The sequence below is a fragment of the Phoenix dactylifera genome, chromosome 12, assembly GCF_051530095.1.
Source record: "Phoenix dactylifera cultivar Ajwa chromosome 12, Ajwa_hap1_PhDact_Kaust_v1.1, whole genome shotgun sequence".
NCBI classification, from domain to species: Eukaryota; Viridiplantae; Streptophyta; class Magnoliopsida; order Arecales; family Arecaceae; genus Phoenix; species Phoenix dactylifera.
In genome coordinates, this window is record NC_143201.1 from 28574885 (window position 1) to 28696780 (window position 121896).

The following is a 121896-nucleotide window of genomic DNA, read 5'->3' on the forward strand; positions in this document are numbered from 1 at the left end:
TCCCACATGCGACATGTTAATCACAATAAAACCAAATCGAGCTATCAGCCAACCACATTGATTTGCACGGAACTTCAATGTAAAACTAAATAATATTTAAGTAATGCCATCAATTTGCAATAATAACTAGAAAAAATCTTAAAATTGATTGTGCCCCAAAGGGCTAGGAAAATTGTGTTGAATTTTGTACCAAAGAAACCATAAACCGACTTCTAAAGCAGTGTTTGTGGAATCCATCTCGAATTGACTTCAAGACTTCGAATTGACTTCAAGTCTTCAAACAGGACATCGCATGACCAGAAAACCCGTGGAAAGTTTGAGCGCGGGTATCTTCGATGACCAGGCGCTGCTTCCGGACGATGCAGGTGAAGTGCGGAGGAACACCAGCGATTGGAATCAATGACGTGGCTGTCAGGTGAGGAGAAAAGTGGCGACCTTTAAGTGGGACAGTACTACGAACATTCATTCCTTTCATACATGTCGTACCCTTATTCAGACACGTGTGGAGACCACATCCGTGGGTTTTGCATGCGGGGAGGCGAGATAGATTCCAGAGCCCCCGCGAGATTGGCTGTGTTAGTATAATTTTAGAAATCACGTATCAAATTATAATATTTTTTATTATCATAATTCTGTATCAGTTAGTATTATTTTTTTTTATTAGCATAATTTTGTTAGTTTTGTATCAGCGAATATTATTTTTCTTATTAACATGATCATATATCAGCTTATATTATTTTTCTTATATAGAGTCTGTACACGAATATATATAACTTCTGAAATGTATCGAATGTGCTGGAATAGAAAAATAAAATCAATTTTCTCTCTTTCTCTTTTTCTCTTCTTTTTCTCTTTTTTTGTAAATATTTTAACTTTATTACTTAAGAAGGTTGCTTATTCATAAACTGATCCCATTTTAAGGGATGGAGATTGTTGAACCAATAGGGATTGTGGCATGAAAGATGCCATATTGCCGTAGATAAGCTTCATAGAGAGGATTATGAATTATTGGTGGTGAGATTCAAGTAGATAGAGATGAAGTGTTCAATAACAAGATTTAAAAGGAAAAGTTGCCTCCGAAGGATGATGATGTGAGAAAGGTACTAAAGCCAATTGTTTGACACATGTAGGAATTTCTCACTACAATTTTCTTTTTATGCAAAATAACAATAATGAACAACAACAGCACATTTCTGGCTTCAAAGACAATTAGAACTTCAACTGTAACATGTTATTATGGTTTGGGATTATCTTAGCATTTTTACCATCAAATTTATATTACTATTGTTCAAAACTTTGAGGTAGGATTATCTTAGCATTTTTGCCATCAAATTCATTAACATCTTGGGTTTGCAGTGGACTAAATTTTAAGATTTTTTATCACAGCAATGCAGTGCATAAATGAACAGTCTTGTGGGTTTTTCCTTTGTTATGCACATCATATGTTGCAGGTTTTTTCTTGGTTATGCACATCATACTATTTTATATCTAATTATCAGGTTAAGGTTGCTAAGGGGTCATTACAAGAACGAATTGGAGGAAGCAATGAATAAAAGCACTCAAGAGTTGGAAAACAAACAGAGCTTCTACTTGTGAAGTTCGAAGAGTTGCAGAATATGATTATCGATCTGCATCTATATCTTCACATATTTTCTTATTTGTGCACATAAAACATTGTAAGCATCCCAGTGGATACAAAATATAGAAGAGATTACATAAATACCAACACCCACATGAGTGCATTTGTTGTTAAATACACCAGTCTACCTAATTTGCTCTTAAAATGCTTTATAGTCCTGGTGTTGTCGTAGATAACCACTATTTTTGTAACAACCCAGGATCTCATCCAAAATGGCTAGCCAGAAGGTATTACTTGGGTTCTTTGATCCTGTATAAGTACCCAAGATCTACCCAGCGAATAACCGATGTGGAACTAAACACACGCCCGCACGGATCCTCACATACTCTCCCCGTTCAAGTCCTGACGTCTTCATCAGGCTAAGGGTTGAAATATATTCAAATCTAATCACAAACACCACGATCGGTCCGTGATCAGCCCCAATGGATCCGTGTTGTAATGTCTCTTAATCCACATAGGTTATCGGCCGGATCTGCTCTAATACCATTTGCAACAACCCAGGATCTCATCCAAAATAGCTAGTTGAAAGGTATTATTAGGATCCTTGATCCTGGATTATTTGTGAGAATAAACACACGCCCGCACGGATCCTCACAATTTCATTGGCATATTTTGCAAGCTTAGAACTGCATAATTGTGCTCCCAAAGTAATGAAGGCACCTGAATCCAAAGAAATATGTTCCGCCAAGGCCTATACTTCTGAGGTTAGATGTAAAACAAATAACCAGAACTCACATACTGGCACATATTCTTATATTCCGAAAAAAAAAAGCAAAGGTAAAACGAAGACCAGCATGCGTAGTGGGAATCCGATTCTTCCACTAAAGCCAGCAAATTTTGACCATGCAGTTCATACCCAATTTCACAGTATAAATCCAGCTGTAAGCATAAGAACTGCATATGTGAATATATTCAAGTCTACGAAATAAAGAATAGGCCTACTGATGTAGCTACATTGAGTTTCACAAAATAATTCGAGCTCTGAATATGAGACCCACTTGCACATAGAATAAGTCTAGGAATTCAAACAAGATAGGCCTGCTTATCTATTTGGATTCATTTTGCACAGAATAAAACAGTCTAATCTATAAGACCTGCATATTCACTAGTTACTGAACATGTATATGGATTTAAGATAGTTGAACTTAAAAGAAGGTTTCCTTATAAACTTGGATTCAGTTCCACAAAATAAGCATAAGTATCATCGCATATAGATGTACATGCCAATATTCAATCCTTTTGATGTAAAGCAGGAGGAAGCCTGAGGTTTTATGTACAAAGTTTATTTGCAAAGGTCTGCCTTCTTGACCTCCCCCATGTAGGAGGTGAAAGAGAGAAACAGGGACCAAGGTTTTCCTTATGTTCCCTTGCATGGGAAAACAGGCCTGACATAGTTGAAGCAGAGGAACTCAGCATAAGAGGCATCTACGAGAAAGAGCATCTATCTTTTTGTTTTCTTGGTAAATCGGCTGCTCATACTGTTCTCGCATGAGCATAGTGAGCTGCATCACTAGCAAAAAGGCTACACAAAGCAGAAGGAGAAGTCTGCTGGGTCCAAGCGTCTACCTTTTTCAGCCTGCTTACACCACTCGAGTTTCTTCTTCACTTGTGAGGTCCTGGAGTAATGCGTTGTTGATGCTGGGCTTTATGCCAATATTCAATCTTAAAAAATGTAATTGGAGGTGTACTCGAATAAACAGAGTTTCGCATTTAAACCAAGTTTCTAACACTAACGCATGCACAAGCACATAAATTTAAGTGAAAATGAACTAAAATCAAGGCCTGTTAATGGATTCAATTTCACCAAATAAATACACCTATCATCATGTATACCGAAATGTCAATCTATTCAATCTTATAAAACAAATCTAGGGCTTGGTCATTAAAAATTGATCTAATTTCACATTATAAAACCACAAACTAAAGGACATGAACATGTCTATATATCTAATCCTACCATGAGACTATTCAATCCTTGATCAGAGAAATCTGAATGATGCTTATAAGTTGATGGATCAAACTAAATTTAAGGCAACAGCATAGTGTACATAGGTAGCAGATGTGATGGGGCCATATGACGAACAAGTTGCACCATTTCTCAATTGATGCAGCTGCAAACTCTCTGTAAGTGCCTTATCCAACCCCCATAACCACAGTACCAGATCAAGAGGGATGTTGTCAGATGTCATAAAGATATCCTAGAATAAAATTAGGTTGGTATAGAAGTGACAAATGAAAATTTGAGGTTTCTTTTTTTTTTAACTCAACAAGCTCGGTCTATATGGGTCAAATGCCATGGTAAATGATATATTCATAAGTTTTCTACCAAAAGGGTGAATTTTATAGTTTGGGCACCCCAGGAAATAGAACCTGAAAAGAAAATACAGCAATCATTTGATTATAAGATCCATGTATGACATTATCTGAAGTACTTGCAGTTCACTAACTAGTATGTAGCACTTAAATTCTAGTAATACATACTATAAATGAATAATGCAAGATTGCCTAATTTGAGAACATGGTTACACAATAATATGTGACACAAAAGAATCTAAGAACTTGCTTAGCTCAGTACTCACCCACTCAAACTTCACGAGGCAAAGAATCTAAGAACTTGTACCGTTCCTCCAAATCTTCTGCCAGTGATTCTTCTTCGTCTCCTTCCTCCTCCTCGTCATTATCAATGATAAAACCTCCTAAAGTCTCATCTTCTTCATCCCCTTCAATATGTTCATCTTTTTGAGCTTTGACATCTTTCAGCAATGCAGGATGCCTACTATGGTGGCAATCGGGTCGGGTCAAGCATAAACGGGTCAGGTCAGATGTTAAACAGGTCAGAAAAGTATAAATCTGAACCTGACCTGTTTATTAAACAGATCAAAAATTACAACCTGAATCCGACCTGTTTAATAAACAGGTCACCCGACCCGACCCGTTTAACCTGTTTATTAAACAGGTGGATTTAACAGGTCGGGTTGGTTTATGCTTATCCGTTTAACTAAATATTACTGTAAATAACCAAAAATAAAATACTTAAAATAAAAGAGGACCTTTTTAACCCGCTGCCTTCTCGGCTTCTCCCGACCCATCTGCCGTTCCCCATCGCCGCCGCCCGCTGGCTTCTCCCGAGTCCCGACCCATCCGCCGCTCCCCATCACCGCCACCCGCTGCCTTCTCCCGACCCGTCCGCCGCTCCCCATCGCCGCCGCCCGCTGCCTTCTCCCGACCAGTCCGCCGCTCCCCATTGTCGCCTCGTCCACGGCAGCGCGGCTGGTCCCGGCGTAGGCCCACTCCTCCCAATCCGAGCCCCCGTCCGCCCAGCCGAAGCGGATGAGGACCTTCTCCATCTACCACTAGAAGCCTGGAACCCCGACGATCCCTCCAAGCCTCGGCTCTAGAGTTACGAGATCGATCTCGCCGAGTAGATGGAGACTGTCCCCCGGATCGCGAAACCCTTGAGTTGCTGCGTTGTTACCTCCATCGCAGTCCGTGGGCTTGCTCGGGTCCCTGCTGTCGTCGCCGTTGACGAGAAGACGGAAGTAGTCGGCAAGGGGGAGGAGAGGGCGGAGGCGGAGGTCCGGAGGAGAGGCGAGGGGAGGGTGGAGGCGAAGAATCCGGAGAGGGCGGAGGCGGAGGTCTGGAGGAGAGGCGAGGGGAGGGCGGAGGTGAAGAATCCGAAGAGGGCGGAGGAGAGGGGAGACCGGGAGTCGGGAGAGGGACACTGTGGGTGAAATTGAAATAAAATCGGAAAAATCCCTAGGGAGAAAGGAGGTCACGGTGAAATTGGGCCGAGCGGCGTGCGGGCTTTTTTTGGGCCAGAAAATTTGATCCAACAAATATTAAATGGGTTAAACGGGTTAAGCGGGTCAGATATCTAAAATCCGTACCCGACCCAATTAATAAATAGGTTAAACGGGTCAACCTGTTTACGACCCGAACCTATTTAGGCCAAACCCAAACCTGTTTATGGCGGGTCGAACACGGGTCGGGTTGGCGGGTCAGGTCATATTTTGCCACCCCTAATGCCTACCACCTAAAGCATCACTGCACCTTTTTCAGCATCTTTAGATCTGGTATGGTAGTTAGGTCTCTTACAACTTCCAAATTTTGCAACCAATACCTTCTCTTCCTTACTCTCCCCGTTCCAATTTTCGTCTTTGCTGCCTCCGCCTCTGTAACAACTCAGAACCTCACCCAAAATGACTAGCCATAAGATATTATTTGGGTTCTTTGATCTTATATAAATACTCAAAATCTACCTAACGAATAATCGATGTGGGACTAAACACACGTCCGCATGCGTGCTCACATATTTCCTTCGTTCAAGTCCCGACGTCCTCGTCAAACGTTCACATTCATTCAAATCTAATCACAAATACCACAATTAGCATGTGGTCAACCTCAATGAATCTGTGCTGCAGTGCCTCCTAGTCCACATAAATTACGAACCGAGTCCGCTGTAATACCATTCGTAACAACTAAGGACCTCACCCAAAAAGGCTAGCCATAAGATATTATTTGGATTTTCTTTATCCTGCATAATTATCCAAGATCTACCCAACGAATAACCGATATGAAACTAAACACACGTCTGCATTCTCCTAACTTTCCTCATTGGGCAAGTTGCTTCATGGGTAAGTTCATCATCATCACCATCCCCTCCTGGATCCTCAAGGAACCAATTCCAACCTCCAATGGGACGAATCTTTTGCTTTGGGTAATTATCGAATTCATGACCTCTCGCCAAGAATCCAAACTCGAATCATGGAATTCAAATTAGCTAATCACAAGCATTCTCCTGGAACTCATAAGGCCGGATACCAGATGGGAACCAGCGGGATAAACACAAAATTTGAGCTTTAATTGATACAAAACAAATTTAAAAAATATTAAAAAAAAACCCAAACACTTGAGCAAATAAGCAATCTAACCTCTCACGGGGTCGATCTAGAAAACGTCAAGAGGAGCCTAGCTCTAGTTTCAGTCCTCCGTTAGCGTCTTCTTCATCTCCTTCGCCTCCAGGCGCCTCCGCCCTCGCCCTCCTCTCCTTCTCCTTTCTCCTCTCTAGAGTCCTCCTCTCCCTCATCTCCACCGCATCCAAGACCCTTTTCTCCACCTCCGCCGCCTCCTCCATTCCTTCGCTCCTCCTAGGAACGAAGAAAGAAGGGTTCTTTAGGGATAAGGAGAACCGGTCCCCAGCTCGGAGCTCGCCCTTCTCTGAATTCCGGTAAAACCCTTTTTCCCCGCCGCTGATGCGACAGACTAAGATGGGGTTCTTCTCGGTTACTTCGAAAGAGACCCTGAAATCCCCACGGGAGTCGTCGCACCCAGCATCATCGCTGATGGGGCCGAGGAGGCACAAGGAGAGGAAGGCCCAAACACCAACTCCGGTCCTCTTCCGACCTCGGCCTCGAGTTCCATGGCATCTACGAAGAGAAAAGAAGTTCAAGAAAAAAATTGTATTTTTGGGTTTGTATTGGATGAAAAGGGTAGAGGGAACAGGGAAGAAGGAAAGAAACGGAAGGAGGGAGCGGTTCCAAAGATTTTTTTTTTAAAAATAATATATATATATATATATATATATGCGTGAGTTTTAATATTTGGCTCGGTAGCCCGCGTTTCTTCCAATAAAACCAAAAGGGCCTGTTATTTGGTAGATGAATATTATAAAAAAATTAATCAATTTTTTTATTGACTACTTATTCGCATCGTTATACTTCTTTAAAAAATAAATTATTTTTACATAAAATAGAGAAAGTTTTGCCCATCTAAAATGATGATAAGTCATTTTTTCATGCGCTAGAAAAATTATTCCCAAAATACTCCTAACCCCTAATTATAATATAATAATATAATAATATATATTATATTATTATATTATATAATAATAAGTAATATAAAAATAATTTAATATATTGTATTATATTATATTATGATGATATCATAGTATATTAGATTATTATTATAATATAATATAACAATAACATTATTATATTATGTTAAAAAAATACAGTATATTATTATTATTATATAGTATATTATAATATATTAATACATCATATTATATCTAATATATTATAATATAGCATATAATATCTATATTATATGTAATATAATATAATATAATATAATATAGTTTTATATATTAATATTTTTATAATAAAGAATATTATGAAAAATATGGATGGATCTTAGCAACTTATCAGATAAAAAAAAATGAGTAATAGATTTTAAAGTCATTCTTTAATACATAAAAAAACATAATAAATTATTTTTTGTCTAAATATTGCTAAAAAATATTTCTTTAGAAAAATATAGATTCATATATAAGTTTTTAACCTTCCAAAACAAAGGCCTAAAATGGTCAGGTGTTACCATCATATCATCAAGTAAAAAGTAGAAGCACTCGGTGATCCATCTGACATCATCTCTCCGTATCATTTCTTGCCCCTCCTATTCCTCCATCTCTCCCTTCACTACTTGCTTTCAGTATATAATAATACAAGAAATAGAACCACCGTATAAACAGGCAAGAAGTAGAATCACTTGGTGATCCATCTGACATCATCTCTCCATATCATTATTTGAACCTCCTGTTCCTCCATCTCTTCCTTCACTACTTGCCTTTAGCAACTCTTGTGGACCAGATGTCCATATATTCCGAATGATCAAGGAAAAGTGCTAGTTAGGTCATGGGCACCATCAACTTGAGCACCTAGACGTCATTATACAATGGTACACAACAAAATCATCCTTGGTGGAGAAAACAAGTTGCACTATTTCGAGTGCCAGGTACGATCGGCAAAGAATGATCTGTTTGGGGGGCCCAATGGAGACTGCTACGCGGGTGAGGTTTCTTATTCCTTCTTCTATTATGTACCAAAAAAAAAAAGAATGATATGTTTGTTCTGGATAAAATAGGTTATTATAATGTTCTAATTAGTTTATTTATCTATATATAATAAATATGGGTGAGATTCAAATTATATTTGGTATAATTTTTTTAAAATTATATCATTTTCAAATTAGATGATAAGCATCTCACATCGTTGATTCAAGTTATTAGATATGATCTATTATTTTTAAATTATTATACAATGAAAATCATGTAATAAGGAGGTTTCTAGCTTATGCATCAAATATTAAGAAATTAGATAAAGATGTCTCTAAATTACATGATTTCGTATGCGTAAACAATTTAGAGGTAATGGATGATAATTAAAAGCTTCGATTATAGATGAAATCCTAATCGTCCATTCAAAAAAAACAATGTTTGCTTGATATTGCACCAGTTTTGATGCCTATGCATGCCACTTCAGTATTAGTAGATGAACATCTTCCATCATCATTTCGAAATTACTAGTAACTCTCAAAGTGAAAGGTTTGAAAGCTATATCCTTTGAAAGTTTATGCGTGAGTTGGCCTCACCAGTCATGGATTTTGCACTCAAATGCTGTCCATCCCATACCAGGCGGCCAAAGTGATCTGCAACAAATTTAGTAATCCTCGTGGATTAGGATACATTAGACACGTAGCAGTAGTTCTCTTACATTTGCCCATCCAACCAAAACAAAGGCTCTGCTTCTCCATTATAAAAGATTCAAATATGATAGAATAACCATTCATTTAATTAATGTAATTTCATCTTTGCCTATTAAGGGCAAGTATTTTATGCATCCAAATCCAAACATATTTTGCCCCATAGATTTGCTTATTATGGAAGAATAAAACTGTACGACATGGTTACAGAAATCCAATTAATATCATTCCTATATATAATTGGAGCAAGATGATTAACGTGAGCAATTAGGGTCAACGTAGGGGGCTGGGCCTTGGTATCGAGCCAGTGCGCACTTTAATCAGGCCACGAATTTTTTTTTAATTAAAAAAAAGAACGTGCCTCTTATGCGAAGATCCCAGCTCGTGCGACGGCATTGCAGTACCGGTACGTGTGACCCGGTCATCACGGCATGGATGGGAGGAGAGACTACCAGAGTAAAAGTTGATCAATATAAGTTTCCGAGCCGAGTCATAACGCCACCAAAGTAGTAATCTGGTGGCAACGAGGCTTGGGCTCCATCTGAGTTGTCCAGATTCGAAATACGTAGACGTCGATTAAATTAGAGGACCGCATGTCTCATATTTGAATGGCTGTGTGTGGATATGCTTTCGTTCCATCTGTACTGAGGTGGTTTTGGGGTGACGTACTCACACGTAGATAGTCCGGTAAAATTTTCCACGGATTGAGAAGGGTACGCGAAAATTTACGATCGAATATTTCATGTTGGAAGATGAGCCCAATGAGGGCTGCTACGCAGGTGGGTTCCCCCTCCCCTCTCCTATCTTTTACCAAAAAAAAAAAAAAAAAAAGAGTTGATGAATATATTAAGGTAGCAAAAGGAATCACGCAGAGTCACAGAATGTTCCGTATTTAGCGAAAAATGACAGCTAATGGTGGTCCCCGCCGCCGGGAGATTCGACGTCTCTTTCCCAGAAGACGAAAGGTGTGAAGCGATTTCGTCACAAGGTTCGTCGTCGTGGCGTTGTCCCGGAGATGAAGCGATCGACCTCAGACCCAGACAGAGAGAGATGACAAGGCCGGACATCGCTGACACAGGTCCTCCGGCTAGCTGTCGTCACCAATAGTTCCTGGGTCAACGACGGGTGCAGGTCGCTGTCCCCGGCCAGCAAACCGTGGATCTTCTGACACGTGGACCTCGAAAGGGAGGCAGGATCAGCAGTTATACCTGTCCCATGGTGACACGAGTGCCCTGAATCAAGAGCGGCATCTGGCAGTAGACCGAAGGTGCGGATCATCCACCTTGCACTTTCCACTCCTTCCTAAGTTTTGGCCTCCACTCTTTGTGAGCCGCTGATGTATTTTAAAAATAATAATATTTTTAGTACGATAAAATAATTATAAAAATTATTGCATAATATTATGCAACAAAATATTATAAAATATCGTATATATATTGATACATAAATATATAATATAATATAATATTACTGTAATATAATATAATATTATTATAATATAGTAATATAATATCGTATACTATAACATAATAATATAGCATAATTTAATATTATATAACATAATCTATCAATGTATTATGAGATAACATAATATAATATTATATTTTATAATAGAATATAATAATAAAGATATAAAATACTATGAATATTATTATTATATATTAATATTTTATTAATATAATATTTTTAGGAACTAATTTTTGGTTTTTTATTTTTTTTGTTGGAACTCCAGCATATTTCTATAATATAAAGAGATATTTTTTATAATTATAATATTTTACTATAAATATTTTAATCTAAAAAGAAAAATATTATTTGAATCAAAATAGTTTTTAGACGCATACTAAAAGTGCTTTTTCGAAGAATTTTTATTTCGGAGCTTGTTACAAAAAAGCTGTTTTAACTTTTGACAAAGCTAAAATAACTTTCAAATTTTTTTTACTAAATATTTCTATTCCATCCAAATTTTTAGAAAGCAAGATGGTGCTTTCTGGCTCACTAAAAATTCTGCGTAACTTTAATCTAGCATCATCAGACAGCAAATAGCTTTTACAAATAAATAAATAAATAATATATTATATATACATGTATTTGATTTATTAACATATATAAATAGAAGCTGGAACACGTAGCAGTCGCTGGATGGAGAACATTTATCTGGCTCCAGAAGGGCAAGATTTGCGCAAGTGAAGACAAAATGGCAAATCCAAGATGCTGCATATGGTTGTCAACGTCGGTGAGTAGTAAATGGTATATTGGGATGGGCCAGTTCCTAGCTTTACTTCGCATGCACTAATTTGCTCATGGAGTCTGGCTTCTTTTTTTTTATCTCATACGCAATTTGGGAGGGAGGCAGCCCTCTTTTTGGTACATGGCAGACAAAACATCCGCACCACAATACGTCGCGAAAGCTTCAAAAGAACCCAAGATGACTCTCTCTTCTATTATTACAAACCTTTTATTAAGGAAGGAAGGAAGAAAGCACTGTTGTCACCTTGGTTGGAATGCCACGTGAACGCCCTCCCCACCAGGATCCGTTGCCCGCAAGCAACGGCAAGTGCTCGTGCATGGCGGAAGAAGACATCGACGTCCACGTGGGACCCCCTCATTGCCCCTACCTTGTTTGCACCGAAAGCTTCGGGCACATCTTATCCTCTCCCACACCAAGAGATGTCTCTCTTCGTCAGCATGGCCACCTCCTCATCCAACCCCCAAGACCTAGACGTTAAAGAAAGACCGTCCATAATTCAATCCCCATCGCACCCTCCCCATCTGCTCATATTTACAACAATGACAAGGTACTCGTACGGCCTTGCTGTTGATTCGATGGACGTGTCAACCAAGCATGCCATAAGATCTGGACTTTAGCTTTGAAGTTGAGATTGTTTGATATTATTTTAAGTTCAGTTCGAATTTAATTAGGAATTAAACCAAAAATAAATATAACCTAATTAATCAAATTGAAAATGCAAAATTAGACTAAAAATTTATTCAAGTTCATACCAGACTTGGTTCAAGCTTGAATTAAAGCTTGATTTAAGTAAGATCTATAGAACTCGGTTAAATTTGAATTAATATTTAGTGAATTGAAAAATAAATATTCATGTTTAAAGGGATTCTAATGCTAGGATTACCGGATTTAAAATCCAATAATATCATGTAAACTCATATAATACATAAATACATGTATATACATATATTCACGTACTTTGGAGTCAAATCAAGTCGAATTCTGCTGGGTCAAGTCTTTTTGTTTTTTTACTCGATTTGATATTAATTTCAAACTTATGTTACCGGTCCAAGTTTGCTTTTTCCGTTTTGAACTCAGTTTGAATAGTGTTCTCTCTCTCTCTCTCTCTCTCGATCAAGCTTGACGAGAGCTCGAGCTGCTAAGCTCGTTTCCCACCCCCACGTCAGCCAGCGTTTAGTTTATGCCACGTCTTGATGTTGGGTAGTCAAAATGGACGGTCCACTAACGCCCCCTCTTTTCTGATAGACATCGACGGTGCTGGAGAATGCCACGTACACCACTGGCCGATCATCCATGGACCCCATGAGCCCGATCAGATCGTCGAGCGGACAAATTGCATCCACGCGTCAAAAGGAGGGGCACACTGGACGGACGGACCGTGCGGCGTGGTGGGAGATGACGCCAGCCCCGGGCCCGCCCAGGGGCTCGTGAGGCAAGCTCAGGCCCACTGTTTCCCGTCACCGTCAAGGTGACGTCACCCCCTCACACCCATGTGAACCCCCTCCTCGCTTTAAAAATTTTATAAATTCTCCCGTCCCTGTGCTTCCGTCGATCTTGCTCTTGCCTCTTGATCGCTCCCCTTCTTCCTCTCTTTGCCTCTCTTGCTCCCGGTAACGGATCTCGGCGATCTTTTTGGGGGAAAACGGATGGCGATGCAGGGGGTGAGTTGCTGGCCTCTGGCAGGCGGCGAGGTGGTGGCGGTGGCAGCTACGGCGGCGGCGACGTCAGCGGCGGCGGCGGCAGGGGCTGGGGGGAAGAAGAGTGGGGCGGCGCTGTCGATCGATGGGGCTGAGCCGCCGGAGGAGCGGATCGAGCGGCTGATACTGGAGAACCCGGTGTTGATCTTCAGCCGCCAGGGGTGCTGCATGTGCCACGTCATGAAGCACCTCCTCGCCACGGTCGGGGTCCACCCTACGGTGATCGAATTGGAGGAGGCGGAGGAGACGGCGGCGGCGGCCTCCGCGGCCGCCGTGGGCCTGCCGGCGCTCTTCATCGGCGGCTCTCCGGTCGGAGGCCTGAAGGGCCTGATAGGGCTCCACCTCAGCGGCCTCCTCGTCCCCAGGCTCCGGGAGGTGGGAGCTCTCTGGGGCTAGAAGTGGTAAATTCCCACGACCTCTCGAGAATAAAATTGTAATTTCTCAGCACGTCTGTGGATCTGTAACTCTTTTCTTTTTTTAAAAAAAGCCGGGTTGGAAAGATCGAGTCGGAGGTTGGGGAAGTCCCCGTTGGCGTTTGTAAATAAACCATATCAGGGAAGGGTGGAAGGGTAAAAAGGGAAAACAAAGGGGTCGTCAAAAAAAAAAAAGAGTAAGTAGTAAAAAAAGAAGTACTTTAATGTCTGGCTGCAATTATTACCAGTTTTTTACGGTTTTGCTCTTTTTGTTTTTACTGCGACTTGATGAATATTTTAAAGCGGATAAACTATTAAATTAGATTGGATGGATGGATGGAAATATAATGGAGGAAACGTCATGTCATGTCGTTGCGGAAAGAACGAGTTTCGATCGCTCTTTTAATTTGGCTGACGACACGCCCACGTTAATTTGACTGGATACTTTTACTTTTCAATTCGAAGTATTTGATCATTATTATAAGACGCTCTTCAACTTTGCTTATCAAGCTCACTTATTATAAGCTAAATGGCATCGATGTTTTTTTTTTTCTTCACAAAAACTTGATTCAAATGCAGTTCAATCGTCAGGCCAATGTTTTTTTTTCTTGCTCGGCATTTGGTTGTGTTCATCTGATTAGATGGATGCTGTATTGATTGGGAAGAGAGTGCCTTTTATTGTTCCCCAAAGGAGAGAGGAATGATGACATTGTGGCTGGGGTGAAATGAGAGATTGTCGCCTATTCCGGCGCGATGTTTCCTATGTGGAAGGTAAGGTATCATTTCCCTTTGTCTCTGACAGGGAGATTGTGTACCATGGCACCGAAAGGTAATTGCCAATATTGGCCCTTTCTTTGTCTGATCTTTTTTTTTTTTTGCTAAAATTCTTTGTCTGATCTTTGGAAACGCTGACATTAGTGACGTCTTGCAAGCTTGCTTCTAAGATATTTTCCTGATGGAAGCCTACAGCTCCAATAGCAGTCTTTTTGGTCGCCAACAAGTAACATTTGGGACTCTTAATTGCAGCTTAAGTTATGCTCAAGCAACCTTGACAATTACTCTCATTTGTCTTCATCTATTTTAGTTCAACATATGAGTTTTTAATTATATTTTTAGTTGTCGTTATGTGAATTGAAAACTTGATTCTTGTGATGTCAGTAACAAATTTAACAGCTAGCTACATGAGTGACTGATAAACATTCTAGTCCGTCCAATGTGTATTTGGTGATAAGCCAATAATAGAGGATTAGTGCTTGCTAGTTGGCTAGATAGTGCTAGCCGCAACAATGTGGACCAATCAAAGATAGTTATATTGGAGAAGGCCAAAAAGATAAGGTTTTTGATGGATGCACTATAAAGAAAAGTAAATGTTTATATTTTTTTCGAAAAAATATAGATGGAGTGCCACCATCAGACCCCCTTTATTGAGAGAGGAATGCTTATTAGTTAGGATACAGTTCAACTAGGCATTATCTAGAAAAGTAAATGAAGTTTTCAAGATGACATAGATGTTTGTGTTTGTGTATGCATGTACGTATACACAAGATGAACAACTGTTTGACCCAATTTTATAACAAACAATGAATCTTTCTCTCCACCCACACCCCTTAAAGAAAAAAATTATGGGCCTATAGATTCAAATAACTCCATTGATTTCCAAATTCCTCTGGAACAACTTTTTCCATCAATTCTTCAATAATTCTTCTACAATTTCATCCAGATGTCTTGGTTGTGTGGTCAAAAGCATCTGTCTTGGTTAATATAGGACTGTTTCCATGCCACTATATTTTTTTTCAATTTCCAATGCCTTCGTGGTCTCTTTACAATTGTAGGCTTGAGAAGCTTATAGAAAATATTTCCATTACATAAATAAGATGTCCCCCGACTCTTTTACTGGTGTCTAATATTTTCTATAGTAATAATGTAAATGCAATAATTCAAGTGCTTCTTGAAATGCATCGAGTCTCGTTCCTCCAACAAGACAATGTGGATGAGGTGCATAACATGAGCCCCTAGTTTAAATTGCCTCGTTGGAATATTGGGTTCTGAAGGCCACACGAAACAATTTCTAATACCCCATAAGGGCATATAAATATAAATAATATATAAGGGAATTAAGGGAAGGATGATAGAATCCAAGCAATGAATAGAAGCTTATCTGACATGATATAGATACCAAATAATTTAACTTTCGGTGCATATGGGTGAGAATCTCATGATGCTACTAATTTTGGAGAAATTCATAAGATGAATGTATGTGCATGCTCCTCTTATTTGGATGCAATATTACAAGTAACTTCGACTAGGCTTACTATGCTTCATCAAAAAAACTTTGACTAGGCTTTCATCATAACATGGCTTCTATTGCATTTTTAAATTGTTATATGGTATTTTCATTCATATACTCAAATGCGTTCGGCCAACCTATGGTGGTTGTCATTAAAATAAAATAAAATAATAATAAAAAAACATATGTTAGATTCAAGGGCAGGGAGCAATAGCATCGACTCATTAAGCAAATGATATAGCTAAAAGGTGGATGGCTATGGCCTTTTTTTCTCCAAAAAATAGTTCAATTATTCAAATATGAGCGAGTATAGAGATCCATGGATGGATAGATAGTGAAAGAACTGTTGGATTGCAATCAAGAGCTTGTTTTATAATATGAGTTGCTTTTGGACCTTTTAGTTAGATTGATTGCTTAAATTTGTAGAACCAAAATTTGCATATATTGGCAAGATGTAATTCATTACATAGTTTAATTGATCCGTTTGGTCCTCTCACTCAAATTTTCATGGCTTTGCCATTCCTATAAACTAGTGATGTTCGTCCATCTAAATATGACATTTGCAAATATATTATTCGTCAGCCCCAAGTATCTCCTTTGTAGAAAGATTAACTAAAAGTGGTGGTGAAGATTACAGCGAACTTCAAGTTTTCTAGAATAGCCAACTGTATGAAGAACTTTCTTTCCCATAAAAGGAGATTTATTTATTAATTAAACTTTCTTCAAAGATATTTGGAGAATAGAGAATAATGGTATCCCGTGTTAATGCAAGGACTATAGATATAATAAGAGCTAGATTATATATAGATAATGAAAGTTTTGAACTTAAGTTATTTAACTTAGCTTTGAATTGATTGGCGGCCAATGCGGCAGCTTTTAGCTCACATGGACTAGTCGTAAATTATTTTTATGAATTACTCATTATATATAATAAATTACTCCCTAATTTATTTTAACAAAAAAAATCTCTACATATAAGAATTTCTCGGCACTTGTATATACTTAAATTATAATTTTAGATGTCCCATCATGATTAATACATAGTTTATGTCGTACGCGAGCAAGAGAACCAGCCATCTGATATGCGTAGCAAAGATAGAGGCATGTTGATATATAGAAAAGTTTATACGAACAAATCTTTTGCTCCTACAGTAGAAAGTTCCGCCGGAATACAATAAAGAGAAGAGGTACAAGACATCCCATACCGAGTAATTTAGTTACAAACGGCTGAGATGGGTTCGGGTTGTAACTTTTCCGTGAAAGCATGGTCAATCTTCTTTCGCGAAAAGAATGTTGGATCACGCCTCGACAGCTGTAGAATTTTGGAGGAGTGTGGTTTGTATATAGCCACGAATGTCTATAAAAAGATAAATAATGCGGCTGACTGGATTGCTTCCTTTACTGCTCATCACATCAATAACTTTATATGAAAAAATCAAGACTTTTTATCAGAGCCTTTTAGTGAACTACTGTTTTTTGATTTTATTGGCAGCATTCACACTTGTAGCCGTTGTGTAAAAAAAAAAAAAAAAATCTTCCAAATCACTTCAACCTCTCCTTCTGTCTGCTGCACAGCTCTTAAAGCGGCTTTTATACGATCCAACGATTGGCATCGCGAGAAAAAGGTCAATCACCCCTTCGTGCGGAAGATACAACCCGAACCCGGCTGCGATTCCATACCGGAGATGGAATAAGATCCCTTCACGCAAAAAAAGCATCTCTCTTTTTCTTCTTCTTCTTAAAAAAAATAAATAAATCTCAATTGGGTTCTAGTTTAGGGTTCTTCTCTTTCTCACGATCCATCCATCCATCGATCTTAGCGATAATAATAATGACACGGAGGTATGGTTCGAACGATTTTCTGCCGATCTCTTTGATTGGGGATCGTTTTATGTTGGTGTTTTCTCGTCAGAATTATTATTCGACACAAAAATCGGTTCAGACGATTCTAATTTTAGTTGATAAAGTTCCGGATTTTATATTTATATACTGGCAATTTTCTCCAAGGAACTGCCATGGAGGTTTTAACGAGAGTAGAACTTGACCTCGCATGTTCTTCCGAAAAATTACTGAACTTGTTGGAGATACTTTTAATGCAAGTGACAAGCAGAGCGAGTGATTTTGAAGCTCTGATCACAGAGTATGAGGAGGACATCTCGAATGAGTTCATTGGGAAGGCCTTTGTGTTTGACGCCATGTCTGGAGTTCTGAGCGCAGAGGTCAATTTAAGAAGCTGACAACTTTATGACTTCGCTCCAGATGGAAATCGTGGATGCCTACCGGAAGCTTTCTCATGATGAGAATCTTCAGTAGAAATAGAAGCGAAGTTGCATGATGCTCCAGAGTCCTTAAAGCAGTTGCAAGATCTAATTGCAGACATTACAATGCAATCAGCCAAGTTTGAAAGAAAGAATCTTAGCTTTCACTCGTGATGAAAAACCTGTTAAGTCAAAATCATCTCCTTTTGAGCTATGTTTATGCCAAGATTGAAGATGGTGTTAATTTCTAGTTTAATGCGTGCTGTCGGACGGAGACCGGCAGAGATGAAGGCAGTCAAAATGACCATTCTGTTCCATGAATAGCAAGTGGAAACTCCAGACAGTGGTTCAGCAAAGACATGCTCCACAGATGCTGGAGAAATCTTTGGCCAGGGAGATGGATCTTGAAAGGAAGCTGTCAGATTCAATATCTACTGAAGAGGACCTCTAATTAAGGCTGCACAATGCCAGAATGGGAATCTTACTTAATGGAAGAACTGATAGAACTAATTTTGGAGAAAATGTGTGAGGCACAAAATGCTGCAGAGCTCCTTCGAGGCATTTCAAAAGAATTAATAGCAAAACTCCAGATTGTCCCGCCAAACCTAAATTTATCGGTACATCGAGAATGTGAAATGAAGTAATCAGCTGGAGAAAGTGCTTTGGGGAACCTGAAAACTAGTTGTGCAGAATGTGATAACATCCTTGTGTTACAAGAAAATGATCTAGAAATAAGCCTCAAAGAAGCTGATGATAAATGAGTGCTTGGCGGTTCTGAGATCTTGACTCGAGGGAAAAGGTAAGAGCACTTGAGAAGCAGTAAAGTGAATCCGATATCCAATTGCCGGTGGCAAAGTCCTCTCTCAAAGATAGTCAGGAGCAGCAGTGCGTGTTACATTCCGAACTCACTCAGCTGGAGAATGTAATTGATGGTCTCAAGGTAAGTCACTTGAAAACAGAAATCAAGGCTGAAAGTCTGGAGTCTAGTTGTACACAATCAACTAAAACTAACAGGGAACTTAATGAGCAGCTAGATTTGCTTAGAAATAGTGGATCAGAAATTGCAATCTTTCTACAGAGGAAGCTCAAGGACTCAGATACACAGTTGGAACATGTAAAAGCATCCGCTGAAGCAATTAAGAAGCAGCAGAAATTTGTTATATGCTGCACCTGGCAGTATGGAACATACCATTGAGGATCTAAAGGAAAGGTCGCAAAATGCTGAAACTAGGGCCGGGTATGCTGAAGTTAAGTGTTCTCTATTAAGTGAAACCAATTTGGAACTAAATGAAGAACTGGGTTTGGTAAGAAGCAGATGATGCAAAAATAGCCAATGCAAAAAACATTATTGACTTGGTCATGAAACTAACCTTTGAAAGAGAGCATAGGTATGCTCTTGAGATTTCCCTTTTCTTTTGCGCACTTCTATTTGTGATTCTCATTAGCTTGTTTAGATGATGAAGATAGTTTTCTTGATTGTGTGCTGTAGCTTCTGTGGAACAAACATGAATCTGCCTTCTAATTATCAATCTTATAATTAGGCTAGCTTTTTATTATCTCTGTATGGGGTATGATGGGCAATGTTTTAGAAGACTGTAGTCAGCAAATGAGCGACTAGAGGAGGCCACCTTTGCCCAGAAGACAAGGCGGCCGGAAAATGATAAACCATAAACAAATAATAAGTAAAATTGACAATAACACCTTTGTTGCCTTCCCTAATTTTGTCTTGTTTTGGTGTAATGGAGGAAGGAAAACCTTCCCCCAACTTTGTTAATGAAAATTAGCAAAGCAAAAGATACAAGAAGTAGAGATCAGAAATAACAGAAAAGGTGCATTAAAACTACTGAGAGGAATCAAAATTGACTGCAGATGGCAGCAGCAACAGGGTGAGAGCCTGAAGAAGTGCCACATAGCCTTCTTTCTTCTTCCCTGAGCAAGTGTTTCCTCACAGCAGGGAACTCTGAAGAACTTTGATTAGCCGACAAGAAGTTATGATTCAAATCCAGAAGGTAGTGCTGCTACTATGTTTATCGTATCTAGAGAAGATGGCACACTTTTCATCATTTCTGAGGAAAACTTAACTCAACCCAATTAAGCCTTAATCCCAAACTAGTTAGGCCAGCTACATGAATCCTTTTCCTCCAAAGGAAAGCACTGTTCAAAATTTATGTCATTATTTTCTTGAAATACAATTTCTTTCTGACATACTTTTATTTTGACATGACCTATTCTCAACTCATGCACTTAGCCCACAAAGTAAAATATGGTAGCAACCTGGAAGGCAGCAGTACCATGTTTCTCAAGAAACTAAAGAAGTTTGCCTAACAGAAGGTGGCACATATTTCACCATGTCTAGGGAAAACATTATTCAGTTTTATTTCATTGTTTTCTAAATTATACTTTTGCTCCGATGTTCTTTTCCTGTGATACAATTTATTAAATTTATAGATAAGCAATAATAGAGATTGCTTAGGCAACTTATGTGGAAGCATAAAGCATCATCTACTCTTGATTCCCAACTCTATCAGCTTCTTCATTTTATTGGGCTCTTCACTGGGGAGTAACCATCAATATTGGGCTTCACAAACCATCCTTAGGGGCCTGCCGTAGAACCCAAGTTAGTAAGCGGCCCGAATTTTCGCAAGCAAGCAAAGCCATCTCCCAGGCCAGCACAAGCTCCCTGGGCTCCATTGGAGGCGATTGCCGAGTTTGCTTAGCTTTCATGCATTGATGTAGAAGGTGATTAGTATCTTCTCAATCAAGCTGGCAAATCGAACAAATAGAACGTAGAAATGTGGAATGTAAGTGCAAGGTGTTCACAAAAGAGTTGGTACTTCGTAGGAAGCCTTTCCCTGGTCATTGTCCAATTTTTTACCGGGCTTGAATTATTGCCACTGTCTTGAAGGGTATCCCACAATCATGATATCCCCCAACCTGGAACAAGCCCGTAATGATGTTCTGTCCACAACGAATCCGAGTTCGTGAAGGTGGGAAAGACATCCCTTTCAAGCAATCTAGACTAAAACCTAGTTGGGACCCCATCATGACCAAGTATTTGTTTCTGTTTCCCTGCTAAAGCTTGTTCCCTACTTTATATATCGTCCTGAACGTTTCAATTTGGAGACGCGGAAAGAAGGCAGGCATGGACGACTCTGACTCTAGAGGCAAGTTGTGGAAGTCACGTCATAATGGAATGATTAACCGGCAAGGGAGCTAGCTCTGATTCATCAACCATTCTCCGCCCACTACTTTTCTTATGCTAAACCATGAAGAACAAAAATAGGACTCATGCATTTTTATGTTTAACTTCTTGAAAATTAAGCCGATAATTCAAAACCTACGACGGACCAACCAAAGTTAAAATCCAAGGTGCTCTTTTAACTTAATCATCAAGTAGGTATCGAAATAGATGGTTTTAGTGATATTATGATCTAATCATCCAAATCTCATAAATTTAAATTTACTCTTGTCTCATGATACGTAGATCATGGCCCATAAAATGGATTTTTAATTTTACGTCCTCTATCATGTATTTTACAATTAATATAGATTGCTTCTTTTTTTCTTTCTATTTCTTTTTGCTCGTTTTTGTGCATGTTGGTTCATGGTTATACTTGGGCTCTTTCTTATCCTATCCATGACTTGGCAGCCTTATAACGATATTGACAAAGAATTACTTCCTCTATTCTAAAGAATAATGTTATATGGACACAAGATTAACGCCAGTTCTGTGTTAAGGTTAGATAGGGCCTACTTCACCAGATTAGCTTGGCATCATACGCGGAGGGATGCGTTGATGGAGTCTGACGAGCATTTCTCATTTTATAAAGCGATGAATCTAATTCCCATACCACATGCAGCCTATTACGTCTCCTCCTGCCCGAGGATATGGTCGTTGGCATTTTTTTAATTCAAGGGTAGATAGGTTCAAGAACCGGTCACGATAAAAGTAATCCCACATCTACCTGGACAAAGAAAGTTATCATTAAAAAGACTTTATCATCCTTGAGTTTATCATCAACCTTGTTGTTAGCACAAGATCTATCCCCTTTTTTATTATTTCTGCCACCATCATTTTCCGAACTTCGAGCCTTGCAACAAAAGCTGGAGATATATATATATATATATATATGTTAGGAAACCATCAATAATGCAATTATCATCAATCATGCAATTTCTTCTAAAAAATAAAACCACCAATCTGTCAAGTATTGTTGAAGATGCAGAATTATGAAAACTAATACGGAAGATATAGAGCAGTTGGAAACCAATAAGGAAGATGGAGAGTTGTTGGAAACAAAGAAGGAATCTCTCCAACGTTCTAATTGAGCTAGTAAAGTCCGTGTAATTATTTATCTTCCCAAAAAACTATTAGCTAAATCTTTCTTCAATATCTTTATCTTTTGATCCATGATGACGTACATTTCAAGCATGTTGGTTTGTGGCATCAATTGTTTATAACATAACCTAGAAAGCTATTCTGGCCTTGAATTAATGGATTCCAGTATCAACTTTGTGCTCTGTTTTTTTGCCAAAAAAAAAATAAATAAAAACACGCATGTCATTATAAACGTAGATCAAAACTAATACCAGAGAAGAGACAACCGCCATAACTGGGTAGTTCAATTGTCCACTAGGTTGTTTAAGAAGTTGCGTCTCTTCATCACATTTGTGTAGATAGCTTCCCAAATTCCAAAATACCCATGTGATATGTTGCAGGCTAAATCCCTTGCATGGCTGCAGGCCCTCTAAAAGGAACTTATTTTGGCAGGCTTTACTATAGATATTGAAGCACAAGTCTTACAACTTTAACTCACTTTTTGAACTCATGCAAAGAAAATTGATTCAAACCAGGCATTGGAAAATCTTTATATGGCATGGCTTTTCTAAGCATAAGTAATACAAGGGGCAAGGCTGATTGGCTGCACACGATACGTCATCATGATACCATTCCAGACACCTTTTAATCATATCTATATTGGAAAAAGAAGGTGAGACTATGGAGCTAAGTTGGTATGTCTCCATCATGGGGCAGATGTGTTTTAGTCCCCAATTCAAGAAGGAGGCTCTCACAAGTAGGGCTGCAAATGGATCGGGTCGGGTCCTGAGTAACCCCGATCCGATCCGATTTCTTGTTCGGATTCTAATTTTGGACCCAGATCCGACCCGGTTGAAGGTCGGGTCGGGTCAGGTTGGGTCCATGCCTACAAATTTTGACCCGACAGATCATTCGGGTTGGATCGGGTCAAGTCCAAGTCCAAATCTATGTATATTTATATTCAAAGTTTCATTATATAATAATAAATAACATTAAGCAAAAAAATGGATCGGGTCAGGTCCGGGTCCGGGTCAAGATTGGGTGGACCCGACCCAAATCAACAAATAGAAGGGGTCCAAATTTAGGACCCGATCCGGCCCCGCAGATCCTAAAATTTGGGTCGGGTCTTACGCGAGTCGGGTCACGGGTCGAACCGATCCATTTGGAGTCCTACTCACAAGTTTGGAATACCCTTCCTACTTGCTATGGAAAAATGAATTAATAAATGCATCATTGAAAACCTAGCCAGGCTGCCATGCAATCTCTTGCAAGTTGGAATTAGAATATTTCCATCTCCCACAAAATGGATGGAGGGTGTAATCTATTAGGTTTTCACAAAATGATAACGATAGTGACTTGGTCATATGCTAACATGAAAGTCCAGCATTTCATTAATGATTTGGTCATATGCTACAAAACAGATGGAGGGTGAACTCCCACAAAATGTTAACAAGAAAGTCTGGCATTTCATTAATGACTTGGTCATATGCTGACTGCAACGTAAACCACATGTCTGGGTTTTTACAAGAGAGTCCTTAGCATCAGATATTGATATATATTATTTTTGATTCATGTGAGAAGGAAATCTAGGATTCGATTTAAAGTAGATAATATATGTCAAATAAAAGGAAATAAAAATGACCATGTATTAGTGCAATGTTTGTTGCTTCATATACAATGGCATTAGGTGCTTAGCAGCTCAGCTCTGATGCATTAATAACTTTTTTTTTTTGTTATGATAAGGAAGCACCAACGACCATACCATGCAATATATAATGTTTATATTCATGCACTAGCGAAGAAGCTATGCCAATGTCGACCTTTGACATATATTTATGACATAAGTGGTATACTTGGTTGTAGAATAGGTTTGTACAAGTGGTTTTGTGAGCAAAACTTGGACAATCAATAAAGGAAAAGTTTAAGCTTGGTTCAAATGCAAGGTGGGATGCAAAAAGTTTAAAATTTATCCATGTTCATTTGCAGCTCAAAGAGAGACACCTACCAAAAGTAATTTGTGTCTCACTTTTTATTCGAGATAAATGTAACATGAGATAAACAATCTATCTTTACAATTAGTATCCTAAAATATTATATGCATGGATGATATGAAATACAAATAGGAAAATCAGCATGGTGCTGCATTAGAAAAATAAAAAATTACAGAAAATTGATGCAGGAATTGTCCCCTCTTACATTTCTAGAGTTCTCATTCGACATCGAAGCATTAAATTTGGATGGATGAAATACACTTTATCCACATAATTCATGTCAAACATGAAAGACGAGCGATCATCTTGAAAAACATAAATGACAATATATCTTAAAGGATTTATCGCTGCCACCAAGCATATGTCACTAAGTTGTAAAAAAACTTTATAATGCAATCACTTGTGTGACATTTTTCATTCATCATGAGTATTAGTTAATCAATCCCCTCACTTAACTCATCATGAGTATTAGTTAATCAATCCCCTCACTTAACACCCTTACGATCATGAAAAGAAAAGCCTACCTTCCAATCCTAACTACTTCTCATGTCATAGGATTCTTGTGCCCCCTCCCGGACGCCATTCTTAATTTCTATTAATCTTTATATTTCCTCATCAAACATGGCCATTGCACCACCATGGCACCTGACGTGGACCGGCCACCAACCCCAATGGAACCCAAATATATTTACGGCTATCTCCAATCGCCAAGCGTTTTAAATTAAATCGGGAAATAAATTAATGCATAGACCGCGGGGTTTTTGCTGTTCCCTAAAATGCTCTCCCGCCTCTGCGTCCGGATCCACCCCCCCTTGCTTCGCCTCCGCGTCGGTGGAATCCTCCGTCGCCGCCACCGGCGACAAGGGCGTAACTCTTGCGCTCCCCGGTAATTATGCACCAAAAATAAAGACTTAGCTGTTGCCCGGCGGGGCACAGCTGGGCCGCTCACCGGCTGCCACGTCTCACGGTTGGTGGGAATCACCACGCGGGATCTGATCGCCTGCTTGTGGCCAAACACCGAACTGCTGTTGGACCGACGCAGGATCGAGACGTGCCGCGCCGGAGAACTCTGAAGGGAGCTGTGGGTCCCGCCAAGACTGGAGAAGGTCGGCTCTGCGTTCCAGCTCACCGTTAAAGAGTATTCCGTTCTTTTTTTTTTTCCTGCGAACATAATTTCTCATCTAATGGGAGTTAGAGTAAAGAAAGCAAGGAGTGGTTAAATAGGGTTCTATAAAGAAAATAATTAAAAAAAAAACAGACCGGCGAGGGCCGGAACTTCCTGGGCTTTGTTCGAACGAAGAAAGAAAGCGAGCCGCAGCCTCGCTTCGCTACACCCCACCGCGAGTGCCCGTGCGAGCGACCGTCGAGGTCGATGTTTCGAATCTGCTTGGTCGAGTTGATCTTTTTGGCGTGATTCCAGGTAGGTTTTCTCTTCTATTTCTTCGAGCTGAATCTTCTTTTCTATATGTATGCTTCTCGTTCTTGTGTAGTAGGTTCGGTTCTTGATTTTTTTTTTTTGGATTTTTTCCCGATTTTGTCTCTTTTGTTGGGGGTTTTAATGGCTAAAGGTAACGACTGTAGTTATCTGGGATTCGTTTTAATTTTTTTTTTAAAATTGCATGTATGGCGTTTTAGTCTATTCTAAAGATCCGGAAGTAATGCGGCTGATTTTTGTTTTCTATTTTTGAAGTTGTCTTTTGGTATATTTTCTTGGGGTCAAGATTTAGGATTCGAGCTTAGTTTTTTTTTTTTTTTTTTTTTTTTGTGATGAGAGTCAAGAAATTAGTAATGGGTTTTAGAATTCATCCTTGTTTGAAGAAAGACTTAGTTGATAAATCTGGCGTTCATCTGCTGGAATCTCCATTACATGAGTCCAACGCAGCTCGCAGTTGAGTTAATTCCATAACTGTATATATTTTGTAGATAATTCGTGGAGTTTTTCTCAATCCGAGATTTTAATATCCGTTCTTGATCGGTGCAAAAGGGAAGGCGATTCATTCTAGTTGGAGCTGAAGCCTTTGAGGGATTGGATGTTGGGAATGATTTATTCAATTTGAGGTGAAGAAACCCTAACAAGGAGAGGATGGCACGGACGGGGAGGTTAAGAGAGCGGCTCCGGTGGAGCAAGCTCTACTCTTTCTCTTGCGTCCGTCCCTCTGGTCCATTGGACAATGAGGCTTCCTATTCTCTCCAAGGTTGCTCTCGTATTGTCTACTGCAACCAACCCCGAGTCCACCGCAAGAAACCTCTCAAGTACCCTACCAACTACATCTCGACCACCAGGTACAACGTCATCACCTTCCTTCCAAAAGCCATCTTTGAGCAGTTCCGGCGAGTCGCCAACCTGTACTTCCTCCTTGCTGCCATCCTCTCCCTCACCCCTGTCACCCCCTTCTCCGCTGTGAGCATGATTGCCCCTCTGGCTTTTGTTGTCGGGCTCAGTATGGCAAAAGAGGCATTGGAAGACTGGCGAAGGTTCATGCAGGACATGGAAGTTAATAGCCGGAAGGTCAGTATCCACAAGGGGGACGGGCGGTTTGGTTACAAGCACTGGCAGAAGATTCGGGTTGGAGATGTTGTCAAAGTTGAGAAGGACCAGTTCTTCCCTGCTGACTTGCTTTTGTTGTCATCTAGCTACGAAGATGGGATATGCTATGTTGAGACTATGAATTTGGACGGGGAGACAAATTTAAAGGTCAAGAGATGTTTGGAGGTAACTCTGCCCTTGGATGATGATGAGGCTTTCAAGGATTTTGGGGCCGTCATACGGTGCGAAGATCCAAATCCTAATCTCTACACTTTTGTGGGTAATTTTGAATACGAGCGGCAGGTCTACCCTCTTGATCCAACTCAGATTCTTCTTAGAGATTCAAAGCTTAGGAACACTAGCTATGTCTACGGAGTTGTCATTTTCACTGGTCATGACAGCAAAGTTATGCAGAACGCAACAAAATCACCATCTAAAAGAAGCAAAATTGAAAAGAAAATGGATAAGATCATTTACATACTCTTTACACTTCTTGTACTGATTTCGCTGATCAGCTCAATCGGGTTTGCAGTGAAGACCAAGTTTGGGATGCCAAAATGGTGGTACTTGCAACCGCAGAATACCACGAACTTGTATGACCCATCAAAGGCTACATTAGCTGGAATCTTCCATCTTGTTACGGCCCTTATTTTATATGGATATTTAATACCCATTTCGCTCTATGTATCAATTGAAGTTGTCAAGGTCTTGCAAGCCATGTTCATTAACCAAGACCTTCACATGTATGATGAGGAGACAGGAATTCCAGCACAAGCACGGACCTCAAATTTAAATGAGGAGCTTGGGCAAGTTGATACAATTTTATCAGATAAAACTGGCACTTTGACCTGCAATCAGATGGATTTCTTAAAGTGTTCCATTGCAGGAGTTTCATATGGTGTGGGTTCTAGTGAAGTGGAAATGGCTGCAGCAAAGCAGATGGCCTCAGAAGCTTCCAATGCTCCAGAGCAGCTTAGCAGCAGTCAGGATTTCTGGGAGGATAGTGGAGGTGGTTTTGGATCTTCAGAAATTGAATTGGAAAGTGGGATAAATTGTACAGTTGAAAAGCCACAAAAGCCTAGAATTAAGGGTTTCAGTTTTGCAGATGATCGTCTCATGCATGGTAATTGGACAAAAGAGCCCAATGCAGGTACCATTCTTCTGTTCTTCAGGATACTCGCGCTCTGTCACACGGCAATTCCTGAGCTAAATGAGGAAACTGGTGGTTTTACCTATGAAGCGGAATCGCCAGATGAAGGGGCATTTCTTGTCACAGCCAGGGAATTTGGATTTGAGTTCTGTAAGAGGACTCAATCAAGTGTATTTGTCCGGGAGAGATATTCCTCTTCTGAGAACCCTGTGGAAAGGTCATAACATAGAGCAATTTTTATTGCATTCTTGCTGCTTTTCTTTCTCTCTCTTTTAGAGTCTTCCCATCTTAACCTGTGAGTTTTTTCCTTTTTTTCCTTTAAATTTAATAGGGAGTTCAAGATTCTCAATCTATTGGAATTCAACAGCAAAAGGAAGAGAATGTCAGTAATTGTACGGGACGAGAGTGGGCAGATTAATCTTCTGTGTAAAGGTGCAGACAGGTATGATCTAATATTATTCTTATCATTGGCTGCAATACTTGTTGATCAACGCATTTGGAGTTTGGATTAGATGTTGTTTGTCCATTGATTTTCTTAAATCATCTCATATATTAATTCGTAAGTGATCAATTTTGTTTCATCTTCCATTGCCTTTATGCCTAAAGACAGTATTTGTTTCATGAACCAAGCAGCGTCATTTTTGAAAGACTGTCAAAAAATGGAAGAATGTATGAAAATGATACTAGCAAGCATCTAAATGAGTATGGAGAAGCAGGTTTGCGGACATTGGCGCTAGCATACAGGGTGCTTGAGGAATCCGAGTATTCTGCTTGGAACACTGAGTTTATTAAAGCAAAAACTACTATAGGGCCTGATAGAGAAGCCCAACTGGAGCGAGTTTCTGATATGATTGAAAGAGATTTATTTCTTGTTGGTGCTACTGCTGTGGAGGACAAATTACAGAAAGGAGTAAGCAATTGCAGCATTCTTTTACCATTGAATAGGAGCTTCTTTCAGTCTTTTGACCATTTCATCCTCCTGTACAGGTCCCACAGTGCATAGATAAATTGGCACAAGCTGGTCTTAAGATCTGGGTTCTGACAGGTGATAAGATGGAAACTGCCATCAACATAGGGTATGCCTCTCAAATCGTTCACTTTGCACTAGAAGGCTATCACGAGCATTGAAATGAATCTGCTTCCTGTTTTCTTTATTGAATATCTAGTAAAACTCCATTTGTATTGGCAGATTTGCTTGCAGTTTACTTAGGCAAGGCATGAAACAGATCTGTATATCCACAATGAACAGCGATTTGGTAACTCGGGATGCTAAAAAGGTATATCTTTCTGTCATGTATCTTCAAAAACTGTCCTTGATTTTGTTCTGTGCTGGAATTGGATTTCATGGTAGGCTTTGGTTTATGTTTGATGATCGATCAGGCTGCAAAAGAGAATATTTTGATGCAAATCACTAATGCCACCCAAATGGTCAAGCTCGAAAGGGATCCTCATGCAGCATTTGCTTTAATCATTGATGGAAAAACTTTGTCACATGCTTTGGAGGATGATATGAAGAATCAGTTCTTGAGTTTGGCAGTTGGTTGTGCTTCTGTCATATGCTGCCGGGTCTCCCCGAAGCAGAAAGCACTGGTAGTTTCCATTGTATTGGATCAGTATTGTTGTTTCTCACCTGCATGAGATGCTAAGTTACACAATTCAGTCAATCACGTTGTATTTCTTGCTTTAGGTGACTCGGTTGGTGAAAGAAGGTACAGGCAAAACTACTTTGGCAATTGGTGATGGTGCAAACGATGTTGGCATGATTCAAGAGGCTGATATTGGTGTTGGTATCAGTGGGGTGGAAGGAATGCAGGTTGGTAACAATATGCGATGGATGCTTGATATTTGAATCATACTTAAACATCTGGTATCTAGGCTTGTAACTATTTCAGAAGATGCCCAAGTCACCTGGTTGAAACAACTGTGTAGTTAATTCTTAGCAATTTGACCTTGTGCAGGCTGTAATGGCTAGCGATTTTTCCATTGCCCAGTTTCGGTTTCTAGAGCGGCTTCTTGTAGTCCATGGGCATTGGTGTTATAAGAGGATTGCCCAGATGGTACAACACATTCATTAATGTCTTGAGCACTTGCTGTAGTAAGCTGTCATGAATATTGTGTGTATTTTAATTACTGATTCTTTGGGGTGCAGATCTGTTATTTCTTCTACAAGAATATAGCCTTTGGCCTCACTCTTTTCTACTTCGAGGCATATACCGGCTTCTCCGGGCAATCGGTGTATGATGACTGGTATATGCTACTATTCAATGTCATTCTCACATCATTGCCGGTTATATCCTTGGGAGTATTTGAGCAGGATGTTTCTTCTGAAGTCTGCTTACAGGTATGCTCATTACAGTCTTTGGTTTTCCTACAAAAGCAATACTTGCAATAATTAGCTTTCAGTCATGAGGCTCCATACATTTCTGAAGTAAACAAATGCTTGTTGCCTATCACAAACTGTGCATCAATCTGTCCCCTCTTCAACATAAATAGCTGCATTCTTTTTAACATTGGGTTTGAATTTATTGCTGTGCACTTGATTATGAACTTAAATTGATTTGATAACATAAATTGAACCCTTCCCTCTGCAGTTCCCAGCATTGTACCAGCAAGGACCGAAGAACCTTTTCTTCGATTGGTATAGGATATTCGGGTGGATGGGCAATGGTCTCTACTCATCCCTCATTATATTCTTCCTGAACATCAACATTTTCTACGATCAGGCATTCCGTGCAGGGGGCCAGACTGCTGACATGGCCGCTGTTGGGACCACCATGTTCACCTGCATCATATGGGCTGTCAACATGCAGATTGCCCTAACAATGAGCCACTTCACGTGGATCCAGCACCTGTTCGTGTGGGGCAGCATTGCCACATGGTACGTCTTCCTGGTTGCCTATGGAATGTCTTCACCATTGATCTCTGGAAATGCCTATCAGATACTCCTGGAAGCCCTTGGACCAGCCCCTTTGTATTGGGTTGTAACACTTCTAGTTACTGCTTCCTGCAATATCCCCTATCTGGCCCACATCTCCTTCCAGAGGGCATTAAATCCTCTGGATCACCATGTGATCCAAGAGATCAAATACTATAAGAAGGATTTGGAGGACCAGCGTATGTGGAAGAGGGAGCGGTCGAAAGCGAGGCAAGAAACTAAGATTGGTTTTACTGCAAGGGTGGATGCCAAGATCAGGCATCTGAAGGGGAAGTTGCAGAAGAAATCATCAACATTCAGCATTCAAATGGCGTCATAACATGTCAGAGCCTATTGGTGGGTTCTTTTTCTTTCTTCCTTTTTTTTTTTTTTACTTTTCTGCCTCTAATAGTTTTTTGGCTTAGCCTTAATTCTTACCTTTTCTTTTCATCAATTCAATTTCTAAGCAATTTTCATATGGGAGGTTCAATAGTCCCCCCCCCCCCCCCCCCAATATAGAAAGCTGGCCTTTGTACAATATTTATATTTGTATTGAGTTGAAGACTTATGCAAATAGTTGAGATGTGTGCATACGTACAGTTTTGTTTCATGGCTGTTGGCTATATAGTGTGTTGTTGCTTTTTACTTCTTACTAAATCACTCTTCCTTTGTGTTAAAATTTCTTGGAGGAGCCCAAATTGGACACTGGTGTTAAATGGGTGCCCTTTTGTCACAGTAACGGCTTGCTAGTCCGTACACCTTAGCAAATTGATTGGTTAGAAGTCTTTAAAGCAAATGCCTCCAATCAACAGAGTCTTGCAACTGGATTGTGATCTGGGCTTGAGCTCAGGTGCTTGATACATCTCTTCTGTTGAGAGGGGACCATGGAATCAAGTCCTATCTAGGCCTCTAACTGTGATGCTGCTGGAGGCTTTCCCAATGTGATGCACACTGCATGGCCGTCATAGAGCTAATTGATCGGACTTGGTGCTTGGTTCCATGCCAAGGGACCTTTAGATGTAGCATGTACAGAAGGAAATATTGGAACGTCATCCAGCAGTTATCAGGATACACACATATTGTAATGTGAGTCAACAGTGGTCAGGAATATAATGACTCTGACCGCAATTGGATAGTAAGTTGAAGTTGAAAGTTTACTTACCAGTGGTTTTAGCAATGCTGACAGAGGTAATCCAGCTATGTAGTGGTGAGAGAAATAAGAACCTGATCCATACAGAGTTATGTTGGCCTTCTTTAGAGGTTCATTTTTAGGTTAGTCACTTGAGGACAATGGTCCTGGTCACCATCAGAGGATAGCTGGTGGCAGACGTAATCTACTGGAAGGGAGGAAAAAAAGTGACAAGATTGGGAGCACCAATGGATCTTTCCTATGGAATTTGCTTATTTGTATTATAGAGTTTGATCATCATAATTTTGCTTTCCATTCAAGGCCCATTCAGCTTATATTGCTGTGATGGAGTCGAATGTACTATCATTGCCGAGCTAATGTCCGCGATGTTCTGTTATCGCAATCTGTTAGCATGCATGCCCCTCACTCATAGACTCTATCCCCCTTCTCCAGTAGTTCTTGGGAGCTGTCCTCATATATATTTGTTGTTTTACCCCACTAGCCCTCCCCCCCCCCCCCCCCCCCCCCCCCTGGCTGTTTTAGTGAGGATCACACACTTAGACATTGACTAAACAGAATGTGGAACAGCATGGATTTAAGAAACCTATGTGTTTCTGTTGCCACTTATTTTATGGTTCGGTTCACTTTCAGAAATTTTTTTATGCTATTTCTTTTATTGTATCTGCCCAAAGAGGTTGTCTGTTATGTGTATGGAAGGATTCTCGTTTCTTGATGGGAGCATCAACTATACATTAGTAGGGCATTGGAATTTTTTATAGTTCTATATATGTTGAAGAATATTGATGGGTAGAGGAATCTTTGTGGTTATAAATCTTTCATCTGTTCCATGTAATTCTTCAAGTAGAATGATAGGAAGGTATTTGTTCCATATATTTAAACAGACCTTGCATGCATGATTACAATGCATGGTCACCTGGCTATATAAGCAATGATAGTTTATATCTTGTGTTTGGAACTTTGTATTAGTAGACACAAATATTCTTTTGACCTCTTTCTTTCTTTCTTTCTTTCTGAATCTGGTGTACGTCGTATTGAGAAGATAATGATTTCATCTGTGTGTTTTGATAAAATAATAATTACTGTTTCCAGAATATGAAAACATCTCTCAGCATGCTTTGCTATTGCAAAAAAAATACTAGCACCAGTTGGAACTTGAAGGACATTTAATATAAGATGCTGATTCTTATCATGAACTTTTAACTTTGTGAACTGATAGGATGTATCTCCCTGTTGCCAAAATTTTATTTAACTGCCATAGTAAGAACCCATAAATCAACTCTTGCAAAGTTCTGGTAATGACAAGTCCTGGTATGCAGAGTTTAAGCATCTGACACTTTAGACAAACACTTGACTTTTATTATGCCGTTTGCAATCAGTTAATTCTAAGGAAGATTAATTTTTTATTATTAAACATCATTCTAAAGGATAACATAATAATTGCCCGTACTGGTATCAGAGCCAAACGAAGAAGGATGGATGGCAGAGTGATAGATAGCATTCTGATGCTTAGTTGGGGAAATGTCATAGTCATGAGATGGGTCTGATATGTTATACGTAATTCTGACATAGATGACTCAGCGAATCTTGAAATTTCAGTCCTTTGAGCTTGTTGCACCAATTGGCACCAAACCTTCTTGCTGCGTTTGCATGAAAGAAATGCAGGTATTGCAAGGCAAACATTGATTTCATTTGTTTGGAGATAGATTGTTTACCTTTTGCAAGTTGGTCAACTTCAGTGCCTTGACCTCTTGGTGATGTTATCTTTGCATACCGAGCAATCAGTATATATTTGATTTTAACGGTATTCGACGTTAATGGTAAATGGACTTCCACTCACATGTATGGGCAAGCGTTGCTAATTCTGATCCCTTGTTGTTGGACCACCATAGATGTTGTTTCCACTCCATTCTTTGTATTCTCACTGATATTGGCAAGGAATTCACTGGAGGCATCTTATTATTATTTTGGGTTGCCTTTTCCATTTCAATGCCATCTAAATGATCCTTTCCCCATGTTTTTCAACTTTGTATCATGTCACTATACCATAGAAAAATGTAGCCTCTTTTTTCCTCAAGACTTACTGTGCTAAGATCAATAGAGATAATTGTGAGATCCAACCATTAAAACATTCATTACATGGCATAGATGGGATGTCTACCAGATCAAATGTTCAAAACTTGCACATCTGAAAGGAACCTGCTAGCTTCTACAAGGTGTAGCTGTATGCATGAATATCTGATTTCAGTGGTCTTCAATTTTTCTCTGCTGAAATCAAATATTTAAGGGGTCTAAAAGTGGTTGAAATCTATAATTAATTGTGCGACAAATTTATTCTGGTTTTTGGGTGTTTTTAGCTGTATTAGGAGTTCTTTACTTAGATGCTGGTGAAGATTAGTTGTTGGCATCGGTTTGGATAATCTAGCATGTGAACAGGTAAGTTTTAATATCGAGATGCTGAATTTGTTGGGTTGTTTTCCTCTATTTTGCTTCCCCTATTTTTATTTCTCTTATTTCTCTTCATATCTTCTTCTGCCTTAAGATTGTCCATGCCCTCCAGGTTCACCCACAGCATCAGCACCTAATAGTATAAAGGCCTCGATCTCTAAGATCTTTTCCTTTATAGTTGTATTTTGTGGTTGTTTAAGCTTGGGATACCAAGTTCTGCACCTGGACAAAGAATATTGCCACTCAGAAACATAGTCCTGGCCGTCAACTCCAACCACCGATTACACCATGCACAACTATTGTTGTTTGGATTTCTTGATATTGACATTAGACAGGGATAATTATTGGGTTTTATTTAACATTGAACAAATTAATGATGAGTTAATCAGCACCTAAATTTTGCATATGTTCATGTTCACACCGATTCTGCTTTGTCGCTTCCCTTGATGACAATTGGGTGTAATTAAGGAACCAAAGTTTGTTCCTTGGGGTCTCCTTTTTTAAGTGTCATTCCTTGTGATCTTTGTTAAGTATCTAATTTTCTCTTTTCCTTTCTGAATGAATATTAGATAACCGATTTATTCATGCATCCTTTGGAAACCCTGCTGCCATCTTATGCAACTTAGATACTAAATCCTGCTATGGAACTTCTAAGGTATAGTTTCTCTGTATTGGTAATAGAAATAGCCTATTTGGAAGGATAAACACAAGTTGTAAGGTTTTTATTGTTGACTAGGAAGTATGTATCTAATGATCCCCCAATGAGGTACCTGCAGATTTTATTGCATTGATTGGAACAAATGGTCTCAGCTTCAACCTAGCTGCGATATCCTCCACATGCTAGTTCTTCTTTCTCAACAGTTATTACAATGTCAGCCTGGAAGAACCATGGTACTTGTTAAGATATAATAACTCTGGAGTTTCAGACTAGTCTGCAGCAAATTAGTTTTTGCACGATTCAGAAATCTACAGGTGGCCAAACCATTCAAGCTTGTGATCTAAAACTATATAATTTCTATAAAATTTATAGTTATGTGATCGACTAAAGCTGACTGCTTATAGCTCTAAAATTCTGTATGGAGTCTACCTTTCAGGGAATGTTATGCTTGTCACCACTTGAAAATTATAACAAAATATAGAGTGCATGAAAAAAAATTATGGGTTGTCAGAAATATCTTGTATATTAAGGTTGTAATTCCTCTGCTTCTCTGTAACTCTTTTGACTGATTTGAGTAAAGTTGGCTGTTTATTCCTCTGAAATTTTGCACAGAATCTACTTTTTAGTGAATGTTACGCATGCCACCGTTTGGTAGTTATAGCAGAATATTGTGCATCATGAAATATATGGGTTACAGAGGAACCATCTTGTGTATCAAAGTTACGATTTCCCTTTTTATCTGCAAGTCTTTGTTCTAGCGAAACCAAGAAGGATGGAAGCAAATCATTCCTCATTGCCCTACAAAGTTTGTGGATAAATTATATCAGTGATGTCAGCAGGCCAACCTGCACGCATTTTTTGTATGTTATTCTGTGTTGGATCAGCGCATTCAAGATTAATGCTCTGCCCCAATTCAACTTTTGACAAACACTAATTATTAGATGTGGTATTCATCGTAATGACTTGATCTGCAAGGATATTTTTTCTCTTTAATGGTTCCATCCATTCATTCCTCTGATGGTCTTTCAATTGTGTTTTGTTTTGTGTTTATATATATATATATATTTGTTTGGGGCCGCGTGTGGATGAGCCAAATGTCCACTGGACAGATCGTCCAGCTTGTGTAATAAACGACATATATCTTGTTTTACCAAATAAATATCATTAGGCCAAAGTTAAAGCCCACTGTTATGATGCACTACTAACTCGCCATAGACTAATGTTGTATACCTCCTTTTTGCAGCTGTTGGGTTATTAATCAATTAGGCTGACTTTGATTCGCACTCGCAATAACCTGCATATATTAGATAGGGTCCAGGTTTTGTTTGAAGTGGCTGCGCCCGGTAGAATGAGATCAATTTTGTTGCAGAGAATTCATTTTTCCCAAACAAGTTTTCCTGAATTTTTTTCAGATTTCTGCTGGTCAAATGAATTTTCAGATAGGGGAGCCTTCTTCTACCAGTTTGATGTTGCATGAGTAAATGTTTGGCATCTGAGGTTGTACTTGGAGAATAATGCTCTCGTATAAGCCGTGATAAAACGAGGGACAAAGTCCACATAGAAACAAAGAAAACACATGATCCACGGTATGTGTCTGAAGTTGATGGACGTACGAGGCGGGGGGAGGAAAGAAAAAGAAATCCTCGTGCAGTCTGTTGGGGGAAGTGGACTCGGTCCATCTTCTTCTTTTTCTTTTTTTTTTTGGTTAAAACGATCCATCTTCTTTCCCGATCCTATCAGAGGATTCTAGGGTCATATTTTTCTTCTTTACACCCTCTCTTTTGTCTATAAACAACCCCCTATCTCCTTTCTAGCATCTATCTTCAAAGATCCCTTAATTAAAGTGGCGAATCAAACTCTTCCAAAGAGGATTTTTTTCGGAATTTTCCGTTGATCTGGTCACGAGATTTCACCAGAGTCAAGGTATTGTCTAGATCTTGTTTCCCTTTCTTTTTTCGATTTTTGGGCTATCAATATCACTCACATTGGCCGGCAAGTAGGGTTTTCCTTGCTTTTTGTTTCTTTTATCTTGCTGGACCGATCGCCATTGTTGGGAGTGGCTAAGATTTTATTGTTGTTGCGGGTTGCTGCTGCAACTACTGTCGTCGCGGGCTCCTCTATTTTTTTTTTTTGGTATAGCGGTGGCTCACACTTTACGCATGTGGATATGGCCAACAAAATCAGAAAATAAAAAATCAGATAACGGAGTCGGCACTGTGTCACAAGTCATCCATGTAAACCCTCCAGAGTGGTGAGCCATCCTTAGAACTCTCCTTTTCCTTCCTTTATGTTGAGAAAGAAAGAGAGCCTCACCACTCGTTTCCTCTCTCCTCCTTCTCTTCATCTCTCTAGTTGATTTGAGGGGATTCAGGAGACTTACTAGCAGGCCCTAGTGACCCAGTAGAGGATATCAGGTTATTGATTATCTCTTTTATGGTTTTAATGTTCGAACTTGATCTTGTAGGAAAGCAACCATCTTGGTAAGAAGTGTTGAGTATACTCCACACCCTAGTTCGTAGGTCGAGATATGAGTCGGTACTTTTATGTCTGTATTTATCTTTGATAGAGGTAAGAATTTCTGTACCCAATCATCTTTGTGAATAATATGTATTTTGCAATACGTGTCTATGAATTTGGATTTTGCATCATTTGATGCATGATTGCATATTGATTCCTGATATGAATATATAAATACATATTTCTTTATTGTTATAACATATTAAATATTGATGATTTTGGTTTTCTGGAATATGATTTTGCTTGTTTGAAATATGATGCTGGTTGTTTTAGAATTTAGAAAGAAATATAATAAGAATTAATATTTTCTCTAGTTTAGATGAAATTGAATAATTTGTTTGCCAAGTAAAAGAATTTGGACTACTCATGTTATGGATTGCTAGTTACGGGCCGAATTGCAACACTTTGATTTACAGCCATAAGTCGAAGCATGGGAATTAAGGATTGGCAATTATGGTTGAATCGTGATACTTTAGTTTGCCACTATAAACCGAAGTATAAAAATTATGATTTGCCCTTACGGGTTGAAGCGTGGATATTATGAATTGCCAATCATAGGCTGAAGCGTGACCATAGATAGTCCAAATTGGAAAGATAATTATTGATAAAAAATTTGGATAGTAATAGAAGATAAGATATATGAAACCTCTGCTAAACAAAAATTTTAAATTGATGATATATTTGATATATTTTTTTGAATAAGATATATATTTGATGGCTTATAATTGTATGTGCATATCTATATGGATTTATTTGAGCTATGCTGAATAGTCAGTATGAGAATTTATGATTTTTGCCTCCATTTTGATATGATTTATAACTAACCTTTATTTTAAAAATTATTTTATCTATATTGTTGTGAGTGTGGGGGATTCTTACTAGATTGTAAAGCTTCTTATTTTATCTATATGGAGCGTTAGAAAATTTTGTAATTAAATAAGTTTGATTATTAGATTATCGTAGATTTATTTAGTTGAATTATTTAGCTAATGACTATTAATTTAAATTTCTGAACTTATTGAAAATTTGTTCATCTTAGGTCTTAGATGATCTTTAGAGCACCGCTTCAAAGTTTATGCGGCCGTGCCACGTGATCAACCTATATGGTAGGTTTAGAACATGATGAATGGGATGCAATGTTGGGACTGCCTTGGCCACCCGTTATCATCTCACCGAAAAAAGCTATCTTCTGACATCCATTGTGCCACCAAAATTGCTTCGGTTGCCTGTCATTTCGTCGCTCAGATCAAGCCACTTCCATTGGCCACAAGCAAGGCTTCAAGCAGGTTAGGGATGGTACATTTGGTCCGACCGGATCTCATGGTGCTGCGACAACAACAATAACTGGGCCTGGCCATTATGGCTCAACAAACCCTGGCTTTTCTCCCCTTCTTTTCCCCTTTTAAGCGAAGCAACAATAAATACAGAAGCAAGAGCGGCTTTTCTTCTTTCTTTCTTTTCTTTTCTTTTCTTTTTTTTTTTTTTTTTTGATGTAACAGTGTTTCACTACATTCGGCCGTGAGTACATTCAGAATAGTCACAGTGCAGAACATACTCTAGTACCAACGATACGTGCTTCAAGACCTCCTATGAGACTGCTCCAGAGTAGTATGCTGTAGAGAAGACGACCCAGTCCGCCGCACTATTCGCCTCCCGAAGCACATGCAAAACTCGAAAAGAATCAAACTTCTCCACAAAATAGCAAATATCACAGACTAGAGGTGAAAATCTATCTTGGCATGTCTGCTCCAAATCCAGTCCATTATTGTAACCGAGTTGCCCTCAAGAAAGATCCGCCGAGTATCCAGATATACTCTGGCATGGACGAGGCCCTTCCATACCGCACGCAGCTCCGCCATTAGGATAGACTCATAAAAAATGCACCGTCCTCCAAATGCAATCAGTCTGAAGTCCTGGTCTCTGATCACAAAATCTCCGCCGCATCTGCTGCCGCCCTCTGATATTGCGGCCGAAATTTATTTTGAGAAAATCAGGGGTGGGGCTCCTAGGATAAGAGAAGGAAAAAAAAATCATAATACTAGTAATGGAGCTCCGGTGAATAGTACTGACGCGTGCCAGTGGAGGAGCATGAGGACGTTCCAAAAATGACTCCTGCCTTTTGCGCTTCGTACTGTTGGAACCTGCATTGTCCGGTCAGAAAGTATTATTATTTCTCGATACGCTTCGCGTGGGCTTGAGGCCGCCTGTGACGAGGAGGAGGAGGAGGAGAGGAGGGTTTGCTTCGCCTCGGGATTCCCGGGATTGGGAGCTTCCTTTCACGAGCGAGGACGGAAATGGTGAGCTGTCATGCCTATCTCTCGCCCGGCAAGGCTAAGGCGGTGGGGCACGTGTTACGCAAGTGCGACGGAGCATCTGCGTACAATTTGTAAAGGAGGGAAGCCGGGGTAAAGTTGGATTGATGCAATCTCGCTTTCATCGAGCCCCAGAAGAACATCATGCGTAGTCTTCACATGGATGGTGCTCATGCTTTCTTATGTCATAGAGAAGGTTGCATTCAAGAAGACTGCAGAGTTCCCGTTATACATGGTACGCTCTACGCATACCATTAGGGTTGATGACTGTATTTATTTTTTAATTGAAATTTGGACTGAATTTATATAAAATTTAATAATTTTTATATCTAAATTCGACTCATGATCAGCAATGTATAGTATCTTATGAATCATCATCATCATCCATTAATTTAATCTTAACCATGCAAGCTTCATTCGTGCTCATAGTTCTGTGGACGCTCAAAATAGTACAAGCTTTGCAATAGGAAAATATAAATATTTCTCAAAAAAAAATCACGAGAAAAATACAAGAAGATATAATGATTATTTTGAAATTATTTAGAGGACATATGATCATTTCGTTTTGTGTATCTTCGGAATGAAGTAAGCGGCTGGGAGAAAGTTAAAGCATGCTCTCGATGGAAAATAGTAAGCCATAGTTTAGTAGGGGCAATACAAGGCTCTTTTTTTTTTTTCTTTAAAAAAAGAGAGAGAGAGAGAGAAATAATGATGTTTCAAATGAATAGTCATATTAGATAAACTATTAAAGAGTTCACATGGAGTCTTGTGGCAACGATCTACCAAGTTTGGATTGTTGCCATCAATGGTAAGCAACAGATGCAAGATTGCGAGTTCAACAGCAAGATTCAATAACAAAAAAAAAATATTCTAAGAAATTGGGAGAATATTTTTACTGATATGGCATATTGAATATAATTATAAACATATATTTTATATAATATGTGTGTGTAATATATATATATATATGTATGTATATTAGAATCTTATGTATATAATATTTTTTACTTTTCTATTATTTCTAAGTAGTACGACAAAGTGGCAAACATCTGCAGCCGGTTTTATAGACGACAAACATCCACGTTCAAGAGAATTTTTTTACTTGTATTATTATGTTCTTCGCATCACCAACGAAGCAACCAATGCTCCAAGTTGAAGATTTGGGCGTCGGATTCCAGCAAAGCCTTTGTTTCCCGCATCGGTTTGCAGCATTCTGAGGAGACCTGTGAGGACTACAAGACATTCCCCATTTAAAATCCTCCTCTAAGGAATTAAAAAATGCCTTCAGCTTTAAAATGGCCTCTGATGAGCTCGGAGGGCATATCTGTCTGCACGCACCCATTTGGAGACGAGTGAATAGTTGCGTAGACCGAAGAAAGGGATAGAAAATGACAAAAGAAAGCATAAAATAATCTGTTCGTTCCTTGGATTGTAAGGAAACAAAGCCCGAAGAAATCCACAAATCTCTTGAAGGTTGCTTACCTACTGGATTCATTTTGTTCCATTGATGTTTTGTGTGCTTATTGATGGTATTAATAAGCAATACTTGGTGCACCCACCCTGCAACACCAATTCATGAACCCTCTCACTTGATTTGGACATGTAAGGGTGGATTATGATGTCAAACTAAAGCCACTCCCCATCCACACCCACACACGCACCCAAGAAAAAAAAAACACTATATATATCTAAATAATATCACCTGAGTCATCATTACATTAACAATAGTTAAATAATAGGATTTTTTTTCATAAATACCCGCTAAATATCAAATTTTGCATGAATATCCTTCCAAAATTGATATTCGCATGTATACCCTCGTAAAACATAAAATACTTGTTTTCCTAATCTATCCTTTTTTAATCCATATTTTTGCATATGTACTGACGTCATCTAACGCCGTCAAAAAATTAACGGTTTTAAATTAAATTGACTGAAATACCCTTACTGGATAGATGTCCAAAAGAAAATATTTATAAGGCGATCGCGATGGAGGCACAAAAAAATAATTTCAAAATTTTATTTTATTTTATTTTAAAATAAATATGATTTTTATTAATAGTGCTAGAAGAACCGATAATATTAGGAGCATTTGTGTAAAAATAATATTTTATGAAGGTGCAGAAATAAATTTAAATTTTGATGGTATTCACGCAAATTTGAATTTTTAGAAGAATATACATAAAAAAAATCCTAAATAATAAATAATATTATATAAGTATTAGAAATGATTGCAGACTGTAAAACTTTAAAAAAAAAGGATCAACTCAATGAAACAAAATTCCCGTCAAAAATAGAGGGGAATGTGTAAGGCTCATTTTCCGCCAAGAATGATAAGGCGTTATGGTGTTAGACCGTTGGAGCCATGCGTTGATGAAGGCCGAGATGAGGAGCAAACTTATCCGTATAGGAAACCAAAGATTTTGTGTGGTGTGCAAAGCCATGAGAAGAGTCAAGAGCTCTCGGGAGGGTGATCTACTTGAGATTGAGCGTGGACTTCCACATCTGCAGTCTTCCAAGGTAAAACTAGGGAACAACAACCCACAGCTACAAGTCAAGAGGGTCCTCATGTTGACGGCTCAACAACCTGCCACGTTAAGCCCAAATAGGGGCCATTTTCTTGGCCTATAAAAACAATACAAGCTCAACGGATGCATGTACGCATTAACTTCTTCCTTTCTTAGACATTACTCCTTCAATTCAATAGAAATAATTATGAGACAACTTAATAAAAAAAAATGTTATCTTTTATTAAAATGAAAAGAAAATATCAAAAATAAAATAGGAACAGAAGTCTGCAGAGTGTCATCGAGGTGCTCGGCCGTGTAGAAAAAAAATGCTCTTTATTGTTTTCAAATTTAAAAATGCCACAAATGCAATAAGTTCTCTATTTTCAATATTAAAAAAAAATGAGAAAATACAAAATTTCTTTTATTTCATACAGTACCCAACGAGGGAGGTGGGTCTGTGCTATAAAAACTCAAACTACTCACCACTCCAAGGCATTATAAAACTGGTCCAAAGAGCTCTCGAGATTTCTTTTCTTGTATTACTTAGAAAACAATAAATTGATTTAATTTAATAATAAAAAAAAGAGATGACATGAGCATGCCAGTTGTGAGTTCAATCAATGACCCAATCATTCTTAGTGTAAACGTAAAAAACTGGGGCCTTGCTTTTACCACGACTCCCAATCCATTCCTAATGAGAAGTATATGAAGATCCCATCATTCTCCTGCCTTTTATCCCACTTTTCTCCTTTTAAGACAAAAGCTCTTTTCATTAATCTAATAGCCGCCTAAAAGCTCGTACATGTACGCAGATGCCAAAACCAACAACCCAAGCCGCAAAGGAAGCTAGTCCACCACAGAGAATGGATTTTGTGGTGACCTCTGCATCACCTAATTCTGTGTGTCAACACTGCATGATGGCACGTGCAAGCCCGCCAGTAACACTGTACGAGTGACTTGCAGTATTATTCTCCCAATGGTACTGTGCCCGGCAATAGTAACAGCTGATATAAGATATTTATGATGGTAGGAAAGAGAACAAGTGTTGTACAGTGTACCAGAGATTATATTATAGAGAGGGGGAGGTGAAGGAATTTCTAGATATGCGTAGGGAACAAAGGAAAAGACAGAAAGTGCGACGTCAGAGTAGGGTGTAGGATGTGAGCATTGAATGGGTGGAGGGCTGCATATTTGCTTTCCTCCCTCATCAGCATAGACCTCTCTCTCTCTCTCTCTCTCTCTCTGGGGTAAAATTCTTCTCAATTCCTTTCCTTTCTCTACTATCTTTTCTTTTGGTTTGCTCTCTTTTGTTCATCTTATTTGGAATTTTTGGGTAGCAGTAATTATGTCCTCCTAGCCGGTCTTCTGGTTGTAATCTCAGGGTTCTGGTCTTCGGGTAAAATTGGTTTTGTTTGATTTGTTCATTTGCTCGCACTTTGGTGCAAGTTTCATGTGGTCTTCGCTTAAGGTGGAAAAGCATATGGAGTTTTTGCGTCATGGAATGAGGTCTTCATTTCTTTTCCTCTATTTTCAGAGCTGATGGAATGTTTTGGTGCAGTTCCGTTTGCTAGCGTCTTAAAGTCTTCTTCTTCCCCCTCTTTGTTTTGATATTTGTTTGCTGGAATTGTGGTTTGAAGATCTCCTTTTAAAAATCTGATGGAAATAATATCATCATCCTAGAGTTCTCCCTTCTTTACCTTGATAAATTATATGTGTATTTTATGTGGAACATGGGATATCCCTCAGGGATGCATGTCAGATCGGTAAATGATGATGCTCCTTTTTGCAACTTTGGAATCCACAGGGTTTCCTTTTATCAGATGAGGGGAAACAAATAGATCTGCCTTAGAGTACTTGAGCTATTCATCAACCCTAGCCTATATATCTTTCCCTTTCCTAATTATTTAAGGATTCTCCACTCAACAGTAGACAGATGATGAAAGGGCTCATAATTCAGCAGCACCAGCTGGTGGAGGAGAACATGTCCAATCTAACTTCAGCCTCTGGGGAAGCCAGTGTCTCTTCCAACCAGCAGTCCTCCTTTGCCTCCCCAAACCCAGCTCCAGTGAAGAAGAAGAGGAACCTCCCAGGAAACCCAGGTCTTACAGTTAGCCTATAATTCCATTATCTCAAATTAATGTTATCTGTCATGTTTTTGTTTTAATCCAATCATTAAATCTATGCTGGACTTTTTCATTTTCTTGGTTTTTTTTTTTTTTTCTTTTCTGGGAGTTGGATATCAGACCCAGATGCTGAGGTGATAGCACTGTCCCCCAAGACCCTGATGGCTACCAACAGGTTTGTGTGTGAGATCTGCAACAAAGGGTTTCAGAGGGATCAGAACCTGCAGCTCCACAGGAGGGGTCATAACCTTCCATGGAAGCTGAAGCAGAGAAGCAGCAAGGAGGTGAAGAAGAAGGTGTACATCTGCCCAGAGGTGACATGTGTGCACCATGATCCCTCTAGGGCTCTTGGGGACCTTACTGGGATCAAGAAACACTTCAGCAGGAAACACGGGGAGAAGAAGTGGAAGTGTGACAAGTGCTCCAAGAAGTATGCTGTTCAATCTGATTGGAAGGCCCACGCCAAGATCTGTGGCACAAGGGAATACAGATGCGACTGTGGTACCCTCTTCTCAAGGTAGCAAAAGAACTAAACTAATTACCCAACTAGTTACATTTGACAATAGTAATTCTCTAGATATGAAACAAAAAGGTGGCACTGGAAAAGGAGTACTTGAAATTAAACTTCATTGGAAGAATCACTGCATTAAACCCATCAAGCATTAAAGTTAGGTCCAAAAGTGCCAGCTAGCAGGCTACCTGTGGTAGTCATTGCCACTTCTCTTGGGTTTTGGTCATGAGGATAGCACGAAAATGGAAAGATTTCAGCAAAATGTCCCCATGGATTCAGCAACCCAGAGACAGAAGGCATAATATTTTTTCACTTCGATCTGTTTTTCATTTCACTCCTTCTTTCCACACCTTGGTTTCTCTTTGGAGTTGCGTGAGCTTTTTTAAATGATGGCTGCCCTTTGTGATGCCTGTTCTTTGTTTTTTCTCGTTGGTTATTTCTCTTGATTGCAGGAGGGATAGCTTTATCACCCACAGAGCCTTCTGTGATGCATTGGCAGAAGAGAGTGCAAGGGTCATGACAGCAAACCCTCTGGCTGACAACCACCCGCTGCTATTCTCTCAGCCCGCATCATCCCATGCCCCCTCTCCACTTCCACACAATGCCCTCCAAGCCCAGTTCACTCACCTGATGAGAACCACAGCAGCCAACACTAACATCATAGGCAGTCATGGGCTACAAGAATTCTCGCTGAAAAGAGAACAACACCTCGGCATGAGAGCAGATATCCCACCATGGTTGGCTAGCCAGGGCCCCGCTTCTCTGAACCAATTTGACCTCCCTTCCTCTATCCACTCCACAAGACTAGAACAGCAGTACTCGCATGAAAACCCAGCTCCCCCTCCTCCACCTTTTCCCCCTCATTACCAAGGGCCCTCGACTGCCGCCTCTTCTCACATGTCAGCCACAGCATTGCTACAAAAGGCAGCCCAGATGGGTGCAACCATGAGCAGACCTCCACATCATGGTCAGATGGTAACTCACACTACCAACGCTACTGTTGCCAATACTACTGGTACTGGCTTTGGTCTTGGCTTAACCTCCCACCAAGAGATGGCTGGAGGCGGTGGTGGTGGTTTCGGGCATGGGTCGGCACCTCCCCTTCTCCAAGACATGATGATGAATTCCCTCCCCTCACCTGCTGGCTTTGGTGGGCCTTTTGAGGAGCCCTTTGGGGTAATGCTGGGAGCCAAGAGGGAGGAGAACACTACAATGGAAAGCATTGCAAGAAGGCATGGAAGGAATGAGGAAGGAAGAAGTGCTGGCGCTGGTGGCGGAAATGATGGGTTGACTAGAGACTTTTTGGGTCTGAGAGCCTTTTCCCACAGGGATATCCTCAATATGGCTGGGTTCGACCCTTGCATGAGTTCCTCCTCCTACGAGCAGTCTCAACAAAATAAGAAACCATGGCATGGTTAGCTACTCCACGGAAACTGATCATGGATGGGCTCCAATTTTCAGAATCTCGAGGAAAAGACCCCATAGTAACTATTCTTTACCTAGTTCTTATCTTTTCTCTTTCTGCCAAGGGAGGAATTTAAAGCTTGTCCCACATCTCTATTTCTCCTCTAGGATTCACTTATAAGTTGAGGTTGATATGGCATTCCAGATTTATTGTTGGATGAATGTTCTTATATTTGTTCTTGTAATAATCCTTCTCATGTGCTCCTACATTGAAGGTAGATCCTCCTTGTAATCAGTATAGAATAATCAAAGTTTTAATTCGAACTGAAATAGAGTTGACTATAATGTTGTCCGGAAATATTAGACCTTACTGTTTGCTCTTAGAATTAGTTGTCGATAAAAATTATAGTCAGTAGGGTAACATCTTCTTTTTTTTTGCTTCTTTTATGGTGGGTATCCATAGATTACGCTCTTCAATTTTTTTAATTTTGCTGTTGAAAAGGTTAAAAGACGGGAACCACACCACACCCACAAAAACTGTATCGTGGTACGGTGTCCCATTAGTTTTATGAGAGTTTCAAATCTCCTTAAGGTTGCATATCATCAAATAAATAAAAAAACTGAAATTGTAGATATATATGGAGTAGGTCTTTTTTTTTGTGAGGAAAAAGAATGGGTCAATTATTGTACTATCAAAGTTACATTTTTCTTGTATTTAATTACTTATTGTGCTCGTTTCTTGTTCTTTAAGTTTTGTCTCCTATCATTTGAGAAAAGCAAAGAAATTGAAAGGCCTGCAATGTAACCTGAAGAGAGGGCATTTAATTGGATCACCAGGATATGCTTTTGATGATGATCATGGAAAAAAGTGTTTTCAGGATGAAAAGAAGTCAATGATTAGAGAGGTGATTGTTGGATGCCCTTCTTTCTCCATGTAGGTCATGTCGTCCAAGTCTTGTGACATACTGAGCATGTGTAAAGAATGATGAGCTGCGCCAGTATCCATATATCTCTAGACATGGTTCAATCACATGCTTGGCAGTTCAGTATGTTGTCAGATCGGCAGGTAAGAACCAACTCCTAATCCAGCATAAAAAATCAAATATTTAGAAGAGAAAAACATCATAACTTTATTTATAAATTTTTAGGTAGCTCTTACGTACAATTTGAACCGCATGGAGTTGTTAATTATCTTTTTCAGAATGTAGTTAGAGTTCGTTGCTAATTTTTCAGGAAAAAAAGGAATGTAGTTAGGTTATAAGAATCTGGCCAGTCTTTCCTTTGAACTGCAGCAACTGAGGCTTGCTTAGGCTACCTAAAGTTGTGCTTTCCGAAAAGTAGATAGTTTCAGGATAAGTGGAACTACGTTTGGGATTTTGCTGGTGTCGCTGCTCGTTGGCAACATCAATTGTATTCACATTAATCATAGATGACTTCTATCGTTTTTTTAAGCTATATAAGACAGCCTTAGCTTGCCACGTACGTGCACCAAGAAAGAAAGCTGGAAGCCAAGGAAATGCAGCTATGCCCCTTCCATGCTGCTCTGTGAGGTGGTCAAATCTGGGAAGGAGACCCTCAAAGTACGGGCAAACCTACACTCGCTTCATGCGCTAGCATGAGAACTGACCCACTTCATGTAAGAAACTAGTGCGTTAGATGTGATAAACAAATGTCATCCAGAGAGTTGAGAGAGAGAGAGAGAGAGAGAGGGAGAGGAGTAAGTTGGTCACAAATTACTTGTTTTATATGGTAGTGAAGGGTGCAAGAGAAATTAATTAGCAAGCCTCTGAGCTTGTGGGACTTGATCCTTCTGTGCTGCCTTTGTTTTTATATTGTCAACGGCCCGGTGATAAAGACAAGAGCGCTTTATCGGTCGAGACAGTAAGCAGACACACATGCAGACATATGTAGATGGAAAGAGAGGGGGAGGTGAGAGAGGAGAAGAGCACAAAAGCCTTTCAAGTATGGGGTAAGAGATGGGAGAATCTTTCACACTCTCAGGCACTGTTCTTGCCCATTTTTAGCTTTTGACACGCCTGTGCGTGGGTCGCGGTGGTGGCGTAGTTGATGCCGAGGCAGCAGCAATCACGAGGTTTAGCGCAGGACTGCACGCCCTCATCCCGTCTCCTCTCTCTCTCTCTCTCTCTCCCCACACACACTCCTCTCGGACTCTACTTTTGTCTCTTAACCGTGGGGTATCTGAAAGGAGAGCCAAAAAGAGAGAGAGAAGGCATTGAGGTGTAGGCTGTGGAGGTCCAAGTAGCCGTTGACATAAGAGGATGGTTTGCAAAAGAAACGCTCGCTAATAGTAAGATTGAACCTATGAATTTTTACAGTAGCACAGGCCATGGACTGTATTTTATACGTACATGTAGGCTTCCTGCAATAGGGACGTGTTAGGTTTGAGATCACCTTCTGGTCAACGTAGGCAGCCTAGTTAACTAGAAATATAGATTTCTGATTTGTAAGTTTGATAATTAGATTGTCTTTTTTTTTATAAAGAAAAAAAAAGTTCGACAGCTAGAGGAGACCTAGATTACCTATGGTTGACCATTCTCAACTTCTTTTGTTAGTCAAAATAAAGCTGCCTGTTAGTTTTATTATCTTAAAGTAAACAAAACATTCAAGCGGAGGCCTCCCTCCCCTGATTCTGGACCGATATTTCTATTCTTGCTGCCATTCGCTTTATAATCTGATAAAAATCAAGAGAAGAAGAAATCACTCAACAATGATGGGATTATGAAATAGGGGTATATCATAAGCTTCAGCTTAATTATTTACATGGGAGGACAGAAAATGATCCAAGAGAATCATTAACCTCGCTGTAGATCACTTTGGTTTGGGTTCTAGAGCATGAATCATTACAACCAGCACCCAATCTCACCAACCCCAACTTCCATGGACCAGAACTTTCCCATCTAGTGTCTATTTTTGGCATTCCAAATACCAAAATGATCAAGCTCTCAACGAGTGCTATGAGGGTGCATCGATCCCCTAAAAGATTATGTGCATACAACGCCGGGATATAACGTGATGTTTGGGCCTTAAAATGGACCTAAAAAAGTGAAAGTTTTTTTTTTTATAAAAATTCTGATCGAGCATAACTTAGTCTCAGAAGAATTGGATGACGCGCAGCTGGAGATAAACCTAATATAGGAGTCGAGATCTCGTGCAAGAGATTTTGGCTTTTCATGATTACTCCTCTACTAATTAAAACGATTATAGAAAAGTTGCAGTCACTTTTAATTAGATAGGAAATTTGAGCGCGATTTTAAGTCTTGGACCGTAGAATTATAAATAGAGAGATTGTAATCATTCTATTATTTAATTAATAAAAATAAATAAAATGTACGATCCTACTTTAATAGTTTTCCTGTTTTCTGCTATCCTATTCTAAGATATTATAGTCGAGAAGGTTATGGAAAACTTTTCTTCTCCCCGATCAAATAAGAAAGGTATATCTTTAAATTTGTCTTAGCATAAAATGTTTCGAACTTTTACTCTAATATAAGTCAAACTAGCTTAAAGGCTAGTTGACGGTAGCATAAATTGATTTAACAACAGTGTCAGCTTGGTCATAGCCTATATTATTTGTATCTGGAATACTTTGACACACTATCTTGAACCTTATATGTGCTAGAAAGCTAATATATTAACAAAGTGATTCTCGTTGCATAATTAATGTGATAAAGTTAAATTTTGAGTATGCTTACCAAAAAAGTTAATATTATTTATCCTTTGACACATGCTACTTGAACTCTTAATTAAAACTAGGCACATTCTCATTTTGTCATAAAGTTGTATCTTTTGTGATAATTTACTCATAGAGAAGTATATTTTTTTTTTAAAAAAAAAAAAGGAAAGAAAGAGAAGAATGTCAGTATATATGTGAATTAAAAAAGATATTCAACAAGAAAGAGGTCCATGCATTGTTCTCATGCATGCATTTGTACATGCTTGGTACTTGTCCTAACAATGCACAATTGTCTATCTGACGACTTCTTTTCTCCCTAAAAGAACATATGTAGTGTAAAAATGAATTTTACATGTCAAGATAAGAACCATTGGAAAGCAGCATCTTTATGTGCATTGCTCTTAGCGCACTCTATATCTTTCACCTCATGTGGGGCATCTCTATAGTGTGAGATCTATAAAGCACCACGACATTTGGTCTCCACTTTTAGGTCATGCTAGACGATATGTACTAATATTAAACGAAGGAAATGAACAAATTAGAGGGTGAAATTATGCATGTCAGTTTAATAAGTTGATTGCAATTTGACAAATCAATAAATATGATGTATTCATATGTTGCACATTTTCATAGTCATAAAAAATGTGTACGATGCATTCACATGTCTCGGTTTGGTTACAATATACCTTTTAATTTATAGATTGCCTGCCGGAAGTCAGAAGTTATACATGACTTGTGATCCAAAAAAAAAAAAATATTTCCTACCATGACAAATTTGCTTTATTGTGATTAAAGGTAACGGAGGCATTGATTGATCAGTGTTTCAAGATAACTCTCCAAGTTCCATTTCCTAATTAATTAGCCATAGAGATTTCTTTGTTATTGAGGGGAGATGTAGGTTAGATGTGCGAACATATGTCGATGATACAAGATCGTTGTGGTGCGACATCTTGAAGCCATGCTATATAGAAGAGAATTTTGTGATGTCATCTTATGAAAAGCCAAACAGTATAAAATCAGGGCAGAAAAATAAGGAGCAAGTGGCGCAAATTAAGTATACAAGGGTTGGAAAGTAGTACGCATAAACGAGCCAAAGCCTTCGAGGAGAAGTAATTAATAATTTAAAAAGTGCATGTGTTATGACCATATTGCAATGTGTTGGACACTCAAGGATATCAGATTCCTCCAGGTTTCGAAACATGGACATGTCTGTGACTCTGCAGTCGTCGTTAAAGATGAATTGTTGTCAAAGGAACTTACACTTAACACAAGGTCTTAGAGTTCTGCACCTCAACAAGCATCACAAACTTAGGATTGACCTAAACTTGGACAGGTGCAAACCAAAACTGAGTCAGGCAAGTGTAAGCCGAATTAGGCTGTTGCGTATTTTAGGTGGTCCAGCCGATCCAATTAGGTTTGACAGGGAGGGCATTTGGTTGGGACTGTGAGGGCACGGGTGGGCAAAAGGCTGGGACTGAAAACAAAAGGCTCGGCAGTCTGGCCCTCGAGACACGAGGCAATGGGAATAAAGGAAAATTAACCCCAGCAAGCGTACGGAAGCACACCAACGATCTTTTCTTTGCCTCCTTTCTTCTGCCAAGAATGTTGCGACACGTGAAGCTCTGGAACCCAGCTGCCACTGCTCTCTGTATCGCCCAAGAGACGCATTTTTAGCTTTCAGAGCCGAATTATTTCAACCACTGTGTCCACCCTTTCAACTCACCAGCAAATGTGACCACTGTTTTTTGATTGAGTTATTCACCCAAATATATGTATATATATACTAAGGCCTAAGGGTTGGCATGTGTATTGGACATGAGATGCACTATAAACGGACATAGTCATTCAGTTTAGTTTCTTTTCTTTTTTACTTATATATATTTTCTACGGTAAGAGGCACCCTTCTTTAATCTCTCCTGAAAGTAAGGAAATAAGTATTGTAGATTCTAATTTGAAATGAAATGCAAGACCTCGCACATGGTTGGCATTGCAAAGTTTGGATCTCATAATAGAATTAAAAAGCCAAATAGGTGACAAACTAGCCTTGTTATAGTTCTAAGGTTTGGACTTGAATTCAATGAGCTTGCCTATACAGTTCGGACTGTGGATAGAGTTGAACATGGATCGGGCCACAGGTCTAAACTACATTCATTTTTAGTTGGGTTTCAGGTTGAGCCTATTTAAAATTTGACATTTTCTATGCCCAAGTCTAGCCTATGATCCGCTCTAGTTGTGGACTAGCCTAAAATTCTTTTTCTTAAAATATTGCCCATACTGTTTTTTTTTTTTTTTTTTTTTTGCAAAAGGTAAATTTCTTCTTAAATTCCATACAGTTATTTTGTAGCCAATTATTGCTGATTATTTTGTCCCCAGACCATTCAACCTCAAGTCAAACATGGATGGGGCAAATAAATGATAGAGAAGGGCCGAGAAAAAAAATTCCTAAGTGGACCTATTCATCTGAAGTGTGATTAGTGGTCCAACCACAGCCTTTTCACAGAGTAGATTGGTAATTTTCTTGGAAGAAGGTTGTGTGACCTGTAATCAATCTTAGCTCATCTGGTTGGCATGTATTTCCAGTTGGAAGAGGTGCAGTTTTCATATATACTTTGATGGTGCCATCTCTAAGATATTTTCTATGCGTGTATATGGGAGATAGAGTGCATTTGACCTGGAGAACAAACTCTCTAAATAAGAACTAGCGGCCATATATCTACACCAAATCAACACCAAAACACTGATACACAAGCAAGCTAATAGAATTCGGAGTGTGGCCTATTTTTTTTTCGTTTTATTGACCCTTTGGTGTTGTCCAACGATGCATGTAGTGCACACCTACACTTATGTGAGTGTGTGTTTGTTGTATACATACATACATACATATACATATACATACATACATATATAAATATATATATGTGTGTGTGCTTATACGAATGAATACCATGCGGGCAAGTAAACACTAGAAAATACATATTTATGTTTTTAAGCTATACTGTGTTCCATTTCCCGGCCCGTCACTGCTGTGGGGCAAATGCCAGATTCATGCGGTCCCTCGGATGGAATAATCCAGATATATATGTAATTGACATCAAGTGGACTCCACTTCATATATATCGAATCATCCAATTTGATGTTGTCCCACAATCAAGACATTCTAAATCATGCAGTTGGTCATGAGAGCACATTAGCATAAAAAGCCAGAAGCACACTATAATATTAAACTAAGCATCATACGGACTTAAAGCAATAGTTGTTTCTTAATTTTTCAGATGGCTGCAAAAAGAGATGGAAATTTCCGAAATGCTAGATATTTTCTTTTTTTGGTAAACCACAATCATTAAATCAATGTAGAATAAATACATCCACGAGCATCTGAAAATAAAATATCTAGCAATTCAAAGGAAATACCTCTTATGGTCGTCCATAGAATGGATCTCATATGATCTCAAACTGCTTCTCTCTATATATAAAAATCTCTCCAAAATAATATGAGCTAGATATTTTTCAGTTTAGGCGTGAAAAATGCGCATCTCCTCGTCTCGGAGGAGAACGAGGCCTTGGATTCCCTGGGTTTTGCGCTCGCCCTGTTTCACCTCCTCCCAAAAAACACCATACACCAGTTATGCTCCTATTCACGTGTGTTTGTGCTCCCTTTTTTTCTCCTCCCGTGACATGCTATGGATGAAAAATCAAAGGTACATCCAATATCATGCGAAGTTAAAATTAAGTTTTTGATATGGACTCATCATGGTAGGTTTCCAATCACTGTAACGACGCCCCCCCCGTTTCTCTCTCTTCCATACTAACCAGTAGGAAGCCAAAGTTGGAAGGAAGGCGTGACCAAAGGCTGAGGTGGGGTTTGGCAAGAGGGGCTGGCCTGGCGAGCTGATTGAGTTCATGAGTTGGGTCCATCAACATGACATGTGGTGCCGTTTCTCCTGCTTTCTCCGTATTCACCCATCATCGCGTGAGCAGCCTTATACTTTTTCTCTGGGTTACGAGGGAGCATGGCGGAGATGGCCTCGAGGCATGTGTACGGGATGGCAGTCAAGAAGCTCAACCCGCCCGACCCACCACCCTTTCCCTTGTACCCGCATTCCCATGCGCAAATCCGACCCTCCCCCAGCCAGCTGGATTGGTTCCTCTTATTTGGCCCTAGGGCATGCATCATTCTTCTTCAAATAACAAAAAAAAAAAATCCAAAACATCAAACTTTTGATCAGCCCTCCGTACCGTAGGAACTATTAGTTGGACCAAATTTATCGGCCTCATAATAAACCAATCCAATCATAAAAAAGCACAGACAAATATGGAGAATTTTTTTTATAAAAAAAAGCAGTCATGCGTGTTGCTCCATAGTTAAATTGGTCCTCCATTGAGCTAGTAGACATAATCCAATATTCATTATACTTAAAAGAAGAAAAAGTTATGGACCATTTGACAGTAGATTTGTCTATCTAGAATTATATGTTGTTAATTCACAGTGGACTTCATAGGATATTGCAACATTGGCGCGGGTGCATGCAAACAACCGGTCATTTCATTTATCTTTTTGTCTTGGTTTGTAATAAGCGGGTCGCGTACTGCTGCTTAACGAGAAGAGTTTTTAGATTTGATTCTTAGATGATGCATCTTTGGAAAAAATCTGAATGATGGAAGATCGTGCAATTATCACATGGCACATTAAGTACTACACAAGCTATGTGAGGATGCATGGCATTTTTTTCAAAATAAGCATTACTCAACACAAAGACCTCTATGTGTTTGTTCTGATTTTCTTCAAATTTCCATTGTATACCTGTTTTATCTCCAATGAAGCCTGTGGTCGTCTTTCTGACCATTTTGGTCAAGAAAAGAAAAACACTAATTAAATACATTTGATCAAAATGTTAAATGAACACATCTTATTTTGTATGTACACAGTACGCTAATCATGGCTTAAGGCTAAATAACCCTAGCCAGCTAAGTTGAAACTTAGACCAGCCCAAGTTCACCAAGCTAATCTTCCAATAATAGTACCTAAGAACACGGTAGAACTGTCTTGGACCGAGTGCAGTACAGAGTGGCCTTGAGCTGAGTGGTCAGGTATCGGCGCTGAGCTTGCTATGTCCCAAGTTCCAACTCTCCCGGCGCCCCGTTTACAAGTGACTTCTCTGGGCATCTACAGTATGGCTCTGCTCTTATTTGAATTCGCACAACTGTTCACTGGAGGCAAACAGCTTCTCCTTTCCTGCATCAACTATAGGAATAGTAGATGTAATGGTCCATGGAGAACCCCTGCGTAGCGTCTCAATGATATGAGCATGTGGAATGTTGTCCCAGTTGATTTGAATACATTATTGTAGCATCGATATAAATAAGCTGGTAGATGGGACGTCAAATTCGAATTAGAAAGGTGGAAGGCAAACAGCAATGATCCATGACAATTGTTTTAACCTTTCGGGAGAGGTTATGAAGAGGTTATGAGACAACGGGGACCCCCTCGGCATCCTTGGATAGCCACCATCTGAAAATTGACGGCCATCAAACAATGCATGCCATATACACATTTATGGGCAACTTTATTTAATGGTCATCAATCGCCTGATGTCGGCCATCCATGGATGCACCGCATTCTGTGGTGCGGCCTGCGCACCGCAGAGGATCCATGCCCCTTATGAGAAGAAGGATGCCCCCTCGGCATCCTTGGATAGCCACCATCTGAAAATTGATGGCCATCAAACAATGCATGCCATATACACATTTATGGGCAACTTTATTTAATGGTCATCAATCTCCTGATGTCGGCCATCCATAGATGCACCGCATTCTGTGGTGCGGCCTGCGCACCGTAGAGGATCCATGCCCCTTATGAGAAGCAGGGCAAGTGAAATCACAGGGATGCCCTAGCCCTACAAGTAGCATCCGGAGTTATGGTGCCTGATAGCATAATGGTGGTTACGATGCTACCGTCCTCGGTGAAAGAAGGTTCCACCAAACTCCACTTTCTTCCATATGCACCACACGAGTTAAATGCTAGCATTATTTTCGAGAAATAGATGCTAGCATTATTGAAAGCATCCAAGCCTACTCATCCATCATTCTATATTTCCCTAACAAGTTGCCTCATACTTTGAAAAGCTTTTAACTCTATAAATAATAGTGCTAGACTTAATTATTAGCTTGCACATAGTAATAGATAGTGACATTAGCTTCAAAAATGGCATAAGTGACTGTCATCTTCCTTGACTATGAAGTAAGCACGTAGGCCAGGTTCTCAACAGAATTTGGCTAATTCTCCGGTCCAGCCAATTGATGAATATTTTCAAAGCGAACATGAAATGAAAACAAATTTTAAGTCAAATTATTGCAAGCAATATTTCTTAATTAAAAATATTAAAAAAATCATAGCTAAGGAAAGAACCATATGAACATAGTCACAAGTTCAGCAACCGAGGCAATTCGGCTGCAGGTAACAATTCGGAACTAGAAAAAAAAATCTTAGCAAATTCTTTAGATGTTTGAAAAGAGTTTATATAGCCAATAATAAGAAAAAAAAATGTAGAACAAAAAAAAAAGAGCTTATAAAATATGTTTAAACTTATTTGTTAAAAAAATAGGATAGGAAGGGAAATCATAACAAATGATAAGAATATGTGGTATTACTAATTTATAACATATAAAAGTTTCTTAAAATAATCATGAATAACTTGTGAATAAATCATGAAATTCATGTATAATTCATGAATAATTGAACAGTTTTGAATTGGCCCATTTTTTTGAGAGCAATTCGGTGGATCATTTGGCTAAGTGGAAAATTGAGAATAATTATATAACCGTTCCATAATTAACCAACCCCAATGCTAGGGGAAGCAATAAAAAGATGAGAAGAATTGATAACTGCTCAAAATAATTAATAGAATTTTTATGACTGGATGTTATGGCTACAATCTCAGGTCATACACCAACTCGTGAGCAAGATCGTGCTTCAATATAGGATATACATTTTCTTAAAAGAAAAAAAAGGACTGAGAGGGTAATTCTATTTTTTTGTTTAATAGGCAAAACTCCTGGCCAAATGTCGCTGTCCCATATCCCATATGCTCCTTTATGTAAAAAAGCAAAAAGAAGGGAAAAAAAAAAGAACATAAATTTCAAACCTTTTCCTTAAAAAAAATAGTAAAAGGAAACAAGGAAAGGACTACAGATGATCAGATTTTTTTTTTTTTTTGGGTACATCTACAGATGATCAGTTTAAAAGCATTGGGAATCAAAGGGAAAAGCTCTTTATGTACCCCAAAAAAAAAAAAGGAAAAGCTCTCCCATGATAACAAATATGCCAGCCCTACGACTTCCCCACTCACGGGAGGTTTCGGTCACTACAATAAATGACAAGTTACCCGCTATAACAGTCCCATCAAAATTGCTATACAGTCATTTTTTTAATCTCAAGAGACAACTTTACAAAAATTTAATATTAAATAATCACTAAAATGACGGGTTTCATAAAGATACTATAACATAAAAATAGATAATAACAAAAAATAACGTTATTATTTTTTCTTTCTTTTTTATAAATAAAATAAGGGACCCTGAATTATTTTTAAGGAAATTTTGAGAGAAAATTTTGAAATCTAAAAAAACTATTATTTTATTTAAAAGAAACTGCAAGTGAAAATAGTTGCTACTATAAAAGTCTCAGCTGTTATGTTTTTTTCACATTAATGATCTCAATAGCCGTTACAATGGCACCGTTATTTAAAAGCATGATTTTGGGTTAGAGCATTAATGGTCAAACTGGAACCGCCAAGAGAATCCAAATAAATTAAACAATATGTCAGTTTGTATGTGTCGAATCCTAAGAACTTACATGCAGTCATCGGGCCGACTAGTTTGTGCTGAAGCTGCTCTGACCTTTTGTCCTGGTTCCTGCTGTGACCCAGAAAGACCAGTGTTTGCAGGTGTTAATTTTGCTTCATTTGTTGGCACCTTCTTGTTCTCCAGTGCTTGTACTTCTTGTCGCTCTTCGACGGCCAGAAAATACCCAGACACGACAACCTATTCACCAACAAAAGCAATAAATACTCCAAAATTTGCATAGATCAGTATTCCAAACCTATATCTGAAAGAGACTGGCAGCATAAGTTAAAGACAGTCAGGGGTGACAAAAGAGATTCGACTCCATTGAGATGACTCAAGAAATGAATCATTTATTAGGGAACTGGGTTATAAAAAAAAAAAAACCATGCCGCAAGTCTGATTTAGAAGTGATCTAAGAAATGCTGTGGAGAAATAAATACTCACCATATGCTACATCCGAAGATGAGAGATACTTCAACTTGAATCAAGTTCTGTTCAGCAAAGAACTTAGTCTAGAGTTGCACGAGAAAATTTCTGTACATCAGATACTAGCATCAAGAAGCATATCTGCAAGTCCAAAATCATGGAAAAGAAGAAGCAATCAAATCTGGCAAATAGATTTGAGAAAGAAGATTACAGTGTAATACATATCCTTGGCTATTGTATTGTACATTATGCACTTAGATGTGGAACAGGTCGATCTTCCAGCACAAAATAAATTGAAACTGAAAAGAATCGCGCTTGCAGCAAATCATGGAAAACCCAGGTATCACAGTCCGGTGCTGCTAAGCTCAAGGGTTAGCTTAGATCCAGACCTGTTATAAAGAAAGATGTTCCTCATGAATATAAATTATCAGATGGTTAAGAATTATATGGGTTTCTTATCCTAAATAACAGAAGATATACAAGGGACTCACATAGAAATGGAATAGTATAAAGCTTAATTCTGATGCAAAGGGAAAAAAAAAAACCACTTCTTGACTACTCGTATGATACAAATTCATGCAAAAGAAGATGAATCATTAAATTTTTTCCAGAGTCATCCAACCAGTAAAAAATAGATAGATTAACAAACAGAGTAAATCAAATGCAAAGCACATTGTACGAAGACCATTATGTCCACCACATACCTGAAGAGAATACCGTAATTCGCCGTGAAATCCATCCTCATCTTCCTCACTAAAAAACGCTGTACAATACATAGGGGCTATCAATCATTTCTCTCAAACTTAAGCGTCCATCTATATTTCTATCTGCCTGCGGAGTTGCCAATTATTACTGAATCACTAAAAAAGAGCTTAGGAGCATTACTTAATCTATGAAAGACATTTGGAATAAAATGCGAAGCTTAAAGAAAGGTAATTCTGGATTATTTAAAGGAGCTTGCATATACTAGATGTACTGCTCCACATAATAGTGCAATTATGAATTACAAAAATCACAATACTGAGCTTGCCTTACAAATTCTTGCTAGTCTACAAATGAGATGGTATTCCTACCTCAGCAACAAAAACCTTATTAACGTGGAAAACCAATAGATGAGAGTGAAAAAAATACTTGCCCATCTCCATTCAAATCACATGTCTAATATTTCATAACTGAGGAAGTGAAAAACATAATTAATTCTAGGAAAATAAAACTCGGTTCCTGATCCAGCAATCCATTAAAAAAAAAAAACAATTGCCCTACAGTTGATCTTCTCAAATGCTAACAGCAACCATAAGGCATGCTAGTTGTAACAGAAGAATGATGCTGACCTATACTAGTACAATCTAGAAATGTCAGATTATGGCAAATTCAAGTGCTGCATTGATTTCAAGAATCCCCTGAAAGAAAGAACAGCGAGAAGCAGTAGGAAGAATGAGAGATCCACAGCTGCCGAATTTTGAAAGAGGGAAAACATGCAGTGCTTGCAAATCAAATCTTGAAGGAAGCTGAGCAAGGACCAAGACAACTTGTTCTATTTCCTTTCACTATATTCTGCCTGAATAGACCTAATTATTTACCAAACAATTCGGTATGAGAAGCTGATTGTGTGAAGAGGAGCACTTGATCAGGAGATCTACAACTTGTTCATGGGATCAAATCCAACTGATACATAGCCTGCTCTTTTGGTTAATGATAGAAATGATCCAATTCCTTTTGTTTGGCTCTCATATAAATATCAGATCGTAAAGATATTTACAGCATTACTATGAAACAAAGTAAAAAGAAGACAGAAACTCGATCGCATATATGAAGATGATAAAGCTGAGTGATTGTTCCTTACAAGTTATAATTGCCTTAAGCACTAGCTCTTACAGATAAACTTTGTTGAAGAACACTAAAGAAGTGGGAGAAGACAAGAAAATACAGTACAAGAGTAGACAGCGCATGATGGGATAACTCTATACACACAGCAGTGACATAACTTGCAGAAACTGACTTGCAAGAAACCCAACATTACTGTTTCTTGATGTATCAAAAAATGTTCCAATTGAAGAAGAGGTTGTTAGGGATCATAAAGAATCTAGCCAAAATTATACAAATGTTTAGGACTGGGCAAGTGAAACTTGGGTTCAAAATATCAGAAATATGTAAGGTAAAAAAGAGGTTAGAGAAGAATACGACCCTCTACAAGAGACAGGTTGCAGTACTGGAAGTTTATCATCTCTAGAAGAATCTTTTCCGGACCACCTTAGGAGTACTTATGCATCAACATAGAATGAGTCCAAATGGTTACAAAAGACTTCAAATCTCCAGGAAAAAAAATACTTATAACAAATATTTGAAGTGACATGGTTGGGACAGTAGTGATGCTTGTCCTATAACTAGCAATGATGAGGATGTCAACAAGACACAGGAAAACACTAGGATTTCCGTTTGGAAATCTTTTGCAGGATGTGCTACATTGATTATGTTTTCAGAAAATAAATTAGATGATTGTGTTGAACCTAGTCCAGGAATGCCATAGAATGATCGAGGCAACATTAAATTGTGGATTTTTTAAGCAAAACAAGATATTATTTCACACAATTTTGTTTTCTTTTAAAGAAATGAATTCCAAACAGCAAATACCCAAGTGGAGATGTGAAATATGAAATTGTATGTCATGTGCAAGATTAACAAACATACCCCATCTTCACTCCAAGTTGAACTGTCAAACTTGGAAGTCCTTTAGATTTTCATTTGCAAAAAAATACTTTTAGGAAGAGGAAGCATAATGCGACCCTTCATTAACGAGCAAAAATAACTTAATATGTGTACATATAATAAACTCACAGATCCTGTTGTTCGCCAAAAAACTCATGGATCATGTAAGTATCAGCAATTGTAATGTTACAATAGCCATGTTTGCAATCTTGGTGCTGGATTGCATACCAGTAGGAGACTAGTAAAAATATGGTACCAGTATCGTATCATACTAGTACACCAAATTTTTTGGGGTTTTCAAAGTTTTTAAGGTTCCTTTATTTAGTTTTGAGTGGAAAATAGGGTTTTGTGAGAAAAGATCCCATCCTTCCAGTCTCTCCTTTTTCTCCTCTCCTTTCTCCTATCTCCCCTCTACCTTGAAGCAAAAGGAGAAGAGGGCGTCCAGCCCTTTCTCCCTCAATAATTGAGATGCCAAATTGGGTTCGGTATCCTTACTAGGCTGAGCCACTACAAATCGAGTAGTTCTAGGCAGTTTTGCCGAGTAAGAACCGGTTCGCACCGGTTCGGGCACAAACCTATACCAAGACCACACGCCATCTTAGTTCATGGCAAGTATGGTACAGTACCGACCAAACCAGGCGGTTCGATTCAGTAATGTAAATCTTGATAATAGCCACTATTTTACATTGTAATAGTTCACCTAATAAGATAAAGATTCAATTCATTTGCATTTTACTCATAAATCCCACTTACTGATTCGTACCGAATATATATTTTCCAATTTTTTAAGATAAGTATCAATAACTAGTTCGCAAATTTCATTCATTTTTGTTCCTATGGGAATGATCATTCCTCACATTTAACAGTGGAATTAAATTCCAATTTCTTTATTTGAAGGAATCATGATTCATCACTTGTTGCACAAAGCAAACATTAGACTGGGGCCAAAAGTGTCATACTTCCATTCCAACCCTCCTTGTGCGAACCAAACATAATGTCATACTTCTAATGGCTACATAATACCTTGACATAGAGGTGTACGACTAAGCTCACGCCTAGACCAATAATTGTACTTTTGAAATTTAGCCACTGAGTGTCTGGCCTTGCAATCCTCTAAAATCACACTGTCAATCAGGTAGACTTGACGAATTTTAACAAAACAGACAAAACTAGAATCATACATCATGACAAAAGTTGAGGAAGATAAGGAAAACAAATTTTGAAAAGTATAATAGTCTTCTAGCTCTTCAGATCCAAAGCTGGGGCAATTTAGATGGACAAAGAAGAAAAATTAGCTATATTATGTACAAGTTCTTATAGACTGCCATTTATAACAGCATATGATGACAGAAGAATCAGAACAATTGATGTTGCATTGTCACTATTAGCATCATAGGCCTTGGACTTAGGCAAACATGTCATAGAATTAAATGAACTATGAAGAAATTTTCACATCTTGGCAATTGTTTCTCTACAATAGTGGTAGTTGATCTCTAGCACTAGAAATAACATTGCCATGGAAATCAGAACAATTTTGACCTTTTTCCTTTTTTTTTTTGCTAATTAAAAAAAAAAGATCCTTGTTTGTGCCTTGGAGTTAACATACATGCTATCAAAGACAATCACTGGTACTTGCTATCTGTAAGCATGGAGTAAAATATAACAATTAAATATATATATATATATACTTGGTCAACCACTACATGTGTCAGAACATAATCAGCTTGTTGCTTTGCATAGTAACGTTCCAATAGGGTGAAGATTACCAATTACAGGTAGTAGTTCATCTTCCAACAACAATCTGAAAAAGAAATCAAGCTTGAATGTACCAAATAAGTTTGATACCCTATTTAAGATAGCAAATACAGATCTGTTGACCCATACCCATCATTCTCTTCGTCAACCTGTGAGAATAATTTCTTAGCTGGTGCCTCCACTGAAGTATCGGACTGATCTGTAGGATTGTATACTTCATCATAATTTCGAAGTAAATAAAATAACCCATTAAAATATTCTGGAAAATTAAGCTTTCCATCTCTGTCTTTATCTCTTTCCCTTGAAAAAAAACTTAAATCCAGTTAGCAATCCTATCATAAATGATGCTCATGCTGTAAGAGTGCTAAACTACTTATATCTCAAGTTATAAAACTATGAAGTTGTAACTTAAGCAATTATCAGGAAATTTTTTGTGCATGATAAATCCACTAACAAGACCAATGGCCCAAGGCTACACCTTCTAATACGCCATAGTTGCATATACAGCACTTGTAAAATAACCAGCACATAAGAACAGTTACAAAGAACTTATATGCAATAAAACAATATATAGGGACCCAATAGGCCTAGCTTGTAACACTTCCTATTTCTTGATAAACTTGTCCTGGACCACAGACAAAGGCTTTGCCTAATATATGCTAAAAGCTTGTGGAAGCATTAGTCTGTCGTTGACAGAGTAGATGTATGGAAGCAACGATCATTGTGGATAGAAATAGTGAATGATGGAGAAACTGACCTCTTTGCTTTGCCTACTCGTAGAAAAGTGGACAACTAATAAATGAGCCAGTTGCCTCCACAAATTCATCCAGAAATTTGTTTCAGGCCTATGTTGAAGCAAAATTATAGCTCTGAAGATGTTAACAACTTTTAGCAGATAGTATCTCTCTGGATTCAAAGACATAGAACAAAGTCTGTTGACTAAGTAGTCAAGTGACTAAAGTTTCATGCCTTAGTCTGACTAGGATATCCTAAGTTCAAAGGTGGTTAACTTGTTATTGTAGTAAAGTTCTTAACATTAGCAAGCTTGAATAATTGGAACGTAATTTCAGTTGAATTATATATAAGGACTCATATTTATACTACAAATCTTTGAGGATAAAATCATGGTTTTAGGTCTGCAGTTTTATAACAATGCAAACGTGACATCTATATGTAGCACTAATAATGAATTTTCTGGGTTTTTTTTTTTAAAAAAATCCTGTATGCTGGATTTAATGAAATAAATTCTTTTTACAACTCTTCTTATACATAGTATCTTATTCCTTTCTTACAATGCCTTGTGTTTTCATCATCTTTGCAATCCAATTCCCCACCAAACCTGCACTAGATGGGATTAGAGCGCAGGTCATTGCATCACTGTGTGATTCTCATGCTAAAAATTACAAATAAATGGTGGCAGTATATGAATAAGCTGCACCTAGTTGGTCCAGCATTAAGGAATCTCATCCTACATGGAGTGAATTTGGTTCAATCCTTAAAAAGCAAGCAACGGAAGAAAAACTTGGCATTACTTCCCAGAAGAGAGAGATATGATGCGTTAAAGATTAATAGAGGTGTTTAAGAACTTTGACGAGAAGCCACTCAATTTATCCCTAGAAAGTTAAAGAAGACATAAAGTTTTTGTCATTTACTTCATCATTATTTTGCACTCAACATGTCTCTCTGAAATCCCTCTAAAGGTACCAAAAGGAAATTTTCTTGACCGTATCGGACTTATTCCAACAGGCAACTACAATCTTTACCATGTGAGATCATTAAAAGGATAATGATGACTAAGGGCTGAGGTGAGGTTATGGAGATACAATCATCACAACCATAATATCATGAAACCGAAATTAAGCATACCATATCAAACTTCATGCTCTCAAGTTAATTAATCAATTATGTTTGTATACCTCTTTTCGTTTTCAAAATCCACAAAAATTCAGTGTTGATCAAGGCTTTTACCTTCTTTTTATCAAGCGTCAACAACTGCTACGGACGAATACAATGAGACGAAGGTGGTTGGCCCAGGACACATGCTAAAAAGACGGCACTCGCATATCGGACAGGCAGAGAGAGGTAGTGGATTGAGGGGAGAACGCACCGCTATAGATGAAGACAGTGGCAGCAGTTAGCTAGGACGATGTGAGGAGGATGAGGACCTCGCTGTCGACGGACACCAGAGAGACAACGAGTTGCAGGCTAGAAAGATGGATGGAGGTGGCGGTGTGAGACGAATACATGGTGTAGTGCAGGGGAACGTAAAGTTTGACGAACTAGAAACGAAGAAGTTGAAAAGAGGGTTAGGGATTAAAAAATTATGGAGGACATAATTATCCTCCAGGGACCGTGCTTTAACTAATAACCCCTATGGACAAGTTCTATGTTATCTGTATGTTTTCCTTTTCTAAGTAGGATTTATTTGCCATTTTAGTATCACTCATCATAGAACCAAGTAGACTTATGCCTGTATGATTCAAATATATTAATGTGCTATGAAACCATAGTCATTACGACAAATTAGTAATTCAAATTTAGAATAGTATTCAGGATCTTTTAGCATGTTAAAGTGTTGATTTTTTAATAGCACATTGCCATAATAAGTTCTCTTCGCTTCTTCTCAACAAAATTTTATAAAACACTAAGACTGGTCTAACCAATAAAGTGAATAACTGCATATGATTCACAAATACAAGAGCTAAAGGCTACATAAATCCTAATGACAAATTAAATGGAAAGATTTATATTTGATTTACTTCATGTAACTAGAATTTTGAAAATCTAAGAAGCACTTAGTTTTATTATTTACAACTTTTTTCTTAAAGAAAAACTAGAAAGTCTCAAGATGTTTTCCCTCACTGTATAAAACTAGTCCATAGAGGTTATAAGTTAAAGCGCGATCTTGGAGGACAATTATGCCCTTCATAATTTTTCAATCTCTAACCCTCTTTCCGACTTTCCTGCTTCCAGTTTATCAAACTCCACCTTCCCCTGCACTACACCACACATCTGTCTCACTCCGCCACCTCCGTTCATCTTTCCTAGCCTGCAACTCGTCGTCTCTTCGTTGTCCGTCGACAGCCTCATCCTCCTCACATTGTCTCAGTATTATTGTCTTCATTCGCAGCGGTGCGTTCTTCCCTCAATCCACTACCTCTCTCTGCTTGTCCAACTTACGAGTGTCATCTCTCCAGTGTGCATCCCTCCGGCCAACCATCTTCATCCCATCATATTCGTCTACGGCAGTTGACGACGTTCGATAAAAACCTTGATCAGCACAGAATTTTGGTAAATTTTAAAAATGAAAAGAGGAATACCAACATAATTGATGAATTAACTTGAGAGCATGAAGTTTGATAAAGTTGATATTGTGGTTGTTCACCAATGTAAGGACATCCATCCAACAGAAACCCCTTCCAAGATGTTCCAATTTTGATGATACCAAATTTCTGCCAAGAAATTTAATAGGATAGTTTGTCAACTTCATCATACAAAAATAAATCTCTTGGAATGCATACATTTTTCAATTCCAGATAAACGAATCTAGGGATCGGATTATACTGACCATCGAACCGGTGGGCCCAGCTTGGGGGCTTTCATTCGTGGAAGGAGATGAAGCCGTAGCGGTTCTTGTCGTGGAGCTCCATGTCCCGTTCCGTCCGGTGCATCACCTCCCTCTCCGCCTGCCTGAGGTTCCACTCAGTGAGCTCGTCGGAGCTCCCGAAGCTGTCGGCAGGCCCAATGTCGATCTTGGGCAAAAGATCGATGATGAGATGGCTGACATTGAAACGGTCCTCGTCGTCAATGTTGTCCTCAGCATCGACGAAGTCCTCCCACACGGGCTGGGCCTCCATGGCCGGGGCGGAATCGCCACCACCGCGGTGGGGGAAGAAGTGGGCCCGCTCCCACTCGCGGTCCTCCTGGCGGCGCTCGATGTCGGCGCTGATGGGATGGAAGGGGATCCCGCGGCCGTAGGCGCCGAGCGGAGCGGAAAACGAGAAGGAGGAGCGGAGCTTGAAGCGATGGTGGGGGCGGTGAGGGCAGCTGGGGGCGAGGGAGAGGAGGACGAGGAGGACAGCTAGGGTTACGTAGATCAGAGCTGCGTGACGGAGGACTTCCCCCCTTCTTTTTGATTTGACGGGGGAGAAAGAAACTCAAAAGAGTTCAAGTTTTCGAACATAGATTCGTAGACGCGGCCCATTAGCAGAGCTAGTTAGAGCGTCGCGCTGATAACGCCTCCGCATGGGCCAAAAATTCTGTTACGCCTGATCTGTCCCAAAAGACCTCGCTAGAATGCTGTGCGGCTAAAAAAAAGAACCCAATTCATGATCATGCTTCCCTCATGATATATATGTATAGCCTGAAAAGGCCTGCAGCCACCTCCTATCCTTCAGATGTCATGCAACAGAGAGTTGTCACCTCTTATCGGCTCCATCCGCCGAATCCAATCAATTACAATGGCTGAATCCCACTAATCAAATGTGCTCGGCCTCTAACACCCGTCTCGCATATTAGAAGAGGAAGCAGAGCCCCCTTTGCATACCTTGCAAAGATTGTCCATCATTCAAGCTGCAACAAATGAGGTATCTCAGCCTTGACAAATTTTGTTTTCTTTGATGATATTTTGGTCCCTTTCCGACCCATGGAGCAATCCAAAAAACATGTGGAGATTGTATTGTCCATTTTGGATGAGCACCACTTCCACATCAAGTTTGCAATACATGCCCTCATCCAACCGGAGTTGAAGTGCTTTACCCACATTACTTTGAGAAAGAAAATAAAGGATGTTCAATCAAAGTTTGAGGCTATGATTAATGCCTTTCCATACTGCCCTCATCTCTGCTCCCACAGCCGACACACCATCATTTTTCTCATATGAAGTCGAGTATATTTTCCTCCGTCTCTTTTTTGCGTCAACATTCCTCTCCTCCAGTACCACCAATAACCTCGGAAACCGGTACATGGCTGAAAGGGAAATGGGCATCTTTCCTTTATCCCTCCTCTTCACATTTTCTAGGACAATTACAGCATAGATATAGAAGATTAGGTTCTTTTCTCTCTGGCATTCATGACAAGAAGTAAAAGAGCTAAAACTCCATGGAAGTGAAGAAGAGGTGACGAAGAGGATGAAAATGATGGCAGCAACATGGCAAAGGTGGTCGTTAGGAAACTAAATGATGGCCGTGAGATGGGTGAGCGATGATATAAGGAAAAGATTAACAAGGCAGCATAAAAGTTCCTTTTTAGAGAGGAATGTTCGAGGGATGCCCCTTGTCTAAAGTTTCATTTGAGTTTAATTGACCTTGCAATGAGCTTTTTATTTTGTGAGGATGTGTCTGTATGTGAACCTTGGCTTTAAAGCCGCTTGTAATAAACAATAGTTTGTGAGTAATTTTCCTTTCAAGATACGTAGAGGAAAATAAGGATATGAACGACTAGATTTCGAGTCATTTGATCAAGTAAAATCTAAAAAATGTATTATGATACTGATGACTTGAGCCTTGGTTGTAATCGACTATCTCTTAGATTGTGTGCAAATCAAAAATTAAATGATTTAGAGACTCCCAATCTATACATCAAGTGGTCAAAATATGTATTTCTATTTCAACCACTTGATGCATGGGTTGGAACATCCAAACCGCATGATTTTTTATATTTAAGTAGTTTAGAGATAGTAAATCATATTTAATGGCTTAAATTGTCAATATTCATTTTACAATTTCACTTGATTGAACCCCTTCATTTTTTATTATTTGATGTCTAGGTTAGAGGTCTCCAAACCATGTGATATTTTTATAAGTAGGTAATTTATAAATAATAGATCATATCCTATCAGTCAATTCATTGATATCCATCTTTTGTTCCTACTTCACTGGATCCAACTTCAAGATTTGATTAATCATATCCTAATTCACCACTCTTGATATATATTTATTTATATTTATATACGCACACACACATGCACATATAAATACATCCATATGCATATATATATGGTAAATAAAAAAAACATCTAAACAATTATGTAGGTTAAAGTTACTTTATTTTGACATAAATTTATGGAAGGAGAAACAATAAAAAAATAGTAATGATTCAAAGATCTTTAATAGTTCATTGACGTTTTGTTAGTAAGTTTTATGGCACTGCTGTGTAGCTGGTTTGCAAGAGTGCATATTAATGAGGATACGTGGAAGTATATTCTTGGTATTGGAATATGATATTTCCTGAACAAAAAAATCTGGGTTCGTGATCCAAAATTAGGGATAGATGACTCTTTCATAAGAATTCCCTATTCTTTTTTTCTTGTTTTTATTAGCGAGAAGTACAATATTATTTTTCATAATTTCTTCTTGATAACTTCGGAGCTCCTTAGATTTCTTTAGCTGCATATGTATCTTTCATCATGCCATACATAATGTTACAATCGGAGCAAGAGCACACCAATGGAGCCACACCAAAATCAAATCTTTACTAACTCGAGCTTTCTAAATTGAGATCGCGGTCAAAGAAACATGAGCTCTAGCTCACTCAGGTGACATATGCCAGAAAAAAGTTGCTTATTTTTTGCATGAGTAAAAGTTTTAATATAAAAGTTAAGGCGAAAATGTTAAAATACTCTAACTTGGGGTTTATTTGACAAGCCATTAGAGACATCAAGTTATTAACATGTTGGAGATTGTAAAATAAAAAAAAGTAGCAAATCAAGCAACTTCTAGGGGGAGATTGTGTGATAGCAATAAGAATAGCTGCAATTTAAAAGAACATGCATACAATACAAAGCCAGGATGTGAGAATGGGAAGAGAAGATTGAAGTTATTTACTTGGAAACAATGTGGCTTTGTGCTTGTTGATCGGCGGCAATATAAATGCCCAGCGTGCTATTTACTAATCTCCCTCTCTCTTAGAAAAATTATAGTGATACCCTCTGAACTTTGGATGACTCTCAAAGATGCCCCCTCAACTTTAAAAAATTTCAAACTAATACTTCAAGTTTCCAAACCATTCCAAACCAATTCTTCCATTTATCTTTTTTAACAAAGTGGCGTCGCGTGACCATCATATGATAGCAGAAAATTATATTGTGACCAAAATGGCCTTTGTATCAATTGTTTGTGGGTTGAAGTTCTAGCATAGATTTCAAAAAATCCTCGGTATATGATCTATAGTTAAGAATTACCCAGTACGTAGATCTCAAAGCACTCCAAACACTTTCATTTATCAGTCTGCACAAATCTTAGAGTATTGTTAGTATATTGCCCACAGTTAAAGATCACTCACTATGCAAATCTCAAAATACTTTGAACTTTTTTATTCATCTGCCTACACACCTCTCAAAACACTCGTAGTATATGGCATGTAGTTAAGGATCATCCACTGTGCATATTTCAAAACACTCCGAACACCTTCATTTATTCATCTGCATAGATTTCAAAGTATTGTTACCATACTGTCCATAGTCAAGGATCACCCATCGCAGAAATCTTAAAGAACTTCAAATCCTTTCATTTATCCATTATACAGATCTCAATGTATCCTTAGTATATAGCCAATAGTTAAGGATCACCTACCACATAGGTCTCAAAGCACTCTAAGCTCATTCATTCATTTCCTTGCACGTACCGCTAAGCATTCTTAGTATATGGCATATAGTTAAGGATCACCTATTGCACATATCTCGGAGCACTCGAATCTTTTCCTTTATTGGTCTATATGGATCTCAAAGTGCCCTTAATTAGTATATAACCCACAGTTATCCACAGTTAACGATCACCCACTGCATATATCTCAACGCACTCTAAACCTCTTTATTTGTCTACGTGCATAGACTTCAGAGCATTCTTAGTGTATGTCCCGTAGTTAAGGAACACCTATCGTATATATCAGAAAATATTTTGAGCTCCTTAATTCATCCACTTGTACAGATTTTAAAATACTCTTAGTATATAGCTTATAGTTAAAGACTATTTGCTGCATATATCTCAAAGCACTTCGAATTTCTTGCGATCAACGCACTAATACCGTCCTCTGGTTGGAGAGCTAAGGAATAGTTTGAAACATTTTAGAAATTTAAATGGTTAGTTTGAAATTTTTTAAAATTGAAGAAATATCTTTTAAAATGTGGTTTCTTTGACCGTAGGCAGCCCCGGTTCATTTGGATGAGCCGCAGTGAAATCCTTAGGTCGGTGCGGGCTCATTGTAGTTAAAACAGTGGCGTTGGGACAGATTAACCTCCCCCACTTCCGCACACGCCCCCACCGCATTTAAACCAGCGGGCCTCCGCCCGTTTACCCTATCGCTGGTATTCGTCGTCTGGCCGAGGAGCGGCGCCTGCAGCCCGCTAGGTTTTATCTCCCATCGCGCCGAGAAATCTCTCCGGGAAAAGGAATCGAAATCCCTCCTCGAAGACCTTCCATCTCCAAATCGCGGTATAAACCCTAGGCAGTGAAGGGGAAGGTATTTTGATTGGGCATCGATTTCTCTAGGGTTTTGATCTCCTGAGGCTTTAGATCGACGCTTGGCTTTAGCGGAATAACCTTTTCTCCTTTGCAGGTCTGGTAGGGAGAGAAAAGAGGCCCATGGAGGTCGTGGAGGAGATGCCGATCGCCGTTAGCGGCGTGGATGAGGTAGAGGAGGAGGTAGAACAAGAGGTGGAGGAGGTGGAGGAGGAGGTCGAGGAACAAGAAGAGGGAGGCAGAGATGGAGAAGGGGAAGTAGAGGAAGGACGGGGGGAGGAAGGAGGAGCAGAGTCTCCTGGAAGGGGGATAGAGATGGTAGATAGTGCTGGTGAGGAGATAAAGCAGCCGGATAGCAGTTCCTCTTCTTCAGGGTTAGTAGCGAAGCCCTAGGGTTTCTTGTAGATTTCTTGGATTAAATGTTTGAGCTTGTATTAGATTTTGGTGTTTCTGGATATAAGGTTAGCGGTTGGTTGGGTTCACGTGTTGGCCCAATCAAATGCCGCTGCAGGGTTTTGGGGAAACTGAAGATGACCCTTGTTTTTTCTTGTGTGATAGAAAAATCTTCGTTGGAGGAGTCGCGTGGGACACAACCGAAGGTATGTACTTTTTGTATCTTTAAATTCGTGTTTCCATTATATATTTCAAAAAAAGGAGAAATTTATTATATTCGTTAATTGTTCGTTTTCGTGCATCTTTCTGAGCTTTGTTTGTGTGGTTGAATAATACATGCTTGCTAAGATTTGTAAATTCATGGCTCGTTGTCTGATGCAGCCTTTTATGATTTATGTTATCGTGGATATATTGCATGAGCTACCGTGGATTATATGATGGAGATACCAAGTAGCTTCTTATGTAGCAGAGTTTCTTGTTGGGTAGCCGACTCTACAGTCAGTTGGCTTAAACTTGTTGATGTCTGAACAAGGGCGGTCAATACATTTGGAGGCCTAAGGTGAACTCACTAGGAGAGGCCTTTTTTTTAATTTAAATGATGAAAATTTTTTAATAAGTGTAAAATACTTTTTAATTTTATTTAAAAATAATTCGTCTAGCTTTTTGAGATGCAAAATTATTAACTACACTTTTATACTTAAGATTCATTAAAATACTATTTTCAATCGCCGAAGTTACAACCAACCTACAATGGGACCAAAAAAAAAATCAATTGTAGTGTCTCTAACTTGACTAAATCAAAATCAATTGGACCAAAAGATTAATGAACAAACCAGCTCAGAAGCTAAAAGAATTCTTCGGATATTCAGAAAAATGTATAACAACTTAGAAATTCAATATGGAGGAGAAAAATCCCTTAGGAACTATATGAATAGATTAAACAACTCTAATTTGTGAAGGATCTTTTAGGGATAATGCAGTGTATGGCCGGAGGCTTTCGGAAAGGTGGTGTTCATGCGCGCGCTCGCTCGCCCTAGAGGTGGCCTTCTTTAATGGGAGTGAAAGGATGACAGTAAAAAAAGGTAAAAAGGTTAAGGGAAATCGTAGCTTTATTAGTGTGCTTCTGCTGCTTCAGTTAACAACTTCTTGAGTTTATGAACTGCAGCTCACCAAACATGGCGGATCCAATTTTAATTAATTATAGTGGAAAAAGGCGTATGGCAAGGTAGAACTTGACAAAAATTCAGATAGGAAATTGTTCAACAAAATATGCATATAGGCAAGGTAGAATGTAGATGTTGAATTTGTCGAAATAAGAATTTAAAGTGTCGAACTTTCTTTTTCTTTTTCTCAGAAAATTGAGAGCAAACTAGATTTACAGAAAGTTGCTCGCTTCCGTCGGTGGCGCATACCAGATTTAACTTTGAATCTTAAACATCCTCAAAACAATTTCTTAATTGATTCAGACCTAGCTAAAAAGCATCTAAAATCTATCAACTTCTCCCAAAGTCTATGTTTGACTCAACCTTATGATTTCTAATGGACCTCTAATGAAACCTCTCTTTCCTGGTTGAACCAAATCAAACTACTGCACTGCAAAATTCTCAGTTCACACTAAACTGAATCATCAGAATCCCTGATCAACTTTGTTAAAAATCATTTACTTCATCACTAAACTTTAAATTGATAGAACAGTGTGTGACCCAAGGATCTTGAATTCGCTCCTATATCTCTCTCTTTTATTTAAAAAAACATTTTCTTTTTCAAGTCACCTTTGATTTGCTTCTCCTCAAAAAAAAAAAAGAAAAAGAAAAATAGAGAGTCACTTTCGGTAGCTTGAGATATGTAACCAAATAATCTTCGGACCTAGATTAAAAGTTAAACAAACATATACCTCCAGCCATACATACATCTAGATTATAGATTCTCACCACTGCCTGGGCTGCTAATGGAGGACGGTGGACTTTAGAGCGGAGCCAAGGAGGCCGGAGCGGCGGAGCCCGGAGGTTGGAGGAGCCGAGGACGGCGAGGAAAGCTGGAGAGGAGATCTGGACTCCGGAGCATGGGCGGCCCAAGACCTGGAGAGGAGATCCAGACTTTGGAGCAGGGGAGGCCCAAGAGCTGGAGAGGAGATCCAGCTGGCGGCTCGCCACTTGCCGGGTTCTTGCCTTCTTGGAGCTGGAGGATGGTGGATTTTAGAGCGGAGCCGAGGAGGCTGGAGTCTGGAGGTCGGAGGAGCCGAGGACGACGAGAAGAGCTAGAGAGGAGATCCGGGCTTCGAAGCAGGGGCGGCCTAAGAACTGAAGATTTGAGAAACCTCAAGCCGTCGACGGTTGAGCTTGCCGGCAGAGAAGGGGACTAGGGAAGGGCCGAAGAACTAAAGAAGCACTGGGGGGAGAGGAGAACTAAAGAAGCCGAGTTTGCCAAGAAGATTCAGCAAAAAAAAAGCACCGACAGAGAAGGGGGAGACAAGGTGGGAGGAAATGTTCGTTGCTTGTCAATTGTCGTAGCTATTGCCCAGGGTCGTCGCCTATCTGTCGTCGGGGAGACGGGGATGCACTGTAGCGGCGTAGCCAGGCGTTAGCTCACTGTCCTGTTAGCTTTTGGATGTGAAAGCTGTGCAACGTTAAGCAAAAAAAAAAAACTGTGCAGCGATGGCAGAGCGGGGCCTTCTTGGGTTGGGGGCCTTAGATGACCGGCTCAGTCGCCTAAGGCTTGAGCCGGTCCTGTGTCTGAATACTGCGTACTTTCTGTATATTAAGATTCATGTGATTCCTGTGCTATGAAATTTAATTTTTTTTTGGCACCGGTAGATTAGGTCACTCCATAGTATATGGAAGAAGTATGTGATTAGCGCCAAAGGACAACCAAGTGTCCAAACTATCATCCCTTTTGCATTTTATGAACTTGTAAGCTCAATGGTCATTTTCATGAAGATCTTTTATGTTGGAAATGCAGAATTCTGAGCATGAATTATAGATGCTAATTATACTCTATATATGCATCATAACTTGAACTTGGTTGTTATCAGGCTGTTTGCTCAATATCTGACAAGATTGTATGAAGATATTATATGCTTTGGTTACATTAAGAATTGATAGGCTGCAGCTTGAGGCTACACATGAACTATAATGATAACCATAACTATCAAGGCATTTTCCAACTATTTGGGGTCATTTTTTTGGATCCTCATTCGCTAAGTATTTCTTTTTAGGTCCATCTTTGATGCTATTCTAAGTTTCTTTGTCCATGTTATCTTAGGTCTTCCCCTCCTCCTTTTTTCTTACAGTCTTCAACATCGCCGTACATGTCCATTTCATCTTAATCGTTTTTTCATTACTTTGTCTTTAATTTATACAACTTCTAGAGCTCTTTGAATATATTCATTTCTTAGTTTATCTTTTCTATTTTTATGATATATCCATCTTAACATTCTTATTTCCACTATGCTTAACTTGTTTCCATGAATTTTCTTATTGCTCAACACTCTAAGCCATATGATATGGCAGGTCATACAGTTGTTCTATAAAATTTTTCTTTAAATCTCTAGGATATGCATGTATTATATAATATTGTAGATGTACTTTTTCACTGTGTTCAACTGGCTTTAATTTTAATATATGTATCTTTACCTATATCCCTATTATATTATGCAATAGATCCTAAATAACAAAAACAGTCACTTTTGGTATCTCTTTGGTCATCAATCTTAATTGGTATCATATCTTCATTTTCGTTCTCACTAAATTTAGATTCCATATACTCTATTTTTGTTCCACTAATCTTTAAGTCCTTGTCCTTTAAAATTTTCCTTCTTAAGTCCAATTCTGTACTTAGTCTAGTTCTCCTTTTATCGTTTTTTTTTGTACAATCCTTTTATCGTTCAAAACTATCAATCACAAATAAAAATACATTGTAGGACATCTTCCTGCATATTAGTAGTAAGTTAATCTATAATTAGTGAAAAATATATGGCTTACTGCTGATCCTTGATGCAAGACTATAGTAACTAGAATTACACTGGTTTATACTGCACCAACTTCTAACTTGTTAATACCCAGCATGCAAGTTCTCAATTATTTCAATATACCATTTGTGTACACCTTCTTTTGTAAGGCCCATCAAATTATTTTTCTTAGTACCCTACCATAATTTTTTTCTAAGCCAACGAAGATTATGCGTAGACTTCTCCTTTTTCTCGATATTTTTTTGATTAATTGTCTAAGTAAAAAGATAGCCTTGTCCTCGATATTTTTTTGATCAATTGTCTAAGTAAAAAGATAGTCTCTATTGTTAATCTTTCAAGCATAAATAGAAAATGCTTAGCTGAAATATTTGTTATTTTTCTTAATCTTTTTACCCTTTGCCATAATTTCATAAGGTGACTTATAAGCTTAATTCCTAGATAATTAAAATAATTTTGTACGTCACCTTTACTCTTATAGATAGGTGCTATGATATTTCTCCTCCAATCATTTGGCAATTTCTTGGTTTCTAAGATTTTATTAAATAAGCTAGTAGGCCACTTTAATTCAGTATCTTCTATGATTTTCTAAGCCTTAATGGGTATTTCATTAGGCCCTAATGTCTTATCTTTTTATATTCTTTTCGAAGCTATATGCACTTCACTTTTATGAATTATATGGATAGAAACTTTTTCTCCGTAATTTCACTTCTTAAATGAAAAGTTCTTTAGTAGAATCCTAATTTTACAATTTTTAATAATAACATCTCCATCTTTTTGAAGTTGTGTCGTCTTTCAATAATATCATACTATTCTCACTTTTAATGCATCTATCTTGAACAATGTCTTTAGATCTTCTCTCTCTAGTTTTAGTTATTTTATAAATTTCGTTCTCATATTCTTTTGAACCCAATCTATTATATAAGTTATCAGATGCAATATTTAGTTTACCCATTTTTTTGGCCTTCCTATATCTTATAAACTCCTCACCGTTATTTGTTTTTTCTGATTGTTTAAACCAAAACTGTTTTATTCTGATTGCCTCTTGTGTCCCATTATTCTACCATCAAGTTTCTTTATTTGTATATGCTTTTTGGCTCTCTTAGAACATCTTTAGCTACCCTATTAATAAAATTGACCTTTTGATTCAACTTTTAATTTAGCTCAGTTCTTAAGTTTTGATTTCTTTCCTTTAGTAATTTATTCCTAAAAGATATAGCATTTCAGTAATTTTTCTCATGTTAATCTTTAGTATTTATTTTTAAAATTCATAATCTTATCTTTGAATTGTTCTTAATTTTTTCTTTTCTTTTTTGCAATTAGTGTTTAAATCTAAGACTTGTAATCTATGTTGTATGGTTAAACTCTCTCTTGATATCACCTGATAATCCCTATATGTTGATCTTTTTCTTCTCTTGATGAAAAAGTAATCTATTTGTGACAAATTTAATCCACTTTCAAAGGTTACTAAATGCCATTTCTTTTCTTAAAATATGTATTTGCAATTGCTGGGTCATAAGCTAGTGCAAACTCAAAAATTGGATCTCTTATTAAATTTCCATCTGCATAACCAGATTCTTCATGCACTCTTTCATGTCCCATATTGCTCTTTCCTACATGTCCATTTAAGTCACCATCTACAGCCATCCTTTCTCCTTCATGAATGTCACATCAATCCATTCATTTCTTCCTAAAATTGTTGCTTAATCCACTACCTTATTTTATTTGTGGCTCATAAGCACTATGTCAGTAATCTCCTCATCTAAAACTAATTTGATGGCTACTAATCTATTACGTATCTGTTTTATATCTACCATTTATCTTTCATTTACTTGTCTACAATTCCTACTTATTCTTATCTGTATATGATAGTTTATACTTTATACCATTCTCTATATTCTTGGATTTACTACTTCTCCATTTAGTTTCTTGTAAGCAATCAATATTGATTTTCCTATGTGTCATTCTATCTACTAGTTCTTTACTCTTTCCTGTCAAGGTTTCAACATTCCAAATAGCATATCTATTCTCTTCTTCTATATAGTTACCTTCTATACATAATGCAATTCCTTTTATCTCCTTGCTACTTAGATTTGCTGTCATTGTACTATATTACTATTAGAAGAAACTCTAATCCAAAATAATCCTTGGTCATTTGTTGATGCAACCAAGTGATGTTGTAGCCAATCCTTGTTCATTGTCACTCCAACTAGGTTGCATTGTAGCAGATCATTTATGGATAATGATCTAATCAATCGTTGTTTATTCGTCACTGTAACTGGGTCACCTTGTTGTGGATTGCTTATGGGCAATGATCTAACCCCTTGCCTGCTTCACACAGTAATTGGCTTTGGTTATGGCACGTGGTAACATCTTAACATTCATGCATAGCAAATTAGGATCTATTTCATAATTTTTGGCATATTTTTATGACTAGCCGTCTACCGGATGTCAACCCTTCACCTTGCTCATCGGGGCTTGAGATTGGCCACAATGGTGCTTGAGGCTGCACAATCGCTAAATGGACTATCAAAATGTTGCCACATGCTTGTGTTAAGTACTAGACAACACTTACATGCAATGTAGTGGTGATGTATCTTATGGAAATAATTATGGAGATGTTTATACTTTAAGTTGGGCTAGTAGATTTACGAAAAATTTTCATAAACCAGAGATTTTCTCTCCTCCAAAAATAATATGGCGGAGAAAGTGTTGATTTTCTTATTGACAATAAGTTAAGAAGACTAGTATTAACGAATTTTATCGCTAAAACTCTAATCAACACTTAGGTTATAGTATTATTCAAATGTCCTGAAGGATTTAACGCTGAACCGCCCATCTCCTGAATTCGCATGATATACACCAAACAGATGCTGCCCCAAAGAGCTATGAATTATTCCAAAGGAGGAGTAACCATTAGAAGCAATGCCTGCATATATTTCCTTATTTACTCTTGTGTCACATGAAGATATGGCTATGTGCTTGATAAGATGAACATCACAATAGAAAGAGGTGCTAACCTTTCTCTAGAAATAGGGAGACTATAATTGTTACGAAATGGGTTTTGCAAAGTCTTTAGAAAAATAAATTGTACTAGCATTAGTTTCACGTGCAAAACAAATGGTTAGGAAAGGCTTATCCTGGATATCTTTTAACATGGTAATATGGCTAAAAGCTTCTCTGAATTTCCATAATCCAATTGGGCTTTGCATTGGATAATATCACCTTGATTTGATATGTGACTACCGAAAAATTAGCTCTACTCTAGTCAGATCATTTGGTCTGAGAATATGTTCTTTCAGTTATGGACCCATTACAGGACCAAAGGAGTCAAAATTATGAACTTGCGGAAGTCAATTATAAACTTGGGGCATGTTCAATCTTGAACTTCAATAATCAAATAAAAAGAGGAGCTTGATTTGATGGTCAAGAAAACGAGCAGTAGAAACTCTGTTAAGTTGAAAATCAGGAATAACTTTAGTTTTAGTTTGAGAGCAGAAGGGTGTAGGAGTATCTTGTGCTATCCTCATATGTCTTTGAAGGAGGGCTACAAAGGAGGTTATTGAAGGAGAAAAAACTGCCTCTTGCATGGGCAAATGCCAGCAAATATTTGGATGGAACTTTTATGCGCATAAGATTGTTTCAGTACAATTGTAATTATAATTTGTCCAACTTACATGACAGATCATGGATTCTTTGATAGGCCAAACTCTACTTCTGACATGTCACAATTCATGCTTCTTGATCATCAACAAATCTTTTCAGTTCTTTAATTATTTTAACCATTTATCTTCGCTTCAATTCTGTTCTTTTACAAATATTTGCTTGGGCATTCTATTTTAAGATGATGAAAGTCTGCTACTAAAGGTTTTGGTTGGCACCATGCAAGCGATAATTATATCTTTTTACTTTTTGATAACTTTGTCATATAAACATATATGACCTTTATACCATGCCATCAAAATAACCTCATGATCACCTCCCATCCTATTCCTAGTGCAGGTATATGAATCTTTTTTTTCCCTTCCAGTTAGAAGATTCAGCAATATGTCCCATTGGAATATGCTGACAGTTGTATAAAGATAGTGTTCCCATTCATTTTAGGAAATATCCTGTTGTGGGAACCAATGCAGAGTAGTATCTATATTACAAACTTCAAATAAAAATGAGAAGTCATGTTGGTTATATTTTATGCATTATTTCTATCTTAATTAATACCTTTCATCTATCTTAATTAATAGTTTTTGTATCACACATAAGTCATGTTGTATGGGGCCATATATTTTCCCAAAGTCAGCAGTGTATGTCATGTCATCAACTTGAATTCAAACGGTTACTTTATTTAAATTTGTTAAACATGCTATATTATAGTTAACCAATGCATTCTATATCTGCATGATAGAGTCACCTGCAATACCACCTATCAGTATTGGAGTTATAATTCATTTAAAGATCTATCTAGTTGACAAGTCATCTTCCCAGTTCATATATTCTTACAATTTCATTGATGCGGATTGTTGATTTGCTATTCTCCTTGTTGTACATGGTTGCAAGTGCTATATAGAGTTCAGCTGCATATTTGTTTCCATAGGATTCTTGAATCTGTTTGTTATTCATCGCTTTTGGCTATTGGTATAAAATCCTGTGAATACTAATACTATAGTTTCAATTTTCAACATAACACTACCATTCATGGTCTGCCGTACTAGTCTGTACGGGCCGGTACGTATCGGTACCGGATGGAACCGGTACGGTACAACTATATTTTTCGGTTCCGACTATTCGCAGCCCGTACCAGCCCGTACCGACCTCAATTTTTTTTTGGCTTGTGGCCCGAACCAGCTGAACTGGTACAGTACCGGTTTGGTTCGGTATGGTACCAGTACCGGTGCCCATCGGTACATCGGTATGGTCGGTACAGCGAACCTTGCTAGTACCATTCTTAGTTGTAATCTTTCTTCAGATCTTAGCATATCTTTAGTTGGGTAGTTTTTAGTCTTTGCAAATTCTTTTCCAATGTGGTTTGTTGCTCTTTTGTACAAGCATTCACTTAGTTGCGTGCTTTCCTTTAGTTGGACAGAGGATAAGCGGCCAAAAATATGCTTGTATTTGTTTATCTAATAAAACAATTATTTGTGGTTCTTATCCATTTCCCTTTATTGCCAAGCTATTTTTGGTTAGGATTCGATGGGCTGAACTTGCTCACTACAAAATTCTTGCTTTGTGTGAATTTATTCAGTTCTGTTGCCAGTTGGACTGTTGCCAATTCTTGCTGGCAAATGGTATGATGTAAATGTAACAGGTCTCTTTGCTAGCTGAAATTAGCTAGAGTTGAGCCGGACAAATGTTAGGTCGTTGATCCAAGAAAACAATTGTTCATGTTTCCTATACATTTCCTTATATTACTAAGCTATTTTGGGTTAGGATTCTATGGGCTTAACTAACTAATTAATTACCCTTTTCAAAAAAATGCTTGTTTTGTCCGAATTAATTCAGTTGTCTTTGTCATTTATACTAATACCAATTCTAGCTAGTGAATTATGTGGTGTAAATTGTAACATAATATGTCTCTTTTCTAGCTGAAATTGGTTATATTGAATCATGCAAATGTCAGGTTGTTGAAATTCTTCATAACTGACATTTGTCTATGGTGGTTGTGATCGTACATAATTTTTCTGTTGATGAACCACAAAACCATTATTCAAAATGATCAGAGGTATTTTAAGGCTTCAATGCTATGGTGGCTGTGGGGAGAATGAGGAAACTTAGAACAAGTTCAGAAATATAAATACTATGAGAAATCAAGAATTATCAATTAGATTTTATTCAGTTTCAGGATGGATAAACTAGTTAACTGGGTTAACTAGAATAATTTTGGAGCAAAATTCTAGGATGAATTAGAATAACCACATTTCACCTTTCTGGCCGAGTGAGTTTATCTTACTTTAGATGTGCTGCACACTAACAATGTTCAAATCTTCTGTGCAAAGCTCTATTTATCTCTTGCCTAACTTGGGGTGCAAATGGTTGTTTGGCCTAATGAAGGGGCTACTTCACGTCTTAATCCACTATGTCCCTTAAGCAGGCATAACCTTAAAGTGTAGGAGAACTGATCAGACGGTGTGCTAAGGCACAAGAAAGACCCAACCAAAAATGAGGCAGGCTTGTGTTTGTGTTGAAGGTTTTAAAAAGAGGAGGGAAGGTGCTCAATAAATCTGAATGATGTGTGGATTTTGAAAGCATTTTATTTTTCTTAAGAATCATAGCAAGCCGTTTCAATATTTTGATAGTAATAAATGGCAACTTAGAATCTACAAAGCTGATTGAAATGCCACGTTGGTGTCACAATACATGCTATGTTTATGTCACAGTACAAAGCTACAATAGTTGAACTCCAACAAAATATTCTATGAAAGGAAGACCAGTAGAGCATACACACATAGTACTGTTTAACTCTGCAACACTTAGTGTTATTGTACTTGCATTTTCATCTGCTCTTGTAATGCATCTATATTGTATAATAATCTCAAGGAAATTTGATACGAACCATTTTAGATTCAGAACCATTTTACTGCACATCCTTTTCTAATGTGTGCTCTATAATCAAGGTTACAGTGTAAATAAAATAAATATTAGGTGAGTTTTTCTCATTTGTTAATGCAAATTTTAGGCATTAATGGATAGGTTTAGAATAAAATACCACATGATGTGCATGCTTGGCAATGGCATGTGATGGAATACCATGGAAGATACACTTGCCTTGACGTGTACTAATTAGTAGGGCTGGCACCTCACTCGGCTCCTCATCTTACCGTTCCGTCTCTGATTAAGGAAAATGGTGAGCATCTTTTTCTCATGGTAAATATGAAACAAATTAAATAAAATGTCAAAAATGAACTCACCTTTGATATTTGGGAGATGATGGTGTGTGTAATTTAATTACGAGCCATTTATTGATTTGATGAGGATAGGCTGGCTGTGATTTGGAAATATAGATGAGATTTTGTTGGATAGGGATATGAATTCCTTAGGTCTAAAATGGATAAACTAGATCATGTAGAAGATGATTGTAGTCTTAGTAGTTTAGGGGGAAATGTATGGGGCATGCCGATCAGAGTTAATTGCCAGATGATTCCTATGTCTGAAAAATGTGGCTATATTCATGTATTACACAGAAAATTAAGAGAATGAGTAAGTTATATCAAGTCAAGTTAGAGAGAGGTAGAGGTAATCACTGTTTTGAAGTTGGTTGCCTTGGCTGTCTAGATAGCCTGCCTAGTTAAGCGATGCAGGAGCATCCAAGGGGTTTGCTTAATTAGCTACATTTAATTTGTTATCCATTGTTCTTGTTCCTATTTCAATCTTGATAAATTTTAGCCTCGCTTTTGTTGTCTATTCGCTGTCTTTTACTTCCAGTGCTACGTCCTTAAGGCTACCCACATGCTCACCCTAACATTTTGGTTCATGTTTGAGCATGGAGAAAATCATTGTTATTATGTATTGGGTTTTTCTAAGTTGATAGTTCAATCAATTTACTACATTTTATTTGATATGTTTCATTTTGGCAGAGTATAATTGTTTCTATTAGATTCTCTACTCTATTATTTTTTAAGTTATTACTTTTGAGCTGCATTATCTCTGGGTGCCCACTTAGGAAGCTCAGTATCATTTATGGTATAGGTGGCCCTCGCCATTCGTCATCTATGTATGGTCTCTCAAAACACTAAGGGCCTGTTTGGGTAATTCGGCAAGATTGGGCTGAATTTTTTGCTGGATTCGTGGATTAGGCTGCCCATTTAAGCATTGCTCACATCAACCTAAACCTCCTGGCACAAATTCTGTGGGAAGAAAAAGGACCTGTATGGGTCTTTCTTTTTCCCTCTTCGTGCAGGCCAACAAGCCCATTGGCTGGGAGTTAGGCTGGAGCTTGGACAGGCCCTTAGAAGAGGCAGGCTGGTCGAGCCAACAGGCACGATTCCTGTAGGAATATCTAAGCAGGCTCTAAGTGTACTGAATAATATGTGAGTGCCACTTGTCTTTAATACTCAAATGATAACTTTTACAAGACAATTGCACGGTTCATAATCTTGTATGCCTAAGTATGTTGGGTAACAAAGAGGCTCAAACACTTGAGTGTCTGAAGGATGAGTATGCTGAGATTGATCTTTGATATGTTATAGTAGTAGTTTTATAAATGAGCGTGTCACAAATTATAATTGTCGGAGATGCACTAATTAAATCAATGTTTGGAGAGCCTATTCTAGTGTATCACAAATTAGAATTGTCGGAGTTACACCAGTTAAATCAATGCTTGGAGAGCCTATTCTGATAATATTAGCATGTGCAATAAACAATATAACCTTCTTAAATGGATGAAATTATATTTGTGTCAATAGATCAGATTAGGGTGGGGAAAGATCCAATAACCTAATTTGATGTTTTCAAATTATATATATGTTTAAAAAAAGAGGTAACACTCAGTAGAATGAATGACAAAGGATTTCAAAAGCTGACTAAAATAGTTGGGAATAGATGTATGAAGACAATATCTCATTTTGGTAGACACCTATTTGTTATAAACCAAGTCATTTTGAGTTTATGTCTTTGGTGCAGCTTGGAGGAAAAAGTCCTGGAATCTGCAAACTGGAAACTGGAAATGCAAATCCTTGAGATAAGAAAATAACTAGAAAAATGGCAATAGGGAACCACAAATTTTGGACATAAGACAGAAGTCAACTCAAGAACCTTCCCTAATAATAGGATGTTGGTGACATGAAGATCAACTAGTTTATCCAATACCTCTGTTATCAAGTTTCTGACCTCATTTTTCTTGTTTGAAGCATTTGCCTTAATCATTTGTTTGTGTGACAACTTTTTTTTGCATAAGATTGGACACAATTTTTGATTTTTTCCCTTTTAGTATAGCATATTGAAACCCCAAATAGTTGGGAAAAGGCTAGGTGATATGGTTATGGTTGGTATAGCATATTGAATGGTATAAATTGCTACGGAAGATACATTTATCAGATTAAGACGGTATTATTCTGAGATCAGGCCTAATGGATAAGAATGTTGAGAGAGAAAAACTAGTCTTTATATCAGAATGGATGCTTAAGGATAGTAGAGAACTTATGAGCAGCAGTGAATTAATAGTAATTTGGTGTAGTTACTTTAAGAAATTGTTTTGGTGTAGTTACTTTAAGAAGTTGTTTAGGGGCATTGGGGGTGAATGGTTACCAGTTAAATTATATAAAGATGGATTAACTGACTTGTTTAATGAATGGTGTTGTTGAGGGGAGGAAGTTTTGAATGAATGGATAAAAGAATGTCTTTATATCCATTTATAACTAATGGTCTGCTTACATGAAGATTAAGATGTTGCTGAAAGACATGATTGCCCTCTTTCAACAGGCCGTTGGTATTAGAAGATGTACTTTAGGGGGCATGACCTGAGAATGTTTAGTTCAAATGCAATTGCAGTTTTCAGACTTTCCTATTAGAAAAGAGATGCAGTTGGGTCTAAGGATTTACAAGTGGATCTGGTCTTTTACCATAGGGTGGTGTAATGCTGAGATCGTGTTAAATTTCTTTCATTAGATGTCCATTGGATTTTTTCTTTTAAAAAGTAGTCAGTGACATTTTAATGTGCACTCCAGATAACAAGGTGGAATGCCTGATGCCTCTCAAGTCATGTTGCACCTTGTCAATCAATCTATCATTTGTTATTCTCGAGTGTATTGAAACAATTATCAAATGCTTATTTATTTATGGCAGCCATGAAGGATGCTTTTGTTTCCTTTTTGACATTTAAATAACTATAAATATGGAGAAAATGGCATTTCAGCAGCCATATCTTGAAGCTGAGCATAAATTTGCAATTAAAGCTGCAATGAAATTAGAATATATGATGAAATTCATTTTGATAAAGAGAGGACCCTTTGGAGATATTGACTTGAGAAGTCTCGATTGGTGGGAGGAGGCTTGTAATTTATGACTAAGGTGTCGATTTTCTGGTTTACGCGACATTCTTTTTTAATGTTGGATGGAAAGTTAAATTAATGCAAGATATACGGATGAACTTTGGGAATGACTTTATCCAGGAATGCACCACATTATGATTTTCTTATTTACAACAGAAGGGGAATATTTACTGGAAGTTTAAAGTAATGCGGCTTGTTAAAACTGACTGGTGCCATATGATGATAATGAAATTAGCTTCTTGAGGTCTGTAATAGGGAGAAATTGAAGGTTCAAGAGGAATTAGGTGGGGCATATGGTGTTCATTTCTTTTTTGTTTTGTTGTATGTGGCTTGGCTTTGGTGTTTATGCAATGATCTAGAACTTTCCGACAGTACTTCTTGGTTTAGAAGGTTTTATTGAAAATACAAAATTTGTCTCCAATTACTTTATTTTCTGTTTGTTAAGCAAGTTTTGTGCCAGTCTTAGAGATTATATTAGCAAGCCCTTAGCATGAATTTTGAACATAGTCAAACTTCTTCTGTTAGGTGGCTAGGTTCACCATATGTGTCTCTGTGTGTGCATGCCAGTGTATGTGAACTTGAATCATCTGTGCTGGTACAGCATGTGGCATGCTGGCTAATGGCTGGAATACCCACCTGCTCTGGCACTTGAATCCTTTGTTGTACGTCTGTGTGTTGTAACCCTGTGATAGCATCCCCATCTCCCTATGGAGGGGCATGGTTACAAGTCCCTTCAATAGTAGATGGATGCCAAAGGATGTGTGCTGGTCTGTGAAGGGTATATTGTGTCCAGTATGTCTCAACCGGAGCACATTTGCAATGTTTGGTTCTTTCACTGAAGAGGTTTGGAGCTGCCAATTTGAATGGGATGATGCCACGTTGCCAGATCCTGGTTGCAGCATGAACCAACTTTAGGTGGCTTGGTTGGTTTTAACAACTCATTTGCCAGAAACGACATGTTTGAATTGGTCAGCTGTTTGAAACTTAAAAACATGATGACTCTAAGAAAGAAAATGCAGTTAATGGAAGATGGATCTCGTATCTTGTTTTATTGGTGTTATCCTTAAGGTGGATATTATTATATTCTTGGGGCTAGTTTTGATTTTGGTGGCATTTGGTGATTGTGTATTGTGTCACCCTTCAAAATTTTGCATTTTTACAGAGATCTATTTCTATAGATGTCAGGTTACAGTTCTTGTGTTAAAATAGTGGAATTGTGTCTTCCTACATTCTCTATCTAGATTGCTGTCCTATAAGTTTTTTTTTTTTTTGCCCATTTTTATATGCAGCTGCGGCACGCTCACAATGGTGCTTGTTTTTGTTGTTGCAGAGACATTCACTGAGCATTTCGAGAAGTATGGGGAAATCACGGACTCTGTGATAATGAAGGATAAGCATACCCATATGCCTAGAGGATTTGGGTTTGTAACATTTGCCGACTCTTCTGTTATCGACAAGGTTTTAGAGGATGAGCATGTTATTGATGGGAGAACGGTAGGATTAGCTTTTGTTGTACAGCTTGCTGTTTACATTTTATAGGGCCTCGATGGAATGCTGGAATCTTATATTGCTGCTGAACTCAGGTAGAAGTCAAAAGGACAGTCCCACGGGAAGAGATGCCTTCCAAAGCAGGGCTTAAGACAAAGAAGATCTTTGTTGGTGGAATACCTCCATCTTTAACTGAAGGTAGCAACTACACCTTTAGACTTATGGTCTTCTCGTCTTGGTGAGTAAATTTACAACTAAAATCTTTCAGATGAGTTGAAGGAGCACTTTGCCTTGTATGGTGAAGTGGTTGAGCACCAGATAATGCTTGACCATAGTACTGGGCGTTCACGAGGCTTTGGTTTTGTTACTTTTGAAAATGAGGAAGCAGTCGAGAAGATCATTTCGGAAGGTAGAATGCATGATCTCGGAGGGAAGCAGGTGAGTTGAAATTTAAGACTGGTTCATTTGATTTTCTTCTTGATGCAGTTTTCATTGATTTTGTTGGCTTCATTTGTTAATGGGTTCTCAACAATACCCAGCAATTGGAAAAAAAATAGAGACAGCTGTACAGAATATAAAGAAAATGCTCGTATCATAAGCCCTGGAATAGAGTTAATGCTGGAAAAATGGATAATTATTAATAGCTTTAAAGAAAATCTATTGTGAGATTGTTAGATGTGACAGCCTCCTTCCTGTTATGAGAGCAACATCACTGCAACCAAACTGCGTGGTCTTGCGCGTGGGCTTGGATGTTCGCCTAATCTTTTCTTGGATCAATTTTAGGACCTTGATTTTACATCAGTGCCCCGGGTTTGTAGAGACTTGTTTGTAACGTCTACTCCCTGACTGTTGCAGGTTGAAATTAAGAGGGCCGAACCAAGGAAAGCTGGTGGAGATCCAGGAACCAATGGGAGGGGTGCTCGTGGCACCGGTGGCGGTGGCGCTGTACGTGGTAACCATCGAGGTGGAGGTGGCGCTTACGGATATGGAGGGGGCTATCGATCTAGCGGTGTCTATTATGGTGGGAGTTATGGTTATGGTTACGGCAGAGGCTATGGCTATGGTGCGGCCCCCAGCTTTGGTGCAGGCTTCAGCTCTAGTTATGGAGGGCCCATGTACGGCAATGGTGGATATGGTAGCAGTACTGCATACGGTGGCCCAGCTGGGTACAATGGAGTTTACGGTGGTTATGGTGCTGGCCGGGGATATGGGAACAGATACCACCCCTATGGAAAATAACGTCTTAATGCAATTATGTTAACCGACTTTTACTAAATTTTCTGTGCAATTCACACCTGTTAGGCGCTGAAATTAATCAGGACTATATTTCATCTTAAATTCATATGTTCGTTTTGAAATGTATCTTAGATTCATATGTTGCCGCCATAGAATGAATTGTTGCCGGTTACATTTTTCAGCCTATTTACAAAATGTAAGTTTTCAGCGTCTCTCTCAGCTGCTCTTTACTGTGTTTTGCTTGCAAAGGTGGTACATGTAACTCTTTTTCAGGGCTACAGACTATTGTGTGCTTGAGTTGTAATGTAAGCGTAGCATTATTTAACCGTTTGCCAGACACGTCCTTTAAAACCATCATGATATACAGGAGTATGTGAATCACGACATTCTGGTGTTCTGATGGATGCTTAAGATTTCATGTCATTTGTTGTCAGGATGAAGAGGGAACTGTCTGATAATCTTTGTGATTTTTTGAAGGCTCGTTCTTGTGATGCAGCATATTTTTATCACTTATGTATACTGTTGGATAATATTCATGCCTGCTGAGAAACTGGCATGATCGATCATTATTCTTTATCTGGTTGCTTAAACAAAGAGGGGCAAAGTGATTTCCACTTGAACTGGTTGTGATTTATTTTATTAATTTTTTCATCAACAATTTTTTTTAGCATCATTCTGTGATAGAGTCATAACATTGATTAATCATCTTGCAGTAAGCTGCGCATCATTTTGCAGTAAAGTTTTTCAAGACTGTTGGTCTATTCGTGGTATGTCACAATCATCTTGGACACAATCTTCAGTACAAATCATATGCTAACGTATTAGCCCTATTAGCGGGTTCTCAACATGGCTAGGTCGAAATTCAAATAGTTCTAGATTTTATATTTTATTTGTAAAATCACGTGGTGTCAAAATCAATCAATCATATCCATAACAGGGTCGTACATCATCTTAGTATTTCAAAATAATATATTTTATAATAATATACTATTTTTGAAATTCATGCTTAATGAATAATACCACTCAACATTCATGAATATAATAATTTAATGATTGCTGATAAATTTAGAAAAATAAAATATTACTAACCTTGTGAACACAATCCAACTAACAGATCCAATTAATCTCAAAAATTTTTCTCAGAGCCCGCTATCCAAAACTTATACTTTTCATTAAAATTTTATCATAATTATAAAAATCTTAAATTTCAACATCCTCGCAGGAGTAACCAAGCGGGAGTGCTCGACATCCTGCTCGGTCCGATCAAACTGAAATTCATCGAATCATGCTCGGACTAAGGCACAGATGGTTCAACAAAGATCGGGACGATCAAATCTAACAGTATTTGGTAGAGGCTAAGGTGGGGGCTGACACATCACCCGGCAATTCTGGATTAAGACTCTTCACTAGAGTCAATTCGAAATTACTAAAAAGAGTCCCTATTGGATCCAACTATCCTAGAGAGCATAGAGAGAGAAAGCCCAGGTAGAGAGAAAAATAAGAGAGAGAAAGAGAGATGAGAGAGAAGAAAATGAGAGAAAATAAGAGAGAGAAACAAGAGAGGGATGGCTCTCTCTCCTCTCCTTCTCTTCTTTCCTTTTTTCCTTTTTTCTGCTTTCTTCTTGGCAAAACAGAGGATGAGGAGGCTTAATTGGTGGCTAACTATGTGGTCTGGCGAGGTGACAACAAGTCAACAAGCAGTGAAGACATGAGACGTAAGTGGCCGGCGGTGGTCGGCTGACCAAAATCGAACCAAAACAAGGGGCGAACAGAGATGATTTTGTATTTCGGTATACTTGGATCCCAGCTCACTTGGCAACGGTTGGGTGGTCTGGCTCCGACCATAGATCAATATGGGGAAGCGACCGATGGTTTTGGCGATGAACGTCGACGACAAGCATTACCGAAAAAAGAGAAAAAGAGGCAAAACAAGATATCCTTATCTGGTCGACTTTTTGGCCGATTTTGCGGCTAACAGCCACTACTCCGGGTATGGGAAGAAGAACAAGGAATGGGAAAGAGGGTCGGAGCATTACCTTGGCTCGGTCAGCATTGTAGGCCTTGATTTCTAGTAAGCACAATGACTTGGAATCGGCGACGCATGAGAAGAAGAAAGAGAAAAAAAGAGACGACGATGGTCGGTGATCGTCGGTGGTGCTTGAAGGAGAGTTGGAAGGGCCTTATATAGTAGTGGAGGCTAGGCTTATCCTAGCGTCCGACAGAGTTCGTGGTGGAGGAGGACTGTTCCTCCTCTGCCACCATGATCTACCAGGGCACTGCCCTATTTTTGACTGAAACATGCCTTTGGGCCACTGTTTTGGTGCCGGGCCGGGCCTCAAGATTGACGGTTGTTGATTTGTGCATGTGATTTTGATTATCCATGCACCAAACTATAGATATCAATAAACCTGCATCGTATTGAACATGTAAGTCTATGACCATCTCTTATGGTATGTATGTTTTCAGAAATGTGTTCCAAATTAATGTCATCTATTGTGGTAGTGAGGATGAGACATTTCACAACAATGAGAACATATTATTATTGTTGTGGCCGTTGGGGTTGTTGTAGATTGCAATCATAATATATGTTACAAGTCTTCTCCTCAAAACCATTATGGTTTCTCATCGGACACAGCATCCAACGTTCTTAACCAAATTGGTATATGGTAGTTTTTAACTGCCTAATATACAGGGGTGCAAATGGGTTGGGTCGGACTTCGACCCAATCCGGTTTCTTATTCGAATCCTAAATTTGGATCCAGACCTGACTCAGTTGAAGATTGGGTTAGGTTGGATTAGGTCCAGACCTACAATTTTTGACCTAACGGTCATTCGGGTCAGGTCAGGTTTATGTATAACTTAGACCCGACCCAAAAACTTCAAGTCCAAGTCAAGTCCGGATCAAAATTGTGCTGATTTAGTCATAGAAGGAGAAAATTGTCACTAGCAATGTAAGAATACAAATGCATCTCATCTACAAGAGTTCCTTCATAATCGAATATGGTTATTTTCACGGAAGCTTTACATTGTATGCTAAGGTTCTGGAAAATATATGGAAGGATTTTGTTCTTCTTTTATGAATTTGAAGCATGGTATTTCATCAGAGTTGGGAGTCGGGAGGCGGCGCTCGGAGGAGGCGCGAGGAGGAGGGGCTCAGAGGAGGCCCTTGGAGGAGGAGGCGCCCAGAGGAGGGGCTCGAAGGAGAAGGCGTTCGGAGGATGAAGAATAGCGATAGGGATTTGGGAGAAGAAACCCTAGCGCTGTCTGTGCTTTCAATTTATACTGCTCCAGGTTCGGGTTGTGGGTCCACGCGTCCAGCTACAGTAGTTAGCAGTGCGCGAGTGCGGGATTCCGGGTTCGAGTCGGGTCTTCGGGTCGGATCGGATTGTAGTGTAAACGACCCAAAATAGACCTAAAAGTTAATAGGTCGGGTCAGGTCAGATCCAGATTCAGTAAACCCAGACCCGACCCAGAAAATGGTTCGGGTCCAATTTAAGGATCCGATCCGGACCCTTGGGTCTTCCAAAACGGGTCGGGTCGGATCTAATTGGGTCGGGTCACCGGTCGACCCGACCCATTTGCAGCCTTCCGTGACCCAACCAATTGGCAGCCTTCCGTGACCCAACCCATTTGCAACCTTACTAATATAAATGCTGGTAGTTCTATTGACCGGGCCCATTTGCAGCCTTACTAATATAAATGTTAGTAGTTCTATTCTAGAAACATGGCGCAAAAGGGCAAGTGCCGTTTGCACTCATTTCCTTCGAGCGAGCGAGCGACAACAATGGTTGGCGGAGGAAGATGAACAGTAACTTAACAAATTAGACCATAATGGCATGAAAAAATTCATGATATCACTGGTTATTCACAACACTCAAATTTTACGTAAACCAATCTTGAAAGGTATATCATATTTAACACATAGGGAAGCCATCTTAAGGGGCGAACTTTTTATCATTATTAGTCATGTTCCAATGAATATGTTCTTGCATGGATGGCCAAGATAAGTATATTGATAAAGTACAAGGTGTTAATTGTCAGATCATTGCAAATACTCTTTTTTTTCCCCCGATATCTGGAAAATAGTTGGATGAAGGCGCAAGATCTAAATCAACTCTCGGTATGAGAAAAGCACTCGTGCCAGTGAAGAAGATCCCCTTTCACTAATTAAAGGGACGGCACTAAGAATCAATAGATCGTGGCCAAGTTAAACCTGCCTTTGATTTCAAGCATTTTACTCTACATTTTTTATTTTTAATAACATTTGTGCAGTTCAAATATGCTGCAAGGTGATTATTGTCTTTAATTGTTTACTGGATGGGTGAACCGAATAAGGGCCTCATGCCTAGGTAGCCAATTGTTATAAGCGAAAGTTTTTAAAATTCCATTAGGATGAATATTTTGGGCATTAGTTGCAAGTTTTTAAAGTTGTCAATCTTAGTACTAGCTGCTCAAGTTTAGAGCCGGCAAAATGTAATCCAATTCATCAATCCGATCTATGTTCGACTTGCAATAAGCAGATTTGGACTAAACATGTTCAAGTTGTAAATTGATTGTTTCGTTTAATAATCATGTCAGATTAGATTACAGTCTCTTAATCTATTTAACCCATTTAATAATCGGCTATCATCGAGTTAAGCAAGTTAAGCAGGTTATCTGCTTATTAAATCGGTTAACATATACGTAGATTATACAGGTTAACAAAGTTACCAATTTATTAAATAGGATAAATGGGTCATCTATTTATTAAACAGGGTAGGTTGAGGTTTCATTATCGGCCGGCTTAATAGACGAGTTAGGTTTAGATTCGCGATCAGATTATCACTACTATACTGCAGGCTTGCTTGATGGTCGTTGAGATTTGTGTTGAAGGCAGTGGCGGCGCACACGGGGATGGACCCATGGTTTCTGAAACACGTGGCACAACCATCATCGTTGTTTTTTTGTTTTAGTTTTTTGTTTCCTTTCCCTCGGTGGCGCGCGCGAGAGAGAAGAACCACCAAACCTTCACCAATATGTCGACATCCTTACAACACGGCCGAACCGACCTACGCCGATCTCGACGCGTGGATAAGCCGAGGGTCTGAACCAAGATTTGACCTCCCAAACCTAAAGTCGGGCCGACGAAAAGTGGGCCCGCACGTGGTGGGCCCCCGGGATCCTAATTCTTTCCGAAGTAAGTTCCGCCCGTGGAAATCATCGCCCAAATCCCACTCCATGTCCTCATCATGTCGTGCGGAGCATATGACTTAAATCTACGCGTATATTTGTAGTTGCTTTTGAGCCGTCCGATCCAATAAAGGAAGCGTCCGTGAGCAGCACCAGAAGGAGGCGATTTATCCTCACTCCAATGGCGTCGTTTCGCTCGGCTTAGATTTGGAGGGAGGATGACGACATTCTCTTTCCGACGCAGAATGGTCGCCGCCCCCCGTTTCTCTTCCTTTATCCATGTCTCTTCCCTGCGGCCCGCCCTCGCGCCCCGCTTTTATATCTGGAACCAAGAAAGAGGGTAGAAGAGAGAGCTTTCGGGATTCGGGCGATTTCGATAGATAAAAGATAGATAGAGATCTCGAGATGTCTTTTTTGGAGGTAAGATTTTCCCCCAAAAAATGGAGCTCTTAACACCCTAATTATAGACAACATCGAAGCTTTTCCGATTTTTAATCATCAACTCTTCTATTTATCAAAAAAAAATCCATCAAATGTTGTTTTGTTGTCAGGATCTTGAGCCCTGGTTCTACCTCACTCGCTTCCGCGACCAACTGAGCGTTTTCTCTGGTAAAGATCTTGCTTCTTTTTTGTTTGGGGAGCGTTTGATTTTGGATTGGTGGGTGTTGATTTAGTTGGATCTTTTGTGGTGGAAAGAAACCATGGCGGCATCGATGGCGACGGCGAGCTGCACCGACGACGCGGCGGACGAGTGCCGCGATGACGCGGCGGCGCTGCGGCTGAAGATGGTGGCGATAGCGATGATTCTTGTGGCGGGGGTGGCCGGGGTGGCGATCCCCCTGGTGGGGCGCAAGCGGCGGTTCCTGAGCACCGACGGAAGCCTCTTCGTCTTCGCCAAGGCCTTCGCGGCCGGCGTCATCCTCGCAACGGGTTTCGTCCACATGCTTCACGACGCCCAGTCGGCGCTGACGGACCCCTGCCTCCCGGAATCGCCTTGGCGGCGATTCCCCTTCTCCGGCTTTGTGGCAATGATGGCGGCGCTCGGGACGCTCGTGGTCGACTTCGTCGGGACCCAGTTCTACGAGCGGAAGCACCGGGAACAAGCCATGGGGGTCAAGGCGGCAACCGAGGCGGCGGTTACGGCGACGGCAGCGGCCGAGGATGGCATCACCATCATCTCTGTCTCGCCGGAGCCGGAGGAGGCGGTGGACAACGTCAAGAGCCCGATGCACATTGTCGGGATGCACGCCCACGCGGCGGCGCACCGTCATAGCCACCCACACGAGCACGGGGCGTGCGACGGCCCCGCGCGGCGGGAGCGCGGCCCTGGCCACGCCGACGAGGACGAGGGCGTGGGCGAGGTCTCTTCTCATGTGCGCCACGTGGTCGTATCCCAGGTTCGATGCTCTCCGAGTTCCTATTATTCAATCGCTTATTTCATCGAAATATTAGTTTTCCTTGGGGTTTTTAATCTGATTATTGGATGTGATCAGATACTGGAACTAGGAATCGTGTCCCACTCGGTGATCATTGGGTTGTCTCTCGGTGTCTCCCAGAGTCCGTGCACCATAAGGCCACTCATTGCAGCCTTATCCTTCCACCAATTCTTTGAAGGCTTTGCACTGGGAGGATGCATCTCCCAGGTTAGTAATAGTCTACTTTTAGCATTGGTCTTCGATTAGCGTAGTCCTATGGTTGAATTGGGTGTTGGATTTAACCATAAGTGTAGGCTGATTTGGGGACGCTAAGGGCACTGTTGATTTGGTGTTGTGGCTATAAATCTCAGGCACAGTTCAGGAACTTGTCGGCGGGGCTGATGGCGTCCTTCTTTGCAATCACGACGCCGGCCGGCATCGGCGCCGGAGCGGGTGTTGCGTCGTTCTACAACGCCAATAGCCCGAGGGCGCTGGTGGTCGAGGGGATACTGGACTCGATCTCCGCCGGCATTCTCGTCTACATGGCGCTGGTTGATCTAATCGCGGCGGATTTTCTTAGCAGGAGGATGAGCTGCAATGTTAGGCTTCAGGTGGCGTCTTACGTGGCTCTTTTTCTTGGCGCTGGCTCCATGTCGGTCCTTGCAATCTGGGCTTGACTCGTGCTGCTGGTGGCTGAAGCTTTGGTGACTGGCGACAAAGCCTGGACGGCCGGATTTTGTACGAATATGGTTGTTTGCATCTTCTCGTTCTGCTTTCGGACGAAGATTCTGGTCGCCTGGATGTTTTATTTTTTGTTGGAAAAGTCTCTTTCACGAGGTTTCTCTCCTTGGAGTGGAAATCGGTATATACTTCAGAGCTTGCGTTCGTTGACAGTTGCTTTTAGTTCATACGTCGTATTTGTGGGAAGAAACAGACTGTAGAAGCGCAGCTCCATGGAGCTGTCGTTTTGTGTCACTATAATGTCTGTGTATGGATGGAATTGATGGCGGAATTAAATTGAACCGATTTCTTTGTCCTTCACGTGTTTGTGGATTAGAGTCCATGCAAATATCCCGTTGTCGTTTTGCCGCCTTTTGGACTGATATGACGTCTCAAGCCACTTGGCTGAGTCTGTGAATTTTAATACCTTGTAAACATGAAAAAGCAATGATGTATGATGTGTTGATGTGAGTTTATGGGTCCCGTAGGAACCAATTTTGTTTGAAAAATCATAGCTTTAGAAATTTTAGCGGGTTACTGGAGATTTTTTACTGATTCTGCTGGGTTGAAGGGACATTTGGATCGCTTTAAGAGTGGCTTGATGTTCGCGTGAGACGCGATATTTATGCCCGTATAAAGTGTTTCGAGAGTGGTGGTGTGCGGTTCAGAGGATGTCTCGCTTCCTCCATTCAATCCATCTAATGGTAATTTTCATTAGATGGTAGTTCAGGTGGGACGGAAAGTTAGATAGGATGGGTATGGATCAAGTAGGTTATCAATATCATGCTTATCTCTAGGCAGGATGGCTATCGAACAAAATAAATCTACAAAAATCTCTTTATATATATATAATTTTTTTTTCGGAAAAAATTTTTATGGAGAGTTATATATATTCGGATTGGATTTAGGGTAAGTTTTATCATTACTCGCATCTGTTTTGGGTCCGTCGTAGATCGAATAAAACTTGTTCCATTAGAGTTGAGTCGGATTAGGCATCCGATAGGACGAAATAAATTGCCATCTCTAACTTAGGAAATGCGGTCAATTAGAAATAAATTTTAAAAAGTGAAGCCTCGATGTTGGCCAAGTGGAGTTAGCCTCAAGACTTTCTCATCATATATATAATAGATTTTTGTATGCAAGATAAGCTGCTCTATGGCCGATCTGTTTCCGTTCTCATGCTTATTCATTTTACATGTTGTAAAATTTGGTCAATTTATTTACATACTTCTTAATTTGAATTTTTGGCAAATACCTCTATCAAAGAAGATTAAATCTTTCATTGTTCTTCCCGCTAAGAAGAGAATACTTGCAGTTGATAATCTCAAATAAAAGAAATTGGGTCTTTGTTGATAATCCCAAGGATTGTTGTATCTTCTATGATCAGGAAGAAGAGAATGTTAACCATCCTTTCTTAACAAGCTCTTTGTTTCAGAGTTATTGGAAGGACTTTCAACTTCAGCCAAAGAACCTTCATTACCTATTGAATTAGATCTTCTATGGACAAGCTAGAAGCAAGCTCATCTTAGAAAAGAGCCTCACTTTGATTGGATCACCGAAAGCATTCTCCTATGTTCACTCTTTTAAACTTTTGGTATTCTCCTCGTGCGTTCTCAACTATATCTTGATGTTTGGCAGATCATACAGGTCATTCTTTTGGTGCTCTGTTAGTCTGATTGACTGTCTACCTCTCTTTTGTACTCTTCTTTTCTCTCTGGACCGTATATTCTTCTGTTTTCATTCATGGAATAAGTGATTAGATCTTGGTCTGATTTTTTCAGAAAAAGAAACACACCTGAGAGATACTAAACGTAGCCATGATCTGTCAATCTGATTAAACGTTTTTCATGACATATGCTTTGATAAGTACTCTTTGGGCTTTAGGAGGTGTAGTTCTTTGTTTATTTCATTTAAAGAGAGGATGAATTAAATGGGGTGCTGTAACTTGAGATAAAAGTTGTCATACCTGTGTGAAGGTAAACGATCAGACCATGCAGTCGCAGATCGAAGTAGCACTCTGGTGTTTGGGTTTGTTAAGAGAGATGATGCACAAAGGGCTTATTTGGTTCGCGGAAAAAGAAGGGGGGAAAGTGTGGTCAACGAAAAAGTAATGAGATGCCTCTTGTTTGGTTGGAGTTTTCAAAAGAGAAGAATGGAAAAGTTGTATTTCCATGGAAATATGATTCTCACATTTCATGGAAAAAACATGAGGAGGGAATCACTCCATCTTTATTTTTTTCCAAAAAAACCTTCAGCATTAAAAAGACATTAAAGACCTAATTTTTATTAAGAATATAATAGAAATTACACATAACTTTCACAGGAAAGTGGATGGTCAACCAAACATAAACATTTTGAAAATGTGTCACTTTTCCATGTTTAATCAAATATTCCAAAAGTACATTCTAAGACATTCTCTTTTCAGAAATTTTCTTCCCAGAAATCATATTCTTAGGAGGAAAAATGCTTCCCGCGAACCAAACGAGCCCAAAATATATTGCGGCTTTGGTTTTCTTGCAATATTTGTTCTCCTCGAGCATTAAGCATCACCAAGGGTCTTCCATTGCAGCCCGTATACCTAGCACTAAAATAGCATATGCAGGCGCGTACCCCGTGCACTGGTCTGGCGAAAAATTGGCCCTTATCTCGCTTGTGTTCACTATTTTGAGCTCATCCAAGGATAACTGATATTTGGCAGGCTTTGGTGCTAGCTAAGCTAGCTGGAATTTTCAAAACCCTGCACTGGACTCTAAGGCCCATGTTTTGATTTTTTTTCATAATTATCCATTAACTACTTTTATTCCACAGAATTGGGGCAAAAACCTATTTCACGTGATTATCATATTACCTCTCAAATTACATATGATAAGATTCAAATTATCACGAGACCCAATATACATCAAATATATTTTATTCATTATCCTTATTCCCTACAATTATTTCTCCAATCAAATGATAAAAGTTCCTAACCCTACTTAGGGGTGGCATTTACTCCACTCCATCGGGTATTTGATCGGCGTCAATCTTGAAGGGTTGGATTTTACTTGACTTATAGTGGATCTAAGATGGGTGCATGTAGTAGTAAGATCCTCCTTGAACTTGAACTATATATATATAATCTTTCATAAATGCCTTTCTCATCTTTTGCAATTGCTCCAATGAGAAAAATTAAACGTGTGAAAGGTCACATACCTTGATGTTTAATTGTTCATTTTTTAGATTGATTTTTTTTAGTTTAAAAGACATTTGACTTCTCAACGAAATAATATTTTTATTTGTTATGTTTCTATTATTGTTAAAAATTTAGTTTGTTTTATTCGATATCTTTGACTTTTATTTTACTAATATTATGTAAAGTTGTATTAATAATTTTTAATTCTTTTTATTTATTTAATTTATATAAAAATTAATTTTTATAATTTTATCCAATCTATCCTATCCAACTTGCTCTATTTAACTCTATCTTAGGGCGAAGCCGGTAAGAACAATGACTTACTCGATCCATACTTAATTTATTGCTATCCCTAATCTTACATAATAAGTCCTATCCTTTCTACGGTACCTAGATAAATGTTTTCTTATTTTCTCAAAATTTATTTTGCAACAAAAAATAGTCTAACTATATTTGTTGTTCCTATGGATGAATTTCAGTTGGTGGAACTAATACCTCAAAAAAAAGTATAACAAGAGGGCGATAACTTATGAAGTTTTGATGCATCTAGTTGTCTCATCAAAGCATAACTTCTAGAAGAAGCTATTTTAGAGTTTCCAAATTTAGCAGTTAAGTTTGATGATGAATTGAAAGTTTCATTTGTTTCCCTTTTGGTAAAACTTGTTTGGAGACCTCCTCAATCAATCCATGGACAAATCGAGAATGGTGCCTATGGTTTCCATAAAAAAAAAAGGGATTGGTGCCTATCGATCGCCAGCTCAATCAATCCATGGACAAATCCATGAAATTATTTTGTTCCTCAGATCTTTTTCTTGAATCCCAACGATAAAAAGAGTTTAGCACAATTTCATGGACACCGCAAATACTGGCGTTATCTAAAAATACGTAGTGTGGACACCGCACCTGCCATGGGAGATTTAGTACATCATTCCAAGATTTCTTCCCTTAAGCTTTCCCTTCCCCATAGGACAATTTTTCACCATAAATCTCTCGCTGTTCTGAGTTCAAATGTTTCCAATTCTTGGAATACAGGTAAATTGCAGAGCTGTGGGAATTGATGCTCTACTACCAAGGGTCCTAAAATTGATGAAATAAGTCAGTTCTACCATACAACTAGTTCTTCTAGAAACACTGGGTTGAAGAAACTCAGGAGCTAGGAAGGAGATGGAGAAGTTTGGGTAGAAGAGATCATTTGGGGGTTCTGTTAGAAGGGTAGGGATTATATCTTTCAGGCGATGGATCGTGCAAACATTGCTTCAAAATCTGTACAGGCTGATGAATGAGAGAGTTTGGAATACTTTGAGAGCTGTGTGGGGTGCAATCCAACGGACGACATTCCCAAAATAAGATCAATCGTTTTTTTTTTTTTTTTTTGCCTAAAGAAAAGGGGAAGGGGGAGGCAATGACAAGCCCACCCCCGCGTAGCAGTTCCTATTGGGCTCCCACCCCGCCAGAAGAATGTTCGATACACGCAGAAATGATCGTGTGTTGGGTACTCCGGCCGGTTTTACTCATACTCTTCCCATCCATGGGCCCGGCTTGGTTATCCCTGTAGGCTCCGGCATGAATACCACGTATGAGTACGTCACACCGAGGCTATCAGTAGAGCGATATGCCCTTTCAGACCCCGTATCCGAGAAGGGAGCATCCGGTCTCCACAATTTAATCGACGCCCGTGCGTTTCGAACTCGGAACCACTTGGTTGGAAGTAAGGCTATGCTTCCACTGGGCTTCGTTCTTTGCTGGAAAGATACAATCTGAACCCAAGGTCAGAAAAAAGTTTGTGGATCTTGCTTGTGCCCATCAACATCCTGGTGTCCAGCCCTCTCATTAAGATGTTATGTCGCTAATATGCAGCACTTGCATATCAACGAGCAGTTATTAGCACGATATACATTGTTGACTCAATTCTTCCGTTGTCATTGTTCTTAGGATCTGGTAGTTAGTTATTTGTCATGGTTGAGGGAGATTAAGCATTCGGATCTCCACCACTCTCTCGGCCTTTATGATTATTCCCACCACTCTCTAGATTTGTTTATGTTCTAAAAGAATGAAAAAGGAGTGCGCATCTCAAGTCCCAAGAGTATATTTCTGAATTACATAAATAATAAAAAAATATTCTTAATCGAATAAGAATGCACTCTCTCTTTACGCATCAAGTGTGATTAATACCTATTAAATCGATGTTTCAATAAATGCCAATATCCTCAATCAACGGAGCCTTCCAAATTTATTATGCCTTTTCACTACAAAAGTTATCGACCAATTAATCTCATTCCTTGTCCGGCCGGCATGGATCCTTTGCTCCTGGGAGGAGGGAGTTGATATGGCCCCGGTGCGTAGCACTTTGTGAGGTCCAGATCACAAGGAATGGAAGAATGGCTACAATTGCTCAGATCTTTACTACATTAAATAAAAATATAGCTTTGGAAAGGATCAGAAAATTGATTTATATACAATTATATCTTTATGAATGAGAGCGGCTTTTGACCAGCATAAAATTGCTGCTATGAAACAATCTTTCCAACATAAACATATTCGGCCTTTCCTTGTTATTGTGAAAAATAAAAATAGTATTGATTATTTTTGAGAATATTAAGTAGTTTTGTTCCAATTAGTTGCATGGTATCAGCCATTTAAACTATTTATTTGAAATAGTAATGACTAGATAATGGCCATCATCATATTTCGAAAGTTAAAACCAGCTCAGGTGATGTAATGGGAGATCTTGAAAGCCATTATAACATCGTTTTTAAGTTCTTGCTATTTTTTGAACTTTGGCATGGTATAATACGGATAATTGGACGGTGATTTTAACCACGGTGGTCGATGGTGAAATCTCGGGTAAAATAATTTGTACAGCTGGCCGAGCACGGCCAAGCCGATAGCCACCTAGCCCACGCTCACTTGTCCCTTGCTCGATGGACGATTTCCCCGCCCTAGCATCATTTATTTTGGCCACGTCGGTCAATGTACCCTACGCTTGCGCATAGAAATTATTATGCGACACCCAACGGATCTAAAATCCTGTCCGCTCGTATACACCATCACGCTCACCTAAATCAGCGACGCGACTCCTTAAACGAACGGATCGGATCAGTTAGTCAAACTGATCGACTAATGACAGGCGCAAATACAAACGTTATGCGCGCGTGCGTAAGATCATATATTAAATTGCCAGCTGGCTCAGCCGGCTCACATGGAACGCCGAAGGACCCACCGCCATTCCGCCCTCTATAAATACCTTTGCCCCCCTTCTTCTCTTTGCTTCTGCCCCGTGCTATTCATTTTGCTCTTGCTGTCTTTAGACGTCGCGTACCGCGCGACTGAGAGAGCGAGGAAGAGTGAGCGAGATGAAGGAAAAAAAGAAGGATGTCGCGGTTGAGGACCGAGCGGGGGACGAGAGCTACAACCAGTGGAAGGCTGCGATCCCTTTGGTCTATGACTGGTTCACTAACCACAACCTCGTGTGGCCTTCACAGTCCTGCCGGTACTCCACCCCGCCTCTCTCTCTCTCTCTCTCTCTCTCCCTCCCTCCCCCCGTTTTCTTTCCTTTTCTTCCTTTTTCTCTGTTTCTTGGTCATTCTAGGGTTTCGATCGAATGCTGGAGGGTTCGGGTGTTTAGGGTTTTGGTTCTTGTGTCTCCGTGGAAACCATCGGTTGTTGCTCCAGATAGGGTTTGATCGACTGCTAAAGAATTTGAGTGTCGAGGTTTTGGATTGTTGTTTTAGTTTTTTCTGTTTCTTGATTCTTGTGACGGTGACTGAACGAGAGTTTGTCTTCTGTACCCCACCTCCCCCACGAAAGAAAAAAACAAGAAAAAAAAACCGTGAGTTTGTCTTGACGTGACGTTTTTTAATTTTTGACGGATTTTCTTGTAAAGAATATTGCAAGAAGAAGAAAACGACCCAATGTTGGCACCAAGAAGAGGAACTTGAATTCTTGATGCAGTGCTGGTTGACGTCGTGGTAACTTCGATCAAGTTTTGGTTCTGGTTTCTTATTTTGTAAATCTTCTTTTCTAATTTCATTTGCATGCTCGGGGTAAATGGGGTGAAACTTAGTCAGGAAAAGGAAAGTAAGTTTTCCGTGATAATCTCCAGCCACTTGGGGGATAATGACGCAGTGTTGGTACCTTGAAGCTAATCCAGAAGGAAACTTGTTAAATGAGTAGAAGCCAGAAGGAAGGCGTCGTGGATCTTGATTATGATGATGATGATGATGGGGCACTGGAGGAGGATTTTGACGGCAGTAATGATGACGGAGGAGTATGAGAGGAATCTGGGGATTGCTGATGAAAAATTATCTATTATGTAAATTATAGGTGATTTAGCATTATCTCCCCTATTATAGGTGTTATAATAGGCTTATCTATGGGAACGTAGTCTTAGAAATCGATGTTAAAAGGAGCTTTGTAAATCCCCAATATAAAATCCAACAACTGCAGCATATGGAGGCAAGATATGCAAGAAACATGATTAAGTTAATGTGAGGTTAGCTTTGGCATCTACAAATTTGGAACGAAAAGATCAGGTAAAAATTTACTCTGTTTTAATGATTTAACATCATGCTTTAAATTAATATTTTTTTTTTTGAGATATGACAATGTCTACATTTGGTGTCAATGTGGTAGTACCGCCGCATTTTCATCATCTTACTTTTCTTACTTTTTCATGTCTTGTGGAATAAGGTGGGGCCCACAACTGGAGGAAGGGAAATACAAGAATCTCCACCGTCTCTACCTTTCTGAACGGGCAAGTCATCTTTAGTATTGTTGTTATTTTGGTTATAGAAGGATTCCTCCATTTTATTTTTTAAAATTCCTGATCAACGTAGTTCTTGCTTAAAAGCTTTAAAAATTGGCTATGTTCTGCTTCAGTGGTATATAATATTTTTACAGGGGTCTTATAACTGTTCTGGAACAAATAAAGGTGTTTAGTGCGTGTCTTTTCTGTATTGAACTAAAACTACAAAATGTCACACCTTATGTACTATGTTTTTTTTTTTCAGTTACGAATCATAGTGGTTTACTTTTGTCTGCTCTTTTGTACAGATTTGAAGTTGCTGGTATCTGAAGCAAAATGGTGTTCTCATTTGTTAATAAAAAATTAAGCCTTTGCAGGATGTCCGTGGCACATGACTTATGTGAACTTTGTAGCTAATGCTTTGGGAATAATGCCGAGTTTGAAATAACAATAACTTTATGTTTTCATTTAGCTTCCAACATCCTCATAACCTAAATCAATTATGAGAGAGCTATTAAGCAATTACATTGTCATGTGGCAAACTTAATTGAATTATATTTTTGCTAGTCGGAAGATCATATACATCAGATGTGGACTTTCTTGCTTCAGTGTCTTTTGCTTAACTAAATGTGATTTGTAAGTTGGAAGTATAAAGAAATATTCTCACAATTTAGTTATGCCCGCCTGCTAACACCCAGTTCTAATATAAAACACATGAATAATTAATAATTGGTGGTCAACTTGGCCCTTCCTCACTTGTAGATACCTTGTCCAAAGTTTCCTATCTTGGTCATTTTCTGCTGCATTTGCTGGGGACAAGCACTTCCTTTCCTTGCTACTAACTAGGTTATTTTAACTCAATTTTTCAGTTAAACAGTCTAGTTGCTACAATGTTCTATCATATCATCTGGGTAGTTGGATTTTCATTTTTAAGATCTAAGTATCTTATCTGCTTAGGAAGGTCTACTAGTACCATGGAATAAGTGGATATTACTATTAAACAACAATCAGAGTTACTTGTTTTGGATGCATCGTAGGTGCTTCTACTTATTATTTGGGAGCACCATTTCCTTGCTCGTGCAGCCATTCCTAATTTTGGTTACTTAGGAAAATGTCCAAGTGGAGTGTCGCATAATTTAAGCAATTGAAGCTTCTTTTTAGAACCTAAGTCCTTTTTTTCCTAATTGGAATGAGTTGCATATGATAACTTACTGAAGAATGATAGCTTTTCTAACTAATGTTGTGACAAGGAAGAACAAGCAAGTGTGTGAACTGATGTTGTTTGCCAGAACCAATTGACTAAAGCAATTCATAAGTACATCATAACTATGAGGGGAAACAGCAACAGATAGGGAAGCAGGGTTTTCATGCAGAGAGGTCCAGAGACAATCAAATTTGGAGTCTGTCAAGAAGGAAGAGGTAAAGACAGGGGAAAGACCATTCTGATAAAGAAGGCGATCTATCCATGTAAATTGTAGGGCCAAGCTGCCTGAGGTGCGGTAAAAAGGAAGCATGGGTCAATCAAATTAGCGTCTGTGTGAATGCCACAGATGGCTTTTTTGCCTGGGCTCAGACCAACTAAAACTGTAAGCAAACAGGATACAAACAGGTCACTTGGCAAAGAGGTGAGAAAGATCTCCTTGATCAGTGGCATTTAGAATAGGTCATAGATAAGTTTTGTTGGCATTTCTTGGAGGTAAAGTTCATGTAGAAGTAGTTTATAACAAGTTGTGTTTTTGAAAACGAAAAAAACTTACATCACCTCAAAAAATCCTAGACTGCTGTTTGGCTGCTCCTATATTAATATATAGATGTTGTCCCATGTATGCACGCACACATGCACTCACTAACATGTATATGTACATATTATGGATGTGCATATTTTTTATGCATTTATGTATGGATATCTGTGCACGCATGCATGTCCCTATAGATATGCCTGTGCATATGTTTCCTTCTATGGTAGATACCTAATATTGGCAACGGTGTGGAAAACGAATCAACGGAAATCTTTGGAAATGAGATTTTGCTGATACTTTTTCAACTATCTTACTTTGATGAAATGAGTACGACCAATTGTTATTTGTATTGTTGTTTGATAAATTAATATCAAGATTCTATCTTGTTGTGGTACTAAACAGAGTTTCTTTATCTAGCTTACCTTCTTTTTATTTGTTCCAATGGTCTTTTCTTTTATTACAAGGCCCTGTCATTTGTTAATACAGTTATCTGGATGATATATTACCTATTCATGTAAGCACTATATGGTAATGCTTAATTCAATTTCTTTTTCCAATTTAGTGAATGTGCTGTTGTCCATCATACTCGTATTTAGATGTTTGGCTGAAGCTACACATGAAAACAGGGAACATGGTGATATTATATCAACAATGTCTGATGACTTCTTATGTATAAAATTTTCAGACTGATGGCACCTTTCCAAACACTCTTGTCATATCAAACTGTGAAGTTGTAAAACCAAGGATTGCAGCAGCAGAGCACATATCAAAGGTTTTCTGTTGTGATTTTTTATTACGTTGTTCTCTACATTTGGTCATCTAGGCAGCTGGAAGGATTTCATGGCTGTTACTTCTTGAGCTTGCACTTTGGTGTAAAATGCAACTGTCTGTCTATTGCTTTGTATTCCTTTTACTAGATACGAACTCTTTGCTGATTAGTATTTATTGATCTTGGATATAGTGTCCAATCACAACCCACTTGTAGTACTGAAATTTTGCATAACACCGTTATTGGCTTCATATCTGTTCTTGCTTATGTTGGCTTTATTCTTCTTTTGGCATGAGATAATCTGATGAAATTTTCCATTTGCTATTAATAAAAAAGACTATTGCCTAGTTATGATCCTGGCAATCCAGGGTCCTGCGAGGGGAAGACTGGGGAAAGATCTAACATTTGGCATTTTTTTTGGACAACATGGCTGCCACAGGATTTGAACCCATGCCATTCCATTTGTAAGCCCAAGACTTTACCAATGCCCCAAGCAATTTCCCCCCTTTCGATTTATTATCAATGATATTCTCAAAATAAGTTCTACTTTTGATACTCATGGTTTTGAAACATGATAGCTTTTTGAAATGCTAGTATGAGTGGATTTTTGATAATCCATTTTACGATTTGTTCTTAATTGACATTTTTATAACTTGGCAGGTCTCAGAATCTTTGTTTTGCAGGACTTGAAACTTGCACTTTTAATCAAAATGTATATTGTTCTTTTGGACTGGACTAAAAATATGGAACATTTCTTTATAAATATTTAATAAATGAAACTTGTAATTATAAGAGGTACATTAACCTTTAACCAAGAAAATAAATCCATCTATATGTTTTTAACTTTGAGGATGAAGGTGCCGCTGATAATAGGGAAAAATAAGTCTTGGGGATGTTATGTTCTAAGAAAACATTTCAGGAATTTTGGATGCTTGGATGTTTATATCTCATATATGGATGTTTATTTCTAGAATGATGTGTTGCATGGGTTTCGATTGATATGAGCTCCGAGGCCTATAAAGTCACAAATTCTTTCTCCCTTCCTTGGCCTCCTTTCTTCCACTAAGTAGAACAGTGCTAGTTTATTATCTTAAACTCACTTAAACCTTTGATAACCATTCTGCATGTGCAACTTATCTTGTTTATTATGCGAAGCATGTGTAAGCTTCTTTTCTGACTTTTAGCAGTACAGGTAATCTTGTGTTACTTTCATGCATTTTTTATGTACTGATAGTACATCATGTTCCTCAGGATTTACCTGTTCTAGTAGTTTGATACATTCTTGGCATGAACTCTGGCAAGTTACCAAAAGATCACAAATTTTCAGCCTTCTTTCCCTAAAGATATTTTCTGATTTCTAGTTGTATGATCCAAGGTACAATGTGTAAACTCATATTAACATGACTATTTATACTTTGCACTGTTTGCAGTTCAATGAAGAGCACTGTTCCCCCTTCATAGACGAGTTTAAAACTATTATACATCCAGGGGAGGTAGGGCATAATTGTCTGAATGTTACTTCTTTTTCTATCTGATGTCTAGTTACCCCTTATGTAATTTTCTTCATGTCTGCACTGAATTGCATTGGAAAAAATTGATATCAGGGTTCCAAATCAAATAAATGTTGTTGTAACTGCACTGAATCACCATCAGTTAGCTTATGTGGAAATACCAGCTTATTTTGTTGAGTGTGCAAGCAACAACTAGCTTATTTAAATGTTATTAGTGTGAACTACTGATTAGATAATACAATTTATTCCTTGGCCTGTACCTTAAGCAAACAACATGCCGGGTTTCTCTTTGGTAATAAGGTGAGATGGACTTTTGACTACTTTGGATGTTATCAAGTTCCACAGGTATCAATTCCACAGGCTAATTCTTCCCCCAGATTGTTTTATATGTGCTTCCCTTTTGAATTATATTTAAATATTCCTATGCACAATTTAAGCTGCCAAAATATTATGAGATATGTTTAGGGAGTACAAATTTTATTCACTATTGATGCCAGATATTTTACAGGTTAACAGAATAAGGGAACTCCCTCAGAGTAGTAAGATAATTGCGACGCATACTGACAGCCCTGATGTATGTTTTTTGAGTTATTTAATTAGTTCCATCACATTGTTTATTTTGTCCGTGTGATGATTGGTGAACTATCATGAGTAATCTTGTAAAGGCTTGTGCAGGTACTTATTTGGGATGTTGAAGCGCAGCCCGATCGCCATGTTGCTCGCAATGTTTCAGAATCTCTTCCAGATTTGGTTTGTTATTTCTACTAATACTTCTTTACTCTCTCTCTCTCTCTCTCTCTCTCTCTCTCTCTCTCTCTCTCTCTCTCTCTCTCTCTCTTTTTGGGGGGGGGGGGGGGGGGGGTGGGGTATTTTAGAAAATTTGAGGAGGAGGGCTGTCTATGCTGTTGACTGTTTATCTACTTAACAGTATCATGATGAGAGAGGAAGACCATTGCATCGAGAAGCTTTAGTCTGAATGGAAGCAATTGGAAAGAATGATTCATAATTTGAATGCTTCATCTATGTATACTTGCAATTTATTAGCTAGTTTTCATCTTGCAGATATTGACAGGGCATCAAGATAATGCGGAGTATGCTCTTGCCATGTGCCCATTAGAGCCACTTGTACTTTCTGGAGGTTGGAGCACATCCATTCGATAGTTCTGTAGTTTCTTGTGTAATTTATCTTATACATAAATTTAAGGGGCTTACATAAGTTTAAGGGGCATCTTCAGTCCATTACATTTGATGCTTGTATAACATCTAATTCATGGTGGAGAATTTTATCATAGCATGAATTAATTTTCCTCCCTTGAACACTCAAATGCTGACGGATGTGCTTAGAACATTCATTGAAATTAATGTCCTTAATCTTTGAAATCTGGCAGTATTCATTTGGAAGTTCAAAAAAGTTGTGAAGTGATCAGAGACTTAATCTTTCACAAAACCTTAAACTTTCCAATATGGTTTAATCATACTGTGTGGTAAGGGGAGACAGTTATTACCTGGAGAACATTGGCAATAAGATAAAAGAATAGGGGATTCAAAAATCTAACTAAGATAAAAGAAAAGGGGATTCAAAAATCTAACTTTCATGCTTCTAAAAACAATTTTCAGCTGCTCGTGTCCCAACAAAAGAGGTATGAGTGCAATCATGGTTTATGTTTTGTCTACAAACTTATGGGGCTGAAGTGTATGTATGAGCTACTTATTTTAGTTTTCTTCTTTTGTTTATTTCTCTAGATGTTTAAAGGTTTTACTATAAATTAAATTAGATTTTATGTCTTCCAAGAAGTTTTAAATGCACTGCAATGTTAGAGGAAAGTAGATCTTTTATTATAAGTTTGGCTATTCTAGAAATAGAAAGCAGTATCCATTTAGATTGTATTTGTAACATTGCCAATTCTATATAATTCAAAAATTAAACTTTAAATATGATTTTTGTATTTAATGGAAAAGGGACTTTTGATTGCTCTAGTGCAAAATCACGAAGTGATAAATGATGTTGTATATTTTTTAACAAATTTTATTTTTCTTTATTTTGATATAGTTTTTAATTTGAAATGGTTACTTTTATTTTTAATATTTTTAACCAAAATCCTGAAAATTAAAGCTGAAACTGCAACTCATTGGGTCCAGCATAAACCAAAACCATGATTTTGAACCTTGAGTGCTACACATTGTTGATGCTGCCTTTTATGTTAAAGATTGATCTGCTGCTGGGGTTTGGAACTTTTGGAAGAGAATCTACTTGATAGTTGGCCCATGCTCCCGCTTGATTGCTTCTGCATCTATTTGAGGAACTATGCGTATTTAAAGAAGAATTGGAAACATATCATTATGATTGATGCCTCAGCTTGATAAACAGTCTTGAGATATATGTTATGAGCAATTGTTACAAGGAAGACTTGGTTCATTAATAGAAGATGCAGCTACCAGCAGAAGCAAATCCAATTCATATATCTTTACAGAGAGTTAACAAGATTTAATGTAATAAACCCGGTGGGAGAATGACTGGTAGTGTCCTCCAGATGATGTTAGATGGTTAGACAAATGAAGCACAATGTTCTCTCCCACCCTCTTGGGGAGGGGGTTTCTGATATTTCAATACCAGTGGGTTAGGGCCACTTGCTTTGGTATAACCAGTGAGAAGTTAAATGTCAGTCAGACACAATTACACCAACAATTGTGGCTCATTTTTGCATTGTTTTTTCACAAAAGCATACGACTCTTATGTAATTTCAGTTACACTTAGTTTTATTGACAAGAAGTAGTTTGCTGTTATATGATATTAGTTATTGATCAAAACTAATTTCCCTGTCTTTCCAAGTTGCTGAGGTTGATTTAACTAATGTTACTCTTATTTACATATCTTATCATCCAATTGGAATGGGATCTCTTTTGCTATCTTCCCCTCTATGCATTTATTTCAACCAAGGTTATTGTTATGTAGGGAAGGACAAGTCAGTTGTCTTGTGGAGCATACATGATCATGTATCTGTTCTAGCAGAGGCTTCATCTGATAAATCTCCTGGGGTGTCTCCTGAGAGTTTGAGTAATAAGCAGTCAATAGAAGCTGGTGATGAGAAGAATTCAGAAAGTCCAACTATTGGACCACGAGGTGTATTCCAGGGGCACGAAGACACTGTTGAAGATGTGCAGTTCTGCCCTGCTAGGTAATTAAGCAAGCACCCTACTGTTTACATGATATATCATGATCACGTATACATTCTGCGAACTGCTTTGATGCATACTACTTTTTTTAAAAGAAAAGTTGAGCTTTTGTGTCCTGAAACTTTGTGGTTAAATCATTTTACCTTTTTTTTTTTTTTTTTTTGGTGAAATGCAATACCTTCTTGGGTTGTTGTTCCATTATTGACATTTTCTTTATTGTGCTGTAGTCCACAGGAATTTTGTAGTGCAGGTGATGATTCTTGCATCATTCTATGGGATGCTCGTGCTGGTACCAGTCCCGTCACAAAGGTATAGATGCTTTTTCTTTTTCCTTATATTCTTTTTTTTGAAAATCTTCATGCGTATTTGTAGCTTGAATTGAATCTTGTTTTATTTGCATGGGATGAATGCCACATGATTCGCTATTAATTTACTGATTAGCTAAAAGCTTTCTTGGAAAGCTTTAGGCTCTGATTGGCAAAGCTTTTGGGGAGCTAGAAAGCACTTTCTAGCCCTCCAAAAGCACTTTTGGACGGAGTAATGTTTGGTAAAAAGAATCTGAAAGTCGTTTTGGCTTTTGCCAAAAAGCTGAAAAGGTCTATTTGGAAGAAGCTTCATTTTGGAGCTTCTCCTCAAAAGTGGTTTCTAACATATGTTGGAAAGCTATTTTGTCTTTAATAAAGTTTGTGTTGACCAAAATGCCCATGAAAAAATATATACTTGATATGATATTCTATTCTATTATATTATATCACACTATATCATATCATATTATATTATTACACTATAAATATAATATATCATATCATATCTTATTATATTGCATTATATCATATCAATATTATATTATATTATTATACTATATTGTATGATATAAATTTGTATTGCAATATATTACATTTTATTATCCTCTATTGTACAATAGTATGTAATGTCCTTTATTATCATTTTCTCATGCAAGTTTGGTTGCCAAACATATATTAAAGTTTTACAACACTTTAGAAATATATTTACCAAACAGCAAACTGTTCTTTATAAAAGCTCCATTACTAACAACAATCCCAAACATGGCCTTACTATGTCAAAGTTGCTTGGCGATGTGGCTTTTACTGCTGAAAAATCGTGTTATGTATATTATTTAGGATATCCACAGAATTTTCTGATGCAACTTGATGTTGCATTTTTTTATTGCTCTTGACTGAAGTAGCTCTCCAGCTTTCAGCTAATCAATTCCTGCAAAAAATTATTAGATATGATACATCTGACTGTTAAATTATCTGGTTGCATCTAGAACAATGTAATATTTCTACGTCTTCTGACCTAAACAGTTTCATAGCTAGGATCTCCCCCCTTCCCCTACTTCCTTCCCCTGCTAAGTTTTCCCTCTCTTAATCATCATTAGAAGTATTGAAATGGAGTACCATTTACAAAGGACATGGGCAAACTTGCAATGGCATTGCCAGGATTGGTTGGTCAATTTGGACAAACCATATGTTGGCCCCAAATAGTTGGGATAAAGCACCATCACTATGATTGTATTTGTTTCTCGAAATTGACATATGATAGGTATTCATGATGATGAATTCATGCTAGGTAGTAGAACAACCTAGTAACATACTTAAGTCTGATTATAATTTGGACTTTTTAGTCAGCTTTGAATTCCTTTTACTCATTTTTGTTTGAGAATTCCAATTTATCTGTGCCTAAAGTCGAGCCAACTATGAGATAGGCAAAAGTAACCCGGCTTGAAGGTTCATACGGATCTTGTGAAAGCTAGCTCAAGAGGTTGTCCTAGCTTGTAAGATACAGACCAATCTCATCCCTCACCCAAACCTCTGGAAGTAAATAACTGGTATCCCAACTCTCTTTTACCGCTAGCTGAGAGAGAGGAAAGGTGAAGAGCTGGACTTTAGTATTAGGGTTTGGTACTGGCTCGTTTTCTCTATGGATAAAGAAGAATGGCAATTAAAGGTATTAGTTCCTGCTTGCCCATGTCATATACATAATAACATGAGCCCATGTTAGTTGTATAAATAAAAATCTTTTAAATAGAACAGATGGGTTTCATGTCAGTTAATATAAATTTTATAACAGTATAATTATATAATTGTTGGGGCATGTGTAGCTTATGTAGAAATTTTAAGTGAAAGTTCTGTTTCCATTTTTTTAAAATTTTGCAAGCAGCCAAATATTTATGAAAAGATGCCATGAAAAGTTTATTAGTTGGTAAAATAAAAAACTTGGTCTTGGGAAACTTTTTTGAATAATGGAGCCCTGTTTGGTTCCCTAATTATTTTAGTTGGGATATTTGAATCACTGTTTCTAAAAAGGTATTTAGTCCTTGTTAACCTGGTTGATTTATTTAACGAAAAACTATTTAACTTCTCAGATTGGTCAACTTTTACATGTTTCAATGAAACAACAAGATATTATTTATAACAAGTAGTTTTGTTGGTTGGTTAATTGGCCGCATGTTATTCATGAAATGGGTTCTCTCACTGAATATTTTTAAATTGCCTTATGCCGAATGACTGCCAAAATGTCCCCTCAGTTGTTTTTTGAAGTCCCAAATGCACCCATTGTCGAGGCTTGTTCAGGTGTCTAAAACGTTGTTTGGCTGAATGAAGCTGAACAAAGCTTAAAGGGTGGACTTCATTTAGGTTTGTTCAAGTTTATCCAGGAGCCGAACAGTGCCTAGAAATTATCTGATTATAGAACAGTGGGTCTATTCTCTATTTTATATCTTAGTACAGAAGTTAAACATAAACAGATGAGTTTACTAGGAATTTACATTAGAGATAAAGTCCATTCCAATATCATGCTTATGTGCAAACAAATCAGGATTGTGTACATGATTGTAATGCCATTTATGAAATTTAAGCATTTTTGCTCTACTTGCTGATGGGGACATTTTTGGATATTATCATATTATAAAATTGATATTTCATGTGTTTTTCCAAGTATCCTATATATTATAGTCATGCTGGCATGGGCTGGCATTATCTATATATTATAGTATATAATGCATGGCTCGTTGTACTGGCCCGAAATAGATAGAATAGGGCATATAATACCATACCAGCCCGAATTGGATGGTACAGAGCATACCGTACCACACTGGTTTGGTACCAGTACACAGTTTGGGAGGCGTACTGAGTGTCAGTATGCCAAAAATATGCCGTACTGTACCAACATAATACTAGTGTGGCTCCGGTATGGGGTCCGGTACCGAGTCAGCGAACCTTGATATAATGTATTACTATATTCCTATGCTAAGATGGCTAGGAAAGCCTTATCTTTTTTCATTTTAACTATGTTTCACTGCTTTCTAGTTGAAAGAAGAAAATTTATAGTGTTTAAATGATTTTAAAAAGATTTTTTGAATCCATAAAATTTATCTAGCATACAGGAAGAACTAATGATGTGTGCTAATTGCTGATAAATAAGTCCTAAACATGCATGTAGCAATATCAAAATGTATTATACAAATAGTCAGGTCTCCGACACTGGTACAGTGTGTCGATACTCAATACTGTACCATTTTGGGGAAAATTGGTACAAGGTTTGATACCAGTATTTGAAACCCTGCGCTGAATTATATAAATTCTTTCATGTATCTTAGAAGTCTATGACTAATATTCTTGCATAGCTGATAGTCCACTAGATAGACAATACAAAGCGAGTTCCTTAAATGCAAAATACACCAATGTGGCTGGGCATTGATCTGTGTTGTGGCATATGACTATTGTTCATTATTGTTACGCATTCATACATCAGCAATGCATGTATTCTACAACAAGCGTCGTGCGAACGGATAGTTCAACCCTTGTTTCCTTATTCAATTATTTGATGGGATAAATATTGTATGCCATAATAGATTTCAGTTTAAAAGAAGTGATTATTGTGATGTTTTCCCCCTTATATGAGATGCATCAAATGGTGTGATTCGGGCATAATATGCAATGCTTTCTCCCAAGATAGCTTCCAACCATGATGTGTTGCTAGTTACTATGAATTTTCCTCTAACCCATAAAGTTCTGCAATGGTATTATGGTTAAATATATTTCATGTGTTTTTCTTCATTTTTCAATTTTTTTGCTTTTTTAATATCTCCAGGCATTGATGTTGTTATTGCACTCATAATGTGAATGACCAGGTTGAAAAAGCTCATGATGGTGATATTAACTGTGTTGATTGGAACCCTCATGATGTGAATCTTATTTTAACTGGGTATGATAGCTTACCATACCCCCACTCTATCATCTTCAGCTTTCCAACTTCCCTTAGACGCTGCTTGAATTTTGCAATTGTTACATGTATGACCTTCTTTCAAGTTATTGAATTGTATTACTATGGCATGTTTACAGATCTGCAGATGGTTCTGTTCGTATGTTTGATCGCCGAAACCTCCTAACTTGTGATGGTGCTGGATCACCTGTACATAGATTCGAATTGCATAAGGCTGCTATTCTCTGTGTTCAGGCATGATTCCTTTTTCTTGGTTTATGTCTTCATGTTTGTTTTGTTGTCACATGTAGAGTTTGTAACATTTATCTCGCTTCCAGTGGTCTCCTGACAAAGCCTCAGTTTTTGGAAGCTCTTCTGAGGATGGTTTTTTAAACATCTGGGATTATGAAAAGGTATTGTGCTGCTAGTATTTAGACAACAGATTTCTGATTCTTAACCTTTTTTAGATGAAATTGCAGCTTTTACTTGCTTTATTAGATATTTTCCTTTCTTAATGGACGATTCATCCAAAGGAATCTGGCATTTATCCTATTTGAGGACTCATTTTTTGTATTTCTTTTTTGGGGTGGGATTGCAGTGCAAAAGTAGGTGATTTTGTAGTTGCTTGAAGAATTACAATTGAGAACAAAATCAAAGTAAAGAAATGGATCTGCCAACTTCTATTTTTATTTCCCTTAGTATCCTTAGGCTAGAGGTCCAACTAACATACACCGTGTTTTTGTATGTTTTTTTTTGTTAGTTCTATGGAAGGGCAAGATACACGTTGGATTCATCCACCGATTCCTTTCCTACTTATCAACCATGTTTTTGTACATGTCCTCTCATTAATATAAGACTTGATGCTCTCTTTATTGTCCATCTTATTAAATTATTAACATGTAGTCTTTTTTAGGAAGTTAGGACCATCTATTAGATTTAATCACAATGTGGCCTAAGCTGTAACAATCATTACTTGGACAAGTCTCATGATCACTTTTCTCAAAGGGCCCCTGCGTAAGTGGATTAGCATTTAGTAAGCAAATGAGGAATAGGTAATTGCATTGAAAATATCCATCCTCCAGTTCTCTACTATTCTCTGTTTGATGTGTTATTAGCAAGTAATGCAAGGCCTATCTAACATGATGAATGGATGTATTATGCTAAAATTAGCCAGAGGGGGGATCAAATGTCATGGACTATCTTGTGCAATCTCTCATGGAATATTTATTATACGAACTTTTTTCCTAAATATGTGATTATCTATTGTAATCAGGGTCGGCGGAACCATCCCAAACTGAGCGTTTTCTGCCGTCTCAAGCCATACCGGTGGCTCACCGATATGGTTCCAGCAATGAAAATGAAACCTATTGCTAGAATCGGAGAAAGAGAATGAAAGAGAGAGCAAGCGGGGGAGGGGGAGAGAGAGGATGGGATGCCAGCGGAGGGACTCCTGTTTTGTTCGAAACAGGAGAACCTGCAGCCTCCACCAGCCTCCGCCAGTGTCTGCCAACCTCCTTTGGCCCTCCCTCCCCTGCTCTCTCTCTCTCTCTCTCTCTCTCTCTCTCTCTCCCATGGTCCTCTCTCGGTGCAGACTCTGTGCCGAGTCGTCCCGCCGAAGAACCGGTACGATACCTGGTACCGGTTCCTCCAACTTTGATTGTAATCATTATCCATGTTAGAAAAGCAACTTGTTTTTTAGTGATTAATTAATTGTGGCTTTTCTTAAATCTCTTGATTGAGGCTAATGATTTTAATCTTATTCTGGTCAGCGGGTGGAACTTTGCGGGGTTGAATTTGGGACAGATTTGAGAGCTTGGTTTTAGTACTTTATTCTGATGAGCAGTATGTTTCGGGGCTTAAGCTGATGAAAGTGGAGAGGTCGAGGAGAAGGGAAACAATTCGATGTTAGCTTTTTTAAGTCCTTTTGTTGATAGTTTCTATCGTGGGGCTTTCAAAAAATAGTTTGTCAAGTATTGAGTAGCAATATAAATTGTAATTGAATAGGACTCAAGCCTTCGAAATGGTTAGATTGATCCATCTTAGCCTATTGACCATCTACTAATTTGATCTTTTGCTTGTGCTTTTTCCGCCTGTTGCAGGTTTTCATTTTTCATTTATTTCAGCTGGCAGTTTGCCATTCTTCCTCTTGTCTTTTCTTTCCTTTTAAGTACAGTAGCTTGTTTATTGTTTTAATTGTTTTGTTTGACTAAGATGGTGGAAATATCCCCATCACTTCATATTTGAATGTGTTTCCATATTGACCTTGCAAAACAGGCTTTGATATGTCAGATATTATCTGAGCCACACAGTTTTACCTGCATTCCATGACATTTTAAAACATGAAGATCTTGTCTTAGTAAAGCTATTTTGTTTAGGTTGGTAGAAATGACGGTGTTGCAAGGAGGGTGGCTAATGCCGCATATGGTCTTTTCTTTCAACATGCAGGGCACAGGTATGTGGCATCTATCATATATGCAGGAGTTAAGTAAATTTTAACTGAGCTACACTACTCTAATTGGTCATGCTTCTAGAAATTTATGATTTGGCCATTGTTTTGAACTATAGGCTATTTAGATTAATAGGCACGATAAGTTTCAGGCTTTCAGCCCTCTGGGTCTATAGAGGAATGCCATGATAACCAGTATTTATTTGCTAATGTCGTTATTTGTCATTCCCTTATTTAGTATAAGCACTTTCTTGTTTGTCCAGTTGTAGAAAACTTGCTATGTGTGTATGAATTTCCATGGGAATAGCATTCATCTAATTCTTGGTTTTTTCTTGATTTTTTGTGATGATGAAGCATGTAATAGACTGCATTGTAATGGTGTGGCTTAGCTAAGGGTTTGCCTTTTGGATATCTTGGTTTTTGGGTGTGGCTTGAGTAGCACTAGATTGAAATGGATGTGCAAGTGCAATCTGTCTACAAGATTAATGTATTAGGTACTTTTGGATGGTGCGGGCCCCATATGGCACATAATGTGAGTTTCACACATCTGAAGTCCAAGGTGATGCATTTCGCATATAAATAGTTTTGGTCTAGATTTGTGTCAATCTAGCATTCCACATGCTTATATTGATGCTCTGAAAATTTTCAACTGGAAAGTTTAATTTTAATGCGTATAATAATAATTATTGTTAATAAATGGTTTTAGTTTTACAAAATCAACATTTCTTGACCATGATATAACCTTTATCATCAAATGTATATTCCAACTGTTGACACTGGTAATCTTTGATCATTTGCTTTTTGACTTACAAGTATTGAGTTTTTCTTGGTGGAACATTCTCACAATGCATACCTTCATCACTACTATCTCGTTTTCATCATGCCTATCGTGTTGGTGTCATCATACTGTTGCACAAGGTGCTGTTACAATCCTGTATCATTGCTGCCTCTGTGCCCCCATTATTGCTTCCTCCTTGCTACCATTACCATTACAATTACCACCATCCCATCTTTAGATGCATATAATTGGCATGTGGTTTGAGACAATTTGATAGGAATTGCAGGGTACACAAGATCTATGCTGGCAACAACCATGTGGGGAGTCATTGGTAATCTTGCATGTGTGGGAAGATTGTGGTGAGGGTGGTGCTAAATTTGTAGTTTAATGAGATACTCAAACCTGAGGTGTCTGGCCTTTGTCATGATGGATTTCTGAAGGATCGTGTATATCAGCTCAAACATGATCTTGGCCCCATTTTATGACATCCAGCTTGTATTCTCTCCTCATGTAGACTATTTGATCTATGCAACTATATGGTTTGCCACATTTGAGGCTACATGAGTCGTGTATTTACATATCCCTCTAGCATTGCCCTTTTGATAAATATTGAAATTTATTACAAAAATCGAATTTAAATAAAAATTCACAAATTTTCAAAAGTTTCTCTAATGGGCATTATTGCATTACCGTTTACTAGAATGATGCATGAGTGTTCTTTTGGCATATTATTTCTTCCCAATTTTTTTGTTTGATGAGCTCCAAGAGTCATTTCAGTATTTCATTTTGTTTATATTCTAACTTTTTTTGAAGCTAAAATTTGGTGTTATTTTTAATTGAATTCCTGATGCTTTACTACTGTATATGATGCCCTATCTCAAGCATAAATTTTGCTACTCCTTGGTGTAAGGTCTAGATTCATGGTGGTGTTAATCCTATGGCAACCATAGATTGGACCTATCCAATTTTTACAGTATGATAGTTTTCTGTTCACGGATTAACTGTACCTACCATTTTTTCATGGGGTCAATATCAGAAAATCTTATTATATTCATTTATTTTCTGCATTACATTGTCTCCCTTGTTCCGAAGTTTTCTTGTCTATCCGATGAGGCCCTCCCTTTTTTCAATTTATCTGTGGAAAAATTAAGAAAATAAGGGATAATCATATCAAAAAATTTCCCTATGGTATCTTTAACACTATTTTTTATTTTAATGTGTATTTTATTTGTTTATAAAATATATTATTTTCAGAATAAGTTAATTATTAAAAATAACACAAATAATTTCTAGAAGAAAAATTTGTGTCATGTTTGCAATTTTAGTATGTGCATGCCACTAAATTGTTGTTGGATGTGGACCAGTTTCAGCTGCGCACCTGAACTTACATCCAAAATTTGCATGAACTAACTCTATTTAAGGAACTTGAAGCTTGTAAAAAAAAATACTAAAACAAAAGAAGTTACAAAAAATGGAGATAACAAAAAAGTGTTAAAAATATGCAAGAAGGGGCATTTCGGTACAATACGTATTTAAGAGGCTCAAAAGGCCTATTTATGGCAATGAGATGACAATATCAAAGTTAATGATATTGTGATTCAATGACTTACATGTATTTAAAGAGATGATAATTTTTACTCTGTACTGCATGCTTCTTCCTGTAGGTAAGATGTTATGTATGTTAAGGCAGTGAAATTGAATATAAGTGACTGCTATATGAGCTATCATTAGCAAAGTCAATTAAGCTTGTTGTTTGGTAATGTCCTCTGTGCTTCAGCTGATGAGTCTGTATTGACTTATTTACATATATATTTTTGTGTGAGGACACAGAGATAAAGTTGTTGATTTCCACTGGAATGCATCTGACCCATGGACAATAGTTAGTGTTTCTGATGACTGCGCACGTGTCAATGGAGGTGGGACAGTACAGGTAAGTGATTTAAAATATATTTCTGTATAAAGTTCAAAAATGGCTTATTCCTGAAATTGCTATTAGAATTCTTATCAATTGACAATAACTTTGCATGTGGCTTTGTGGTAAAACGTGATAGCCATTGATTCCTAAAAACTTAGGATCTAAAGGTCAACTGATTTAATGCTCTAATGCAGATTTGACCTAAAAGATTTGCTTTTAGAATTTGCCTACTATTACCTGTTCCAACCATATTGCTTGATTCTACCTATAAATTAAGAAGCGATTGATATCTTTATTGTTTGCTTTTGGATCTATTTTCACATATAGCATGGTGACTAATGCAGATATGGCGTATGAGTGATTTGATTTACAGGCCTGAAGAAGAGGTTCTGGAAGAGCTGGAAAAGTTTAAGGATGATATACTTTCATGTTCATCTGAGACCTGAATGTGACAGCTGCTTCAGCAGAATCTTTTTTTTTTTTTTTGGTTACAAGGGGAAAATGTTCTTCCTAGTTTGCTCGAACAGTTTGACACTTTTTGATCTTCGAGCATGTTCAGCTATAAAAAAATGATTGACGATGCTAGTCCATCAGGTATGTTTTGTGGTGAACAGCTGATTAAGCGAGCAAAGGTGAAACTGCTTTCCTACTGACAATCTCCTTTTTAATTTACCTCCCTGCATCTTAATATTTGGTGGGTTTGGTTAATTCATTGTAAGCTTCTTACCTCAAGTGTTGACGTGAATGGTATTGCGATCCCACCCTCTCTGCTGGTCGATGGGTCCGGCTATATCAATAGCCATTTGAGACCATGCTGTGTCCTTTCCATTTTGCAGCTAATTTCTTTCTGCCTTTTGAAACAGTCTTGAGTCTCTAACAGTTGCTGGAGGACTACTTGCTTGTAGAATGTTCCAGAATGTTTGAAAACTCAGTTTTGGTTTTGGGTTAGCTGAATTTTTGGAGTTCTGGCTCTAGCAGTTTCGGCAGTCTTAGAAGATGCGCTCCAAGTTTTTGGTGTTTCAGTAAAAAAAGAAAATTCAAAAATTGAAAAAGAGAAAAATGAAAAAGCCAATAAAGTTATTGCACAATATTTTAGAGTAACTTGTATCATGTAGGTTCTTTATCTCTGTACTTTCAAAAATTTTAGGTTGAAGGCAATATTGCATTAGGTGGTCAGTTATGGTAGTATCTTATGCTGTTAATATGGGCATAAAAACATGTATGTTTGCATACATACTATGTACTTTTTTATCTTCAGTTGTCACAACTTTACTAAACTTTATTTTTAGTAGAGCTCTAGAATATATTGAAGTAGTAGGGCTTTCATTTTTGTCATATTTTTGAGGTTTAGTTGCTGTAACATCAAATTCATGCAATTGTAGAATGTTATTTATTTTATGTAAAAAAATAAGTAATTCGCGTCACCTTTGTCTTTATAAACTATTTTAAGAAGCATTTTCACGGATATCTCAGCAAATCAAGTGTCAAATTTAATATATATATATATATATATATATATTATTAAACTCAAGAAAATGATAGAAAAGCTATTGCTAATTAGTA

General features: G+C 38.4%; 9 protein-coding genes across 16 annotated transcripts in view; 6 read left to right on the forward strand and 3 right to left on the reverse strand.

Annotated features, from left to right (window-relative positions):
• The window catches only part of LOC113461809 (BTB/POZ domain and ankyrin repeat-containing protein NPR1-like), an 8340-nt gene extending 7896 nt beyond the window's left edge, over nt 1-444 (reverse strand). The window contains exon 1 of the mRNA XM_088707978.2: nt 1-444. This exon is cut by the window's left edge and continues 1486 nt beyond it. The gene's annotated coding sequence lies outside the window, so the exon portion shown is untranslated.
• A 3071-nt stretch (nt 445-3515) lies between these two features.
• On the reverse strand, nt 3516-7145 carry LOC148700532 (uncharacterized; the record flags this gene model as incomplete). The annotated part of the gene is made up of 6 exons (XM_089926793.1): nt 3516-4486; nt 5115-5360; nt 5760-5811; nt 6229-6395; nt 6472-6496; nt 6613-7145. Coding segments are annotated over 6 exons (1287 nt in total), but the record flags the coding sequence as incomplete, so codon positions are not given.
• A 5804-nt stretch (nt 7146-12949) lies between these two features.
• Nucleotides 12950-15443, forward strand: LOC103709565 (glutaredoxin-C7-like). The gene is made up of 2 exons (XM_088707979.2): nt 12950-13527; nt 14181-15443. Exon 1 carries the CDS (start codon nt 13076-13078, stop codon nt 13520-13522), a length of 447 nt encoding a protein of 148 aa, XP_088564105.1. The 5' UTR covers nt 12950-13075; the 3' UTR covers nt 13523-13527; nt 14181-15443.
• Nucleotides 15444-25106: 9663 nt separating this feature from the next.
• Nucleotides 25107-35839, forward strand: LOC103709566 (putative phospholipid-transporting ATPase 4). Of its 7 annotated transcripts, none has more exons than XM_088707985.2 (12): nt 25139-25813; nt 26317-28287; nt 28402-28512; nt 28704-28980; nt 29058-29146; nt 29260-29347; nt 29451-29660; nt 29758-29883; nt 30029-30127; nt 30220-30411; nt 30662-31341; nt 35356-35839. In XM_088707985.2, the coding sequence occupies exons 2-11, from the start codon at nt 26477-26479 to the stop codon at nt 31322-31324; spliced, it is 3666 nt and encodes a 1221-aa protein (XP_088564111.2). In that variant the 5' UTR covers nt 25139-25813; nt 26317-26476; the 3' UTR covers nt 31325-31341; nt 35356-35839. The 7 variants fall into 7 exon arrangements, with proteins under 7 accessions (XP_088564110.2, XP_088564112.2, XP_088564111.2 ...); XM_089926459.1 differs by having other exon boundaries at nt 25557-25813; nt 28677-28980; XM_088707987.2 differs by having other exon boundaries at nt 25557-25813; nt 26378-28287.
• A 7781-nt stretch (nt 35840-43620) lies between these two features.
• On the forward strand, nt 43621-46944 carry LOC103709567 (protein indeterminate-domain 7-like). The gene is made up of 3 exons (XM_088707988.2): nt 43621-44675; nt 44820-45216; nt 45663-46944. Exons 1-3 carry the CDS (start codon nt 44510-44512, stop codon nt 46627-46629), a joined length of 1530 nt encoding a protein of 509 aa, XP_088564114.1. The 5' UTR covers nt 43621-44509; the 3' UTR covers nt 46630-46944.
• Nucleotides 46945-58227: 11283 nt separating this feature from the next.
• LOC103698796 (uncharacterized) lies at nt 58228-68047 on the reverse strand. The gene is made up of 7 exons (XM_088708866.2): nt 66643-68047; nt 63167-63360; nt 63049-63083; nt 59281-59424; nt 58822-58965; nt 58595-58717; nt 58228-58348 (listed from the first exon to the last, which is right to left on the reverse strand). The coding sequence occupies exons 1-4, from the start codon at nt 66892-66894 to the stop codon at nt 59330-59332; spliced, it is 576 nt and encodes a 191-aa protein (XP_088564992.2). The 5' UTR covers nt 66895-68047; the 3' UTR covers nt 58228-58348; nt 58595-58717; nt 58822-58965; nt 59281-59329.
• Nucleotides 68048-71271: 3224 nt separating this feature from the next.
• On the forward strand, nt 71272-88773 carry LOC103709568 (RNA-binding (RRM/RBD/RNP motifs) family protein). The gene is made up of 7 exons (XM_039130409.3): nt 71272-71494; nt 71591-71867; nt 72052-72092; nt 87161-87324; nt 87414-87516; nt 87587-87756; nt 88174-88773. The coding sequence occupies exons 2-7, from the start codon at nt 71617-71619 to the stop codon at nt 88555-88557; spliced, it is 1113 nt and encodes a 370-aa protein (XP_038986337.3). The 5' UTR covers nt 71272-71494; nt 71591-71616; the 3' UTR covers nt 88558-88773.
• Nucleotides 88774-93805: 5032 nt separating this feature from the next.
• On the forward strand, nt 93806-96174 carry LOC103709569 (zinc transporter 4, chloroplastic-like). The gene is made up of 5 exons (XM_008794997.6): nt 93806-94143; nt 94275-94332; nt 94420-95120; nt 95217-95366; nt 95510-96174. Exons 1-5 carry the CDS (start codon nt 94129-94131, stop codon nt 95813-95815), a joined length of 1230 nt encoding a protein of 409 aa, XP_008793219.1. The 5' UTR covers nt 93806-94128; the 3' UTR covers nt 95816-96174.
• A 6097-nt stretch (nt 96175-102271) lies between these two features.
• On the forward strand, nt 102272-120982 carry LOC103709571 (WD-40 repeat-containing protein MSI4-like). 2 transcript variants are annotated; one of them, XM_008794998.5, is made up of 15 exons: nt 102272-102520; nt 103720-103783; nt 106199-106285; nt 107713-107775; nt 108302-108367; nt 108469-108543; nt 108856-108931; nt 110747-110969; nt 111195-111276; nt 115124-115197; nt 115335-115449; nt 115533-115607; nt 117570-117646; nt 120249-120348; nt 120678-120982. In XM_008794998.5, exons 1-15 carry the CDS (start codon nt 102384-102386, stop codon nt 120777-120779), a joined length of 1416 nt encoding a protein of 471 aa, XP_008793220.1. In that variant the 5' UTR covers nt 102272-102383; the 3' UTR covers nt 120780-120982. The 2 variants fall into 2 exon arrangements, with proteins under 2 accessions (XP_008793220.1, XP_038986339.1); XM_039130411.3 differs by having other exon boundaries at nt 120707-120921.
• The last annotated feature ends 914 nt before the right edge of the window (nt 120983-121896 follow it).

Bases quoted from the DNA above. Each gene is read 5' to 3' on its own strand.
- LOC103709565 (XM_088707979.2), top strand. From the start codon at position 13,076: ATGGCGATGCAGGGGGTGAGTTGCTGGCCTCTGGCAGGCGGCGAGGTG.
- LOC103709569 (XM_008794997.6), top strand. The intron at 94,333-94,419 runs GTAAAGATCTTG...TGTGGTGGAAAG, and splicing joins CCAACTGAGCGTTTTCTCTG to AAACCATGGCGGCATCGATG. The intron at 95,367-95,509 runs GTTAGTAATAGT...TATAAATCTCAG, and splicing joins TGGGAGGATGCATCTCCCAG to GCACAGTTCAGGAACTTGTC.
- LOC103709566 (XM_089926459.1), top strand. From the start codon at position 26,477: ATGGCACGGACGGGGAGGTTAAGAGAGCGGCTCCGGTGGAGCAAGCTC. The intron at 28,981-29,057 runs GTAAGCAATTGC...CCTCCTGTACAG, and splicing joins AGGACAAATTACAGAAAGGA to GTCCCACAGTGCATAGATAA. The intron at 29,147-29,259 runs GTATGCCTCTCA...TTGTATTGGCAG, and splicing joins GAAACTGCCATCAACATAGG to ATTTGCTTGCAGTTTACTTA.
- LOC103709567 (XM_088707988.2), top strand. From the start codon at position 44,510: ATGATGAAAGGGCTCATAATTCAGCAGCACCAGCTGGTGGAGGAGAAC. The intron at 44,676-44,819 runs GTCTTACAGTTA...GTTGGATATCAG, and splicing joins GAACCTCCCAGGAAACCCAG to ACCCAGATGCTGAGGTGATA. The intron at 45,217-45,662 runs GTAGCAAAAGAA...TCTTGATTGCAG, and splicing joins TGTGGTACCCTCTTCTCAAG to GAGGGATAGCTTTATCACCC.
- LOC103709568 (XM_039130409.3), top strand. From the start codon at position 71,617: ATGGAGGTCGTGGAGGAGATGCCGATCGCCGTTAGCGGCGTGGATGAG. The intron at 87,325-87,413 runs GTAGGATTAGCT...TGCTGAACTCAG, and splicing joins ATGTTATTGATGGGAGAACG to GTAGAAGTCAAAAGGACAGT. The intron at 87,757-88,173 runs GTGAGTTGAAAT...TGACTGTTGCAG, and splicing joins ATGATCTCGGAGGGAAGCAG to GTTGAAATTAAGAGGGCCGA.
- LOC103698796 (XM_088708866.2), bottom strand. From the start codon at position 66,894: ATGGAGGCCCAGCCCGTGTGGGAGGACTTCGTCGATGCTGAGGACAAC. The intron at 63,084-63,166 runs GTATGGGTCAAC...TTTCTTTTTCAG, and splicing joins GTTGACGAAGAGAATGATGG to ATTGTTGTTGGAAGATGAAC. The intron at 59,425-63,048 runs GTAATCTTCACC...TGATTCAGTAAT, and splicing joins TGAACTACTACCTGTAATTG to AATTGGCAACTCCGCAGGCA.
- LOC103709571 (XM_008794998.5), top strand. From the start codon at position 102,384: ATGAAGGAAAAAAAGAAGGATGTCGCGGTTGAGGACCGAGCGGGGGAC. The intron at 117,647-120,248 runs GTATGTGGCATC...GTGAGGACACAG, and splicing joins TTTCAACATGCAGGGCACAG to AGATAAAGTTGTTGATTTCC. The intron at 120,349-120,677 runs GTAAGTGATTTA...TGACTAATGCAG, and splicing joins ATGGAGGTGGGACAGTACAG to ATATGGCGTATGAGTGATTT.